The sequence below is a fragment of the Pyrgilauda ruficollis genome, unplaced genomic scaffold, assembly GCF_017590135.1.
Source record: "Pyrgilauda ruficollis isolate IOZ18807 unplaced genomic scaffold, ASM1759013v1 scaffold30, whole genome shotgun sequence".
Lineage (NCBI taxonomy): Eukaryota > Metazoa > Chordata > Aves > Passeriformes > Passeridae > Pyrgilauda > Pyrgilauda ruficollis.
The window spans coordinates 5,179,960-5,324,138 of record NW_024524378.1 but is presented as its reverse complement, the minus strand read 5'-3'; the positions used below and the strand labels follow the sequence as shown (position 1 = coordinate 5,324,138).

The 144,179-nt window shown below is 39.1% G+C and overlaps 2 protein-coding genes across 4 annotated transcripts in view; both read right to left on the bottom strand.

Annotated features, from left to right (window-relative positions):
- Positions 1 to 17,128, bottom strand: part of OPRK1 (opioid receptor kappa 1) — a 20,353-nt gene extending 3,225 nt beyond the window's left edge. Inside the window, exons 1-3 of one of the 2 annotated variants that reach the window (XM_041473688.1) lie at positions 16,750 to 17,128; positions 15,931 to 16,255; positions 2,429 to 2,781 (exon numbers count right to left, since the gene is read on the bottom strand). In XM_041473688.1, the coding sequence (XP_041329622.1) occupies positions 2,429 to 2,781; positions 15,931 to 16,190 (613 nt within the window). In that variant the 5' untranslated portion in view covers positions 16,191 to 16,255; positions 16,750 to 17,128. Of the gene's footprint in view, positions 1 to 2,424; positions 2,782 to 15,930; positions 16,256 to 16,749 lie in introns of those variants that run through there. The other variant, XM_041473689.1, reaches the window with a different exon arrangement.
- A 78,163-nt stretch (positions 17,129 to 95,291) lies between these two features.
- On the bottom strand, positions 95,292 to 143,392 carry ATP6V1H (ATPase H+ transporting V1 subunit H). Of its 2 annotated transcripts, none has more exons than XM_041473675.1 (14): positions 143,242 to 143,392; positions 141,806 to 141,932; positions 133,363 to 133,465; positions 131,869 to 131,958; positions 126,504 to 126,617; positions 123,720 to 123,824; positions 122,605 to 122,658; positions 120,437 to 120,534; positions 118,797 to 118,989; positions 115,578 to 115,756; positions 114,678 to 114,803; positions 112,431 to 112,532; positions 107,437 to 107,550; positions 95,292 to 96,307 (listed from the first exon to the last, which is right to left on the bottom strand). In XM_041473675.1, exons 2-14 carry the CDS (start codon positions 141,907 to 141,909, stop codon positions 96,247 to 96,249), a joined length of 1,443 nt encoding a protein of 480 aa, XP_041329609.1. In that variant the 5' UTR covers positions 141,910 to 141,932; positions 143,242 to 143,392; the 3' UTR covers positions 95,292 to 96,246. The 2 variants fall into 2 exon arrangements, with proteins under 2 accessions (XP_041329609.1, XP_041329610.1); XM_041473676.1 differs by having other exon boundaries at positions 141,806 to 141,914.
- Between the last annotated feature and the right edge of the window lie 787 nt (positions 143,393 to 144,179).

The window sequence follows — 144,179 nt, the reverse complement described above, 5'->3', positions numbered from 1 at the left end:
TATTTATAAATATTTATTATTTATTATTATATTTTTACTGCCTGAAAAGTTGCAGAAGTTATGAATAGTATCATAATACTCAGATTTCATACTGACATTTTCTACTTGGAAACACAAATATTCCAAATATATTGATATATTTAAGGAAAAACACTGAATTCTATATGTTATTTGTTGTAAATATATTTTAGAATGTGCTTGATAAACCACCATTTAAGATTAATCTTAATATTGGTCTAAGAAACATACATATTATATATATATATAAAATATTGATTATGTCACTTTCATATCCTTCATATCCTTACTGGCAATACAAAGAGTTAATTTTATACTTTTTTTTTTTTTTTTTTTTTTGATAGCAGAACAATCCTTCAGCAAAAAATCTTCCATTAAGGCCACAGCAGAAAAATTTACACAGATGTAAAATTTATTCTGCAGGAAAATCGTATCTAAAAGGACACACCTGGGAGCAATTCTGAGCTGCGATAACAAAATGGATTAACTGAGCACGGTGAGGGAACCTCAAGTATAATCACTTTCCATTTGTTGTTCAGTTGCTGCTTAAATGTGAATCCAACAGAGGCCCTGAAGCATATAAACAACAAATGTTTTAACCAACATGACATAAAGTTTCAGGCCTGAGCTCCAGCTGTCAGGCAAGGGGAGCATCCTCGCCTTCCACTTCAGCATTTATCAGGGCAATTCATGAGCACACCAGACAAGGTAATTGACACTAAATGCTCAAGAGAGACCTTAGATTAGACAAGCAGGGAGGAACAGTAGCAGCTGACAAGCAGCTGCCAATATTTCCAACCTCATTTAGCCCAGCTGTGTTCTGTATTACAGGTCTCTGTTTCATAAGTTATAAAAAAGGGCTGCCTTCTACATGGCGTGGAAAAGGCATTAAATCATTGCTGGCCTCAGAGGACCCCCGTGATCTAAACGTACTGCTGACACTGAATGACAGGAATATTCTGTTAGTTGAGCAGGTTCCAACAAAACACCTGCCTGAACCAGTGTCCCATGGCCTTCAGGATCTCGTATGTAGCAAGACATTCTTCCAAATATGCCTGAAGTTAATGTTTCCCCAGGTAGACCTTGTTTTATAGAGCCTGTCACAACTTTGCTGGGGAGAAGAGCTACAGCACTGCAGACCAAGACATGTGATCCCCCAAAGCACTGAAAGGAGAGCTTCCAGAGGACTTCTCTCTCACCTACATAACAGAAGACTAACAGCAAGAACAAAATCTATATATCTTCAGCCAAATCTATCAGTCCTTGAGCAGCTGTTACTGAAATGATTTTTCACATTGGTCTATGTCAAACAGCTTAACGTACTGCATTTATTGTCTGCCAAATGAAACAGTGCCCTTAGGTAAACATTTGTCTCAAGAGGAATGAAACCTTTCTAAATAGGAAGGGTTGATAGTTCAGAAAATTAGGAATAATTTTTCAAAAGGTTGTTTACACCTCAAACAAGGTTCCTACCAAATAAATGCCTGTATTTTTTCCAGCCACCCAGTAATAGGAAGACCCCTACCAAGGACAGCATTAGAAGTCTCCAGCTTTTTGAAGACCCCGAGATGCCTCTGCACTGCACTTACACCTGTGGGTATGAAGCACGTGTGTGAGAAAATGCTTCTCCTCTTTCCTTCTCAAGGAAGGTCTCAAAATCAGATTAACCCCATAGCAGGGTAATGAGTCAGGATCTATAGGGGCTAAATCCACAGTCCTTCAAGGAACAGGGATTTCAAGCAAAGCCTACACATGGTCTGCATACAGTTTTCATTGACTTTGTGTTCTTGTAGCTGTTTCCCTACCATAGCCTGAATTTCCATTTACTGTGACAATCCTTGTTCTCAGCTTTTCCAGGTTTCCATATAAATTCCCATCCTATTTTAAATATGATATTGAGATATTGTCATACATCATTTACCTTAATTTTCTCTCTCCAGCTACTGATTTTTCCTTTCTTCACCATGCCTTCAACTCTGTGAAATGGTTGTGATAATAAACTCCCAAGAATTCTAGGTTTTGCTGTTGGGACTTCATTGAAACTACTCTCACAACATATACAAAAAGAACCTTAAGCCCACATTTCAAGATTTCACCTAAACTGATTCTAGATTTGCCCATTGTGATTAAACTCCTGATAATTTTCCCCTACTGTGTGCTTGTAGTTTTTGATGGTCTCATTTTAGCACAGGCAGTGCTCCAAAGTGCATTTTGTTCTTTTATTTAGTATGGGCATCAGAGCTTAAATGATTTATATGTTGTACTGAGATGTTCTACTATATATTTCAAAATGTCAGGAATTTAAATGTAATTTTGAAGAAGGAATAAATAAGGTTTGATCAATATTTGAACCTACAATTTATTGTCAGTTGAGAAATAAAAAGACTGAATTTTGAATGCTCACACTCACCTTCCCTGACTTTGGTGCCTCCCAGAACTATTGCTGATATACCAACAGATGAGGACAGCAGCCAGATACAGATGTTGATTATCTTTGCTTTGAGAGGTGTACGAAAGTCCAGAGCCTTCACAGGGTGACACACAGCAATGTATCGATCAACACTCATCATGGTGAGTGTGAAAATGCTGGTGAACATGTTGTAATAGTCAATAGAAATCACTATTTTACACAGCACGTCACCAAAGGGCCAGGAGTTCATCAGGTACTCAGTGCTTTGGAAAGGCATGGTCGTGGTAACAAGTGCATCTGCCATAGCCAGGTTGAAGATGTAGATGTTGGTCGCTGTCTTCATCTTTGTGTACCTGCAAAAAAAAAAAAAAAAAAAAAAAAAAGTCTTTATTACTACAAGATATGATTATTTCAATTCAGATAGATAACAGTTTATCAGCCAGGTTTGCCATAGTTGGTTTTTTATGTCTTTTCTCATCTCTGATAGAAATGCACACAATTGCAAGATGCTTGGGATAAAAGTGAACACACTTTATTCAATCTTGCAGCACCAATATTAGCAGTTAGAGCTATTTACCACAGGCAAAACAGGTATATGAATACATTTAATCTAATTAGACAAATTTCAGTTCTATTTTCTCAAATCCTGTTACAAGAAAATATCACTGCTAAATTTGAAAGTGATCAAAATGTTTTCTGTTTCTGTTTTCTGTTTCTTTTTTCTTATAGCTATCTGTCAGTGATTGTGAGATTTCTGGGTTTGTTTTTTGGAAGAAACTGTTATCCCATTCTCCAGTAAGAAAACAAGTTAATTGCTATGTTTGCTGGGCCAGTTTGCTTTTTATATGATAGTTTGTCTTCCTTGAATTCACTACAGTGCCAGCTGATACAGTTTTAGTAATTTACCTTCCTTGCCAATTTCTTCTCCTTTCTTACCATCACCTTCTCCCAATCCTCCCTTTCATGACTGATAATGTTAAAGATCACTATTGTTTAAGCAGGATACCACAGTGGGGAAAAAACTATCATAGCAGTATTTCTTTCTGCATTCTTTAATTTCAGCAAAAGTAAGCCCTTGTTTTGTCCAGCTGGTAGGAACCTCAGCCTACATAGAAAAATAGGATCTGTGTTTTGAGATGGCACCCTGCTTTGTTTGACCCCAATGACAATTTTGGGAGACAGCCTGTGGAGGACTGCTTCCCTCTCTGTGAAGGACACAAAGGATGATGGAGAGCCTGCTGACATGGGAATTTACTTATCACTCCTGTGCTTCTCTTCAATAGTTGTGTTTGCTCCTTGCTGTTAATTTATCATTGGATTTAATGAGATTTTCTTTCTCAGAATTGCTTCAGCCTCATATTTTGAGTGTGTGTCCAAACTAGAAGTGCATACGTAACACACACAGCTACATTTTGCTATATGTCACTAATAATTTACAGTGGAAATATAAGATTCAACCACTTTAGACAATGAACACATAGCACAATGTTTTTTGCCTTCAAAACTTTGATGTGTAGAACAAAAAAATACTTAAAAATGAAATTAAGCAGTGCTGTCAAATTGTGCCCAATATGTAAATTAGCTGTCCAAAAATGTGGGCAGGAATTTCATTTTATGACCAATATGAAATGTTAAAAATAGCATTGGGTTTTCTAAAACATTCTAATCAAGAATTATCAAGGAAAAAAAAAATGCCAAATGGTGGTTTGAAGAAAAAGGAAAAAAAAAATCAGCAAGGGAAGAGAGAATACACCCTTCTCACCCACATACTGAACCATCAGTCAGAGACGGGCTTCTGCCTCCCACTAGATCAATCTCCTCAACAGACCCTCCAGGAGAGGAGTCATTTTGTCCTGTAGGTCACATTATAGCCCTTAAGGCACAGTTCAAACACAAATATGAGTCCTTACAATTAGAAAAAAACCAGGACATATTATCAGACAAATAACTTCCCTCCTGGTTAAAAAAAAAGAAAAAAATACTATCTTCAAGTGTATCTCAGCTGTAAGACCAAACAAAAGTTCACTAAACACTCAAAACTTTCTGATAAAATGGACTAATTTCCATTAAATTAAATAGACTAGTAGAAGGACAATTTTACTTCTATGGACATCACTGATGATACTTGGAATTGCTGTCTTATTTTTATTGCAATAAAAAGACTGCGGAAAGCTGGAATGGTTGCATAAAAAAAACTAAAAACAAATGAAGGGACTGGAGAAAAATCTTTGACTAACTTAAAGAGCTGAGCACATTTAGTATATCAAAAAGAACACCAAGAGGTGACTTGATTACAGTGTCTGAAGACCTTCACAGGGAGAAAATAGCAGGTACTGAAGAGTTCTTTCAGACTACACAGAAAAGCATAACAAGAACAAATACATAAAACTCTTAAGAATGACAAATTCAGCTTAGAAACAATGACAGCTGTTCCTTAACACCTAAGGTGATTATTATGGGGAAAAAGGAAGGAGTAATTTTTCCATCCACTGATGCCTGCAAATCAAGGTCTGCTGCTTTACAAAGGGTTTGCTTCAGTCAAATACAAGTTACTAGACTTAACACAGGAACATTCAGAAGAAATGCAATGACCTTTGATAAGCAGAAGTGACACAAGTAATCATTCTCCTGAATCATTATATCTGTAGTTCTTTAAAAACTTTGCCAAGGGTTTGGATAAGGAAAGTTTGCTTTCAAATTGTAGAATAATTAGCTTGACCTTTTTTCCTTTAAGAAAATCAGAAAACTGGGGAAAAATATCTAAGATTTTATCAGCCTTGGAAAAGCAAATATCCAAAAGTCTTTATATCTCACATTTCCCATTCCTTGCAACCTTAATTCAATTCTTTTATGTGTGTGCCATTACAACTCTTTATGCCATATTATCCCAGCATCCCTTACCCTTTTTCTCCTCCCTAGCATTCCAGTGGAAGAATAACAAACAAGTGTGGTAAAACAGGGCTAGTAAAGAGCTTGACTACTTTTGCCTAGAAACATTGGCCTGTGTATAAATGTGGTATTGGCCTTTAAAGTTATTATGCAGTATAGATAAAGTCATACATTCATTTAGAAGTTTAGAAAATTCAGAAATGCCTTTGAGAATCTGGACTCAATCATCCAAACTCCTTTGAATGTTTTTAATTAAACACCTGAAATATACTAAATGCACACGTGCCTCTGAATATATGTGCTTGCAGGTTTAATCAAAAGTCCAGATTAAGTAGCAGAGTGACTGCTGTTGCTGGCAGACCCTTTCAAGCAGACCCTGATAAAGTCCACAAGATGAGGGATTTGCCTGCTTTCCTACAACTCATTTTATTGCACCAAAACATAGAAGGAAATATTTTCTTTGTGGTCTGGTGTTTTCTCACCGTACTCTCCACTCACTTGAACAAGGCCAAAACAGTGACTGCATAAGGGAATCTTGTCTTCCTTTGCAAAATTAAAATTCTTGATCAAATATCTGAATCCATTTAAGCAAAAATATTTATATCTGTTTTAATTAGTTTAGCGGGACAGATAGGGTAAACCTGAACATAATTACAGCCTAAATGGCACAGTAGCAATTAATTACATTTTCTCAGTGTCTGAGGTACAAGTTTCAAAGACTATTATAATATTTATAAGCCATGCATGTGTAAACTGCTCATGGGAAATCCCATGTCTAAAAAAGGGTTTGTTAGATATAGGGACTTCTTAAGAGAATGGCAACATTTCTAATACTACATTGGAATGTAAAGTCCCTCTTTTAAAACAGGTGCTAGAATCTAATTTCAAGCAGCAGAAAAAAACTATGATCACTTAAGCTGGTGGATCTCAAGACTGCTTGTAAAACTATAAGCAGGCCTCAAGCCTCTGTAAACTAAAACCTAGAAGATATATCAAAACTGCAGACAAACAGTCAAGATGAAGCAAAACACTTTCATATGGATTTTTTTGATAGGTATATTATGGAATTTTTAAGAGGCAAGTTTTAAATTATGTCAACTTGCATAGCAAAAATAAAATTCTAAAAACTATTAGGCATCATTCACTTTCCAAAAATGGAAAGTTCTTTGAGACTTTAGACTGACCCCTAGAAATTTTCCCTCTGTTTCTCAGTTGACTCATCATTGCTGTTCTTTTCCCTCTGGAATAGAACATGTTTTTAAGACAGCTTTTAAGACAGTAAATAAGAAGAAATCACACCTCCAGCCTAGGCTATCAATGAAATTGTGGTAACAGAAGAGGGAAGCATGCTACTAAGGATCTGGTGTCTGCTAGTAGTGCCCCTTAAAGTTATTATCTCAAAGACAGAAGAGGATTGTGATTCTAAAGTACACTGTAGCATTAGAAAAGCTGATAAAAGGTGAGAAAGAGGCTCTGGTCAAACTTTTTTTTTCCTGTAACTGCAATAGGATGAAGTAATGAAACGTTCCCTGCAGTGTGAAATGAGGGATGGGGAAGAGAGCAAAACTAACAAATATACTACAACATTCTCCAGTTGCAGAGGAAAAGTACAAAAGCATAAAATACAATGAGGAATAGCAAACACAGGTTTTTTTTCACAGATACCTGGGTAAGTGAATGAAAATTAAAGCTAAAGCACATCTAAAGCAAATTGCAAAAACACCTATCAGCAGGATGCAGGCTCTGTTCCACCAGGTTCCTCTGAATGCAGTATATGGAGATCAAGCAGCTTAGTCAGGAAAGCTCTAAATCTCAAGGCTATATTCTGACTACACTCACTATAATACTGTGTCAGAACAGGAAGAAAAAAACCAAAAAAACAATCCAGGAGGATCTATTCCAAACCCATACCATGTCCAAAGGATGGCTCAGCTCTCTCTTGGATATTCATAATCCAATATAAAATCTTATGCCAATATGAAATTATAGCTAAGGCCATTTAGAGAATATAAAAATTAACATGCTGTAGTTGTCATATTTGTATTGGGCTATATGACATTATCATATTTTAAATTGCCACATTTTAGCAGTAGAGGACTTCAGATGACACTTTAAATAAAGGAAAACCTTGTTACTGCACATATTTAAAGGTTGCCTGTCTTAATCAAATCTTTTAGGACATGACAAAAAAATTGTTGTTGACAAAATTATATCATAAAGTGGAATTCTCTTTACTAATAAGTATCTAAAGACACCAATTTTAAAGCAGGTCAAAAAAGAAAAGCATGAATTTGTCTTTTATTCTTCCTCCCCGACAGCATAATCTATGTGAATGTCAAAAGGTATAGTTAAAATCCTTACAATTTTCCACTACCATTTGTTCTCTGCACTATCCCTAAACTGAGCCTGAACAAGATCTTGTGGATTTAGATTGGAGGCAGAAGGTTTTTTTTTCCTGAGCTAACAAACCAGGCTCTGAGTTAGTTCAAGTCCATGTATATAGTGGTCAGTGTGGAAGAAAATTCACACTACTTAACAAAAATGAACTAATCTTTCTCCTTCCATGATTAAGGCTTTTAATATTTTTATGTAAGCTCAAGAGCCTCTTTTGCAAGAAACTGTAAAATCGTAGAAAAAAAACCTGTGAAATTTCTGCTTCCATGACTTTGATAGGAGAGGTCAGAGTTCAAGGTGCTGTGAATCACTGCAGCTGAAAATGAATCAGTGAGAATGCAGAATTTCACTAAATTGGTACTTTATCTAAAACCATTATGTCTAATAATATTATGAAAGAGCCTGGACAATTAGCTTAGATTATGTACCAGATTTTTTTGCTCTCTATTGATAAGTAGAGATGAATACTGACCTTGTCAAGCAACTTATTCTATCCCTGAAAAACTTCATGCTGCCGCAGATATTTCCCAGTGATCAGTCCTGCCATGGGGGAGTTCCCAGGGTGTTACACAGATAATTCTAAATCTTTTTGCTTGTCACAAGTACATTGCTCTAGTGAGCATTGAATCTCTGTCTCTGCTAACATCCACCTTTCCTGCTATTCTTTCTTCTTGGAAGATTTTTTTTTTTTTTTTTTTTTTAAATAAAGGGCATGATCTCCTTTGGCAAAGTGCTTCCCATGGGTTTATGGGAGAGGGAACTGAGTAGGACAGAGATTGCCTGGAAAAGAGAACAAATCTCATTGCTCAAGAAAACAGGGGTAATATCTCCAGGAAAAGATTTCTCAGGGTCTTTCTTTCCTTGTTGGAAGCAGACAACAGTTTGTTGAATGTTTGCTTCCCCTAGATATTTCTGCAGGACACAAAAAAAGAAAAGTGCTCAGAAACCACTCACTCAGGGATCTTGGGGTATGGGTATCACTCTCCTTCCCAAAGCAATGCACCTGGTCTCCATTTTGCCACAGGGATGGATAACAACTGACACAGCTGGGAGTGTTTTATAGGACAACTACACACTCAAATATGTGGACCCAACTCTCTGGTCAACACTCCCATAATAAGGTTTAATGGGAGACAAGGGACTTTGCTCTATAACAAGTATAGGATTATGTGGAGAGAGAGCAAATGCACATATCACTAGTGAGCCAGCTCAGGGAGAAGTCATCAGTCCCTCTTAGGAGGCAGCTGGGAGGTTTCCTCTGGACTCCTCCCATTTATCTGTTTTCCTCACCTGCCTCCTGGAAGCCCACAGCACAGACCAGCTGAACACACACATTCCTAAAGGAAATGATTCAAGTGAAATGCAGAAAACTTTAAGTCACAGTCAATAGAAGAGCAGAGCTTGTAGCTTTCATGGTGAAAATATTCTTCTCCTGCCCACTTTGACAAACCAGTCATTCTGAAAGGTGAATCTAACAGTAAGTCCTGATGCAGTCCATCATCCAGCAGCATGGTAAAACATGTTCATTTAATGTTCACATTCTGAATATGAATGCTAAATGAACATTGAATATACTGTCTAAACTATTCCTACCATGCAGTTTCTCATCTGTCACTACTCAAGGAAGTTTTTGTCAGTTGCCTAACAGTAGCCACAGTGGCTGGATTACCAACAATGCAGTGGGAAGTGCATTTAGCAAATGTAAAATCCTCTGTGTTCCACATGCAGCACAGCTAAATTTGGGAACTCTAGACATTCGCTCTTAATGTGTTGCTGACTTTTGGAGCAGAGATGAGCAGCTGCATGTTACAAAGGTGAATCAGTATAAGAAATGGAGAAAACATGAAGGTTCTGCTCACTTTCTTACCATGAATTTGCAGAAATTCATACACTGAAGAAAATTGTCTTCTCATACTCATGAAAAGAACACAGAAATTTCATTAAAAATAATGTCTCAAAACTGAAAACAGGAAACTGCCTAAAATTAATTTTAACTTCCGTGAGGATTAGAAGGTGAACCTAATGAGAGCTGAATCCTCTGGCTTTGGGAGAAATGAATATTTCAAAGGTAATTCACAGCCTGGCATGACAACTTCCCAATAGAACCATGCCAGTTTAAAGCAAATAAACAAGTACTCTTTTGGTGTTATCAAAATCTAGTTTTAATTTCAACCAATATCTTAAATTAATTTAAATTTTGTACACTTTTTTTTTTTTAAAGCGCTGTGCACTTTTATATTCTTTACTTATAATGTTTTTACATTTTGTGGAATGCCAGCATGGTCAGAAATCCCTCTTCCAGTATCCTCGTTGCATCTGTACACACCTTTTCCCCACAACTAATCCTGTTTGTGGATTCATGCCTGTCTGTAGACAAAATGATATTCCTATTGCCTTTTTCTAATATTTCTCTAAATTCACAAAAGAAGATAGCAATAAGCAAAGCACAAAGTCTTCCTTAAGGAGAAGAGCATATATTCCTCACTTTGAGAGAATTATCTGATATTTAGAGATGAGGGGAACAAAATGGAGACCTGAAATATACTTCCTGGAAGTTAAGTGTGGCTGGATGCTTTTTCTTCAGAAAGAAATACATAACTGGAATCAAAACTCTTCTTGGGAACTCATCAGTTTCAAAGAATTTAACTAAAAGGGACAAATTAATCACAGTTTAGACAGTGAGAGTGTGCAAGGCAGAAAGATCATCTTCCCTTGTCCTTAATGTCCTTAATTCTCCCAGGAATCCAAATCACCCAGTTAAGAATTTCCTTTTACAACGCCCTTTCAGCAAATTCTAAATCCTTTCTCAGAAAAAAAAACAAAAAAAACAAAAAAAAAACAAAAAAAAAAAAAACCAAAAAAAAAAAAACCTGAAAAGTCTTCACTCTTCCCTCATTTCTTCCTCTTCACCAGGAGGGCTTAGCCAGTCTGTGCCCCCCTACACCATCTCCTCACTGTGCACCCTCCCTGTGCTTCCTCCAGGATCAGGAGCTACCTACCCACCACTCTCCCATCTGACAACAGGAAAGTTATCTCAAGCTTTCTGCCTTGCCAGCAGCAAAACTGGAAAGTTCTTCTAAGTTTTCACTTTCTTCCAGTTCAAAAAGGTTCTCTGTAATTCATCTTGCTACCAGACACTGATTCCAGTTATGCCTTCTCTGAACTAAATGATTACCTGGCTGTTAGCCCAGCGGAAATGTCTGGATGTATACCAAATTACTTTTCAGAAGCCAAACACATTATTCACTATAAGCTATAGCCTCTCTTTAATACTGTCTGTGGTAAATATTCCTTTCAAGCCTGTCCTCTGCTCTCCCTGCCTATTTTCAGTATCAGCTCTTGTTATCACAGCATGACCATGAGTTGGGTTTCTTGTCAGCTTATAAATCCCAGGTCTCACTTAGTCACTGTCTAGCTGGGTTTTGAAAGTATTAGAAATAGTAACATTTTGTTTAAATGGTCTGTGTTTTCAAACTATCAATACTCTTCTATAAGCCTGTCCTCTTTCATGTTTCCTGTTGCCTTGTTCTTTGTGCCATCTGTAAAAGCTTTTGGTAATGATCACTCTTCAAAGTTGTGATGGAAATTATGTCACGTTTGAACTAACGCTGCAGAACTGATCAAAATTACCTGCATTCAGTGAGGTACAGCTAAATGCTCTTTGAAATCCGTGATGAATTGCTATCAATCCATTTGATGCCTCTCTGCTGGTAGTAGTAAGCTGTCAGATTTTTGATTAGCAAAGGAAAGGTTAAAAGTCCTAAACTTCACAAAGTATTGTACAGTTCATCCTCTGCCTTTAGCAGCCAAAGCCTTGATTTCATAAAAGAATGAAATAATGCAAACTGCCAGCAATAAGGAACAGGTAATTCAGTTAGGTCGACTCTCCTGGAGCTTAAATTTTCATTTCAGAACAATATTCTTTCCAAAAATAATTTGATAAAATTAGGACAATAATTTAAAGCAATTTAACAAGTGATCTTTTGATGGTATCAAAACCTATTATTAATTTAAACCAATGTATTGAATCCATTTCATTGTTGTGTACTTTTAAAAAAATATTTTTATTCTTGTTTGGAATGAATGAAGAAGAAATTTTTAAAACAATCTGGAAAGTAGTCAATTTTATATGACATTTCTTAATACACTCTTCCTGTTATGTAAAATGTTGATCAGTTCAATGAATATAAGAACAAAAAACATATCAGTGGTAAAACGTTTTCTTCAACATTAGACTAAGCAGAAAATTATAAGGTTTTTCCTTTCCCTTAGGAATCAATATACATATCTGTAACAAAACCTCTTCTTAAAAATTCTTGAATGTAGAAAATTATTCAGTTCACTGGAAGCTTGAAAGATAATTTAAAAATAAATACAGGATTGGCTCTTTGGGATCCTGTTGATATCAGCTGGTCTCATCAGGAACAAAGAGGGTAAGATAAATACGTAGAAAAAGTGCATCTGGAGAGAGAAAGAGAGAACATCTCCCAGAGTTTTGTCAGAGTATGTTTATGGTTTTGATAAATGCAATGGTGTAAATCCTAGTTAAAACTGTAACTTTAGTCAGGAGATTTTTCTTCCCTGCAGCTGTCACAAGAAACAACCATCTTGCTTACAACCAGCAATAAATTTGAAAGACAAAAGTCATTAGGTAAGAGAAATGGAGAAAAAAGCCTTTTTGCTTCCAAGGATAAACAAGTTTTTTCATCCTCTTCAGCCAACTTACTTCCAAAAAGTAAGAGACCTCAGAGGAAAAGCTAATCTCAAAAGAAAAGGTTTGGGGTAGAGGTAGATTCTGCTAATGCCAAGAACCACACAGCTGTAGCACTTCCCTCAGGTGAGATCAGACAACTTTACCACGTATCTGCAAACTCATTCCACACTTCCCCTCCTCCTCCACAGGGAAGGATTGTGCTTCCTACACAGTGCCTACGTTTCCACCAATACAAGAGACAATGTGATGCCTTCCTTTTCTCTTACTCCCCAGGACAAGCAGCAGCCACAGGACAGCATTACACCCCACGTGCCATGGCTTGGCACGGTGTGTCCACCCACCCAGGTGACAGCAGAGCCCCTTGGGATGGTGCACGTGCTGCACAGCTCATCCAAACACGGGGAGAGATCCTGCAAACCACCCACACTGTGAGAGCCAAGTGCATGGGCAGGAACAGAGTGCCATCTACTCAACGCAGAGCTTTTTCTGCACATTAAAACTGACCACTCTACGTGTGTCTGAGGAGCCCAGGGTGTTTACAATAGACCTGCTCTTGCTCTGTTATAAGCTTTAGTGATTAGACTTTGGCTTTTAAATCTAACTTTTGCTGTGTGTTTAAAGACAGCGAATGCCAGCATCTCCATTTTACACGTGAGGAGACCATGAAGCAACCTCATCAGGACAGGAAAAAGTGTTGAAGCTTGATAGTAAAACCAAGAGAAGAATCCAGGTCTCCTGATAAATGTTTTAAGAAGCCATGCTGTTGACACTGTCCTAGAGGACCATTCCCAGTCAGACTTCAACCCAAAACTTTCCCCACAGGAGCTGTATCAAACTCAACTACTTTTCTGTCAGGAGTTTCTACATGTGACTGAAGTGGCATTCTCCTGTTATCTTTTCCTCTGAGGAAACTCTGGGATTTCCCTCTCAGCAGAAAAACACTCCACCAGACCTGTAAGAGATTTCATTCACCCAGCACTCCATGCACAAGTTTCTGAGATGCTGACTCACTAGTGTCCATGAGCTTCTTTAGCAGCCCTTATGCAGAAGTAGCAAAACCAGTCCTGTAGTGGTATAAAAACAATGAATTGGCCAAGGCCTGCCTATACCACAGGCTATGGCTGAATTTGAGCCTGTTTCTGAGGCATCTCAAGATTCTGGAGTCTTGTAAATCTACCACAGCATTGACACTTCAACCCTTTGACTGAAAGTCTCAGAACACGGAGAGGAACTTTTTTTTGTCACTCAAAAAGTGACCCAGCGTCAGGCCTGGAGTGTCAGGCAGTTGGGCTAGATGATTATTGTAATAATTGCACCTGAACTATTCTAACAGTGTTAGACATTTAAATGAGCAAAGGGAGAAGGAGTCATGACTGCCTTGCCTGCCTGTCTAGAGGGGTTAGGAGGAAGAGAGCAGATCTGGAATTCAGAGTTGAGAAACGGCAGCAAAGGGCCTCAGACAAAACCTGTACTCAGCTGGATGTTAAAAAAGAGCCTCAGTATATCCCCATCCCACTTCAGATTTGTGGCATCTAGAGGGGGGCTATTGTGGGATGGCTGGGGGACAGGATCTGCCTCTCCCTTACCGTCTTCTTTCACAAACTTCCCACAGACCTTGTCTTTCCTCACAAAAGGACATCACTGCAGGGTACATTGGGTCATTAAAATCCATCCTGAGACACAATCATGCAGAGAGTCTATGTGAGATAAAAATGGAGGGACATGAGAAGTTGGACAGAAATGAATAAAACAAACCCCTTGCACGAACATTTGAAATATTTCAAGACCATGAGAAAATTTAAAACTGTTGGCTTGTATTTGCCTGCATTTCAACTGATGATTCTATCAGTGTTTAAAGCATTTGCCACACAGAAAACTTAGGAGAGAAATCTAAAAAAGAAAAAAAACCAAACCGCCCCACAAAAAAAAGCCACAACAGATATTTTACCATATTTATTCATTTTTTTTACCATGTAATTGAGAGATGGGCCAAAAGAAAATTCAAGGAAAGGCTAATGTAGGAACTAGAAGGAAAGAGAGCAATAGCTATCTAGAGCCTTACAAAAATAGTCATAGGGGGGTAGCAGAAGAAGAGAAAAAAGCAAATATATATGCACCAGGATAATCCACACCTGCTAACTTCTAGGGCTAAGTTTGGGTTTATTTCTGGAGCCCAGGCCAGTTAATCAGCTGTCTTTGTTACTGACTGATGGCTTAGAAAATCTCTGCCTTTGCAGCTGTGTGACTGTCAAGTATGGAGTCTTTTTTTCTTGAAGGAGAAATACAAAAAAAAATTAAATCTGTACCCTGAATGAGGGTCAAAAGGGCATGCAGGGATGTAAAAATCACAACCGCACAAAACTGGAGCCAACAACTTTTTCTAAACTGACCACAGGCATCTCTTTTTATTGCACTGACTAGTAAATTTATTTTCATTATTCAAGAGTATTCACCTGATTATAACTAATCTTTTTGAAGTACCTTATCAACAACTTCAGTAGTTCTCATAACTTCTCCTTTTATCAAGTCTGAAAATTACTTCATCATTCTGCAATTGCTTGACCCTTATCATGCATCCCTTACAAAAGAGAATCCCTTCCAATACCTCCATTTTTTTCCATGTACAAGCTGATTTCATTGGAACAATGAATACTCCACAGTTCTGGGATTTTTTTCCCCCAGAAACTTTATCAGAATTCTAACAGGCCGTGGAGAAAAAGTCCAAAAAGTTGCATCATTTCAGCGCCCTGGATTGCTCATTAACTGAGCTAAACAGCACTGTCCAAGCATGCTTACAGATTGCAAATGAAAAGGACCAAAGGAGAGAGGAAGTGCAGTGCAAACTAAAATATTCATCAATACATAAGTGTAAGTGCAAGCATAAGTAACAGTGCATTTCACTAAGTGGTTTACTTTGAAACCTTCACTAACACAGACACAAAGGTTTTTCCTCTTTCCTGAAAACCATGGAAAAGGTATTTCAGCACTTTCTCTACTTTCTTCAATTCAACACCAACAACTGGAGTTAAACACTGCTTTACATTAAGCCTTTCCTCCTATCTTTATAATTTCCTGGCTTTCCCTCCTTGTTAAAGAAAACATTAGGTACCAAGGCAATAATGGATCAGTGTCCACATGACTGGACACATAAACTGTCCCTCGAGGTCTCCTCACAGTGGAAATAAAAGCTGCCTTGCTCAAGTTTCCTTCTTTCACTTGAGATTTTTTCCCTCGGATGCCAGCAGCATCTCATCCCTAGAGGGCAGCCAATGAACACAGCTCCAGGCACAAAGTGCTTTCCCTCAGGCTGCAGGATTTATCACATTTAACCAGCTTGTCCTTTCTCTAACACAAGTGCAGACAAACCACTGTGACTGACAAGGTTTGGGTCCTTTCAGTAGCTTTTTTCCAGCTCCTCACTGTAGGGCTTCCATAATCCACCCACTCCCTCAAACTTAGGGATGGTCTTTTGCACCTCTTCCCACCGGTACCCAAAACCTCTTACCTTATGATGACAAACATGACCAGGGAGTTTCCCACCAAGCCAACAACAAAGACCACCGAGTAGACAGCGGTGATGATGATGGGAATGGCGGGGGAGATGCTGGTGTGGTTGTGCTGGCCGTCCCCAAAGAGCCCAGTGGCATTGCTGTCATAGTCTGCCCAGCCCGGGAGCCAGCTGCTGCTAGTGCTGGGGGGTCGGCAGGGCCCTGGGGAGCAGGTGGAGTCTGGCTCCTCACGGAAAATCTGTATGGGGGCATCCATAGGGGTACAGTCCCCACGGGCAGGAGGGAGACAAGGAGGAGTGCACACAGCAGGAGGCAAGTATGCTGGAAAGAGGGAAGAGAGAGAAAGAAATTAAGAGAAGTATTTTTACAGCCACAGAACATTAAGACCTCTGAAATTTGTGTGTATTAAGGGGAGCTCTGCTGTGATGGGAACTGTAATTTGCCAAGCAGAGATTTAAGCAAATCACATTCATATTAAATGATTTCAAGGTTTACATCTTGCTGTGTAATGCTGCTTCTCCAAGTGCACAAGGAAAGTTTTCCTCCACTTTCAAAGGTTGCATAGTGAAGCAAGCCAGATGGGAACAGCTCAGATCCACCCCCACACTTTAACCCTGTCTTTCCCATCTTTCATATTTTAAGTCAAACTCTATCCTAACAAGGGCTCCTGATTGCCTAAGCTCTGCTATAAAGGGGAAGGAGACAGAGAAACCCACCACATCTCTGTACATCTGCTTTAACATCCTGCCCTGAGTTATATTTTCCTGATCCCATACCTGCTTTCATAGAAAAGACACATTAATGACAAAAAATACCTTTCAGTCCAGGAAAAGAAGCGGAGTCCTCAAACAGGTGCTCTTGGCAGGAAAAGAAAAGAATAAAGCTGCTGCGCTTGGCTCCTGGAAGTGCCACTGACCACCTAGGACTTTTGGATGTGAGGCACCTGCGCCCTCAGAGAGGCGTGCTGGCAGCAGAGCCGGTTCCCAGGCATGAGCTGCATCGTGCAGCAGCAGCAGTTGCTGCTGTTCCAGCTCCCACCACTTCGCCTTTTCTCTCTCAGGCTCCCTCTGCCTCCCTCTCGCTCTGCCAGGGCTCCAGCAGCACTCTGCACTGATGCACACGTTCTCCACTGTCTCTGTCCCCGCAGCTCAGAAGCTCACATGACTTCTTTCTAAACACTGAGATGCAGATAAATGAAAAGAAAAGCAAGAAATAAGTTCTGTTGTGAATGAATGCTTATTTTAATACCTTTTTCCAAGTTTTCTTTCCTCAATTCCCAGGCCTCAAGAAATAATCCTCTTTGCCTTATTGAATCCCACAGGATTTCAGACTAGTAAACACTGAATAAAAGAGGAATTTTAAGTTTATGTGCTTTGCCTGGTCCATCAGCTCTTTTATGGCTTGACTCCACAACTGTGTGTCCAAAACATTTCTCACTGGGTAGCTGTGCCCCTGATCCTTTGCACCTGCAACTCCAAAGTCAGAAGCTGGCTACCAAAGAAGAGAGGGGCACCCTAATTACTGTACAGTTTTTTCAAACTGTCCCACACTGTGTGAGAAGCCCAGAATTCCCTGTAGCATTTTATTCTCCCAGCTGCAGCCAGAAACAGGGAGGTGTTGTGTACAGAAATCACAGCCCTCGGAGCTCATCCCTAATATACTCCCTCAAGCAGGAGTTAGCAAGGCACCAATATGTGTGTTCAAGTATCTTTTAACTTGCACACAAACCTTGAAATCCCCACCAGAACTAGCTCTAAATGTCAAATTGGCAGAGAATAGGCAGAGTCTGAGTTATTCCTACTCCTTTGGAAGAGGCTGGGAACAGCCAGACTGGCTGCATCTCAGTGTGCAGCAGGAAAACCAGTCTCTGGAGAGAGAGGAACTTCCTGTGGGTTTCCTTCAAACTTTTCCAATCTTGAAACTTTACTTCATGCTTCTCTTGTTGAGTGTCTGTGATGCGACTGTTTTCTATTCTAAACCAATGTTTTTTTCTAAACCTATAATCAAGAGACTAAATTATGTCAGCTCTGAGTGAGAAGTCACGTAGGAGGCTTAAAAGGTACAGAACCCCCTCTCTTAGAGGAAAAGGCTTGCTCAAATGTGATAATGGCTTTGACTGTGGTCACTGTTTTCTCCAGAACTACAGTAACTGCTCATGATCATGTGTATAGAGCTGTCTAAAAGTTTCACATTTAATAATAATGAATAAAAATGCAAATAAAAATAACAAATGTGTGACAGAAATGTCTTTGAGACAGGAACATAAACCTGAGAACTAATCATTTTTTTGAAGATTAGGTAGATCCTAACATAAAATGTACTCCAGTTGTGGTGTTATCCTCTGCAATTCATGGTCTCTTGCCCATGTACTGAAGGGAAACTGTTTCTACATCTTCTCATAAATAATTATACTGGCGATTTTCAACTGCTTAGCATCTTCCCCAGAACTTTTTGCATTCTGCAAATACAGGACAGATTTAAGATAGCAATGTTTTAGCACTCATTGATAATTTAGCTCTTATGAGCAATCATTTTGTCACTCTCCAATTGCTACAGGAGGATCCAAAACTTCTATATGGGAAAGGAAACCTATTATTGCTCTGAGTAAATCTACAGCAGAGATGGCACACAAAAGTAAGATAAATAGCAGACTCACAGCTTTTTGAAGCACCAACGGTTGGACAGTGTAAGTTGCTCATTCTCTAGCTAAATTCTGCACTGAAACTCTCCACAGATCTTAGAGTTAGCACAAAAAAGATGTTCTCACAGTTGTAGTCGCTGGCCATTCATGGAGTTTGCAATGTAATTACATGGGACTGGAATGAGGTGGAGTTTGACCACAACTCTGCAAATTATATGTTGAGCCAGAGGCAATGTTTAAGTTGCTGGATGCTTTTTGTTTATTTGTGTTCCACGTTGGAGACCCAACTTTGGCTCTTGGTTGCTGTAGGACCTTGTGATACAGTAGAAAGAAAGTTCTTGGCTAAGGGAAATGGGTTGTCTTTTGAAAGTCAAATCAAAATCATATGCACCTTTAAAAAATAATCTCCTTTCTTGCATTGGCTTTGCAAATGAGAACCTGAATTTCAGGATTATCAGCAGCAGCTGGTCTCACTGCGGGTACCAGGAACAACTGCCATGATATTGAAAGGAAAACTAAAGGCAGAGGGAGAAGTAGTGTGCATCACCATCTTCCTCTCCTTCAACCCCTGACTGCACAGTGCCTCTGCACCCTTCCCAACAGTCCTGTGGAAAAGGGCAGAGTGTCCTGGAGTCACAGGGCAGAGAAAGGCAGGGTGACCTAACCCAGACTGCCCACACACCCTTTCTCTGCCAGAAACCCCTGCTCCCTCTAAGGGCTTACATAAGACAGAAGGCCCTGCTTTCAAAGGAAAGTAAGGAAATATTTAGAGAAGAAAGAGAGCACAAAAAAACCACTGCCTCACCTCTCAGCTGCCATTTTCATCCAGTAGTGCTCTTACAAACACATGGCTTGCATGCCTCCCAAGTTTTTGCTGTAATACTTTAGACCCAACAGTGTTCACCTCACTGGACTTTGAGAAACACAGCAGAAACGACTTGTACTTTTTAAATTAATACAAAGCTATACATCAAATTCCATAATTATATAATATTGTTTAAGTTATAAATTCCGCTCTCAAAACTGAAAAAAATATCACATTCAGCTGCCTGAAACCTAGGAACTACAACATGTGCATTTACACAAATTTTTACTTTCTCCAGGCTCTCTGCCTCAATTAAAAGTCAGCTATACAATATTGCTAAATATAAATGGAAGGGTAAATATAAACTGGGAATTTTGTATCTGTGAAGCATTTTCTTTTACAATCCTAGTGAAATTCTTTGAATGAGTAAGAAACCTGGGGGGAGGGAAATATGTGATATTTAACAATAGCAGGTAGGAAGGGCTTCAGCACTGTCTTTTTCCTTACCAAAAGCTAAAGAGCTGCTCCAATCAGCACAGCATTTTAAAACCTTAAAGATGTGGTGGGACATCAATTCAGCCCTGACTCAGAGGTAAGAATGATCCACTTTGAATCATGGGCATAACTGTGCAGCAGTTGTCATCTGCTCACCATGCTGCAGCACACAGCAGCTCCATCACCTCAGCACACTCAGGCTTTGAGTGAAAGCTGTTTAATTCCTGACACTGTTTTCCAGAAAACCATGACCCTTTATGGGTTTCAGTCAAATGTGCAGGATAGGACAGACCTTGAGGTTCAGCCATGAACTGTAACACTGAACACTTTGGAACAGGATCATCTCCAGAGATCACCTATTCTAGAGGCTGGAGAAGAGACCACGTGAGTTAAGTGGAGCACGCTATCAAGATGCTTCTTCAGCTAATATTTGTTTTTACTACATGATTAACCAAAGGCTACAATGATAGTGAGCCTGTGTAAAGGTAGCAGATGCTGGAAACGCTTTCTGGTGGCTCCAGTTGCCAAGGAAACAAAGTTCTCTTGTCTCTCTGCATCCAGAAATGTTAGCTCTCTGTGTGAACACAGCTCTCGGGAAATGGTGTGTTCTATGCCCTTCAAAAGACCTGCAAGGGAGAGGAAGGGGCAAAAAAGAGATGAGAAAGTATATGCAATGCTACTCAAACAGCTCTTGTTCACATATTTTACAGCAGACTAAACATTCATCATAAGACTTGTGCTTTGCATTTACTTGTCAATAACAGAAGTTCATGTTACATATTGAAAAAAAATTGCTGGTGCAGACCTGCATTGTGACCTCCAGAAACCAGCTCAATAAAGTGCTAAGCACTGGGATAGCTTCTGTCCCAAGAAGAAGGTGCTTCTTCCACAGAAAAGTCCCTGGGTGGTTATGAAGAGACCAGCCAACCTCAAACTGCCAGCTGCAGGGAGGACTGGGGCAGGCTTTGAAAGGTTTCTGACTCTAGAACTTTAACAACGAAGGGAGTTATACAGAGAAGAGCTAATTGGCAGTGAGGAGGTCAGTGGTGGGTTTAAGGAGCTCAGAAGATCCCAGCAGGAAGCCATCTGCCTTGCTCTGCTGTCACCCTGTCTCCCCCAGCAGCACTTGTGTCCACAGCTGGCCATGGCATGCATGCCAGATCCCTGGAGCAGAGGCAGAATTGTCAAAGCAAGTCACCACTTTGCCATCTTCCCTGCATTTCATTTCATCAAGATCCTCAGCTGGATGGAAGTTTTATAACTTCTCACTTTTCTGGAGCAGGCCAGAGCTGTGAGTCCAGAGGAAACAAAAGGATGCTTAAAGCAGGTAAATGTGAGCTGCAGAACAACTTTTAAAACTTCTCTTTAAAAGAGAAAATTGTGGTATTCTCCAGATATCTATATAATGATACAGATATCTGATCTACAGACCGGCTCATCTGATCTGATTTTGTTTTGTTTTTAAACAAAAAAAAAAAACCCCAAAAAAAAAAAAAAAAAAAAAAAAAAAAAAAAGAAATCACGTAAACCAATCAAACAAAAAGAAACAATGACAATGCAAAACAATTATGTCTCTCTAATTATTATTTACAACTACTTCTCCTATGGGCATTAACAGTTAATCATCTTTCACAGCAAGTTGGTGTCCCAGCACGTGGAAGCACAACTCTGTTGGTAAGTGGTTGCACTGTTTGCACTGTTCCAGGGAGGGAATGGGATCAGTGAACACAACTTGAACTTCCCCCCAACTTTGGTTCTGAGACAGGAGATGATAATGACATTCAAAATTTTGTGGAAATCCATAAAAACCACTTTAAGATTAGCCTCTTTGTTTCTTTTTAAGATGATCCCAGTGGATTGTGTGGGGTAAGTACTGACTTTTCCCCAAAGAGCTCAAGATCCTGCAGCTTCTTCTCTTTACCTTTTTAACAAGAAAAGATGGATGATTCATTTCCAGGAAGGGTAAGAACTCTGTTGATTATATGCCAATGATACCTAAATCTTAATCTTCTTTGCTTCATACTTAGAACTGTTTGTTGATTTATTCTAGTGCCTGGCAGAAGGAAGAGTGAAAAATGATGTAGCTGAAACTAGAGAAAAGTGAATTTTTCATACAGCCCCTAAACCTTGCCCCTCCCACCTCCTCTACCTCCTGTTTTTGGCACCTTCATACATACATAATTAATGGCTTAAAGACAAGTGTTGTGATGAAAGACGGGTGAATTTCAGAATAGCTCTCTGAATAGGGGTTGTGACTGCACCACTCTCTGCTGACTCTGGGACAGAGTGGCTGCTGACTCCAAGATGGAGTGGAGAAGGCTAGACCCCACTTAGTCATTCCCCCTTCCCTTTTTGCAGCTAATCAAGTCCTACTGGTCACCCACTGAATGCTATAGAGAACCTGGAGCTGCAGAACAGTGCAGTAATAGCGATGCTAAGAGTGGGGAGTATCAAGTAAAGCAAGGCGTGGATGCCACAGTTTTCCTCAGTGCAGGAGGAGTGACCTTACTTAAACATGAACCAGTAAAGCTCACAAAACAAACCCTCAGTTCCTTGAAGTTTTTTGGGTTTATTTAAGTCACACTGAACAAAGGGCTAAAAACTGGCAGGCTCAAACTCTAAGTCAAGGGTTGGGGTGAAGCCTAAAATTTGTCAAACTTCCCAGAAAGCCCATTTAGCTAGAGCACACCTGGAAAGAACACATGTGGCCTGTACATGAGGGAGGATGAGCCCCAGTGGGGCTCCCGGCAGTGGGACTGAGTGGCCCTTCACAGCCATCTTCCCCGCTACTCTGCCTGGTTATATTTCATAGAATCACAAAAGGCTTTGTTAAGGATGGGAAAGACCTGTAAGATCATGTATTCCAACAATTAACCCAGCTTTCCCAAGCCTACTGCCCCCAGGTGCCACATCTACATGGTTTTATAAATACTTCCAAGGATAGTGACCCCACCACTTCTCTGTGCAGTTCCAGTGTTTGATAACCCTTTAGAAATGGTTCTTAATATCCAATCTAAACCTCCCCTTGTGCAGCTTGAGGACATTTCCTTGGGTTCTGCATTTGTTACCTGGGAGAAGATACTGACTCCCACCTGGCTACAGCCTTATTTTGGGTAGTAGCAGGGAGGGATAAGGTCTCCTGTGGGCCTTCTTTTCTCCAGGCCTAACAACCCCTCAGCTACATCATCACTTCCACTGCCCTTCTCCAGCCACTCAGAGCCTTTCTTGTAGTGAGGGGCCCAAAACTGGATGCAGGATTCCAAGTGTGGTTTTACCAGTGCCAAGTACAGAGGGACAATCCCTGCCCTGGTCCTGCTGGCCACACCATTGCTGATCCAAGCCAAGGATGCCATTGGCCTTCTTGGCCATCTGGGCACAGTTTGGCTCGCATTCAGCCAGCTTTCAACCAGCATCCCCAGGTCATTTTCTGCTAGGCAGATTCCCAGGCACTTGTCTCCAAGCCTTTAGCGCTGCCTGAGGTTGTAGTGATCCAAGAGCAGAATCCAGCACTTCACTTTTTTGAACCTCACACCATTGGCCTCAGCTCATGGATCCAGCCTGTCCAGATCCCTCTGCAGAGCCTTCCTACCTTCCAGCAGATCAACACTCCTGTCCACTTTGGTGTCAGCTGCAAACTGACAGAGGGTGCACTCAAACCCCTCTTCCAGATCACTGATAAAGGTACTAAACAGGAATGTTCCCAAAACTAAGCCCTGGGGAACACCACTTGCGACTGGGCACCAGGTGGATGTAACTCCATTCACTGCCACTCTCTGGGTCTGGCCAGATTTTACTCAGCAAAGAGCAAATTCATCCAAGCAGTGAGCAGCCAAGCTCACAACTACTTAGCAGTGTCAAGCAAGGTACATATTTTAAGCCTTTTGCAGTCATTTGCTTCAACATGTTTGATAAAGTAAAAAACATTTAAGCTCATGTATGCACGTCACAAAGATAACAAATGGCCATTTTACACTGTCTTGTTTGATGCTGTTAATAAACCATAGATTACAAAGTGTGAAAACGAATCTGAAAACTCTTGCCAATATTGGCAGCATATGGAAGTGCTCCTTCAGAGACATTTGTTTAAATAAGCAATGCAAGCAGAAAATCAGCCTGGGATCAATTTGTCAATTGCTTGAAGCCGAGCTGTGTGTAAAGTTGGAAAACTCAGGCTCCACTTAGAAAGGTACTTAGTGGGATACATAAAGTACTAAGTCAAGTTTTATTGTCATTACTTGCTGTGTGTAGCACGATTAAATTCAGACATACTGCTCATGGAATAAAAATACTAGGCTAAAACTTTAATATCTAAAAGACAAGGAGAAGGGAAAGAAAATCAATAGAAGTATTAGAGAAAATTAGAAAAATAACACAAGCTGAACAAAACCTACAGAAGACGAAAGTGTTGACTAGTGCAACCAAGTGGCACCAAAAAGAAATATCAAGTGAGAAATAACAATTTGGAAGAAGAACAAAGAAAATCATCAAAGACTTAATCATTACACTGAAGTATGCCCTATGGCTGGGTTGTCTTGGCCTTTTTTCTGATTTCACCTCTTTTACTGATAGTATAAGTGCCTATTATTAGAAATTGTCAGCATATCCATAAAGTAAATGGCACCAAGGCAGTCCCTTTTTATTTTAATAAACTAGAATCTCATACCAGCTAATTTTCCAAAGTAGTTTTCAATTGTGGTGAAAAATGATTACTAAATGCTTTAGGTTGGTAATTGCTCTACATGCCAAAGGATATCTTTAGTAAATGCAAACATTCTTTGAAGTCTCAAAAATAAAAAGTATTTTATTGCACAATGGCTTCATTTTCACTGTTTTAAGAGCATGACTTAAGTGAAGACAGAAGTGTGTCTTTACTGCCTGAGAGTTCATACTTGCTGTGCCACACACTGACAGAAGCTGCTCCTTTCTATCAGCAGGGAGAGTTGGGCAGTCAGGCATCTTACACAGGTGGCTGTTAAAGAAAGTGAAATAATCTGGGGCTCATCCATGAAGACTATTGAAGGACAATGCATTAAACATGCTTCACAAAAATGCCTAATTCCTATGACAAGAAAAAAAAGTCACTGATGAGCTTCAGGAAACACAGGATATGCATATAGCTGGTTGTGTTCCTGGCATGTAACCCATGGTTTTATTTTCATACTACACACAGAAATACTCCTAGAAAAGATTCACCTTAGCAGAACTGAATCGGGCTGCCAGTTTCTCATGCAGATATACAGTTTCTAAGAAAATCTGCTTCATAGTTAAAACCAGTGTTATGCCTACAGTTTATCAGAATGTAAACACTTTTTAAAAGGTGCACCACTAAGTGATTTTGCACAAAAACCAGACAAATTCCTTGAGACTGTTCTGTGATCACCTGGCAAAACTCTGTCTTGTACAGCAGGTTTTCATCAAGCCAGAAAAAAACAGTTTGCCCAGAGAGATGATAAATTCCCCATCTGTGAAAAAATTCAAGGTCACATTGGACAAGGCTCTGAGTACTCTGATCTAGTTCAGAATGTCCTTGCTCATTGCAGGGGGTTGGACGAGATGGCCTTTAAATGTCTCTTGAAATCAAAGTATTCTGTGGTTCTAAGATCTGCAAAAAACTCATTCCTGAACAAAATAGCCATTTATTTCAACAGCACATTTTTGCTACCAAAGATGGAAAATGGATGTATTCACATTTACAGGGACATTGACAGAGAGGGAGCTCCAGCAGCTGAGGCTGGCAAATGGCATTTTTAGGCTTGAGCTTTTTCTCTTGGAGCCAGCCCATTGTAGATAAACAAGTTTTCAGAGAAAGACAGATTGCTGCTCTTGTCTATTAACCAAAACTCTTGCTAGACATGTGGAAAATGCAGACTCATCCCCTTGCTCCAAACCTGATACTATAACTGATTTGATGTCCCACATGCTGGCCAAATGAGCCTGTTCCACCAGTAATGGTTTACATTTCATCCAGAATATTCATATTTAAATTCTCAATAGCAATTTAACTTGTAAATTCTAGTAATAAAACTTACATATTTTAATGTAAATTATAAAATCATCTCACTATATTTTTAGGTGTGAATCTGAGTGTCTTACTTAGACAACTGAAATCTGAACTTTTGACTGTTGATTTTGATTTATTTTTACCTTGATTTTACCAAGTTTATAGGACATTGTATACTTTAAAGTCACATGGTACCTGCAGAATGCTTGATACACCTCTTAAATTAATGAAGAGTTAGGAAAGTGTCAAAAACTATTCAGACGAAATTTATTTTTTCAGCTAGTCAGCAATAAATTCACACAAATGCTGAATCCTTCTCATACTGCCTATCAGTGACCCACACAGTACTGTTTCACAGGCAGAGTACATGTCATCTCAGAGAAGAGTTTCAGAGAGCAACTTAGACATTTTCATGGATGAATCCTCATTCCAAGAAAATGAGGCTCTGGCTTATATAGACAGGTCCACTGAGTGCAAAGGGTCATTATGAGGTGTTCTTTATATTTTTCATAACAATGAAGGATACCTCTGGCAATTAACTTTCCCTCCATTATCAGGAATACTGAAAAATAGGACCAGCTTCTAAGTACTGAAGAGAGTAAAAGAGACAAGAGCTATTCTACAGAGAAGAGACACCGAATTTTATATGTGGCCTGGACAATAGAAGAATGAACCATTTGAGTCCCCTGCTCCTGTACCTTTGTTGCCTCTGGGAAAAAAAAAAATTAATGATCCTAAGGTTGCTGCAAAGAGTTGCATTCCTGGCTTTCTATAGGTGTCATGGAGGGAAAAGCAGATAATCTCTCCCTATAATTAGATTTTCTCTTATTTTGAATGTCCGTGGCAACAAAGTAATGAGGTCTCTTCAGAGTTCATGGGCATCCCTGGTGCTGAGCCAAACCCCGCAAAAAAAGTCAGTCCTGCTGCTCCTGGAAGTGCCTCATGCAGGCACACCAGGTTTTTATGTGAAGGTCTTCTTTCAGGGATGTTGCTATGGAACCTTCTTAGTAACTCAGCTCTGATAAGCCTTTGCTGTGCAATTACCAGCTGGTGGTTTGGCTCAGAGAGCCTCCAGTCCCTTGGCACTGTGATTAATCTGAGACCTGTGGTGTGTTTGAGCTGACACTGGTATTATGCACCTGGGGTTTGCCTTGACTTGTTAGCCATCCATTCAAACTGCTGGTTTTCCTGGTTACCCATCTCCCTGCAATTCCTATTCCATAGCTGCTTGTTTACTCCATGGCTTAGTATATTTTACCAAATATATATTAGGGAAAAAAACCATACAGAAATAGAGTAAATATTTAATGATTAACTTTTGCAACCCAATTATTATTAAGATGGTGTTAATCATGTGAAATAGTAACATTACCTAAATCCTCTGAGCTTTCTAAAGACATCATTTCTGCAGCAACTTATTTCAACAAATTGAACACCGGTTTTATTTATTATTTTGCAGACTATGTTCATGAATATTGTTCTCTTACAGATTCTGTCACTTGAAAGGCTAAATTAGACTATACCATTTCCAGATTAATAATTCCTCCTGGAGAGAAGGTGCTTCTGAGAAAGGATTCAGGTTCAACATTTTTGGAACCTACCTACCATATATATTCACAGCTACTGCTTTTTCTCTCTGTGATTGCCCTGTGTTGCTTTAGCGTAAAGTACAAATGGATTTTTGGGGTACACTCCACTTAAACAGCTTGAATTATAATTATGTATCCAGAAGGTAAATTAATTGCACATGACCTTATCACTCTGGTAAGCTTTGTACATCTCTGAGGTTTGAAAAAGATCTCTTAAGAAGTATGAATTGAAACACGGATCTTCAAAGTGGTGTAGCATTATGATCTTTTCAATAAAACCAAGAAATAAGAAAAAGAAAAAAACAAGAAAGTATGGGAAGTCATAGAACATAGTATCATTAAGGCTGGAAAAGACTTCTGAGAACTTTAAATCCAACCATTAACCTAACACTACCAGATCAATTATTAAACCACATCCCTAAGAACCTGATCTACACATTTTTAAAACAATTCCTGGGCTGGTGATTTTACCACTTCCTTGAAAGCCTGTTCCATTGATTCATTTAATTTTGACACAAATTTATCTATAGGTGCAACCACCATAGATATGAAATATATCTGCCAAGTTATAATTTTCTCCTCTTGGGGAGGATTCAATTTTCGGGGCTTTAAAATTCTACAAAATATTAAAACAGATTTCAGAAATGGCTCCAAAGTAATTTACTCCACTAAATACTTGATTCCACATAATTCTTCTACCATAGAAGATGCATGTATTTTTGCTTCTAAAATACTATACATGGATGTCCACCTAGAAAAAGAATTAAGGTATTAAACATTTCCCATTATTATTTTTAACAATATTTTTTCTTTTGTCTTTCAGAATTTTTTCCTCAACAGGAAAGACATATTTCCTTTACAAACAAATCTGCTGCAACTACATTCTGAATACATAACTACTGATCTCTTCACTGTGAGATCCAAACTTAATTTCCACTACATACCTATTTGCATTTTGAGATACAGACATACACATGTTTAGAACATGCAATGTGAGATAAAACAGCATAGCTTCACTGGTTCAAATTTAAACTTTTTTATCTTCTGAAGTACCAAATTTGTTCTATCCTGATGAGCTTAGTGACTCTTCCTCAATTAAAAAAATAAAAATGTTCTACATCCATCAAGAATTTAATTTAAGCAGCATAAAGACAGTTATATGAAAAGAAAGAAAATTATAGATGATATTGAACATCTTCTGAGAGTTGTATAGTTTTACCAATACTATCATTCCCTTTTTCATGTAAAGTCAAATTGTCAGTAATCAAAAATCATCAAACTCTAAAAAGACAGGTTATGCCTGACTAACAAGGAAAACACTTCTAGAATGAATAATACTTGAAAAGCTTGCTTAACCTATCCTGTCCTAAATATATTTCTACTGAAAACTGGAAAAACAGGATAAGCATTAAGAAAATATGCTTCCTTTGAAAAATGTTCCTAATGGCTCAGATGGCTACAAGTAGTTGGGATTAAGCCACTTTGTCAAATCACCAAGTTCAGCAAAACAAGCACAAGATTGTGGTCCCAACTGCCTTGCCCCACAGCAGCCAACAGAAAACCACCACCAGCAATCCCTGGAGAAAAATGACTGACTTCTATCTAGAATAAGCAAAGAAATTCTCCCCCTGCCCCTTCTAATATTCCCCAGTGGAGGGCTATTCCCAGAGGGTTTAAAATCAGCCTTTAAGTTACTGCTGCAGCGGGAGGATGCTCAAATGTTGTCCTCTCTGAGACACTGTTTTTCAGTTTTTAGGCACACTTTTAATCAGCTTGAATTTTTTTCCTTCATGCTAATTTTCAGCCTTTAGTTTATTGATTTTGAGACAAATTGGTAAAGAAGAAAAGAAAAGGATACACAGAGGGAAAAGACAAAGAGGAATATTATAAGGCTGGGGAGACAGAACAAAGAAAGAGGCAGAGACAAAAGCAGATGCCTGTTTGCCTTCTGCCTTTAGACTAAAACATAATAACTGTAGAAACTACATTGAAAAAAAATATTTTTATAAGGTCTGTAGAGAGAGTCCAGTCTAAGAAAATAGCCTGTGATTATTTTTTAGCTTCTGAACAGAGACAGTAAACATAATTCTGAGCATTTTAATAGTTTTTTCTACCTGTTCCACTTTAAGATTTTTTTTTCCATAACATTTCCCATCAGCACATAAATCTTTGAATGACATAGAATAAAAGCAGCTGAAAATACAAGGTTTACAGTGATATCTCCGCATATTTTTTCCAAAATAGAGCCACAGAACAGTAACATACAGAAGCTTTGATTTTTCTGGCCTGCAGCAAGCACAAGACTCAAAGCTCTCCAAGTCAGACTAAGGGGAAATACTAGTACAGGAATTAATACTACTACCATTTTACAGTTTATTTTACTGCTTATCCTTTTCTTTCACAAGCCGTGTTCAGCAGGGCATCTTCCAAGCTTCCAACATTCAATCACTGCATTCATGCATTCTTTCATGTTGCCTTTTTACTTCAGAAGTCCCTAGGAAATACCATAAAATTACTTATTTTCCACATCATTTCAAGGTGGATGTGAAAATTAACCCTTTTAAAAATCACATTCATTAAGGTTATTTAAAAAAAAAAATGCATTGAAGTAAATCACCCAAATAAATTGAATTTAGGCTTGGGGGAAAAAACAGATCCTCTGGAGTTCTGTGATTTCACTGCTTGATGTCTGCAGGCACTCAGCACTGGAGATGGTGTGGTCATTTTTTTGCCCCTTTTGTTAGACTCCTTTATTATCTGCTGTTCTGTAGTCTGAAATATGGAGGAGCTTCTAGAGCCACAAGAGCAGACTCAGGCAGGTCCATCAGCTGATAAATATTTGTTGCTTTCACCTCTGCCACTGTGAAATTAACTTCTTTTTTGGAATCAGGAAAACAAAAGATGTGCTCAAAACAGCAGAAAATCTACCCTGGGTTGAAGGATTATCCCCCATTTCTCTGCCTTTGCCTTCTAGTTTCTCCTTTCAAAACCCTGTAGTCTTTGATCCAAGAATGTATTTACAGGGGAAAAAAAAAAAAAGACACTATTTCACAAACCATTTTGGTACTTCCAATAGGACTAGCTGTACATCTGAGGTAATAAAAACTAAACTAAAAATAGAGGGAAAATCCCAAGCATTTTTCAGAATCATTACAGAATAATAACCATTGATTTCTTCACCATTATGACTAAATCTGACATTTACAGTGTTTATGGGTTTTAGCAAACATAGTAAAGGAAATTTTGGGCACACGAAGGAGATAATTTTTCTACACTGAATTCTTCCTAACTGCATATCCTGCCTTCTTTAAAAATCTTTAAACAGATTTCTATCTAGTTCTTATGTGGAAAGTTTTGCATATGCTTTTGTAAGAAGAATTTGTTGAACTGCCTCTTTGCTATTAAGTAATAAAAAAACCCTGCTTGCAAGGACAGTTATGTTGTCATGTGAGTGCTTCTAATTAAACCCACATAAAACTACCATGAATAAGTGTCTAAGAAAAATAACAGTAATTTAGAATGAAAGCAGTTTTTCAAGCTTGTTTTGATTAAGAACATAATTAAACAAAGTATTTAATATTTGAAAGGGGCGCCAAGGATCAATATCAAGTGGCATTTTTAATTTTAGAAAAAATATACAAGTAACAAATACTGGTTTTGCTATGACACCAACACATGGCTACTCTAGAACGCAAATATATAATCCAACATAATTGTTGGATTATATTATATTATAATCCAACATAATTGTCTACCTAGTTTATATACAGCCTATCAAGTTTATATATACGTTCTATCTAGTTTATGTATGTTTTGCAGAGATTACATCTTTCCAGTCTAGAGAAAAAATGCAGAAGAACATGTTGTTTCTGAAGTTAATTAGCACTCTATTCCCAGAGAACCACTCAATCCAGACTTAGAGACACTAAGAGATTGTCAAAAATGCACTGTTCCTAGTGGACAAGTGGTGCTCAAACTGGCATTTGGAAAACAAAAATTTATTAAACACTTCATCATATAGTACATTTTTAAGTGTACATGGTTTGGAAGGAATTATGTGTGCATCAATTCTGTTGATTTCTACTTTTCTGATATAAATAATAAAATAGTGCGCTGTGCCCCAGACAGCTAACCTAAAGCAAGCCAGGTCAGTGATCCCCATGGAGACCTTTAAGAACTCATAAATGCTTAAAAAATAAAATCAGCTGTCCTAGAGGTACTAAAATAATTCCTGTGCTTTTTTAAACCTTCTTCTTTAGCCTCTGCCTCATATGGGGCTCCTCATGTGCCCCCTCTTTGTCATCCAACCACTCCAATGCATCTCATGAATTAAGTACTTTTGATGAATCCTTTGACAAACTGGGTTAAAATTGGCCAATAATTTTAAAAGAAACAGAAAGAAAGATACAGGTGACATTTAGTTTTTCTTAATTTTGCCTAAAAACAAGTGATGCAATTTGATACCTACTGAACTGTAGGCACTCTGTACACAGCACAAGATCACTGTGTCAGTCATGGCATATGTCCAAAACTGACCAGGTTCCTAAGGCTGGAGATTAAAAGAAGATAGGATTCTGAAAACTCTGTTATTTCACCCTCCAGTGTCATGAAGCTGAGGTTTTTATAAGTAGAGAACAGCCTCAGAGAGGTTAAAGATGCATAGAAATTTATCTTCTTTCAGGATAAATTTTGTGCACAAAAAAGAGTCCCTATAGGGGAATGCATTGGAGATCTGGGTTGTAACAACATCAGAAGGAAGGAACGATCTTCCATGAATAGTGTCTAATCTATTTTACATATATAAGAAGAAAAAAAAAAAAAAAAAAACTGAAGATTAACTCCTTACAAGCAAAAATGTCGACAAAAAATAACTATGTGACAACAAGTCCATAAAGAATTTTTTTACAAGACATGTACCTGTTAGGGCAGGTTCAAAGGAGGGTCAAGAAAATTATCAGAGGTCTGGAACATTGATCTTATGAAGAACATCTGAGAGGGTTGGGGTTTTTCAGTCTGGAGAAGAAAAGGCTCCAAGAAGATTTCACTATGGCATTTCCATGCTTGAAGGGGGCTTATAAGAAATACAGAGAAAGACTTTCCAGCAGGGCCTATAAAAACTATATAATGGCAAACAGTTTAAACTCAGAGTACGTTCAAACTGGAAGGAATTTCTTGTGGTAGGAGTGGTAGGGCACTGGAACTAGTTGCCCAGAGAAGCTGTGGACGCCCCATTGCTGGAAGTGTTCAAGGCCAGCTTGGAAAGGACCAGCTTGGAAAGGACTTTGAGCAATCTAGTCTTGCAAAAGGTGTCCCTGCCACACACAGTAAGAGGTTTGGCCTAGGTGATCTTTAGAGATCCAACCCAAACCATTGTATAATTCTGCAATCCTATAGTTTTTATCCTTTCTAAGTCTAATTTAATAATGAAACCTACTTGTTCAATAAAAATCCAATATATTATCCAAGGTTTATAAGATTAAAATTCATAATCAGGAAAGATCAGTGTAAACAACAACTTGTTTAGAAAAATCAGTTTCCAGAAGAAAGGAAGAAATCCTCAAGTGTTATTCATAAAAACTGAAGTATTTATCAGGAAGAGAGGTGTTTCTGTACCCAAGCTTCATTTGTGGTTACTAAAGAAAGAACTCCTCAGCTATTGCAGCTACATTGGAATAAGGCAAGGGCATTGAAGAACAACCCATGCACATTTCATGAAGAAACAGAGATGTTGACTCAGAGTGAAAAGGTCAAAATTAGATAGAAAATAAGCATTAAGTACAGAACATAACAGGGATTTAGAAATAAATGCATTTTCTTCCGGAAGAAGATTACTTAACAGGAGCAGGAAGTACAGTGATGAGAATACTTTTGGTCTCTGTGGTACAGGAATAAATTATGGTCTATGACACATAGCTGAATGATTCGAAATAGATGAGAAAGCAGAATGAGGAGCCTTTCCTCCATTTTAAAGACAGAAGATTACCACACAGACATTTCTGGGGATAAAATTTTCATTTAAGTAAAAGTAAGCTACTGGGGTATATATCTGCTTGAACATCTATCAACTCATTTCCCTGTCAGTTTCTTATTTGGACTAACGTTCAAACTACCATGAAAGAAGCTGACTTTGCAGAGCCTACCATACCTTGAAAAGTGTGTTGCGTTGTTAGTTGTCTGCCGGCTGAAATAACATTTACAAACTTGGTGGTTTGTTTAAAAGCTGCATGTGGAAACTAAGGAGGTTGGTTAAAAATTTTTATTTTGGCTATAGATTAAAATTACTCACATGGACAAAGCCTGGAGAAATGAGTCAAAGGTGTCACTGCACACACACAAGGGTACATTGCCCATTTATGACACTCAACAGTTCACAGAGAACCAAAACGTGTGAAATGCTGCTCCATTTATTGATGGAGCAGAAAATGTGGTTTTTGACTTACAAGCTAACAAGTTTTGGGGAGAGTCAGGAAGTATATCCTGTTCTTCACCTGGACTTACTGCTTTGGGAAGAGCAAATTTTCTGCAATTTGATCATACGCATGCCTGGACCAAAAAAACAAAAAGGCTCCTGCACCTTCCTTACCTTATTGCTTGCTTCCTCTTTGAATCTGCTGGTGCCTTGGGATGGGGATGAGAAGACAACGACTGAGAGAAGCATGAATTCATTTTTTCATGGAGCTTTTTGCCACCAGTGTTGGAGGACTGTGTTGTTTCACTGGAGCCCCAGAGGGTGCAAATCTGTTTAATCCTAAGTAAAGGCTGTCAAGGAAGGGCTAAAGCTGGTGACCATTCTGCTGTCATGAAAGAGCTGAAAATCATAATCCAAGTATGACGTGTCTTTGGCACCCACTTAGCATACAGCAACCATTTGCATTTGCATCCATTTTACCCAGTCACAGTCTATTTAAAATGCCAATTTTGACTATGTTAAAAACCATGCAATTATCAGACCATTGGCTTCACCTGGATTTGAAGCTAAAACTTAAAAAGGAGTGCAAACTATTGGAAACATTACCTACCCTAAGGAGAGGTCATGTCTTTGTCATATTTTTATAAACCAGCATGATGTTGATGGCTTTCTAATCAACAATGATTTTATATTTGCCTCCTCTTTTAAACTCTAGGGAATCAACACCATGGGTTTGTTTTCTAAAATGTAAGTTGGAGTTCTTTCCTTCCTACTAAATTAGTTTTGCATCTTTGTATTTCTACAATAGATGAGATTGCAGAACTTGGACTAGGCTTACATATTACTTTTTACTTTAGGTATATTTATCACACATTATATTTACTAGATCTCTGAAAGTCTTCCAAAAGATTCTTTACAAAAAAAAATAATAAATACTTACTTTGTTTGTAAAACTAATGTGTGTTTCAAGATCAGTAGGAAACTGGAAGTGAGGATTTGAAACAGAGAAATAATTTTGGCAAAAATAGATTACTTGTTTTTTCCTTGTCCAGCACTGATAAAAATGTAATTAGTGACATAATAGATTAGCTACAGAATTTTCCTAGTTATGGAAATGAGAACAGATTGGAGGAGTTTTATAAAACTCATTTCAAAAGCTAGCAGAAATCTTGGGGTATTCTTGAATTACAGAGGAAAGGGAATAATCCTCAAGAATGATGACTGGCTTGCACTGACATTTTTCTTTGTAAAGGGTAATGCATGCAAAAGAAAACAGAGCAAATAAAACTTATACAATATTCTGAAAAGTAAATTATCAGACATATCCAGTCCTGAGGCATAAAAATCTGTTTGGTTCCAAGTAGGCGGATTGAAATATCCAAGTAGCTGGACTGGAGAGCCTATAAATTTCTCACAGCTTTTCTAGATGTAGTCACCTGGGGTCCCAGGAAGCTGGGGACCTCAGAGACGACTCTTTGCTGTGACCAGCACAGGTCAGCACTGCCCGCTTGCCCACACGTGGAGCAGGAGTACAGTTCAGGAGATTCCAAACAGGGATTCCCGTGAGATGCCCATGAGACAGGCAGCAGGAAAGTCCAGCCCAGTCTAGAAGCCTAAAGATAGATCTGGTGTGGGGAATAAAGCTTACTTAAAGTGGGTAGAACAAAACGGATGGTGAGATGTGCAGATGTGACCTTTTTGCATCTGATACATCATGGCCCTAATTACTGGGTGGGAAACAGGACGATGAAGAACACCCATCTCTACCCACAAGTTCCTTTTGCTGCACTTAGTGGTAAGAAACACATTACAGCCAACCAGATAAATGACAGGAGCATTCATTCTCCCTAACCCACCTTTCCACTATATCACATCCAGCTAGTGTGAATGCATCCTACTGCTTTTTTTATTCTTTTAGTCAAGGCCTCTTGGATGCTTGAGATCTTTTCTCTGACATTTCTGTGACAGAAACATCCAAAATTACTTTTTGCTTGTTGTCCATATTGTAAATTTTCAATTAAAAGAGAAATGCAATGAGAAGCATTTAATATTCACAGTCCATATTGCTGTCCTTACACAAACAGCAAGGAAATTCATTATGTTGTCGTAGCATACTCTGTTTTTGTACAGCATAGAATCACAAACTCACTGAGACAGTACTTCCTTGACAAAGGGGAATTAAATAATTCCTAAATTTTAGCTCCAAATGAGTTATAAATGCTGATGCCTGTCTCCTAAAAGGCAGAAGTGCCATAGGAGTCTCAGGACAGGTAGCTGCTCATGGTCGTTCCTATTTTCAGCACCCACAGCCATGACAGCCACTGCACTGAGTGCCTGACCACAGGACAGAGGCAGTGCCTAATCCTGGCCTCTGCTGGCAGGGGTCATGCTGATCACAGTAAGGGAAAACATGCTCCAGCACATGAATGTTTCAGCACACTGACTGCAGGGGAATGAAAGCTCCTGCTGGCCTTACACAGTGAAGTCATCAAGATTTTACAGACCTTGTGTGTCTGAATGCCTCTACTCATAATTTTTTCAATGCAAGTGCAAAACCTTTTTATTTCCAGACCGGGTACACAACCATCTCAGTGCTGAAGAACATGAGGCTTTTTGGTGCTGCAGACATGTTGTTTGCAAAGTTAAAAAGCATAGATAGGGAATATCAAAGGGAAAACATTTATGAAGTCTCTCCAAAGAACATTTCCTCAAAACTCTTGTGGCTGCTTGAGAAAGCACAGCCTGGTTTCCTCACACCCTTTCATTCTTAATATGCTGAGGGAGTGGCAGAAGTGGCAGGCTATGACTGATGATTTTGGAGACAATCAGACCGGATTTAGTGAGGCCAGGACCACAACCTGAGACCTTCTTGCAAGGAAGAAAATGTGGGTTAGATTAAATATTTTATTAAAGCATATTAAAAAGTGCCTTGCCTTTGCCCTAGAAAATGGCAGTAGTATGGAAACAAATTAACTATAATTTGTTTATAATTATCCCTTTTATTTTCCTCAGAAATTCACTGTGCTAGAAAACCCAGGAGCTTGTAGGGTAAACCTTGATTGATGAAATAATTTTTGATGATATTTGAAAGAGTGATTGCTCCGATTCAACAAAGCCACAGTTAGTATCACATCAAAGAAATACTGGCTAAACTGAAGAAATTATATGTACCCACTGCTGGAGGAAATCACAGGTTGATGAATCTCATTGTACAAAGTATGATGGTGTTACAGCTGTCTCCAAAAGCATGTGGTAAAGACTTAAAAATTACTGAAATACAGGCTAAGATGTGGCCTTAAAAATGTTTATTTGTGATCAGAATGGAATAACAATTTTTGAAAAAGCATGAAATCCTCTTATCTTATAGGTGGTGATGAGTGTTAAAGGTGCAACTTCCTTTTTATTTTGAAATCGATGTATACTGTATTGAGACACAGTAAACATGAAAATCAATGATGCTACCCTTGAAGTACCCTGTGAATTACAGGAATATTCCAAACACAATGAAAATAAACAACTATGGAGGTATTTTATATTTTTTGTCTCCTAGGGACGAAAATAATTTTAATTTAAAATTCTATTTTTTTACACTGAAGTGTAGCTATGTACTGACACAATGGACAAGCTAAGTGTTACAACAATTTCCAAGTAAATTTTAGATATAAAGATGAAATTTTAGGAAAAATAGACAGAAACAAGAAAGAAATCTCGATGCTGTTGAATTAGCATAAGAGTGGAATTTAACCCAGTAATCCCAGTCATCTTTAGAAAGTCAGAAGGTCTTTCTTAATTCTCTCCAGACAGAATATAATCCAAACAGAACAGGATAAAAAATAGCTCAATGTGAAACGCCAATAATTTTTTTATATCCTTGTAGGACTATAATCTCCTTAGAGCAGTGAAAATGTTCTGAACCTTTTGTAAGTAATACTGGAGTCTAACACATACAGAATCAATGACGGATTTCTCAGGGGGGAAGATTTCAGGTTTCAATAATTTTTCCCTTTGCATTTAAGAATAACTTGAACATCATTCTAGAGAATGGCATTAGGAGAGTCTGCAGACATGATATTTGTCTAATTTACTGGCACAAACCACTTGAACCATGTGGTTGTTAAAACTGGCTATTAACGTTTTAAAGGAAGCAAGGAATAAAGCCTGCTTACATGACTATAGACTAATTTATTTATCAAAACCTAATAGCAATCCCAAAAGTTATGAAGAGTTTTATTGACCTCTTAGCTACTGAAGTGTGGGAAAGTCAAGTCATCTTCAGAGAACACTTTACTGGACATTTGAATTTAGCAACAGTACATTCTTTTAGATGAGTTAATGTCACTCACTCTGTTTATAGCCACGAGTGTGATTGGAGCTTTTCTTCAAAGAGAGAGACTGGACTTGGAGCTTGGACTTGGAGCTTAGATCTTGGACTGAATTCATCTCTGAAGGCCGTCCTCAAGGTGAACTGCATGTTTGGAGACACCCATAGTTTGCTGTTGTGGAACCCTCTGTCTTCTCCCCCTCAGGGAAGACGATATCATAGAGTTTTCCCCACCTAGGCTTTCGGAGTTAACCCATGATGCTCTGCAGCACTGCTGGCAATCTATATTAGACTGCCTCTCCCACTGGCCAGATGACACTGCCCACCCCAATTATTCATCCCTCATCCCCCCTACAGGTTGCTGCCCTTTGCCCTGCCCTTTGCCCACCTCTGTGCCCTCAGGTCATTGGTCACTGACCCCACACTGAAGTCACATAGACCACATGGTTTGGTCGTTTGTCTCTGGTCCCTTTGGCGTGGTGAATGCAATAAGCCCCTCCTGGAATATATCATGCAAAGAGCCTTCCTGTCTTTCCTCTGCTGAGCTATCTGTGGTGTGTGTGTGGACTTGAAATGGCAGTTCTTATGGCCTTACTGTGAGCAGCTTCTGAAGGAGATGTTTCAAAGAAGGCTGCAGCATTTCTACCCCCCTGCCACACTGCGACAAATGGTGCCTGAATGTTGGGGCCCTTTGTCGGCTCCTTTGAAAGCATCTCCACTGGCCACTGGATTTAGATTGCATTCAGGTGTTCCATTACCCCAAGGAGAAACCCCAATTTTATGGGAAAACATCTGAGGGCAGTGACCTACAACCCTCTGGATCATCCAGGGTGTTGAGGACGGGTTGCATCAGAGGAAATCCCCACAAGAGGTTTATTCTTGACCCACCGGAGCAGTGAGTCAGCAAGACCCCTGCCAGCAGAGGCCAGGATTAGGCACTGCCTCAGCCCTGTGCTACTTCAGGGAAGTAGCAAAAAGTGTGACTTGCAGACACAAGTGTGACTTTTACTTCTGTATGCCACAAAGACCAAGCTACAGAAACTGCCAGTGTTGCAAAGCTTGACAGATATCAAAATAGAAAATCCATAGAATGAGAACAAGGTTTTTAAGAGGGTTTAGATATTTTTTCCATGCTTTTACACCTTACCACCAATGATGCCAGTTATGATCTTCTGGTTTGCATTAAAAACCAGAACTCTATGAACCACAACTTCTTCACATAAAACAGGTAAGACATTGATCCAGTGCTGGTCCAATTTATGTCAGTGCTATTATCATTATAAGGATGTTTCCAAAGCTAGCCAAGCATTTTCAAACATATTGTTTATTCTTGAAATTTCAAAAATCAAGCCCAGATTGAAGATTTACTTGTCCTTTAAAATGTATAAAAAATTTCCAGTTTGTATAGTATTTGTATACTATACAAATAAATTTCAGTTTGAACAAATGCCTGATGTCACATTTGTCACAAAACCTTACCACAGGACTCATTCAATCCAAACAGCAGGAAAAAAAATCATAGATCATGAAGGACATCATACATCTTGTAAAGTCCATCCATATTTGTAATGAAAACCAAAAAAAAAAAAAATTCATCTCAGAGGTCCTTAATTCTCGTTGAATTATTATGAAATTTCTATAGTATTTTTAATCTTGATTCTGGTATCAAAATGCTATTTTAAATGTTATCAGTAAACAGACACTATTTTCAGAATGCATTTATTGAACACCATACATTTCATAAAGTATTTTTGATCTGAAATAGTCTCACATAACTTCTAAAACCACATAATATCGTCCATGTATATACATGTGCATGTCTCTGTCTATGTATATGTAAACACAAAGAGAAATATAAACCTATAAGGGTTGATTAACATTTTTTAAAACAATTTTGAAAAGCTATTTTATGTGCTGTGTTTAATTCCAGCAGCGTTTTTCAAATTACAGAGGAACTATTATTTATCTTGAATTACTGTGGTTGAAATTTACTTATTTAAATGCAACATTTTCAATGTGGGAAGATCCCCAGGCTGGGCACAGAAGATCCAGAAAAGACAAAGGGAAGATTGCTTGGTTTTGGCTTGGCTTTATCTGTGCAACTCTCCCTCCTGTGCATATGTATTACCATGGAGATTTTGAAGAAGATTAACTGTTTTGTTATTACCTTCAGGATTTCTGCTTTATGCAGGGAACCCATTCAGGAGAGAGATGTAGTGAAAATATCAGTATGGCTTTATTCATTATGATTGATGTAAGCTGGTGCCAAGAGCAGCTCAACATCATCATTGTAGCTGTGGGATCCTGCAGGAGTTTAATCCTTCTCCAGTTTAATCTTGGAGACAAATTTCTTTGTAATGTTAAACATGCCCTGCCGGGCATCACATTTGCTAAGGGAAAGGCAACAATATTCTTCAACCTCACAATGAAAGGATGAGGTTGAACTAAATAGCATCTTGCTACAAACATGCATTTGCTCACAACTGGACAAATGTAAAATAAATTCAGGTCTTAATTCAATGCTGAGTGAAAAGAAGTGGCACAGGCCATGTTTCAGCACCTCTCTTCACTCTGATCTTGGGGTACTTATAAATCTACAAAGCCTGTGGCCTCCAATGCAGGCTCTTTAATTGACCAACTATCACAACTACCTATTTCCACAGTGAGGAAGAAAGGTGTACAAATCATAATTAAGTTCATAATCTATTCAACATCCACTCACTTCTAACCTTGCTCAGATCAGGAATTCCTCATTTCAGAACCCTGTTGAAATTAGGTTTATTTTCTAAATTTTTTGCTTATTTTTTACCCCAACTGATTCTTGAACAGCATCTTTATGTCATGTATCTCTGTGGTGGGTTGATCTTTGCTGAATACCAGATCCTCACCCAGCTGCTCTCTCACTCCCCATCCTCAACAGCACAGGGAGAGAAAATAACACAGAAAAGCAGGTGGCTTGAGGTAAGAACAAGGAGATCACTTATGAAGTGGTCCAAACTGCAGTTACTGCCAGAAAACCTGCTCCTGTGTGGGCTCCTCTCCACGTGCTGCAGTTCCTACAAGGAGTCTGCTCCAGCATGGGCTCTCCATGGTCTGCAGGGGACACATCCACCTGCTGCAGCACAGGATCCTCCACAGACGATCCTGCAGTGAGGACATCTGCTCTGCTGTGCTCCTCCACGGGCTGCAGGGCACATCCTTCCTCTCCATGATCTTCACCACGCGCTGCAGGGGAATCTCTGCTCCAGCACCTGCAGCACCTCCTATTCTCCCCTACCCTGACTTCAGTGACTGCAGAGCTGTATCTCTCACATATTTTCACTTCTCTCTCAGAGCTGATGCACAACATTTTTTACCTTTACTTCAATGTCTTTTTCAGAAACAACAGCAGCTGATGGGGGCAGCTCTAGGCAGTGATGGATCCATGGTGGATCTCACTGGAACTGGCTTTTACTGACACGGGAGCAGCTCCTAAGCTCTTCTCAGAGGCACTGTCCCTGCTGCGCCCCCAGCACTAACATCCTGCCACACAGACAGAGTCCCACAGACTTTATTGCATCTTTCCCACTCTATTTGAATATCAGTTCACATTAGGCCCAAACTTTAGGACACATCAGACTCCAGTGTGTTCATGAGAAATACAAGAAAAGATGAAGATTCATAAAAGAATTCTGAAGAATTCTTTTGATATTTTATAGAAAAGAGGGAAGCAATTCATCAATCTTCTTGCAAAGTATTTGCCTCAGTATCTTTGACATTTACTAAAGGCAATATTTATCATTTTCCTCCATAACACTTCATTGTTCTCTTTCAGTACCACTTGAATGACAAAACACTTTTTTAAAACCCACTGTGAAGTCTGTAAATCAGTTTAGTGCTTAGAACACATGAAATTCATTATTCAAGCACCAGTGCTATTGACAGTATATCAAAAAGGTTAAATGAGCAGATTAAAACTTTGCAGTATGAATTAAACATATCTGTTGATCTTTATGACATTGAATACATTTCACGCAGGCAAAAGAGACTCATACATTTCCTGTTAACAAACTTGGGCACACTTTTTGCACTTGCTGCTTGAGGAAGTGCAAAATATGTTTGGAGAGAGGCAGATGACAAGTAATGAGGCAATAAGAATGCAAATTTTTTCCCGTCACTTTAAAGAGAAATGTTGGCTGAGAGTTGTAATCAAAAGAGCATAAATGTTAATCTTCCTAAATCATGGAAAAATAATTTCTGACTAAAAAGATCGTCAAACTTTTATGTATTGTACACCATATATACAAATATGTTTTTCTAATTTTTAAAACATCTTATAAACAGGTTTTAGAAGTCAGATTCACTGTGTAGGCTGTATGCAGTCTTTGCTAATCTAGGAAGCATAATTCTGAACATAGCACAGAGTCCACTAGACTAGAAAACCCAAACACTGGAAAAAATATCCAGATGTACAGAGTAATGCAGATTTCTAATAATTATGCTAAGGAATCCAGTTTGATCTGCATTAAAATAAAATAAAATAAAATAAAATAAAATAAGGAAAAGGTGAACTGAAATATATACAAATATTCTGTGCTGGGGTTTTCTCCTGGTCTCTGAAAGCATCAAGTTCCCAAGAAAGTAGGTGTGATGGTGTGACTTGTTTTTCTCACTGACATCTTTCAGATAAGAGGTGCCATCTGCTCATCTGATGATTGCAATGTTGCATTCTCCAGGTGATTGATAAAGATGTAAAGGTCCCAGGACAGGCCCCTCTGATGATCTGCTTCTCACCAGCCTCCAGGTGGAATGCATCCCATTAACCACCAACCTCTGAGGCCAACCATCCCACCAGTCTCTAGGGTTTGGCAGTGCCAGGGAAACTGTCTGATAAACAGCACATTAGCACAGGGCTGTTGTCCATGCAAGGCCATTCCTGGTGGAGAGATTTTTTCCTAACTGAGTTTACTTCTCCGAGTAGCTGCACCTTCCAGATGTCACAAAAAGAGAAAAATCAAACTAAACAGGCTTGTTTTTCACATGAGACTATTTAGATTGTGCCAGGCCACATTAAGTGTTCACGGCTTTAAAATTATAAAGTACACATTCAGACAAAAAAGAGAGACAAGTGACCAGTAATCCATGGGAGACCAGTATTACAAATCAGCAATCATGAAAGACTACTGAGAAACAGAATAGAAAGAAATATCAGGCTGAGCCCTAGTTGGGCTGTTTCTACTGCTGGTGTTTTAGTCTTTAAATTACCATTTTTCTACAGCAAATTAAAGGAAAAAGAAAATAGTTTTGGTTGCATCTGCAGCTGTCTCTGAAGTACAACAGCAGAATAAACAACAGCACTACAAGAGTATCAGATATGTTTGGCCGAAAGGAATTCATCACAGGCAACATCAGATCACTGGTTAAAGAGGTCAGTGACTGTTTCAGTCAATTGCTGTTGAAACACTTGGCTACCTCCTGATGTCACAACAGAGCAGTACCTTTCTGCTCCTGATAAGTTTTGATATATATACAGTGATGATAGGCCTGCTTCCACGACAGTGCATACACGTGGTTTATACATTCTGTAATTTGTGCAAACTCTGTAAACATAGCTTGGGTAATGTAAGTTTCTCTGTGTTAGTGGTGATTAGGCATCATTAGATAGTCCAGTCCTCCAAGCTAACACCCACCACAGCTCTAGAGAGTACTGCTGCTCATGTCCAGACCTTTCTTTCAAAAAAAGCCTTTAGCTCCATGACCTTATCAGTCCCCAAGCTTCAGAAGTGAGTGCACCACACCAACACCTCCTTTAAAGGTCCCTGTCAGCCTGAGGGGAAGAAACCTGACAAAACTGGTACCTGGATATCAGTTCTGGACTAAAGCAGGGAAAGGGACATCCATGCCCACACCTAGCTTCAGTTCCTCTTAAAATATGTATGCCAAATTCAGGGCTTTACAAATCAGTAGCTCCGTCTGTACACGTCAAAATTTCATGTCAAGCAGAGTTCTCATTCCAAATGCTCAGTCACAAGGCTTTTCTTCTCTCAGCTGAAAGAGCAAATTGGTATGATGGTGTTATAAGCATGATGACTTCCATGGAATATAGTGATATCTCTCACTCAGCATCACTCTAGCTGTGCAATTTATATATCCAAAAATCTCAAATGACCTTCTCTTGTAATAAAACTCTGCAGTTCCTGATTTGGACTGGATTTGGTTTATTTCAATACCACTCAGGTTTTATCCTTTTTTGCATAGAACCTGGATTTAATCTGAACAACTGCCCTTTTAGCTGCAAAATTGATCAAGCAGTAATCCATCCACCCAACAAAGTTCTTCAGGCAGGATAATTCTCTGTAATATTCCACTGCTCTGATTTTAGAAGCCTGAAAATGCAATTTCCACCATATGCAGCTCTTTTGAAATTAAACATACCTTTTTTTCTTCTAGTGGTAAACAGTCTACCACTTTTATTTACACTCACGTATAATAGCAAAACCAAAGAGTTTGAGTCTGGAACTGGTCTGTGGCATTCCTTAGTGCCCAGAGAAATTTCCTCCCTCAGACTCAAGACATTCCAAGGGCCAAATTGATGAGCACAACATCTCTGGCCTAATTCCTGTTCACTGGAAATGTTGCTTCCCCGGAGCCAAAATATCAGTTAACTGCTCTTTGCCCAAGCACCCCAGGTTGCTAAGACTCGGGAGAAAATGTCTATACAGAGAGGAGACATTCTTTCTAAAGCAGGCATTTCATATCTCCAATTGTACATCTGTGCTGCCATTACAAGCATCTGAGACTCAGGGAAAGCTAAAAACATGCTGTAGCCTAAATTAAAATAATCATCAAACGCTATTCCAGATAATGCAGTGCCTAAGCAGCCAAACTACAGATGGCATTTGCATTTTTACCTTCAGAAGAATCAATCCAATTTTAACTGAAATAAAGCTAATATCATAAAGTTTTAGAATCATGGAATTATAGAATTTGCAGAGATGGAAAGGACCCCTCAAGGTCATCGAGTCCAACTTCTGATCTAGCTGAACATGTAATAATGCAGGTGGTTTGTAGTTGCAAATTAGTCCTTTCTTCCTTCTTGTTTCCTAAAAGCATTCTTTTTAAACTGTCAAGTGTACTGTATTTGCAGGTCTGTTAAGTAGAAAAACACCTATGTCCTCTGATAGCATTTACCTGTACCTTTAGACCAGCAGAAATCTGTCTGGCTTTCCTCTGCATTTGTATGATTTGTCATAATCAAGTATCACAGGATTGCAAAGGGTTAAGGATATCCCCATCCATAGTTAAACTGCTGCCTACTGAGATTTTTAGACCTTATGTTTTTCAAGATCTGTGCTTCATGTGGAACTTTCCAACCTCCCTTCCACTCCTATTTGCATTTTTTCGATTTAAATGCATTTTAGAGTGTTTTGTCTCCAAATGTAATCTGTCTAGGTAGCACTGAGTTATTCCTCTGATTTAAATGTTTTTTTGCATATTGTCACTCCTGTGGACATTATTTTGCTACCTGAGTATTTCCCAAAGATCTGTGTGTTCCAGCTCTGACTTAAGTTCATATAGATATATAGATATAGATAAAAATTTTTTAAAAAAAGAAGCTTGGCTGGCTTCTTCCTGCACCTTTTTTAAGTTAGTAGACTCCACAATCTAGGACTGTGTCATTCTGTCATCTTCCACAAACCTTGAATGTACAGTACTCCCATAACACATCTAATGCATCAGTTCAGATAGCAAAGGGGTTTTAAATTAACCAACTGTGTTTAGAGCCTGTGGAACTGTCATATAAACTGCAGGTTCCACTGCAGTTGTGTCACCTCAGCCCACAGTTACATAAAGCAGGTGCTTAGACCTTGTGTCAGTGTGAATATGTTTTGAATTTCTGCTGCATCTTTCTGCCTTCTCCACAGAAACTAAATAGAGTTAATGCTTTTAATTGACCACAAAAAACAGACTTTCCCCATGTCCTGCACAGGGGCTTGTAGCAGGGTCAAACAACCTGCAGAGAGGTTCTCAGCAGGTAAGACAGGCTGCAGGCAACCACAGTGCCAATCCAGGCTCCCAAATCCATACTGAGTCCATCTGCTCCAAGCAGAGCTTTGTGCAGCATCAGCTCTCAACATCTTCAGGAGCTCCAGTTCTCAAACAACACCCCCTTGAACAGGCTGATCACAGGGTATTGAGGTACCTTTTTGGGCTGTGATTATTCTAACGGGCTTCTGGAAGAGAAAGAAAGCTGGGTGAATTCATTTATACATGTCTCCATTATTGTAGTTCTGTCAATATAAGTGAAACCTTCCCATTCTGATAGGCACAGTGTGTCACTTAGAATTCATTATAAATATTTGATAAGGTGTTGTTTATTTGTGGCAAGTTGATTGTTTATTTCTCACCCACAGATACAACTTCAAGCAGTTACATAACCAAGATATACTCACACATATCTATATGTAAATACACAGTTAGGCTCAGTCCATGTTCTTTGGCTACAGAGCCAAATTTAAGTAACAGCAAAGTTCCTTGAGTTACAAGGAGGATACATACAAGGGGTTCTTGACAACATAATGTTTCAAAAATTTTCACCCACCTTTTTTGTAAAGCCTGCATTTCTGGAGAAGTTCAGAGGTGCCTTTAACTAATAGATGAAGAGCCTCCCAGCCAGAAGTGCAGTAGAAAGATTCAACAAAAAAACATTTTGTCTGAAAAGCTAAAAACTATGTACTGACTTTAATAGCCCTTGAGAGATCTCAATATCCATAAACTGGAGTAGAACTACAAACATAAATACCAAGTTGAAGTTTCCCTTGTCACATAGCAGTTTCAGCTGAAGCACTTCTTTTTTAATCCAGCACTTGAGTGAATAAAGCAGAAGTGATAATAAATAACCTTCCAAACATTAAATATATTGGTCCATAAATTCCCAGGAGAAAGGTTCCTCTTGCTAAAATGGGTTTTATCTGTTTCTAAGGGTTTCCTTCTAAAATTCCACATCTACTCACACAGAGACACAGAGCAGAATTAAATATAATCCATTGCTTCCACCTTTATTGGTACTGAACACCACATTCAATTTGAGACATAGGTCTGTCACTTCTGCAGAACTATCTCTGCTTGCTTCTAGTCAGAAGAGTGCTGAAAGGGAGGAAATAAGGTAATTAAGATCATTCTTCTCACTCATAAGAGCATGTACAACATTCAACTAAATTTGTATTAATATCACTGAGATATTCACTTGTAACTTCTTAGGACAGTTTGAGAGCCAGAGAAGCTTTAGCATACTAGCTCCTTAGAAGGGACAGTAATTTATTCTATCTAAGAATCTAAGCTAGAATCTGGAAAAATCAATGTTACTGTAAAAACATCAGCTTGTATAGAACCTGCTGAATAAATAAAATGCCTTTGCTTTAGGACAAACAGTTTTCCAAGTGCTTTTTTACAGAAACACCTATGTTGCACTGAGCAAAGTATCAAATTCTGAATATCAGATGATCCACAGAGTTTACTGCAGTCTTCTCCCTATACATGGACTTCTTGCTCAGCCTCCATTTGGAGTGGAAGTGTCCTCCTGTCCTTGCCCAGCTCCAAGCCATTCTGCACTGCAGTGGCTTTCTTTCAGGAGCACTGGGGCAACACTGAAGAAGCACAAGGATCACATTTGCCACACGGTGGGGCCCAGCTCTTGGCCCTGCTGGGCATCAGCTGCCCTGGCCAAACACAGAAGTCTGGTGTGCCAAGAGGATACCAGCGAGCTTGTCCCCTTTTACTGCTGAAAAAGAATGCTCCCTTTTAAGCTGTGGGAAAGCACAAAATGCCACCCAAATTTCCTTTCATAAATGCATTATTCATCTCATATGCATGTTTTCCAGACTCCTGCTTACGAAGGGACAGACTGCACAGGGGAGTTCAGAGTAGACAAAGGGGAGGTCTTTTGCCACACAAATAATTCTGTGGCCTTATGTGAAAATGGCACATACAGCCATCCAAACACCAAATGCAGTCACCAGCCTGCCTGTTGGCACACAGCCACCACCTTTCCTGCCACCTTCAGCTCCACGGGGCAGCACCTGGGAAGTCCTGCCTGGGCCAACCACCCCAGTGGTGGCTGCAGAATGTACCCATGCCAGTGGTGGTGGATGACTGACTCAGGGCAGCTTCGCTTTCCAGGGTCAGTGTCCGCTGCTTCCCTCCCTTGGGCATGAAGGAACCTTCCCAGCCTTGATCCACCATGACTTGGGCTTTTCTGGATGATCACTGGTCTGGCGTTTGGTTGGATATTTCCTCAACCATTTTGTCATGCTTTTATCTAGTCATCACTGTTCTCCAGCAGAACTCATATCCATCTAGTGTTAGTTTGAAAAAAGGTCATTTCAGGTCAACAGCTCCCTTTTGAGTTGTACTGATTTTTACAGCTCACCAGTTAGTCTTGTAGCTGTCTGGCAGGCCCCAGGTTTCAAGGGAAGGCTGAGTGGTCTTTTCCCCACAGGCCAGCTTCTTAAACAGCAATCCTCTTCTGGAAGAAGCTCAATATTTGCATTTCCTTCCATATTTTAGCATAAATCTGTTCCTTCCCATCTTGAACAAGACTACACAAAAGCCACATAAAATTGAAAGTGGCACTGAGAGAGATTGAAGAGGATCTTTATTTGAATGCCTTCCCCCAATCCCCACCCAGGGGTAAGTACATTTTTATAGGTTTTAGGCAATTAGCATAATTGACAAAAAGCACCAATTAGGAGGACAAGTGGTGATGCAATTCCCCCGCAGGTCAAACCCCTTATCTGGAGCCCCCCGTTCAGCACCAGCTGTTCTTTGTCCATGAGAAGGTGTCTCCAAGAGTTGTTCTCTGCCTTGGGTCCCAGAAAGAACCAAGATAGCACAGGGCCTTGTATCCCCCAGGGCTTGGAGCTCTGGAGTTTGTTTTGCCTTTCTGCCTAGGAAAAGGCCATGGAAAAGTAGTGGGAAAATGAGTCACTAATACAATAGGCTACAAAGGTACAAATACATGTCAGAAGAATACAGAGAACATATAAAAGACAAAAAAGGCAAAACCCAGACTGGCATCATAACCATGGATTAATTCCCAGTCTGGCCAGCTGCACATGCACCTTTCTGACTTCAGATTAATAACAGAGAACAGTAAGACATTCCGTGATCAGATGCAACTGGGGGAAAAAAAAAAAAGTGTAAAGAATCAGTGCCCAGTGTCTGACCATTCTATTATTCTATCTCAGTAAAAACTAGAAACTTCTGGGAGAGAAATTGCAAGCCATAAAAGAAGGAATTGTGTAACATGATTTTGTGAACAGGGACTGTCGTTTTCCCCAAACGGAGTTTTTCTCTAATAGGATCCAATATAGAGAATCAATACTTTGGCCCAGGTGGGGTTCATGGTTTCCAGAGAAAGCTTTCTGGAGGAAGATACATATTTCCTATAAATACAACTGGTATTTCCAGATACTATGGCTAAAGAGAGCTATATCTCTGTTTAATTTCATTTTAATTTTGTTACCATGATTTGGGAGACAGGGAAGGGGAAGAAGAAGGGGAAGAGGAAGGGGAAGGAAATGCTTTCTGTCCTAACACACTAGAGTACAGACGAGGTGGGGCTGGAAAATGCTGCTGCTTCCCTAGAAATATTGTATCTGTAGGTACAATAAACCCAGGAGATTAGTGAGCAATAAACAAAAGCATGTTTGTTATTAGCTTGTGTTCTTGCTTTTATTGAGTCTCATTTTTCTTTACCAGAAGGAATATAGTTAGCTTTCCTGCTTTACCTCCCAAATTTACTCAAGCTGTCCCCCTGGAACTGGGGAAGTTATTCCTCAATTACACTTTCATGCATTCAAATAGAAAAACATATGTATACAGAGACACACAGAGTGTGAGATAATTTTGATATAATATGTGTAAACAATATAGTAATAATTAATAGTTTATTATATATTTAGTAGGTTTATAGATACGTATATATGTACATCTACAGACTTTTTTTCTGTAAAAAGATGCATGGGGTCAGCATTTAAAGTTGCTGCATATCTCACAGTGTCACTGTAATCCAGTAACTTTTTACTGAATTCCCTGTTTTCCCAGTTCACCTCACTCTTTCATCTCCCTTCACTTCCAATGCTATGGGTAAGCAAAACTATAGCAACTTCCCACATAAAGTTTTTCCAGAGGTCTCCGGTATAGTAACACAGTACAAGTGCTCACTCTTTAGTATTATGAGGATACGAGTCCCCTCCAGGTTTTGTTATATGGAACTGGTGAAGATTTCCTGGCCAGAGAAAGAACAAATTCCTTAGAAACAGCCATTTTATGGACTCCTCACTACAAACAGTTAATTCAAAGAGCTTAGTTCATCAAGAAGTTTTCTTTTAAACTGTTGTGTGTTATCTGTTCTTATCATCCTTATCCACCTGCTCTTCGCTGACCACTCACATTCATGTTTGCAAACAAGGTTTTACACAGGAATTTTTTAATTTCAGCCTCCATGTAAACAGGCCCTCTGAAATTCATTCTCAGCAAGTCACTCACATACAGTTTCAATGGTATAAAATACACATATTTGAAAAAATAGCAGTGAACTTTTTCAATCTATTTAGCTCACTTTATTAAATGTGGGAAACAGCAGTGTAGGAGCCTCTGGCAAATAAAAAGGAGCAGATGTTGCACTGAGGAAGGGAGATTATTTTCCTTTTTATATTCAGCATCTGCTTTACTCTCCTTTGACCTGTTGAAAGATTAAGCTTCAGTGAGACTGTTTGCACTTAGATCTTCCTGAAGCCTCCTCTTACCAGGAAGGATTCTATGACTATTAAGAAGGATTTGAGGACCTACCTATTCAATATTAAAAAAAGATAATAGGTAATTCTGCTGCTTCTTTGTTTCAAAAATAGCATGTTCCCTTCCTGTCACCTGGTCACTGCTTTGTGCAGAAAAAGCACTGCACTGAGCATTAAGACATTTTCCCTCTGTACAGCTTTTGCTTGTAAACTTGGGTCAATAATAAAAGCAGTTTTAAGTATACAAGATGAAGTAAAAAGACCAGATTATGTGTATGTTACTACTGTGCAGTAAAAGTTTCTCATCTTGAAAATGCTAATATTTGAATACTAATGACAGACAAGTGACCTCCTGTGAGCCCTTCTGGTTTCCTGCATCAGTTTTGTCCAGACTGTGCTTTGAATGCAAATGCTGGGAGAAGTAATTATTGATGGATGCAAGTTTTAATGACTGAAATAGAGACATACAGAAGATTTAGCTAAAGCCTTGGCCCAGAAGCATATTAATGACATATTAAACATAATCAATCAAATAATGTTTTGAATGTATCTTATTTCTTCTTCCAGTATATGGAATATTTCTTTCCTATCAATATATAAAAAGACAGAATATAAAACTATTCCTTACAGCTGCTTCTCTGATGCTACAAATAGACGAGCTGACTGTTTCTAGTCCAACAATTTCAGAGCGACACCCTCTGTGTCACACATTTAACCAGTTAAAAAGTATGGACTCCTTGGTACCATTTAGATGACTCTAGGTTACTGGTGTGAAAGGAGGAACTGAAGGGAAATCATCCCCTCCAGTGCTGAATATCATCCATTTCCACCAAGCTGTACCACCTTTACTGGGGTAACAGTCTAGATCAAATCATCCCCTCCAGTGCTGAATATCATCCATTTCCACCAAGCTGGGGTAACAGTCTAGATTTGTGTAAGCGTGAATGTTCATGGAAGACTGCTACAAATCCTACGTTACAGCAGAAATTTTACATTTTATTTTGGAGAAATTGATCATCTACTCTTCTTTCTATCCCATAATAAAACATACACTTTCTATGCTTTGTAAAAAGAGTGACAACAAAGCAAAGAAAAACTGGAAAGACAGACTCCATATTGCAGAGCCTTGAATCTCATCAGAAAGATTTTGGGATTTTTACGATGAAAGGGAAATACATTGTCATGCTCTCACAGACATCATTCATTATTTCTGTGGTGAGTAACTGTTGAACTAACGGGGTCCTATCTGATTAAGAGAGCCTGAGCAGACAGATGAGTAAAGACAGACTGACCAGAGGGAGAGAAACCAGCAAAACATGTCTCTCAGGATCATCTTTGCATTACTCTCTTATTTTAGATACCTTTTGCTTATCCTTTCTAATTTTTTGATAAACATCAGAAAATGTATCTTTTCAAACCTGTTTCTGCAATTCCACATCCGACAGTTAGATGAGGTCCTTGGAAGAGGAGATAATGGGCGTGTTACACACTACCCAGATTCGGGCTGGCAGCTCCTATTCACAGCCATCCAGCACCTCCCTGAACAGCTCTGTGCATAAGAACAGGACTCAAGGCAACCACATGATGCAGCAATTGTTGGTAGGAATTCTCATTTTAATTACCATCCTAGTGACCTTCCAGAATTCACTTCCCTTACACTTGTTTGGAACAGGAGTCCTTGTACAATTACTGTGTGATAGTAATGATTATGAAAATGATGATAATTATTATAATAATGATTATTATAATAATAGCAATTTAGTCTGGTCATTGCAAGGACTGTGTGTTCTTGTATGGCTGGAACACATTACAAATCCCAAAGACAGAGGCTTTCCCAACAGACTATTCTGTATTTAAAAAGTGTATAAGTAGCATATGCTATCATAAAGTCTTAATACAGAAAAGCTGTTATTAGGAGCAAGATGCTTGTGCTGTTGGTATCTGAAACTAAATTAGATATTGCTTTCATATTCACACATGTATGGATGTACTCCATTTCTTTGCATTTTTTCAAGAGGACAACTATAACTTTTCCCCAAAAATATCACATTATTTCCTTAAGCTTTAATGATTCAGCAATTATGACCCCCTAAAATAACAGACAGGTGTTTTGAGTACCTTACAATGTCAAAATCGTATCTAAATTTTAAGTATTCAATAATTATGCCCCCCTAAAACAACAGTTGGTGGAATTTTCACTTTGATACCAAGAGAGAACTGAGCATGTAGCTTTCATTAGACCTGAGTTTCAGTGATGAAAAAGTGTGTTACAACAAATTATCTGACTATGCACCTGAACTCTGAGAGAATCCACACTTTGAGGGACCTTGCTCTCCTTTGAAAATGGGGAAAACTGCCTTGTGCATCATCAGTGATCATCAGAGAAATTAGATCAGAGCAACCAACTCACTATAAATTATTACACTCTTGCTAAGTGCAAAATAACTTTCTCCAGTAAACAAGAGCTGTGAGAAAAAAACACACCTGGTTGTGGAGGCACTTGACATAACACTGTTGGAGGGGTATCATCATAGATTTTAAAAATATATTTCAATTATTTTTTCCTAGGACTGCAGACAGAGTTGAGAAATTTATCCTGAAATTTAGGGCCTCACAGAAATGTTTTTAAATATACAACAACAAAGACATATTGATGGCAAAATAATTTTTCAAACAATTCTTGATATGTAGATGATAGGAGCAAGCTAAAGATTCTGAATACAAAGATTTCAGTAGCTGGTCAAAATTAATTACTCCTGCTTCAACATCACCTCAATTGAACCTGGAGGACAGGGACTGTCTTCACAAGTGGATTCAGTATCTGCTGTGCCTCTTGCCAATGAAGTTCTATTATACAGAGAAAATGTGGTTTTCTAAATAGGGAAGGAAACATTGTTGAACATTTGTTTCTCCCTGGATTAATTATTTCTACTGTGCCTCCTCACCTAGAAATTTAACAGATGCATTACAGACTTTATGAGGATTGTACTGGTATGTCATGCACAAAAGAGGAAGGAAAGATTACTGCTAACATTAGAAACAGCTGTCAGGACTGCAATTATAAACCCCTTGAAATACCACTCAATAAAAACTCTATGAAGAATTTTGCATTTTAACTGTTTCTAATATCACTTTTAGAGCCTCTACCCAGCAGTTTGCTCATAGTGTGTGCTGCAACCCCTAGAAATAACTTGCTTGGGATTTTAGATCACACAAAGATCTCCCAATGCATCTGTTCTGCTCAGCATATACAAGAGAAAATTAATTTGAATCACGTCAATGAAAAAATCCCTCAGGCTGCAACCACTGTCCATAAAGACAATATGCAGGAAAGCACAGCCAAATCCTGCTTGACCCATAGTGGCCAGTGGGAATGATCCAGCTGCAGTGCAGATTCAGCAACTCACATATTTGGCCATATTCCATAACAGTTACATTCATGGAAAAGATATTCAACCTCTACCAATATCTGTAGGATGAAAGCCATAAACATGTTTGGGTGCTTTCCAGTATTAGCCTTAAGCACTCTGAATGTCTTTGAAAATTTAGTCACCTCCAGTATAATTTTTGATGAAAGTCTCTGTTTTCGACCCTGATGTCTGCTTAACATAAGGAAAATAAGAGAGATTTTATAGATACATACATGTGTGTTTGTATGTGTTGGTGTATGTGTGCACTCAAATTTATGTATCTATAATTGGGAGTCATTCTGGCAATAAGGAAGACAACATCTAAATAAAAAACTGCAACTCCAAGACAGTCCTCTCAGCCCTCCTTTGTTCAAGATGGGAGGGATTGGGAGTGGGGACACAGCCAGATAAGCCCCAGCAATGCGGAGCTCTGCTCCTTAATTAGATCCTCATCAGTGCTGTGGAGCTGCAGCACAGGGAGCAGTGGCTCTGCAGACTGTGCACAGCTGCAGGATACTTTGATCAGCTGAAGCTGGTGTGAATAAGCCAGGTGTGAAACATGGCAAATGCCTGACTGGTACAAGACCCACCCTTCTCCCACACCTATTTACGGGTCTGGTAGGCACAACAGTCTCTCACAGAGCGACAAACTGGGGTAACAACCTTTCTGTGAGATTAAGAGTTTGAAACATATACGTAAAATAAGCAATAATTTTGAGTATTTTAGTGAAATTTCTGCTTTCTTTGATTGCTTCTAGGAGGACAAGGAGGCTCTTTCCCAAGGTGGGGTTTGGCTGTGGGAGAGGAAACCAGCAGCGCTGGTAAACTCCATATTCCTCCAGAAAATACAATCTGCTGTAACAGCCCTTCACACACCAAATCCCTGGGTGAAGCTGCCAAACTTTTGTCCACGAAGGGTGAGCTTAACCCCAAGAAAAGGGATAAAAACCAAGGGATAAAAACTAAGACTCTGTGTGTGTAAAATAAATAAATTTTTGGATTACTTTTATGTAGATTCTTCTTTGCCAGCAGTCAGGATTTTGAGCATAGTAGCACCAAAATGTGAGACACTCCAATACAGCCTTCAAAGCACTATGACAGGCTGCCAGCACTTCCCAGCTGAGTTTCTCCTGCTTGAATGCTAAGCAGAGAGTCGATAGGAATGGTCTGGTGGTGGTAGCCTTTCCACTGGAAAACATAAAGCAGGATGTATTCCAGGTTTAGGTTGTAGAGAGAAGCAGGATTTGAAATACCTCTCTCCACCCAAAAGCCACTAGTTAGTTGCTGGTTATAAGCTTTGCAGTTCCTGTCCGTGTACAATTCTCAACTGGATTACTGTTCAGACAGTTCTGGGCTTTTAAGAACTTCCTTTTTAATGTGGTATCATGTAATTTTCCTTCATTAACTTCACTTAACTCTCTTGTAATCTAAAGATGAAGGCCACATAATTTTTTCGTTAAGCTAACCAAAAATAACTCCTTTATTCATTTGATCATTATTAAAATTTACAAGGGCATTATTAGTACAGGAAAAATAACCCTGTGTGTGTACAAATACAATACAGAAAATTTGACAGAAAGATAGGAGAAAATATGAATAAATTTAACTTTTCATCAAGATGCAATTATTTCCATGTCTTTCAAATAAAAATGAAAAGTGTTTAATAACACCATATATATTGTTAGATTCTGGGTAAATCACATCCTTTTATCTTAAGCCTTTAATCAGTCCTACCCTGCCTACTAGCCAAAATTATTGCACATATCAGATCCATCTTCTGACTGCTGTCCATCTCATCACTGCAAATCATTGCCAAAGGCCAGTAACTCATAAGCCAGTAAATTTATCAAGAAAAAAATCAAAACCAATGCAATGCATGAAATCTTTTGCTATAGAATTATATATAAAGGAGAACAGATTCTACTGTTGAGATTCAAGACCATGCCAAAATTTAGGATCTAAAAAACAAGTGTAGATAAAATCCTATCAACCACCTTCAGGGTATTCAAAGGGAGTACAGCAGCTACAACTCAGACCAACAGATATCAATGGCATTATTTGTGGAAAACCAGATATAAAAGAGGGGATAGGGACGACAAAGAGTGGAGATGAAAATCCTGCTCCGATCCTTCATTGCTTGTTATGTTGTTCAAGACAGGGTTTGTCAGATCCAGCTCCGTGCTACATTAGTTTATATTGATTTTTTTTTTTTTTTACATTGACTTATAATTCAAGAAAACTAAGTCCTAGGAAAATTCCCTGTATGGTACAATTCTAATTTTGTACCCCACTTCTGTACCAAGCCAGCGGCTTGGGCTGTACTGAGACATTATCCCTGGCTATTGCACAGACACCACAATGTTATCCTGCAGTTGGAGGCATTCTGACCCAATTGAAAATCAGCACTGGGAGAGAATTCTGGTGCATAACAGAATTAACCTGGCTGAGAAAACAAGAGGAAATCAATAATCCATCTTTAATTTCAGATTTTTTGGTCTAAAAATCCAGCTGAGTTCAGCTGATAGAACAAATTCACAAAATTCAAGATTCTCCAATGTAGCCTGATGATTTTACACACATTTTTTTGAAGAGAGCCCAAGCCACCAGAGACTGTGGCCCTGTACCACACTATAGCAGTGTAAGAAGGAGGGCAGGTATATGCAGGTAAATCCTTTGCTCTTTGTTTAAATTCAAGAACATTTTCTTGGAATAAGCTTCATATCACCCAAAGGGCAGAGACTTATTCCATTATAAAACCACTTACCAGTGAAATTTATTTTACTCTTGGACCACATTGACTTGATGGTTCCCTGCTCAGGTGTTCCCTGGTGCAAACAGCTCCGCTCTCAAGCAAGATTTACCTTGGAGGTAAAGAGACCTCTAGAGCTCTGAAGGCAACAACATCCACTCACCACAGGGGCCAGGGACAGAGCCTGGGGTTCTTCACAGCCTGCAGGTCTCCTCCTATTGTGGCAAAAAAGTACTCAGCTCTTTTTGGATACCTGCCTGCAACATCAGGCAGCTCGTTTAAAGTAGCCTTTTATGTTAATGTAACAAAATAGATCAACTTGACAACGTGCTGCCAACAGATTGATTTTCTCTGCTGCTCAAAATACAGGTCCCAAAATGCAAAGTGTTTGTAAATCAAAATATACAATATCACAATAATAAAATAATTGCTATGCAGGAGCACTCTTAGAAGTAATAGGAGTACCAGACATGCAGGCTGATCTTTCACATTACTAATAATTCACATAACTGGTTTAGAGGAAGGGGAAAGCTCTCATGCCATCCTAACTTCCAAAATCTTTCTGGAAGAAGGTCAAAGATTATTCTGCCTCTCATCCCTGGAGGCATTCAAGGCCAGGCTGGATGGACCTCTGGGCCACAGAACTGGTGTGGTGAAAGGTGCTCTTGCCCATGGGGTATTTGGGAACAGATGATCATTATCTTTGAGGTCCCTGCCAACTCAAACTATTCTGTGATTCTAATAGGGAATTTTGGTCAATTAGGCTACATTTGTCACACAAACACACCAAGTCAATACTTTTTCCAAAAGGTTGTTTTTTGCTATAGAATTATATGTAAAGATATTTATGCTATGGAAATAATATGTATATTATTGTTTCAACCTTTTGAATTAAAAAAGTTATCCTGGAAGAATTTAAACATTGATTTTGGCTTGGATTCATTCACATTCCTTGGTTTTTTCTACCAATAAGAAAAAGACCAATTTGGTAAGAAGGTATAATTGATCCAGTCTGAATTCCTCAACAAGGATATATGTCCTCCATCTGTTGTATGGAGAACACAAAATTAAATTAACATTTGCTTTTGCTTTGGGTTGATTTGTCTTTAGTTAAAGTGCCCAAGGTTTCCCTACAGTTTTGAAAAAAAGCTTTTCCCCACAAAATAAGTGCTAGGAAAAGAGAGGATTTTTGTCTATTTTATTTCCATTGTCATGTAAGGAACAGTTGGAGAAAACACACATCTTTCTTGTTTTCAGGCAACTTGAACTATAAAGAAGGTTTTCCAGAATGCCAAGCACCTGCACAGCTACAGCTGTGATATATCCAAGCCAGGAGTCATTTTCTGTGCATGTGATTCTCAGCCTAATGGAGAAGAGGGATGGAAACCCAATCCTTCAGTGGATACACTTCAGTATCCAGTTTCCTCAGCTGAGGATATCAGATGGAGAAGAAATTTTGTCAGCCTGCCCCTGCTTGAAAGCCCTGGAAAATGTCAGAGTAGTCCCTCTGTCGTCCCCATCACATTTGCACACTTACCTGTGTGCCAGAGTTATTTGACAGAACAGAGGGACAAGCTAACCTTGGGGGAGTGTGAACGAAAAATAAACATAATAAAAGCAACAGTAACAATAACTCCACACAGAGTAATTCAGACAAAAATATTCTGGTTTCCAGATCCAGTAATTCAACATCAAAAATGCCAAAGCTGAGGTGATCTACATAGTATCCAGGCAGGTCTTCTGGGTACCATAATTATGTGTTTGAGTAAAATGATAGAGTTCTCCCGAGGATGCCTGCTTTATTTAGTGAAAAGGATAACAAAATCATTTTGAGGACAGGAAATGTGCTACAGGAGTTTGGCTGGCTGAAACTAAGCTGCAGATATATTTTCACATAGATAATATTTTTACCAGAAGTAAAAAGGAAAGGTTTTATTTACCTTTAAAATAAGCAAAGTCAGACACAAGTGCTCCAACTGAACAGTCCAATTTAACTTCCAGACAGAGAGAAAAATTTCTTCTGAAACAATCTATTAAAGATCAGACTAACCAAACCCCCAACTCTGCAGTTATTTGTAAGTTCCTATAAATGTTTCTAGAAAATGGAATAGTAATAACAACTTGGAAGACAGAGCACTATCATTTTTCTCGCCAGAAGTTCTGCTCACTTGCTTTAAGTTTAAAAAAAATTATTTGATCCTTCAATATCCCTGTACACCTGCATGCAATGATACCAACCAAAGTTCAGACCTATATCTAGGTCAGTGTTATTCTTAAAAGTGAGGGGAAAACTTTTACTAGAATATGAAGAATAAGACCTAATCAAAACAGTAAAAAACAATCCAGTTTAAGAAATATTTTAAGAGCAATTTGTACTTTGCAATCTGAAGGACTAATATTCTTTTTTATAAAAGTTGGACATTCAGACACAGTGGTGCAATTTGCACATCAACAGCCAATGCTTTATCTGCAGAAACAGGAAAACACATTAGTAAAAGCAATATTTCAACTGACTAAAAGCACTATTTGCATAAACTGTTCCTGTCTCATTCTAAAGGCAATGAGCATAAGCTTGACATAATTTCTGTGAGTTGTCCCCTGCTGCACAAGAGCTTAAGTGTAACTTATGACTTGGCTGTTGAAGTAATTCAGCCCCAGATCCTTTTGACCATAAAGTGCATGTAATATAATGAAATGAAAAGCAAAAAGAAAGGGAAAAGCATGATTAACAGGAACATCAAAAACACAGGGATATCCATTCATATTGCCTCCTCACATGCAGATTCTTTACAGAATGCCGTTGTCTCATTTCTGATACTTCAGTTTTTCAATTTTTTAATAAACAAAATATTTCTCTTGCTATTAAATCAAACTTCTGATTATGTAGGTGTTTTTTAATTTTATATTCCCTTTAATTATAACTGCATGAAATTTCTTTTACCCTTCTCTTTGAGCACTCAGTAATTAAGAACTGCCTTGGATAATTAAAACAGAATTATTCTGTGTTCTGAGACACACTGCAACCTCTCATTACTGTCTGAGGCATGTCTTTAAAAATGTGCTTATGTAAACAGCAAAGTTTTCTAAGGACACAGATTTAGTGATATGTGTTCTATGAAGTTTTGCCTGTATGTCATAAGAAAGAGATAGAGTATCAACACTAAATTTTAGATGGGCTTGCAGCATTTCAAAGAACCACAGAATTGTCTGGGTTGGAAGGAAATTTAATGATCCTCTAGTTCCACCCCACCTGCCATGGGCTGGGGACACCTTCCATTAGACCCGGTTGCTCAAAGCCCCATCCAACCTGGCCTTGAACATTTCCAGGAATGGGGAAATGCCCACTTTCACTGGGCAACCTGTTTCAGTGTCTTACCACACTCATAGTGCTTCACGTCTTATCTAAACCCACCCTCTTTCAGTAAGTAGCCATTGTCCCTTGTATTTCAAGTATGGCATTCTGTGTATCCCAAGCTTCCAAGAGTGTAACAGTGTTCAATTCTGGCTTTATGAAAATCTCATTCTTTACATGGGTTTTCTGTCATCTTCCTTCAAAGAAAGAAAAATAATAAACCAGTTTTAAAAAATTGCACGTGACAGTCCTAACCAGCACGTCTTAACACCGATGGCATTCAAGACAAACTGAAAGGAAAAAGGAAGCAGAAAAAGAAAATGTCTTTTGTGCCAATCCAGAAAGATGTTTCAGCACTTTGAGCTATACTTTGGCTGCTCTCAGTTCAGCAGAGAAAACAACCCCACAGTATAGAGAGTGACTGCTCAGTATTAGGGGAGGCTTTAACACTTCATTTCTGAGCTGCATTCCTGCTGCACTCCCCTCCAGCCTTGCTTCCATGTGAATGCAGCCACAGGCATGATTCACCCCCAATGGGAAAAGCTTCTCCCCTGCCACCGCCCCTCAGTGTGTGCAAGTAACCAGCACCACCCCAGCATCAGCCTGACAATTGTTTACCACTGGGGAGAAAAGAGAACAGATTAGGCAGTGAAACATCTGAGACATTTGAATGTGAAACTGAGGAAATAAGCAGAGAGAATTTTGCCAAAATGGAGACAGCTTCATTCACACCAAGGAACTGAATGATTTGGGGCAGCTCTGCGAAATGTAGGAGTCTTATTTCTGAGCTTGCAACTGGCACAAAACCAGCATAAATGCACCTGCAGCAACCCTGACCTCTGCAAGGTGCTCAGGCTACTGGCACGTGTCGCTTTGCAGCCGTAGGGATGGCACAGGCCACCTGCCTGGGGGTACTCTCCTCCTGCAGTGCCACAGCTGCCTTCTCAGGTTGATGCACTCAGCTCCTCTGAGACTGTAGAAGCTGGTGTTGTCATGGAGCCAGAATTATCTCTCTGAATGTAATTGTCATGGTTTATCCCCAGCTGGCAGCTAAATACCGTGCAGCCGCTCAGTCACTCTCCACCCCAGCCCTAGTGGGAGGGGGAGGAGAACTGGAAAGAGATAGAAACCATGGGCCAAGATAAGAGTGGTTTAGTGAAGGAGAAGGAGAAGACAGAGCTGGAGACAGAGAAGGAGGAAGAGGAGGATAATGAAAAGGGGGGCTACAAGGAGAGAGAGAAGGATAAAACCCAAGACAGACAAGTGATCCCCAATACAATCACTCAGCATCCCGAGCAGGGATTGTCCTATCCTGGTCAACTCCCCCCAGTTTATACTCTGAGCATGACACTGGTATGGAATATCCCTCTGACCAGTTCAGGTTATCTGTCCAAGCCATTCTCCCTCCTGGATTCCAGTGCACCTGCTCACCAGCAGAATGTGGGAAACTGGGAGGTCCTTGACTTGGGGTAAGCCCTGCTTAGCAACAATTAAACCATCAGAGTGTTATCAACATATTCTCTATCAAAATCTAAAGCACAGCACTGTACCAGCTGCTAGGAAGAAAAGTAATTCTATCCCAGCTAAAACCAGGATACTAATATAGCTAAAGCCTAGAGAAACTCTCAACTGAAATTCAGGATGACTTAGGAGAATATTGTTAGGAGAGTGTGACTACAGGAACAGGTGAGAAGGGGAAGCACCACACTGCTGTATGAGAACAGATCCTCAGCAGGCATCCCGGCAGGAAATCAAAAGTGACTCAGAGTCTCTTACCTGTATTAGGAAGTGCTAAAATATCACCCCAGATCAGAGCAGGTTGAGAGCAAACAGACATCATCAGCCCAAGTGGACAGTCCTGAAACAGGGTCTAACCAGCATGGCCTCCATCAGCATAGTGAGTTTAAAACAAAATATCCAGGTTGAAATAATACCCACACCCCGCCCTCTCTTCTGCCCCAAAAGCCCAAGGCACTGGCTGCCAGTCCAGCAAATGCACCAACTCACTGTCCCACTTGTTATTCTGGGGTAAGGAATCTGACTGTGATTTCGAGGTTGAACTTTAGAGGTCTTTAGAGGCAAGTGTAATAAATACTATTCTATTCTATGGAGACATGGACACAAGCCCTTTGAAAGATATTTTCTGACAAAACTGGAAAAAACAAAGGTTCAAAAGATCTTGAGAAGTTCAGTTTCCTCTAAAAATTAAAGCCTTCGTAACCTTTTGATAACATTAAACAGCCAGTCATGTCAGGATCAATGGTGTACTGATGAAACTTTAGGATTGACTGCCTCAGTGTGTTTGAACACTTTTTTGGAGCAAGGAAGGCTTTATGATCTACTTTTTTTAGACTTTGATATAGAAGACTGGAGAGCTGCCTTTACAGCCTGTCAAGACAGAGACCCAACAGGGATTTTAATGCAAGCTTTCAAAGCCCCTTCACAATTTTGAGATGAAAGATCATTTCCATCTTTTATTCCAGATTCATTTCAGAGGAATGAGTTGGGGGTTTTGTTGTTGTTGTGAGGACAGAGGACATGATAGGGAAAAACCAGAACTTTATTAATCAGTTGCCTTGTTGTCTTGCATGGCTCAAAGACTTTAAAAAGACGCTCTCTTCAGCTTTTGGGCCCTTGTAGAGTTTGTGACTGTACTGAGAACCTGGACTATGCTTTTATGTTAAGATGATCATAATGCAATTCAGGGAAGCTCAGTTTGCTACAAGATTGCAATGACTTTCTTTTGAAGACACAAAATTGAAGCCAGACGCTCATCAGGAGATCTGAGTGCAACTGGCTTTTCAGCCGCTGTCCCACAACCCTGTTTTTCAGCAACAATAAAATAGCTGCAAAAGAAAGGGACTGCAACGATGCTAAGGATGGCCAAGACAGAAGAGCTTCAGGCAATACACAACACCACGATATCCACTGGGGTAAGATACAGCAGTCACAAGGTAAGGAAGAACTACTTCTGGCAATGGACAGACACAAAGTACAAAGTCTCACCTACTTGAAGTTAAACACAAGCATTTTTCACCCTCAAAAAAAAAAATTTAAAAATCCAATAAGTTGAAAGGATGGAAGAGTTCCCACAGCAGGCCCAGGAGAGAGGAATTTCTGGGTATTTTCAGGGTTACGTCAGAGTCTTGGGAAGAAGGGAAGAGTGGAAAAGGGTAAAGTTTGCAGGCACAGACTGAGGTACCCAGTACAGAAAACACTTTTCAGAGACAGCTGAAATGCTCAAAAAATTTAACACCCAAGCAGAAGCAGCTCCTTTCTATTTCCACTCCCAGTTCTCAGCAGTGAGGTGAGTCGAGACCTCCCAAAGATGCTCAGCCCAGCCACATCTGTGGCAGGGAGTCAGGGCTTGCCTACCCAGGAAAGCCATTGTCAGAGGGGAAGACAAACTCCTCAGGCAGGAAAAGGGACTACTTTAAGCAAGCAGTACCAAGCCCTCCTGCCCATGCTCCCTCAGCTCTTTGAAAGACCAATGGCCCCTTTGCTGGATTTCATTGAAGAAAGTCAATTTATCAAAGGTTATTGACAAGAACTATTGCAGGCCGTTGCCATGCAGTCACCTCCTTCCATAGCAGCCAGACAATGATTTGCAGAAGGAAATCCTGCAGTCATGCACCACCTAGCACATCTGGCAAAGTTTCTGCTTTCCAACTCTCATCAAGAAGGACATGGAAAAGGAGTCCCCAAAACCACTATTTCTCAGTTTTCTGAAAGCTGAAGAGCCATCTGATTTCTCCAAGAGATAACCCAGCTGCCATCCCATGCTCTGATACCATAATGAAGAAAAAGAAAACAAAGATGAATTTTGAACCTTCATTAGGATTAACCTTATATAATTATTTTGTCTGCTTACCCTATTCAGGCATACGTACATGAGATTATCAGGATGTTTTGGCTATTTAGGTTGGGGTTGGTTTTTATAAAGTTTTGCAGTCTTTTCAGAGGAATTTTTAAAGTTGTCTGGACTGGAAATACCCTCAGGCTATAAGAATGTCACTATTGTAAAATTCACTCTAGCTACAAGGGCCTGAGCAGAAAACCATGCTTAACTGACAACCCCTGATGCAACTGAGACTGAAATTGATTTCAAGTATTTTGGCAGAAGACTACTGACCCTCGTTCTTAAACCTGAAAAGCTTTAATAGACTACCTGCCACAGAAAAACGCCTTGAACACTCTTGAAAAATGAGAGCTCTCCCAGCATGCTTTTAATGCTCACTAGTAGGTCCACAAGTTGCTTAAGGGTGATTCCTCATACAAAAGAATGCTTTAAGCAAGAAACAGCATGGCAGAAATGGATGAAAAATGAAACTGAACAAACCAAGGATGCATGGAAGAGTTACCCATTGAAATTAAGAAATTAGATTTCTTCTCCTGTCAAAAATTTTTTTATAGTTTGTTATTCCTTTGGAAAGTTGTATGTGTTTCAGATTTGCAAAAGATAAATTTGTTCTAGGCTCATTCATTTTCCAGTTTCAAACTTAAAAGCAACTGAAAAGTTTATTTTCAATACCATAGTGATTGCTTTACTTACGTAGTCAAATAAATGTTTGATCAACTTTCTGAAGGAAGAATAAACTGATAAATGCAGGAAGATGTTAATTCATGATGCTCTAAGAAAACATTTTTCATTTCATAGTAAAGAAAACTTAGAGGTTTCAAGCAACTGAGATATCAGTGCTAGGAGTGGGACCAAGTCATGTTAGTGCCAATATTATGTTTGTTTTTCAGAAACAAGAATACCCTGAGAGCTTCTTAGCTAAAAACTTATGCTCTGCTGCTTGGCTCCCACCACCTGGATCACTCCTTTTTTTTTTTTCTTGACCAGGACACACTTTTTATCCACAATCCCTTCAGGAAAGGTTCTAACAGTGCAGAAAAAGAGCTCACACACAGCACTGAGTGTTTCACTAAGTTCTGGACATCTCAGAACGCAATTGCATACTCTGAGACAAATAATCTGACTCTTTGGAATGTCTGCTTGGTGAAGAATTCAGTACTACAGAAGTGGAACTCAAGAACCAGCACACAGAGCAAGGCCAGCGAAACAAAGCACTTAATATAAGGTCAAATAACAGGTTTTATTCCACCAGAAATAGAAAATTCTGGGGCAAAGGATAAGGGTGGACAATAGAGAGCAAGCAATCAGGTTTTCCACAATGCCCTCTTCGATACCATCAAAGCCTGATTGCCAGGCTGCTTCCTTCTCAGGCTGGAAAAGTTAGAGAATGTTCAAAAAGAAAAACACCTGATGTCAGCGTGGTGTCAAGTGGCAAGCTGCTCTGAGGCAGAATCCTAGCTGTAAACAGGCTTGGAAAATTGAGCAAGGCAAATGCCTACCTTCTGCACTGTTCGGATTGCAGGCTAAACGTGCATGTTCTATGTGGAGCCATGCAAAATGGCTCTGAAATTTTTCTCCTCACACAGCTAATCCATCTGGTGCCCAGCAAGCCCCAAAAGTTGCAATAACATTAACTTAGTTAATGAGCCAGTAGAGCAGAAAGCATTAGAGCAGGTGAATATTAGATGATAAAAGAGAAGGAAGACTTAAAACAATAAGGCTGTGTCACTCTTCTCCAGAAGCTTTTGCAGCAGGCTCCAGTTTACTGCAAACTCAAGAGAAAATAACCTGAAAAGTTGCACATGGCTCTTCTGCTTGAAATGGCTGCCCAGAGCAAACCCCAGGCCAAAGAAAATCACAGCTAAAACCCTTAAGCCTTGATAAAACAATCCCAATTTAAATAGCAATAATTTTTTGTGTATTTAAAAGCATTATATATACATGAGACATGTGGCACAGCATTTTACACAGATGATTTTGTATTACATTTCTCTACCTTAAGTATTCAGATGTGACAAAAAACATATTGTGAATAACTAAATTTTAGGCATAGCTTTCAAGATGTTTTATGAATCTATAAAATGCCTAAGATATTTTAAATTATATTTCCCATACTGCTCTGAAACAGCAACCATTTAAAAAAGTTGCAACCTTTTCCCACATCACACCTTAAAGTATGTAACAGATTCTTGCATTTTTTCACTGGTGCCTGCAGGATTCAGAGGACAAACAGCTGATGACACCTTTAAAAAACTATTTAGGATGCAGAAGTCACGAACAAGAAGAAGAAAAAGGTGGAAAGTATTGCAAATAGTCTCTGAATTCCCTGTTACCCTCTTCTGATTTAGTCTTTTCATAGAGGGAAAAAGAAAAGGTCATCAGCTACAAGAGAGGGTCATCAGCTACAAGAGAAAATCACTGATCACATCTAGATGCAAGTTCACTGTGCCACTTCTCTTGAGCCTGCTGGAGTTTGTTCCCTCAGGACACTGAAATCAGAAGCCATTTACTCATGGATAATAAATTAATAAAAGGGGGGTTGGGGTTTTTTGGGGGGCAGGTCCTTTCCAAGTTTTCTGAAAAACTATAGAACCTAAAAACTCAGCAGTAATATAAAACTAAAGAGCTGATTTTTATGGAATTTATTACAGGCCTATCAAGTACCATCAAAATTTCTAGTATTTTCACTAAAAGAATTCAGAAACAGTACAAGAGAAATTGCCCACTCCTCATGCAAGATAAGCATGGAGCATCTGCAATAAAGACGCCAAATACACCAACACAAATAATTCTGTATAAAAGCTTCCAATTAATGCAAGGAAATTAAGATAGCAAAGTCATAAATCCACTATCCAGTTAAATTTCTAACAAAATTAGTTTTTCAGGCAAAAAGGAGGTTCAGTGTAGTGACACTGTCATATGGCATCACCTTCTTTATGGGATCTCCTGTATGAAACAAGTACAGAGAGGTACTGAGTATTCCTCATTCTACTTCTTGCATCAGAAGTCCCATTTTCTCTGTGCTTTTGGATGCCTTAGGGTTATGCTTTTAGATATTCAGAATGTCCTTAATATACAGAAACTGTAGCTCTTGTATAAGAGCACCCAAAGGAGGTCCTGAAGTTCAGAGTGGAGTTGAACATTGTGGGTAAGTGACAGGATGGGAAGCACACTCCAAGCACAACGGACACAACCTGTGGCAAAGTCTCACAGCTGCAAGACAAAAGAAACTGTCAAACCTTCATATTCTCTCAACTCTTTTGTCTCATATGAATGTAGCTTGCAATAGCCAGGGTGAAATTCAATAACCTCCTTACAGATCTCATTCCACCATATCATGAACCTGCTGGCAGGAGTAAGAAACAGACTTGTGAGGAAAGTTTATGCGCTTTCAAGATGCCAAGGGAACACAGGCATATGGGATTTTTTCCAAGCTTAGGAAGCAGAACTTTACAAAACTTGGGCACTAAAACATCTGCAGTGAACACAAAGAAAGGTTTTCTTGAAACACAAAATTGGCTAATTCATATCCAGCATAATTCAAAAATTCAAAACACTTTCACTTTATACTAGAAGATAAAACTGTCACTCCCATGAGGAAAAGGTACTATTAATATAGAAAATCCAGCATCTAGTCTCTATGAAGAGGAAAATAAAAATATGTGTGTATATATATATATATATATATATTTGCTTCATGACCTCTGTTTTGCACCAGCAGACTTTGGCCTGTGCCTGCAGAATGGATGTCATCAATCTCTTTGGTAAAAAAAGCTGATGTGAAGAAATCATCTCGTATGACTAATGGCACTTCCTCCGATGGTGGTACCATTTTCCAGCAGGCTTTTTGCAGGCCATTCACAACAAAATGCACCTCTGGTTATATTTGTTCATATCCAGGCTCATGCTCTTCAGTTTTTTTTCCCCTTTGGTCTCCTCTTCAAGTTCCAACCAGATGCTATTTGCAAGCCTTGGTTTCAATAGGTTGGTGTCACCATTTTTGGTGAGATATTTACTGAGATCACATAATCTCTTCCTACTTGAGCAGGCTATTTACTCAGAGTTTTAATCATATTTATTTCTCCTTCCTGTTACCTCATTTTGTTCAGGGACTGAATACTGTGATCAGTAAACTCAAACACAAACTTACATTTCCCTCAATGATTCTTCTCTAACAATATAGTTCAGAATCCAAATGTTTGGTTTCCTGTGTTCCCTCATATAAAGATAAGTCTATCTCCATTATCATCTAAGTTAGTTTTATTCTCCTTCCTGTTACCTCATTTTGTTCATGGACTGAAGTACTGTGATCAGTAAACTCAAACACAAGCTTACATTTCCCTGAATGATTCTTCTCTAACAATATAGTTCAGAATCCAAATGTTTGGTTTCCTGTGTTCCCTCATATAAAGATAAGTCTATCTCCATTATCATCTAAGTTAGTTTTATTGAAGTTTATAATTTGCAGTAAGGGATTCAAAAGCTCCTGTATCTGTAACTATCAAAGTTTCTAGCTCCTGAATTCTACCACAATAAAAGCACACATCTTTATGACTTTATCTCTTGAACTTATCTTCATTTACATCATAAATACCCTAAAAATTATTTATTAGTACACAAGAAAGATCTCAGCTGTTGTACAGCAAAGCCAGACTCAACCACTCAAATAGTGCCAGTTGCCACGACTTGTATTTGCAGGGTTCCCAGATGAAGGAATGAAATGATGAATCTGGCTCCATGTTCTTACTATTATTTTATGATCTATATTATATTAAAGAATACTAAACTATACTAAAGGATACAGGAAGGATACTTACAGAAGGCTAAAAAGATACTAAAGAACCTTGTGACTCTCTCTCCAGGGTCCGACACAGCTTGGCCCCATATACTAAAGGATACAGAAAGGATACTTACAGAAGGATAAAAGATACTAAAGAATCTTGTGACTCTCTCTCCAGGGTCCAACACAGCTTGGCCCCATCTGGCCATTAAGTCAAAACAATTCACATGAAACCAATGAAACAATCACCTGTTGGATAAACAATCCCCAACCACATTCCAAAGCAGCAAAACACAGGAGAAGCAAATGAAATTACACTGTTTTCCTGTTTCACTCAGGCTTCTCAGCTTCCCAGGAGAGAAATCCTGGTGAAGGGACTTTTCCAGAAAATATGACATTGACAGCCAATCACTTTTAAAGCTATATCTTCCCACTCTTCCCCACCCTTGAATTTCTATCCAGCAGTTTAAACCTATTTAAAACTCTGTGGAAGAAGGTTTTCTGAGAAATCTTCCTAAGAGTGGTTGACGTGCTGTCAAAACAAAATGTTTGCAAGGCAGCTATCCAAAATGACAGCCAGACATCAGGCAGAACCACCTTGATGGAGGGGAGAAACAAGCCCTAATGAGAATGACTTCAGAGAGCTGGGCAGCTCTCACATCACTTTATTTTGATTAACTAGCCCTTCAGCACAACAGCAAAATTAATTGTGTTTCTAATTCCTCTCAGAATGCTAACAAAAAAAATTTATAAACACCACTGAAATATTAACTACTGTCAAATTTCCTCAGCAGACATTCATTTATATGCAAGAGATGCTCACAAGCATAACTCCCTGTGGTCATTGGACTTGCTGAACTCTGAATGCTTCAGTTGGTATGAAAAACATTTAGAAACTTTTTCTGCTTATTAACAAAATAAAGGTCTGAAAAGCCATTGAGTTTGACTTCCTTTAACTTAGAGCCCCACAATGTAATTTAGAATTACGTTTTAAATTCCACTTAGTTGTCTATAAAAGTATTATCTTTGCAACATTTCATGGAAGTGGTTAATAGTTCAGAACATACAGAGCTATTATTGTAATATTCAAATACTGTATTGCCATAATATTAATCCTTCTCATTTTAATCTAAAAGTTATTAAAGACAAACATATTTCATATGAAATAACACCTTGTCTTTTCTAAATTAGAGCACCTCTTCCCATATTGCCATGAAATATTTCAAGGATGAAAATGATCTGCTCAAAAGCCTGAAGCACTCACCTTGGAAGAGGCAGATTTGTGTTCTCATACCTGTTGCAGTGTGTGGGGCTGCTGCAAAAGAGACTGAGAGGCTCATTGCAGCATATTCAGGAGTTTTGTGGCTGGCACATTTCCATAGGAGGCAGATCTGAAATCAGCTCCTTGCTCAAAATCAAGCAGAAGAGAGAAAGGTTTTCTTCTAGTCTAAGAAGCAGCTTATCCACTGGTTTGGGGATCTAAACACTGCATGCAGTCTTGTCATCCCAGAAGTCCATTCTAGGACCACTTTTTGTAAATGGAAAAGTAATGGATTCTTTGCTTTTTTTCTGCCAAGGTCAGGATTAAATTGCGAGATGGTATTTCTTGTTCGGACTCAGATATTTGTTAGTTCTTATCGATATTACAGTCTCACAAGCTGTGAGTTCTACAGTACTTTAACAAGGTAAAAATGGAGATGTGTCCCTCTCCCTACAAGGTCTTTTAAGGATAAACTGTCCAATTGAGAAATGACACCTAAATTATTTTTACTTTTAACCCAATAACCAACCACCTGCACCCGCAATGCAGACTTTTTTATCCAATTACACAGTACCATCCAAACACATGAAGAAGAAGGTGAAGAAGAAGGTGAAAAAGAAGGTAAAGAAGAAGAAGAACCAGCCTCCACCTTAAAACCTCCATCTTGCTTTATATATATATATATTACTATATTCTAAAACCTTAAACTCTAAGTTTTCCCAAGTTATTTCTGCAGATGGTAAAACAACAAGTAGTGTCCAACCCTGGGAAAGCAGCAATCTGAGCTGGTTATCAGGGAGCTGACCAAAATTGTGCATCTGTTGCTTGAACAAGATCCTTCACTCTTGTGAAGAATGAGAATGGATTCCATTTCTAGAAAGTAAAGAAGCTTTTTTACACAACAGTAAAAATTGAACCAGTCAGTGAAATGGAATGGTGTGTATGTATACATAGGTGTGGAGTCATTCTGCCAGTACACAGATCATACCTAACTTTTTATTAAGAGCACTGGAAACAGCCTAAAACTGTTGTTAAAAAGGCATATTCATGTAAATATGTTAAGATAATTATAGTGAGATGATAAACTTATCTATCTTATTAGATTTAGGGACACTTTAGAATAATTAGTCCCAAATCCTGTTTAACTTAGAAATAACAGTTTATCCATAAATGGCTTATTGTCAAATCATTGAATATAGCTTTAAATTCTTGTAAGTAGCTTTAGAACCACCGTACCACTGATTTCCAGTGAAACCTCACATTTATTTTTAGGATCTAGAGAGTAATTCATATGAGAAGCAGCTGAAGGAACTGAGGATATTTAGCCTGGAGAGGAGGAGGCTCAAGGGAGTCCTTATCACTCTTTACAACCACCTAAAAGGATATTTAGCAAGGTGAGGGTTGGTCTCTTCTCCCAGGCAACCAGCAACAGGGTGAGAGGTCACAGCTTCAAGCTGCACCAGGGGAGGTTCAGGTTGGAAATCAGGAGGAATTTACTCACAGCAAAGGTTGGTAAGGATTGGAATGGACCACCCAGGGAGGTGGTGGAGTCACCAGAAGCATTGAAGAAACAATTGGATGTGGCACTGAGTGCCATGGTTTAGTTGACAAGGTAGTATTTGGTCAAAGGTTGGACTTGATGACTTGATGACTTTGCACTTTCCAACCCTAATGACTCTATTATTCTAGTACCTAAGCTGCTAGAGAAGTAAATTTAGATCAAAAAGTCACTTAGGCTTTTTTTACAAACAAAACCTATTCATCGTAACTCACAAACGTGATTAAATGATTATGCTCTTTTCTAATCCCAAAGCTGTTGCAATATGCCAGGAAAATATATTGATGCTTCTATATAATACATAGGCATTATAGCTTGTTCTGTTAACAAAATAATGTTTATTTTGACAGAAGCTGCTGGGAGCCTTGTGAATACCCTAATCTTACTGCCTACCCATTCCTCTGCTAAGGATCTTAGCAAATCTGACAAAACATGCAGCTCCAAGAACACTGAGATGTTTTCAAGGATCAGTAAAATCCCTTTCCTGCAATTTATCCCTGTGTTTATCTACTTATCCTCCTCCACAAGAGGAGGCTTGAGGGATGTGGTCTGTGGGTTCTGGGTGCATGTCGGGCAAGGACTTCTCCCTGTTACAATTTTGGATTGTAACAGGGAGAAGTCCTTCTTATTGGAGACACATTGGAGAGTGGGTGTTAAAAAGGTGAACATCACACTCTCCAGTGAAGGGTTAACCTCTGCTTCTCCCTGCCTCTGCCCTAAGGGAGAGTTTCCTAGAGTAAGCCTAGGGTTTCTGGGGAGGCAGGCACCAGGCTGAGTGCCCAGCCCACGCCAGCACCCTGGCAGCGCGCTGAGGTGCAGAAACATGCAGGTGCACATGGGCACAGCACACCCAGCTGAGCTGTGCTCAGGGGCAGGACGTGCACCTTGCTCAGCCAGAAAGGGCTCCTGAGGGATTAAGGCACACCCCAACTCTCCTCACAGTGCTCCTTTTTAGGCATGATGCCAAGGAGACAAAATATCATCGAGGCTAGTCAAGACTGTGGTGTGTACATTATCTCCTGAGAAGGAGGGTATACCACAGCCTTAATAAAGGTCTCTAAATTGTCTGCTAACATTCTGCAATTGCATTACTCCCCTTTCCCCATCAGCACCATCCCATTTACTCTTCTCTCAAAGCTATAATCGTGAATAAAATGCTACAAGAAGCCCTCATTTTTTAAAAACCTCCTATGCTTCCTTCCCAAATGAACTGTTTTGGCTTCAGCCACAGCAGCTGTGATTTGCACTATTCAGCTTTTCAGGATGGTTTGGCTCAGCAAAACCTAGTCTGAAAATGAAAGCAAGAAATAGCTTCCTCATTTAACTAATACATGTTCATGGCAAAAGGCAAGCTGTCCCCCTGTCACCAAGAAAAACCATGTGCTCTCAGCAACATTGTAATAGTACACACAAATTTTAATCTGGAGATAACTGGAACTGAAACATTTTTGCATTGTGCAAAATATTACACCTCACCCCATATGTTTTCACAGTGAGTGGGTTTTAAATGTCTATTCATTACCCTGAGATTCTGTTGCACAGCCACTGGGCATGAGGAGAGTCCAGACCCCCACACTGCCCAGCAGTGCAGGGTTCAGTTCCTTTACAGCACCCCAAGGAGCTGCTAATCCACGGTCACACACCACCAGGTCTGATTTTCAGATGACCTCCCTCTTTTACTGCTTACAGCAGAGCAATTATGCAGAAGCCAGGGCAGGGGGAAAGGTATTTCACATGGCTCATTTTGCTGCCCCATCAAACACAAGGGGGTCAGCAACAAGAGACTGTGGATCTCCACTCATATATTTTGGTGCAGAATTGTAGCAGTCTGGGCAATCCTTTTGACTTTATGTAACTTTAAGTTATTGCATAATCATGTCTGGGGGGAGGTTCAGTCACAGTGGACATTCACAGGAGCTGGAACACTAGGAAAAATGAATAAAAATGCAGAAAATTTGGCAAACCAGAGGCTCAATTTTTCCTGCCTGATTACATCACAGAAATGCTAATTACAATAATTTGATGTTGTCCAGATTGTAGCACTCCATCAAGTTAATGAATTTTAACATAATGACAAACAGTTTTTGTTTCTAAGTCTGCTGTACAATATTCTCCTTTAAGTGAAATGATTTTAAATCACTAAAATGTCAATAAAATTCAGAAAGAAGTTTGCATGTAAAGCATACAAGTATTTTGCAAAAGCTTTCCCAAAGTTTCAGTTCTGTATTTAAAAACACATGCAGCTAATTTCTGTTATCTGGTCCTGCCATTCGCAGTTACATCAAAGACATGCAAATCACATCAGTCTTTCTACATCCATGCATCATCCATAGCATCAGATTGTGCAGAACACTCTGTTTAAGAGTCAGAGAGGCACTCAGATTTGAAAGCAATCATTTCTGTGTTTTCAGAGAATGGAAATGTGCTGATGACTGAGCAACCTCACAGCTGCAGAAACAAATGATATTTTTCCTTCTGACTGCCTCCACCGGCATCCTCACAGATGACTTTTGCATCCTTTTTGCTCAGTTGCTGAAACACTCTGCGTGTACAGCCATGTGCATACTGAGGTTCTGCTGTTAACAGAGAAGTTCTGCTGTTGCACTGCAGAACTTCTAATTACAGACTTGGGCCCTGTCTAGATGACAGTCTGTCAGATTAATAAACTGTAACCCTCTCATTTATGGCACCACCTGTGTTTGGCTTCCACGTGGGGATTTTTTTTATTACTTTGATCAAGAGCATAAGAGTGTTATTGACATAGACACAAAAAGTAATATTGGTTCAGAAAAAGACATATGGGATGGCACAATCAGGGGCTACTATAAAAAATGTGTCTTTTTTTAGGTATGTGTCAAGCATTTGTTCTTTTGTATTGCATAAACCTAGTGTCTGCTTCAAGTAGAGATAACAGATATAAAAGGAGGCAAATGACTAAATGACTTGTGAGATGGAGATCCAAGCCCTTAATTACAAACAGTTTGATCAAGGTCCATCAGGTGTTGAGCACTTCTTGCAATGGGAGTGAAGAAAAAATAGAAAACATCCAGCACTTTCCAGGACTCAACTCTGATGTAAAGTTTCTGCTAAACTGAGCAACCTTTGAGAGTGAATGATGCTATACCACAGTAGGCTGAATTCATCCTTCTAAGAAAAAAAATTAATGCTTTTCAAATATTAATCTACATTGAATTGCAATTTTTGTTCTTTTTTGTTGTTGTTATTTTAATGTAAATTTATGCAAATTAGAATAATCCTCTCCCTCCTGAGTACAGGAAAGATTAGATCTTTAATTTCATCCGCTACAGCTGAAATATTTAATAAGTGTTTCTTATGAAATTAAGTTTTAAAATAATTACCTTGACAGAAATAATTGCACCATGATCTCTGCCTTATATTAGCAAATAAAAAAATTCCATGTGATATAATGTGCACAGAGTGGATGAATGGAGGAAGTCATTCTTAAAATTAATGAGGTAGGAACTAACAGACATTGAATAGAATAAATAACCATTCCTGTTTCTTATGTGGCCGTGGTGAACCTAAACTATGAACCAAAACTCTAAGGACGCCTGACTCCAGCAGGGAGAAGCAGCTTCAGTGCCTCCATGCTGAAAGGCTGAATGCCTGTGTAAGCAGCCAAGACCTGAACGCAAGATAAAGCTTTTAAATTCCCTGGTCCTCTCGCAGGCTTTGTGTCTGTCACCTGGAGCAGCAACACTTAAGGCACCTGCACCTCTCATGTTATTACTGAGTTAGCTTTTAGTTTTGTGTGTGTAATTCTGAATGCACAAGAACACAGTGTAACCAAGAGCACCAGTGCCAAATCCCTTGCAATTCTACTGGCTTGCTGTTGCTCAGAACTTTTGTAAATATTCCAAATATTTACACCTACAGCCAGAAGAGAATCATTAAGGTTGGATGCAAGATATTAATTATAGTCAGGCATCCAGGTATTACTAAAACCAGAATCATCCTAATAAAATATCATAGAATATCACAGAATATCATAGAATATTCTGAGTTGGAAAGGACTCACAGGGCTCATCACAGTTCAACTCCAAGATAATAAAGCCTGTCTGCAGAACATTCCTCCTTGTCTGACATGGTATGTTTCATAAGCTTTATTGCTGCAGCAGTCAAAGTGTTTCTTTTGAGTCTCATGAGCAGCAATCCCTCAGCTGCAGCAGCTGCTGTGTCATTCAGCCCCAGCTGCAGAATTGCAGTTCCCAAACCTCATCTTTCATTTAAGCCACTACAGCACTTGACCCAGACCTACTCCTGGAACCTCAGAGTGACTAATAAAATACTGAAAATGTGAATTACTAATTGACTTGGGCTTTTCCTAAGGAAATATTATTGCCATTTTTCAAGTTTTCTTCTTAATCATCTATGAATTATAAAAGGAAGATGCAAACATCATCATGCTTGTTAATTCCTGTAGGATAAAATTATATTTTTCCTTACAAATTTTGCAGGCAGCATTTTGTATACATGGCAAGATTCCATTTAAATTTCCAAAAACAAAAAAAAAAAAGAAAAAGAAAAAAAGACAGTTAAAAGAGGTGTATGCAGTGTGTATTCTGCTTCAGTAACTCTGACCTTTAGAAATATTCAAGCTGCCATTTGATTTAACATTTCATCAGCAAATACATTTTAATGCACAGAGGACTATTCTCAAAGTTCACAAAACTGTTTGCATAGATGAGAAAAGGACTAAAAGATTGTAACAGAAAAAAAAAAAAAACTGTAGGTTTCCTCCAAGTGTAGAATAATCTGAAACTAATAAGTTTGCTTGTGTACAGGCTGACATCATGTACTTCTAATCACTCCCAGCTTCAGAGGAGCATTTCATAGACAGCTTGGTTCAACGTTGACCAGGAAAATTTCCACTATATCAATGGATTATTTCTCTGGGTTAAATTCTTCTCACTTCCATTAGACATTTTCCTGCAACAATGTCACAGAGCAGAATCCAAAATTATGTATATAGGACATAATTTCTACATAATTTCTGATTCTGCTGGGTGACAGAGTATGAGAATATCTGAAGACACCAGAATACAGCGAGATTACACCATCACCACCCCTGGCTCCTGTCCTGGTTATGGATCACACACCAGTCCACTTGTGTAGCATAGCAAGATCCCCAAGGCAGATCACTCTCACTTCAGCCAAATTGACTTCTTCTTTCTTTTTCCTAGGTTTAGTGTTATAATACAACTTTAATCCCTCCAATTGGGCAATTGCTCTTTTTATGGCCATGGCTTTTCTTTTTCTCTATTGCATTATTTAAGTATTCTTTCACAGATAGTGGCACTCAGGCTAAATAGTTTCAAAATCTATTTAGAAAACCCTTCAGGGTATTACTTGTGTGGAGGTAAATTTTAGCATGACTGTGCTGGATTTCACTTTTATAGGGGTCAATGTTACTCTGTTTAGGCTTGTAAATATTTGCAGCTAAAAATGAGCTTCAGAAAAAATATTAATGAAATATTGCCAAGTATCCTGGAAATCATACATTGAATTATTCATCACATTCTTCAGCTCACGACCCTTCCGAAAATACATTTTGTAAAATCCAGGAGTAACAACACAGTGTATGAAGAAAATGACACCAAGAATCTAACTCATCCTTGGACTGATGCTTCATTATCCTGTTCTCTAAAAAGACAGAGACTCCAAGACCCTGTTTTGTTGAAGAGTCCAAGAAAGCTTTCCTTGACTTCAATAAATAAATGTCTGCATTTATTGAGGATGAATTTGAGTAACTACTTTACCTCAAGACCTTTCACAGCTGAAAAGAGACACCAAAAATATCTTTGAGTTGCTGCACTTATTCTCAAAAAAGGGCAGCAAGAGTTAGTGTGCGATTGCTTTCTGACTAAATCCTAACAGTCTGAAGGTAAAGCAGGGAAAACAGACCTCTAGCAAATGAGTTTGAATGCCTGTAGAGTTTCTTGCTCCCAGGAATAATTTTGACTCCTTGACATGCTTTACTGGGCTGTGTGAAGGCTACCTGCCAGTGTCCCTCCCACACACGGACACAGAGGTGGCTCCGGGAAGTCTGAACATACAGGGATTGGGAGGAAACAAAACAGAGTTTCTTCACCCAAGAAGTGGTTGTTCTGCAGGACTCCATCACAGAACTTTGTGATTATGAAGACTTGTGGTTCAAAATGGCTCTGGGCAAATTAATGCAAAACCAATTAAACCTGAAGGTTATTAAAGACAAATTTTGGTGCAAACAGAAGTAAACCTCCTCCAGAAGCTCCTGAACTTTACTGGATACTGGCAAATATTACTAGGGTATTACCAAGTTTACCCTGTCCTTCCCCTCTTCCCTGGCTTCCTGAGATTGCCTGTTTTTCCGAATGGAAGGACCTTGATGATCCTTAAGGATCATCAAGAACAGCCTTCCTCACAGTCCCATGCTCTTCCTCTCTGCACTGCTCCTGCAGCCAGCCAGGAATGTGCTGGAAAGGCATCCCAGCCAGATGGGAATAAACAAGTCACCAAAGAAGCCATAAAGTCACATTTTACTTACGACACCATAACTTCTGCAAGCAGGCTGATCCTACAAGAGATTAAAGTTCGCTGACAAAAACATTTGCTTCCCAGAAAAAAAAGACAGGTGACAACTCTCCCAACGTAAGTTTCCAAGTCCTGCCAGGAGCCCCTGGATAAATAATGTCCCAAGTCAGTTGTAGCACAGTCATCTTCCCAGAGAAATTTATCTGAAGAACGGGCTTAAAATATCCACAGAGCTGTTCAGTGCTTGGGCAGTGAGTTACAAATATTTATTGATTTAGCTTTCCAACAGACTCAAGTGTTCAGCCTGTTATCTAGGATGAAGGTATGTATTTCCCCCTTGAGTCCTGCCAGGGAAGCAGAGGATTTCTGCCAAACTAGTTTATTGCTGTTCTCTTTCTCCCATGGCTGTTAATACCACCGAGACTATTATGCCAACCTTCTGCACAAGGATTAATTTCACCCTCTGGCCTGCTACAAACACGGTGAGGTTGGCTGGTGCCTTCCTAATGGACCTGTTTATTCCTCAGAGTAGCACTAAGAAAGGAGCACTCTCCCTGCCATAACCCAACTAAATATTTATAACCAATATCTTTCCTGAAATCTGCATGCATACATATTTTGTGTGACAGAAGAACCATTGCAGGGAGAAGTACAATCCAACAATGCCACCAGATGATTTCCCATACAATTCATTTTATTAACTCCAGCTTTGTTCTGTGCCAGACATGAGACCATGAGAGCTGGTTTCCTAAATACCTGCTGTACTTCACAAAACCAGACTCAAAAATCTCAAAGACAGTCATTTTTTTCCTCATTTTAAAAATAGGTCTAAGATGAACAGATAATCAGAAAACTTCCTTTGAAACAATTGTGTTTTCACTGATTCAGTTTCACAAGCTCACTGTTCATTGTACCCTGGCAGACACTGCACAGTGCATGCTTATGAAGCTATTATCTAAATCTGATGGTTTACAGTCCCTGAGGATTTGTCCACATAAGTTTAACACAATGCTGATCAGCTGTAAGTGCCATAGGGATAGGGGTTTTAAATTATTCCCAGCCACCTGCAACTCAATTGGCTCAAAAAGTTGCTATGCTTTTATGTTCAATTCATCATACCCAAAATTTTAGTGCTGTTAGCCACAAAAAGGATCTGAAGATGCTTTGCTTGTATCCACTTATTAAGCAAAAGAACCATGATCCTGTTGTTACTGCACCTATATCAGCTTACAAAGCCCAACCAACCAGCAATACGTTATTGAACAGAGAAAGCCAAAATCTCTTTAAATCTCAATTCCCCTGTTGTCTTTTTTACAAGTTTCAGCTTTATTAATATGCTTACTTTTCATCTTTTAAATAATTGGCGGTTGCCCACTCGCAAACACACCTTTCATCATTTAAAAAGCCCACAAATCTCATTATGCCCTCTCCTCCTGCATCCATGGAGAGCAGCCCAGTAGGCATTTGTTAAACCTCTCCTTTGAAGTACTATTGTTTGGATGTCATGGATGTTTCTTCCAACCCGAGCTTATGAAAGAGACAATATGCTTTCCACTCTCTCATTTCCACACAATTTAGAGACCACGTAAGGCAAGGAAATGAGAAATTATGCCTCTGTAAATTTGAAAATAAATCACAGATCTGGATTTTGATCCCATCTGTGATACCAGTTTCTTCTGCTCCTGCTCCTCACAGCGCTCTGGGAACCCTGGAGTTCAGCCTTCAGGCAGAGAAGAGCCCAGGGAACCTGGTTTTGTCCCCTCAGGGCCACTGACCCGCAGCAGAGGCAGGCTCAGGCAGCACAGAGCTGTAGCACGTGTGCTGCTGCCTGGCACCTGCATCTGCTCAGCTGCAGCTGGGAGAGAACACTCACCTCGCAGCACTCCTTTGCCACAGCCTCCCTCCAAACACACAGGCAACAAGCACAGCTTCCAGCCCCCACAGCCTTAGGTGCAGAGGCAAAAAAAGACCCAGATAGTCGATGTGGCACGAAATGTTACGTTGCGAATTCACGCACTTTATGCATCCAGCACCAGCCCTGTGCACACACAGCTGTGCCAGGTGCATCTCCTGGAGAGGAACCACACCCCTGCTCCACTTATAAGGGCAGCTCCACAGGCAGGTGGGTGGGGATGTGCTCTGCAAAGGCTTTTGGCACTTTCGTTTGCAGTTCAGCCACATGTTTGCAAAGGCCACAGCCACATGTTCCCAGCAGGCTCACCCTTGGCCACGGCTCAAGGTCTAAAGGCCGGCCGTGGCAGCAGCCACCGCTTCCGTGCTCGCACAGGAAGAGCTCAGCTTGTAAATAGAGCATCTCCCAGGCATTATGAAATGGTTGCAGCTTCCTACAGTACCTTGTCTCTACCCTTTTGGAGTTCTGCATTCCTGCATTTTTGCCGTGCCTTCGTTGTTACAGCCTTTGTGCTCATGTATCATTTATTTGGTTTTATGGCAACAAAATTATTTTGTTTACTTCAGTCTGCTTCAGTCTCCGTGGTCTTTTGTGCAGTGCCAAATTGCATCTCAAAAAAAAAAAAAAATATATATATATATCTATATATATATATATAAAGAACACATGAGATGAGCCTTTCATAGAGAGCAGTCATAGCTAGAAAGTGAAGAATATTTTCTCTCAGGTATTTGGAGCAGATAAACATTAGCAACCTGTTTTGGGAAACTGCATTTTGAAGACAGAAATGAAGACCTAAGAAGTGATAACATTTGCTCTACTGTTGAATAGGCTGCAAACCCCACTGGAAAATATGGCATGAAACAGAGAAAATAGTATTTTTATTTTCCAAATAATGATCAAACATAACAAGATTCTTTAGCTTGAAGGCCATGGTCCATGTTTGCTTACTTTACTCTGAAATTTAGATCACAAATTATCTTTCAAAATGTATATAGTGAGCATATGTTTAAATTTCCCATTAAATAGTTATTTTAGGTTTTTTTCTCTCCTTTTTTCCTACCATTTAACAGGAAAAAAAACCCCAAACTAACTTCTTTATATGAACACATTATTCTAAATTTTTGGGCAGTCCATTCTAATCCATTAACCTGCATTTTCAGCAGAATTAAATTAAGAAAAAATAAATTACTTTTTGTTGTTATTCTCTCATTCGGCTAAACAGAGTGTTTGAGACCTGACCAGGTAAAATACCTGTGCCAGCATGTTTTTCCTCCGTATTTCAAAATGAGTAACAAAGTGGTAGTGTTTCAGTAACCCTCTGCCAGGTAGCATTTCCAGAGCACTTCCAGCTTTCAGAGAACAAAGTTGAAGATTTAGAGTGTTCATTTGTAACAGCAAGTGATCAAAAAACCCCCAAAACATAAATCAGTGGTTTAAAAAGCACTGGAAACTCAGCAAAATAAATATTATTCTGTAACACTGGACTCCCCATCATACAGAGCATAAGAAAATGTAATTCTGTGAAGAGCTATAAGGAATTTTGAAATTCAAAATTTTTTTTCATGACAAACATCTCAATTTCATAGGCAGATGAATAAGCTGAGGAACCAGAACTTTCCTTTCTAGAACAGAAAACCAGTGGTGAATTTTGGAGACTAAATAAGAATTATATTGCTCACACTCTGTGGAAAGTCATTCATTTCACCTTTGTTATTAGTAATTTTCTATATGTCAAGAAATATTCAGAGCAAATATGGCTTCAGCCTTAAAAAAAAAAAAAAAAAAAAAAAACCAACCAAAATTGAAACCATCCCCCAGTAAAAAGCAGATTATCTAGCCCATTGTACAAATGCAAATTAAGCCACCTCTAAAGAGCTATGCAGAGGATTCAATTCTCCTTTTGACCTTAGCTCTTACATGTAATTACCTGCCTTGTTTTAAATAGTTATTCCTCAGCCAGTGAAAAACACCTGCTGTTTCCATAGATGTTAATCTCTCTGCAGCCGAACCAGAGTTCTGCTTCAACCTCCCTTTCAGAGAACATAAGGATTTAGGATGCTGCAGACACCCATTTTCTTGGGCAGCAAGAAAACTCCCTTCCTAAATCACATATCAAATATCATATAGATATACCCCCAGAAGGATGGGATAAGCCAGACATGGCAAAGACACTGCAGAACCCTGGCAAAACCCTTATTCCCCTATTTTGTACAATTCAGGTCACTAAATATCACAGAAGTTCTGAAATCAAAAATGCCAAAGGCTCCAGGGAGACTTTACTGACATTCTGCAAATATTTGTGGACATTTTACAGACATTTTAAAGGGGTTTTCCATGTACTCTGGGAACAATATCTGTCTGCTGTAGCAAGCATGGGGAAGGGTGGTGGTGGTTAATGAGGATGTATTAGCTAGTGGGGCACCTGAGTGGGATGTTGGCCAGAGAAGTTGTGGATGCTCCATATCTGGAAGTTTTCACAGAGTTTTGAGTAACCTGGTCTAGTGGAAAGTGTTCCTAATCTTTAGAGGTCCCTTCCAACCCAAACCATTCTGTGGTACACTCTGTTGGCTTTGCTCAGTTCATGAAGACTCACAATAAAACTCAGGAACTGAGCATCCAAGTCCATCTGTTAGGACTCAAACCACAGTGAAGTACCACAAAATAAAGGAGAAACTGCTGCTTTGCAATCTAAAAGGTAAAACACCTTGAAAATTTGCAAGAAAGCACAGTAAGGATTTCTGCTTATGAGTTATTGTAACCTCATGGCCACAAATGCAGAGCTGATACCTTTTCTACAAAGAGGGGAAAGTGTGCAGTAACCAAAAATTATCTGAATGGGTCTTTTTACCTCCTAAAACTGAGATCTGTCCCCCACCAAACTAATTCAACAAATTGACATTTGTCACTGTCCATGACTGCTGGTAATCCCTCCTCTGCTGTATTCTATGCACCTAAAGAAAGAGGCTGAGTTGTAAACTACTGTCTTAAATGTGATCACAACTTTTATGGCCAAACAGCCCACTGCACATGCTCAAGTTCTAATAAATAATAGTGCTCAACTTCCAAACACCCAGGCTCTGCAGCTAATACAGCAGGTGAGGGATGGGGGGCCCTGTCCCAGGCAAACACAGGAGATGCTGTCAGCGAGATCAAGGCCAAGCAAAAAGGGCAGCCGCCCCATCAGGGCAGGGAGAAACTGCTGCAATATAACTAATTTGCAAAAGGAGATTTCATTTCCCACCTAAACTCACAACAGGTATAAAACCAGGTTATTGTGTCTGGGATTGGCATTTTAGCTACCACTTAGGTCAAGAAAAGTTTCCTGATCCTGTTCATTTACTGTTGCTTCCTGAGCATCAAATCCTTCTTCCCATCCCACGGCCTCCACTTTTTCTCTTAATAACAAGCTGTTTTCCTCCAGTCAAGATATATATAAAGTGATAGATTTTGAGTTATGTAATTACAGCAACTCATTTAGATCAAACTGATTGCATCAGTTAATCACATAACTGCTGGCAACAATAACAAAATCAAAAAAAAACCAGAAAATTGAGTCAAATAAATTAAAGAACAAATCACCCTGATGGAATCACAACCAGCTCATAAGGCATTTTATGAGAAAACTTCATCTAAATAAATCCAATATATTCTGTAGTTATCCACTCAATACTGCTTTTATCCAAGTGGATGATATTTTACATTGAATTTTAGAGAGAAACAATAAACTGCTACATTAAAAATCAAGACAATATTATATCAGCTCCTCTGTGTCCATGAAAGCCATTTCCAATTCAGGTGTTAAGTGGATTAACTTATATTGCCATATAAGAAGAAATCAAGTTTATCTGGCTGGATTTAATTTCCACTCTATTTAGGGAGACTTCCCATTAAGTCAGAAAAGAATTTAAGCTATTTATGAGCTCAAGTCTAAATGAAAAATTCTCCAAGCCTCAAAACAGTGGTTTGACTACTCATTCAAGCTGCAAATACCTCATCTGCCTAATTTGAACTCTCAGTTTTAGATCAGGTAACTCTTGCTGGGTGTTTGTGACCACCAGCATGGAGTTCTTTGGGAAGTGTCTCCATTTGCTTTGCTGGAGCAGATCCATTCTGTGTAGCCGATTCACTGACTCGGATTTGACCTGTTTTCTGTGTCTAAACCAAGGGCTCAGACTATTTTGTCCCATTCTCTGCCCCAGTATTTAATTTCCAATGTGAGACAGTGTCATGCATCAAGAGACAGCCTGCTTCCAGCATCAGCTCCACTTGGAGCTGGAAACAAACTACAACCATCCAAAGATACTGATTTCAAACTGGGCACTCTCCAGCCCCCAGTTCATTCTCTTGGAGAGCCTCATGTTTGCAACATTAATTCAACAGCTAATAATTACCTCTTTTTGAGGTAAATGTGCAGGATGGGTGATAACACGGTCAGAGTAGTTACCAATACCATTATTAAACAATTTCTTTAAGGTGAACAAATCACTAACAGCTCATCACCTAAACAAAATTTTTAAGACTATAAAAATAAGAAAAAAGTCCTGCTGCCTTAGCAATCACCCTGTTAAACTTCAGAAACACCTCCAGGCAAATCAGCCCAGGAAGAAGACTGCAAATCCTCTTAATTAGAGTTTGTTATATAGCTACATGCATGCAAAAGTAGTCCTGCATTTCAGGAAAACATGTTAGAAGATTTCTAAGTCCTGCAAGCAAAACCAGGAGTTAACTTCTCTCTTGCTCCACAACTAGAGAAAGCAGGAAAGCTTCATCCTCTCTGCTAACAAAATCAGGAAAACACACATACACACACTATATATATATATATATATATATATATATTACCCTTATATACAATGATTTTCCAAATCTTTAAAAGCTTTTGTAGAATCATACTAGTTATATTTCTCAGGAATGCAGATGGGCTCATTCAGAGCAGCCAATATTTAGGTTATGCTGGTGATAGTTTGGGTTATCAGCCAGTGAAGGATGAAGAGAATGAATGACACACATGGGGGAGGACAGGCAGACCCAAAATACTGCTGTGAAATGGGTCAGCACAGGAAAGGCAGTAACTCTTTCCTCAAGAATCATCAGGTTAATAAGGCAGCACAGAGTTATCTCTGATTGATTAATGCTACATATCTTCCCCTCAGGTCTTCATCTTGCTATGCATGAAATAAATTATGAGGTCACTGTTATGGCACTGATGAAACAAGAACACCTGTGTGATGTGAACAGTACATTCTTGCACTTAGATCAAAAAGAAACTACTCAAAGAGGGAAAACAACTTTGGGGGAATGGAGTTTGAGACAACAGAAGTGACTTCCCTATTATCTTCAAAAGAACATTGCCATGGGAATGGACTATAGCAACATATATATAATACCCAAATGATTCAGGACGGTTAAGAGGGAAGTGAAGATTGACAGATTTGACCACTGAGTTCCTCAGATGCAAGAGAAAAAAAGCAAATTCAGGTAATGGTACTCAAGTGTATTGTCATATCACAGGATGGTTCTTTTTGTGTGAAATAAAGTCAAGCCAGCAGACTCAGTCACAAGATAATGCTGAAGTACCACATTAACAAAAGGTTCTTTGCTCTCCTACAGAAACAAACAAAAAATAGTTGTGTGAGTAAACAACTTAATTAAGGCATTTTTAAAGGCAGATCTAATACTGCAACCTTTCCCAGGGAGCCATGAGTCTGACCTGGCAAAGACAATTGAAACCCAGCATACCCATGTGGTAATTGAGGCTCCACACCACCTCATGAGCTCTGCCTGTGCCCCCATGCTTAAGATTTTTCTGTTTGGGAGGAGGCATCAGCTCCATTACAGATAACAGACACACAGTCATGTCTCATCAACCAATTCTTTCTAACATGAGTGTGAGGTTCATGTCAGCACTTTCTGTCACCTCAAGTCAGTGGTCTCTTCATTTTTGCCTTCTGGCTTGAGGAGGAAAGCAGAGTTTGTGATATTATCAGGACCCACTAGAAACAGGTAACATTGTTTCTAGGTGATTTCCTCTCTAATTTGCTAGAGGAGGTGTCTGGGGGAGAGCTGCTGTCACCAAAGTTTCAGCAGCTGTAGGAAAATACCAGCACAAGAATGAGTAAATAAAAATACCCAGGATGAGGGCACAAACTGAAATGCAGGAAGTTTCATTTGAATATGAGGAAAAGCTTCCTTGTTTGGAGTGAGACAGAGCTGCCCAGAGAAGTTGTGGAGACTCCCAGTGATATTCAAAACCCACTTGGATGTGTTCCTGTGTAACCTGCTGGAGAAGAGCCTGCTTTAGCAGGGGACTTGGAGTTGATGGTCTTCAGGGATCCCTTCCAAACCCTGCCATCCTGTGATTCTGTGATCCTTACCACAGCTTCAGCAGAAGCAGGAAGCTTTGAAGCCACCAGAGGAATGGGTTTCTGCTCCAGTCTCCCAACAGAAAGAGCAGGAGAAAGGATCAACTCTTACACCAAAGGCAGTTGACATTGCATTCTCTGAGAGCTGGCACCCAGAACCAACAAGCCAGACCTTTGCTGATCTTTCATGAACCTCTCTGACAATCACAAGACAATGCTCTGCTTCCACATACTCAGGATCTACAGTCCTTCAGGGACAGTGGTTAAGTCCTAGGAAATGCTGACAGGGAAGCAGGGGAGTGCCTTTGCTTCAGAGCACTCCCATCTCCCAGTGCAAACCTCCTCCATTCCCTGCTGCACCATCACCTCCTGCACGGACACTTGCGTGTGCTGAATCCTCCAGTTCAGGAGAGAGAGGCCTCTGCAAGGATCTGTCCAGGGAAACCAGATCACTGAATTAGCCCTTAAAAGGGGTGAAATCGGGAATCACTTTCACAACAGGGCAGTGCACCAGAGCAGATAAACACAGCAGATCCCTGACTGATGCCCTGCTCAAGCTGCCACTGAGGTCTGGGGAGAACGGGGTGACCAAGCAGTGCCCTGCACTGCTCTTGGTGTCTGCCAAAAGACTTTTTCTCATTAAAACTTTCTTGTTTAGCACAAACCAGTGTACACAGCAAGTTAGCCGTGGAGCCTGCTCATTTCCCCTGGCATAAACCCAGATGTTTTCATAACAAATGGCATCAGAACACAGATTGCTTTGGTTTAACCTCTTTGGCTTATTACACATCCCAGGCTAAAACAGTGATGATTAAACAAACACTGCTTTAATTAAGCAGCATCACTATGTTATTTATGCTACACAGGAGCTGCTGATAATGTTGCAACCTTTAGTTTTCATTCCTTTAATTCAAAGTTGTGCTGAGAAGAAGCACTTTCCTCTACTTTGGTCCCCACTTCAGTGACTCACCAGACACTCATTTTCAAAAATGCTAGGAAAAGGGCATGCATTTCAGCTAAAGTAATGTTTATTAGAAGCAAATTCATAAACATTTAGAGAAGGTTTATGCAGACCCAATTGTAAGGGCCTTTCATGGCAATTATTGTATTCAAAAGACAATAGCCAAAAGGTACTTTAAATGGACAGATGAGTTACTACCTGATCTGGCAGCAGAGGTTCTTAAAGCTCAGAAAAGTCACAAAACCATTAAGGGTTTTTGCCTTTTGTCATCACTGAGGAGGCTCTTTGAAAGCAAACCAGAAATTATTACACACTTCAGATATATAAGGCGTGACTTTAATTTGTCCAAGACCAATACCAGGAACAAAACCAGGATGTTGGAGCTTGGGAAAAGTGAACTTACCAAAACAAGAATCCAGGTAGAACCCAGAGGAAGCTGCCCATTTCCCTCTAGTACCACCTCACAGAGCCCAAACCTCCCCATCACCTGGACCTGGGTTATTACCAAGGATCCTCCAGGCCATCTCCCTGCCCAAAATCCCCAACCCAGGCTACAGGGACAGAGCAGAATCCTTCAGCTGCACAGACTGTTTGCTGCCAAGTATTTTTAGCTGTACAACCCACCCAGCTCCTCCCATTTGGTGAATGATGACCTCTCAGACATGGCACACACATCAACCTAAAGGTAGAAAGCCACGAGACTATTATTGGCCCTTTGAGTAAGTCTCAGGAGCATCATTTGATCAGGTCTGACTCTACTTCCCTCACTTCACAGGCACTTCAGTAGGTAATAGTTTACCTGCCACTTCACAAAATGACAAGTTTTATCTGCAATTTCTAACAGTGTCACATAATAGAAAAAGAATATAATCAAGACTGAAAAATAGTAGCTTTAAAGAACGTACTAACAATTCTCATCCCTGGAAAAGCTGCATGGAGCTTTTTAGCCATAATTGCACCAGGAGAAAATACCACCTCTCCTGGCTTGCTTGGTGTTTGTGCCTCAGGGGGACCACGTTTTCCTGCAGACATGGTAGAAGAGAGAAAAATGAAGCTGCAGGTCTGCTTAGGGAAGGGAACAGACTGGCAGTAATGAAATACATTCAGCACAAGCCATGAGACTCCTTCTGCTGCTTTGCCGTGCTCCCAGAGAGCCAGCAGGTTAAGTGGGAACGCAGAGCAGTTCTCCCCTGCCCTTGGAGCTGGCACTTGTGTGCAGACACAGCACTGCACCAGCCAGTTAACCCAGCCACCTTCTGGGGACAGTGACACAGCCACGTGTGCGCTGAGCTGAAGCCTCAGCACACTGTCCTCAAGGGTTCGGCTTTGTTGGATTGTTTCCCTCAGGCAAGCCAGGTGCTAGCTGTCTGACTACAGAGAGAGGACAGAAAAGTCAACAGCACCAATTGTTGCACTTGCTTCTTGCAAGGCCATACCAGCTTTTGACAGCTGAAGGGCAGCTTGAGATCCTCCACTTGCTGAGCTCTTTTGACATCCCTTTACATGACAGACATTCTCAGCTGGGGACAAGGGAAAAGCAAACAGCTAGACATGTTGCATCACAGATATTTCAAATTAAACAGGGCTTGAGACACTTACCAGTGGGAGAGTTAGATGGCACAGAACAGTCTACCATGAAAAAGATTGAGATTTTACTTCCTTTTGTGTAAGTCATTAGCATAATCTACACAAGCTGTAATGGAGTTCCTTTCAGTGTTTCTCAAAATGTGGTTTACACTCCCCTGCTAATAACTTATGGTAATTAGGAAACTAACTAGAAAAAAAAGTCACCTTTTTATTATTTTTGTTTCTATTCATTTATTTCAGAATTTTATTTTATATTGTTAATACATTACCTCGTTCTGTCAGGCTACTGAGTTCGGGGCACACAGATTAAATTTCAAATATTGTGCTGCTGATATTGCAGAGCCTGACTCTGGTGAGGTATGACCAGAGTGAAAGCAAAATACATCTATTACAAGCACTACATGAAAATGGCCTTTATGAACTGGCTTTTAAAACATTTTTTTAAATTGTGCTTTGCCATATCTGCCTACAACAAAAGTTTAAACAGCAGTCTCACTGCCAGCAAGATAAGCGTTTGCATCCCCATTGTTGCAGAATAAAACATCTCTGTCTCCTCAAAATACAACCTAGAATCCAAAATTTTCATAAAACATGCCGAGATTATGCAGCAGAAAGGAAGGCCAGAGTAAACCAGAGGCCATCCCAGCAGAAGAGATGAAAGCCCTCACTTGTGTACAGTTGTTTTGTATGCAATGAACCAGCTAACAGGAAATTCAGACTGTGCACTGAGAGAGCAGGGACACAGGATGGAGAACAGAAGATGAAAAAATATGCCAGTGGTTTGAGGAATGATGGACAACACCACTTGTCCTCCATGCTGACTTACAACATTACAAGAGTTCGTGGAAGTTATCAATTACTGCAGTGGATTAGGAAACAAAGATCATAAAGGGAAGATTCCAGAAATCAACAAAATTCCTTTTATCTCCAGAAAGGACACAGAGGCATGACAGGACAAACAGGCTAAAAGAAGTTACAGTGCCTAGTCCCTGCAGGGCAGTCAAAGTCATGAAGTTCAGCTCAGGTTAAAAGCTATTTAGGTAAGAAAGCTGGAACTCCCATACCATGGCATCTGACATAAAATCTAGGAAGCTTAATGTATTCTCTTTAAGGAAAGATTTCATCCCATTCCAGATTTCTTAGAAGAAAAAAAAATCAGCACTGTTCTTGTGAAGTCATAGGTGATAAAATTCAGGAAGGACATTTAATATCACTACCTGGGAAAAAAATAAAGAAAAATAAAACAGGCTTGCCAGATTTAAGAAAAAAACTATAAAAATCTTGACTATTTCTTTAGAAATAGTATTTGATAGGGTTTGAACTAGAATACATAAGAAAAACAGGTAAAATACAAGATAGAAGAGGTATAAATAGTCTTTTCTTACCAGAGGAAAGTAGCCATTTCTTTCTAAAACATTTCCCTTATTCTAGGTCTCATCCATCATCTGCTTGACATAACAACAAAACATATTTAAATTGAAAACCTGCCAATTCTAAGATAAATTAGAATATAATACTAGACGACACCTGAGAATTAGAAAGAACTAGATGACACCTAAGAATTGAAATTTTGAGGTGCGACATTCAGACACACAACAGAAGGCACAATTTATGCACTTCCTGTAAAAGGACTTCACCAAACACACCCCAGATGGATTTTAGTATTTCATCAGTGCTGTCTTGCCCAGGCACTTGGATAGGAGAGGACCAGCTCCTTTCAAGTGCACCAGCTGGGGAAGCCAGATAAAGTAATTCTTTTTAAATGCATTGTAATCTTTGCAAATCTCCAAAGATGGAGATAGCCTGTGATCCTCTAGCAGAAAAAAAAGAAAAAAAAAGCTGTTGCCATGATCCCCACACTGACAGACTCATAATCCAAAGCTGCATTTTAGCCACCTACACCTGACAGAACAGACTTGTTTTGCACCCTTCCTTACCACATGAAAATTGCCTAGAGAATGATGACCTTTAAGTCCACAATTTATCAGCCTTTCTTCCTATAAAATAGTCTGATATTGTAGCAGTTCTCTGATTTCCAAATCAATAGGTTTTAGCTGTCATTGCTGCAATCAGCTGTCCAGTTTCTTTGCCCATCCTTGGCAGAGCTGGATACATGCAGTCCTTTTAAAATACTTAATGAATGACACTGAAAAAGTTATTTTCACCTTGACAGTTTGTCTCAGCACAGAGTCCAGACATGGCAAACTGAAGAGCCTTGGAAAAATTATATTAGGAATATGCTCAGAAAGGTACATGAGATAGCTCTTGAAAATGTTAATTTTTCTCTTTTGCAGATTTGGTTTTCTCACAGAGGAAAAAAATTGTGCACTTCTGGGAAAATCTGTGAGATTATGAAGTTTATATTCATATATATATGTGTGATTACATATATACGTATATATATATATGTGTGTGTGAGTATATATATATACATATATATACACATGTCCTTTCTGTCCACTTCTATATGAAGAGGGATTTTGTTGTTCCTTTTTCCAGTTTTGTCTCAAATTAAAATTACTTTCCCATAGTACAGAAATTATCTTGGACATAAGCAAGAAAAAGAAACAAAACATTGCAAAAACAGTCATTATTCCTTTTTTTTTTTTTTTTTTTTTTTGATTAGGCTCCTTATTATACAGTAATTTAGGTTAAAAGCATCAGTAAGGCCAAGGGGCAGGCCATGAAAAATATTCTTAAGCAAGGAATACTGGGAGTTTTTAGCACAACTTGTGTTCAGCAATGTCTTGTGCATCTCAGAACCAGCTGTGCCAATGAAATATGCACACCACAAGGTAAAAAGAGTTCTGAGGTAACTCCCTAAATGCAGCACCTAACATTTGCAAGACAGTTCGTTGCTTTCTGTGGTATTCAAATGACGATCCCTTCGGCCATTTGTAAATCTTAACAGCAGTTCAGACTTTTTTAATAATCACTTTGGAGTCTAAGAGGAAGCAAGTACAATTAATAACATACCTGGTCATCACGAGAGCACGAGCTCTCTTCTCAGCTCTGACAACACATGGCTCTAGGAAGACAACTCCCAACTATTCTGCAGAAGCTGCCAAAGGGAAAAGCAAAAGATTTTGTATAGAGAGAAGTCAACCAATTTCCCCGAGTCCTTGTCACTTACTGCATAAAACCAGCATGTCATACCCCTGGAAAGGTATGGACCCAGCAGCTCCGAGTGTTAGAAATGAGTGACCATCTTTGTTCACACAAGTGCACGAAGGTATTTTTGAAGCTCAGATGAGATAGCATTGTACGCCCAGGGCCTGGGCAACCCATCTCCTGCTCAGCCCTGGTTTGTTTCCAGCAGAGTATCTCACTGGCCAGGAGTAAAATCTGGTCTCCTCTTCACCTGACTGCAGGCCTTAAGATCTCAACCAGCTTGTGGGAATAATAAACATTCAGTAAGCACTTGATTAAAGGCATTTTCCTGCCTTAGTTCTAGGTGTCAGCACTTCATCATGCATCCCCTCCTACACAGAATTGTCACAGGTTTAAATTCTTTTCACAGTTGCTGCGCCTTGAAAATTTACTCAAATTTATTTCCCCTTCAGATTTCAGACCAAAACCAAAGTTCAAAGAAAGCCATTTAACCAGAAAAGTAAAAGAAATCTCAAATGCAAGACTTAAAAGACAGCTTATCTAAAGATTTCAAAGGCTCTGTTACTTTAATTAAACTCCAGGAAAATTAAAGGAAAATCAAACTCCATTTATTGTTGGATCAAACATAAGAAGGAAATCAAAAGTTAGGGAAACAGTGAATTTCACCCAGAGAAGATTGATTACCCTAATTTGGAGGATGGTGACTGTATCTCCTCCCTTTAGGAGCAAGTTAGTCATCAGGTCCATGGCAGCTCATCTCCAGCCATCTCTAAATCTTCACATCACCAGAGGGAACAAAGGAAGCTGCTGGCACACATTTCTCTTCCTGACATTGTGCTCTACCCACACCATCATCACACAGCCTTGAAGCACCCCATCTGCCACCATGGCATCTGCCTGCCTGCACCATGCCAGCTTTTGGGAGAAATAGTCTGAGCAAGTAAAGTGAGTAATGCAAACAGGTGAATAGTAAAAACAACACTCAGTAGCAAAAGCTACCACTAGGCTTGTGAGACAAAGATTCAGTAGAGAGTTTTATTAATTAATTAAAATTCAACAAAAACTTTTGGATGACTTTCCTGATTCCAAAGGTTAAAAGCTCACCAGCTCTATCCTCCTTTCTCTCCTGGGACCACAGATGAAGGCCTTTCACTGCCAACAAGCAGGATGGGAGATGAACCCACATCTGGAAATTGCTCTGCAGCTCTCTGCTATTCCAAGATTCCCCAGGACCTGTAGGACACCATGAGCAGTCTGACCCCTGCAGAAATCTCAGCTCTGGCAACTTCAGTCCAAATTACTGGTTGCACAACAAAGTCCTCCATAACACCCTCCGCTGCAGGCTTCCAGGCTTCTTAAGGTACAATTGTTGGCAGGAACTCACTCAGATCCAACCTCTGAGCCACCTGAACATTACCATTGGCAGCTGGAAATCTCAGAGCTTGCAGGCTTTCAGGTTTCACAGGCACCAGGACATCAACAACATACAGGGATGTAAGTGAAACTTCAGCACCATTGCTTTAATTAGAGAGCTGTTGGACACAGGGTGGTAACTACATGTCAGAGAATGCCAGGTATATAAACACACCACATGATGAAGAATTAAATTATGCACAGGACAATACTAGCAAAGCAGGAGAGGACAATTTATTTGTATAATACATTAAAATAATACTCAGATGTTTTAGGTCAACCTCTGTAAGCAATTTTGTCTCATGTTATGAATAACTTGGCTATTTCTAGCTCCTCCAGAATTGAAGAGGTTTCCAGTGGTAGTATTCATCATGTTTACTTCTATGATTCAATCCCAGACCTCCTTACACAGCAGTGCTTTAGTGTTCCCTTTGGAAAAGAAAATACACTTGGTTTTGAAGGTGGGGAGACATTCCTTTCTCATTAATGCCATGTCACAGTTCTTGGACCCAACATTACAGTTGTAACCATAGGACCAATCTTTTAGAGCAGTCTTAGACCCTGCTTACATTGACAAGTGTGACACGAAAAACTGATTTGTAGAGCAAGACACTCGGTGCTACTTCAGCATTCACTCTGCATGCATTTCTAAAAGCCATACTTCAAACAAAATCTTACAAGGTCCAGTAGGCTGAACACTGGCCACATAGCCAAGGCACACAGGATGTACAGCGTGACATCCATCATGCGAGATGTACATCCTGAGCCTCAGCTTGATTGGAGAAGAAGCCCATTCATGGGCTGACACCACCATGCTATGTAAATTGAAGTGTGAAATGCAGGGAGGACTCAGACATTCATTTCAAGAGCATTTAACTGAACCAAGGTAAGAATGACAGTGTAGGTGCACCCTTGTTCTCCCAGCTGCTTCCCATACCAACAGTATCCCCCAGCACTGTAGGAACACGCAGTAGAGTTAAGATCATGCAGTACTGAGTTAAGATCTAGTCACATAAACTGACTTTAGTCGGAGTGAAGGTTAATTCTTCTCAGGCTTCAGCACCTAGTCTTGTGATACTGACTACAATATCAAGGCCTTTGCCTTCTATATGCAAAAGTAAGCAACAGTCATTAAGCTACACAATCCCAATTTTAATTAAGCAGATCAAGAAATCATCAACCTGTAGTCCTCTAACTCTCTTCTCTCTTCATTACAACAGTGGTCAAATTTTAATTACATATGATGAAAATTCAGGCTGGATAAGCAAAGTTTTCCCAATTAGTCTTTTCACTTGATGTCAAAGTACTCTAAGCTTCCCCAGAGACTTGTACCTCAAATGACTTACTGACGAGATTAAGAACTATGTTCACTTTTTAATTCTAATAATGAATCACAAGAATATTAACTGCTTGTTGTTGCAAGAGCCTGGAGCCAGGCTTCTATCTATGCAACAAAACTATTTTCATATGCCAAGACAAGATCATCTTAAATTTATGGATTACATATTTTATACTGTCAGAAGCTAAAAAACACAGAATATATTGATAGCCAAATTATCTGGCTTAATATAAAAGAGATATAATGGATTTTGGAATGAAACCAGAACCCTAACATTTACAAGTATTTTCAATAACCACAAACTCCATGAAATTACAATTTCAGCAGTTAGTAGTGCACATTAAGAAAAAAAAAACACCCTGAACACCCTGAACTTGATCTCTGATCTACAGCCTTAACCACTGGTGTTATACAGCTGGACTAATAATCTTGAGGGTATGTTTTCCCTGATGGAGGAGTGCTCATTTTCTTTTCCTCTTCTTATTTCCAGATTTTTTAATGTAGTTTCTAACAAGAGAAGTACCCCACCCCGCACCGCCCCCCAAAAAAGCCCCACCCATACACTTGCTTTTATATGCAATTTTAACACTATTTTGAGACTTGGTATATATTTTAGTATTGATAATCAACATTTCTTAGGCTAGTGCACTTTCTATGAAACACTAAGTCAACACTTTATTAATTTGTCTGAGACATAAGGGGACAACTTTTCTTGGAAAGTGACAACACTGATAAGCCACTAAAAGAAAAGAACAATTTTTCTAGGCTAATTATAACATCCATTATGGAACGCATATCCTTTAATAACAGTCTTTATTATGAGAATAAATACATAAAACAAATGCAATATATTAGCCACATTTCTTCATATACATTCAGAATAGAACAAGAAGCTAATAGGCATAATCAGCAGAACTAGTGGAACAAACAAATTTTTAGTAAGCCAACAACACTAGAGGAAAGTTGGAATGTTTATGCACCCGTAGCAGACAAAGAGCATGTGATTTCAGAATTTCCTTTGTATTCATTTAAAGAGAAACACACAGTAGTTGTAAGCACGAACTGCATGAACTGATGGAAGTGTTTAGCTCCGTGCAGTGGCCGTCTGAGGTTGTTCTGACTGCAACTGCTTCCCAAGGTATTCCCTGAAATACAACAAAAAATTAGATTGACAAATGTTCTGGAGGGTGGGGAGTGCAACAGTGGTGGGAATTACAAAGCGTATAAAGAAGAAAGAGCTTTAAGTTCAGAATTAATCCCTCAAAGAAGGTCAACTGGAGCAACAATGAGCACACCCAAGCATCCATCATCTGCCCTATGAAAATAAAGTACAAATCAAACATAACAAAGCTGTGTAGAAAAGGAAGGAGTCCAATGGAAACATTCAGAAGCCCTGACAACTGACACAGAACACTCCTGAAGCTGAAAAATTTTGCTTGTTAAATACATATTTTAGAAGCTGTGGCAAAACATTTAAAAGCACCCCTTTCAACAACCCAGCTGCAGGAGCACACACTGGCAATACAATAGGCAAGCAAATAGACACTAACTCAATAACTATATATTCAAGTGGAGAAAAATAAAATATAATCAGTCCAGGCCCACTGTATGCCAACATCTTCTTTAAAGTGTTTTCCTCACCTGCACTTTGAGGTGACTAAACCACTTACTTTCTATCTCTCAACACTGGAACATCTCCCAGGTTACTGGCACTTGCCCTGAGCAGCAGTGTCTAAATCCCATGAAAAATACTGCACAGTTCTTCTGAACATTACAGTCCTTCACTCTCTCTTGTGAAAGCAGATCAACACTTCACAAAAAAGAACCACAAAAAAGCTGAAAGCGGTCTTTAATAATAGTACCTGGGTTGCTGCTTGTCACAGAAAATACAATTATTGTACCACTGTATCAAGTGAAAGAGAGGTTTCAGGACTCGTGAAATGTAGGCGTTCTTTTTTCTACTACTGATCATACACTTAGTACTGTGCTTTCTCACTACACAGATATTTCAACCTACACAGGTTAAGCACTAGAAGCATCTCAGAGCGATTATGTTCAGAAAGAAGTCTCAAAAAAAACCCATAGAACTCAAGAGCATGTACTTTTGCTTTATTAAAAAATAAATTTAAAAGATCAGGTTTTTTGCACATTTCAAAAACTAGTTTTCAGCTTAGTGTCTTAGTGAACAGTTATCCCTTATGCATTGCAATTCCTATTGCACAATGAAGTTCAGCACCTCTACTGCACCACCCAACAGTACTTTTCTCTGTTTTAACATTAAACATCCAGAAAAGCAAAAGTTCCTATACAACATTAACTTCAAACACCTCTAGCAAAGAAAATAACATATAATTTGTATGCTGAACCACATGTTATGGTTTAGCACCTTCATTTACAGCTTCATCAGGTGTTGCTGTAAAATCACAGTATTTCAATGCTTGGGCTCCACTTAATGGATACAACTCCTGCCCGTAAACAACTCCTGCTCGTAACAGACAGGTTATCACCCTCAGAGTAGATGCTCCTGCTGGCAAAGAAGGAAATGAGCTGCTCTCTTGTGGTTTTGCAGGACTCAAAACTGTACCAGCAAAACAAAATTTGACAGTCATCCAAAAACACAGCCAGCAACTATGGAAGAGCTTCCACACTCACCAAACCTCTTTCTGCTCCCTCTATGCTTTTGGTTGTCTTTTTTTTTTTTTTTTTTTTTTTTTTTTTTATTTGTTTCACACCTACGTGCATGTACTGATTCTAGTACTTCTTCTCTGACATCCAGCCTCAAAACCAGCTGACGCTGCATACATGGCCCTGCTCATCATACTACAAGCCCACAACATTATTTATTCTTAAAGCAGATGAACCATATTGAATGTGAAATTCCCACACTATTACTTCAAAGTAGGAAAATCAATCAAGCTAATCATCCACAACACTAACTGTTGCAAAGCTTACATTGTTTCAGATGCATGGCCAAGGCTTTCTAAAAACCCCACTAGAGTGCAGTGCAGTCAGCAAAAATCTCCAAGGCAGCAGAGCAGCAGCACATTTTGTAGGTACTTGGTGCCTTCACAGACATATTCAACTTCCACAGTAAGTAGAGCAGTATCTTCCCTACAAAACCTTTTGTAGGTGTAAGGTTTAAGCCCAGGGTCAAGGAAAAGCTCTCATCCCATTTCCCCATATAGAATGAGTACCTGCAGCGACATCTCTACATTGTCACGCTGCAAATCCAAGTAAAAATCCCATAGTGTTCCTACCCCATCACCTCTTTAGCCACCACCAAGGGCAACTGAAATGCAAAAAGCTTGCATTACAAGCTGTTAGAAGGATCACTTAATTTTCTGTTTGGTTAGCACTTTCATGTGAGGGTCACTGGTTAACCCAGGACAAGTTATTGCATGGTCTAGATGAGATGAACATGGAATCATAGAATGGTTTGGGTTGGAAGGGACCTCAAAGATCATCTGATTCCAAACCCTCTGCCAGGGCAGGGACATCTTCCACTACACCAGGTTGCTGAGAGCCCCCTCCAAGCTGGCCTTGAATACTCCACAGGATGGGGCATCCACAGATTCTCTGGGAAACCTCTTCCAGTGTCTCACCATGCCCACAGAAAATAATTCTGATACCTAATCTAACTCAGCCCTGTTTTATTTCACAGCCATCATCCCTTGGCCTTGTGAGAAGGCCCTCTCCAGCCTTCCTGTTGGCCTCCTTTAGCTACTGTACAGGTGCTCTAATATCTCCCCAGAGACTCCTCTTGTCCAGCCTTAACAACCCCAGCTCAGAGCTTTTCCTCACAGAACAGGTCTTCCATGCTTCTAAATCATCTTCATAGGTCTCCTCTGGACCTGCTCCAAAATGTTAAGCAGGACCCTGTTCTTCCTCTGCTAAAATACATATTAAAAGAATAAAAAGATTCAAATATATTTTATAAATACTGGTATTTCGTCCCATTAGGAGGTTAAGAAGCATTGTCAGCTCCAAACTTCACTCGTAAGTTGGACATAAGTGTCCATCCCCATGCTATTACAAATTAAGGGTCTAGGACTTTATCCTGCACTGATACTTTGTTAAATCTTAAGAGAAAAACTGGGATTTTAAAATTATCATTTACCTCGCAAAATTAAAGTCACCTGTAAGAATGCAAGCATTCAATACATTGCACTATAAGAGCATGTATGATGAAAGGATGGATCTTGTCATAAGGTAGCAAATCGGTTAATAAAATAATCAAAATAGCATCTGAGATTTGTGGTGCATGCTACAACGGAAAGTAATGAAGTAGGTATTAGACTTTTTTTTTTTTTTAATTGCAAGCTATAAGCCCAAGAACTGGACCACTACAAGGTATTTTAAACCATTTTCCTCACATTGTAACAGAAAGGCCTTTATAACAAGATCCGTTTTAGCCATCTTCTTATTTCCTTCAACATAAAACCATCCTTATTAAAAGCAGATGAACCTAGTGTAAAAAAGTTTGCATTTGAACATAACAGCATTCAAACATGAAACAACTGATTCACTATAAATTTACAAGAACAAAAAATATTACCTCTGCACTGCAGAAAAGCTTCAAATGTGCAAGTGTAGTACATCACTTCTGAGACTAGCTATAAAATCTGCCATTTCTCCATTAAAGCTCAGACCAACAAGACTTGAAACACCACACACTTTCACTTCCCTGGTCACCCAAAAGTCTGACAGTGAAGCATAAGTAATTTCCATTTGCAAATTAATCTTTTCATTCTTACTAGAACAACCAAGTAAGATTCCTTCCACACTAGAAATTCCCCCTTTTTGAGGCCTCTTTTTAGACACACATTTTCTGCTGTTCCCAAAGTGCTTTTTCCAAGAAGAAAGGGAATCTTACAGGTGAATACATTAATTAATTTTATCTCAAATTCTTATTCTAATTTGTTTCTTCCTTTTGTTTAATTTAATCAGTTTTTGTTTCTCATGAGAGCCACTGACACCTTGAAGCAGAGATATACTTAAATGTCATAATTGAAACAAATGCTTAAAAGTTTATTTAGGAAAAGGCACACAGAACTGATCCAACATGTAAACTCGGTGAATATGGAATAAGGAGATTGCAAACTAGTACAAGACACCACCTACAAATTTTATACTAATATATACCATACACTAAAAGATCATTGTCAACAACAAATAACCTATGATAAAAGGGAAAGTTATAAGACACACACAACAAATCCCTAGGGGCCATGTGTTAAAAGAAACAAGCCTTGAAGTTTAAATAGTACTACTGTGAGAGTTATACTCCAAATCCCAGTGCAGTCAGATTTACCTGTCCTTTAAAGGACACTGAAAATTAACGGGCAAAGGAAGAAAAGTAGATGAAGCACAGAATAAAGGAAGGGTGAAATTTTCATATTTTCTCTTTTCTTACATTTAACTCTTGTATCCTGGTTATTAAAGAAGTTATCAAAAATATTTCACAGTCTTGAATATCTGCAATCTCTAGTTTGGTTTAGCAGATTGAGGTTCCCAAGAAACAGAATGCCTTTCTTCAAGAAAAACCAAAATTAAAATATTGATTTTATTTTTCTCTATCTAAACAACATAAGTCTAGAGTCCCATACTTTTGAAAATGAAATTGAAAAGCTAGTTCTAAAGAAATCCTTCAAAAAGTCTGCCACTTGACTCAATATACTCAAAAGACATTGCCAACATACACTGTTTACAGACAAATCAAAGATATGACAAATAGTTAAACAAACAAGTTCACAGGCAGCAGATAAAATAGTTTGAACAAACTGATCAGTTTTGCCAGCCTTATGTTGCATTTCTTTTAGAGGTCTAGTAACATGGAGAGAAGTTATTAGACTAGAAAGAGATAGCCAGTTTCACTAATTTATTGTGGCTTTACAGGTAGGTATTTGAATTACACAACTGATGTACTCCCAATTCTAAGCAGGCTAAACTAACCCATGAAAACATTGTCTTGTAAGTGTTACACTCCACAGATTAGCCATCCCTGGAACCTCTGAGCAGTACACATTAAGTGGCAACACCATGACAAGGTTGGAACCATCTCTCTAGTCTCCATCTAATCCAATGTGAGGCAGAGCTGGAACACCCACCCTTTAACCCATTCCAGCTGTGTAGGCCTGTTTCTCACATGACACTCAGGGTATTCTGGTGAGACAGCACTTTTTGTTCATTTAACTCCCAAGTAAATTGCAGTGAATTGCTTTCTACAAATAAGCTCCCATGAACATGGTTACTGCAGAGTCACATTAACACTGGTGGTGGCTGGGAGAAAAGCAACTGGAGCTCCACAGGGGCCACCACAGGTGCATTTGCCTCCCCACAGAGCCACAGTCAGAGAAGCCAGGAAAGAAAATAAAGAAACTAGGTTCAAATCAAACCTGGAGTGATGTCAATATTTGGTTCTTGATATGTAATATTAACCTGTCTTACTGCTGGATCCAAAGTTATAATGCTGCACATTTTTATGTATCTTTTCTATATATAGTATAGAAGAAAAAAAAATATATATATACTCCCCAATATCATCATCTTCACAGAAGTAAACAGGAAGACAACAGTTATAAAAGTAGTAAAGTAACAAACAGAGACACTTCCGAGAGAGCTGGGCTGGGAAGACTGCTAAAGCTGGAGTGCTATCACTGGAGAACTGCTGGTCTCTTTTGTCATTTGTTTACTGAACACAATTTTCCTCTTTGACTCAGTGGATTTATGCACTATGAAACATTTCAATTTTAAAATGGTATTAAAGAATATAAAATATGTGTCTGTTATACCAATGCCTACCATGAGTAGTTTTGAAGGTAAGTCATCACAAACCAACAACAAAAACAAAAAACAAACCTACACAGCAGAATTAAAGCCATTTTGACCAAACAGCTTGGGCCTCCAACACATCCAACTGAAGATTTTTATAAAGTATCTTTTCCAGTGGAATCGTGGTGATTTTCACCATGTATCTTCTTGACCTATAAATGTGGCTGCGAATCTCAAGACAGAAAAGATACTGCAAACATCTCTGCAATTCTCAATACTTAGTTTAACTGATTCCACCTTATACAAATGAATAGAACAAAAGCCAACTGCCAAGATAAACCAAATCTAGGACATTGTTTCTGTTTAATTTTTCACAGTAAAGAGATGCTCAACATTCTGATGTGCACATAAAAACTAAACAGTCTGAATGGTTGTACAGAAAGATTATGAACATCACATGAGAGGTGCTTTGTGCTCCAAAGAGCCCTTTCTTCAGCTGAATGCAGTAATACTAATAGACAATCTACAGATTATCACGATTACTGAAAACATTACTCATAGCATGGTTTAAAGCCCTCTTCACAACATGAAATGCAGCATTAATGTGAGTCTTCAAACTGAGACATCATAAGAACCTCCTTTCCTCTCAGCAGTTTCCCTGGTTTTGTCCAATCTTTGAAAGTTATTCTAGACTTCCAGTTCAAAACTTCACATACAAGCTATGAAGAAACAGCAGATCAATGAGCTCTTATAGCAAAGCTATTACTTAAACATTTGATTTTAAAAGAAAATAAACTGTGAAATCCAATTCAATGTGTGTCTTTCTACCAGAGAGACAAAGCACACACCATTTTTCACTTTTAAGATATGCTATGAACTAACACACATAGCCATTCTGTGAATTTAAAAAACCCACTTGACTAAGCCTTGCAATGTGGTTTGAAAACAGTTTCATATTTAAACAGAAGATTTAGTTACCACAAAGAACTTTTTTGCTTACAACACTTAAGAGCTTTTTATGCAAGAATGACCGACATAATAGTGTTTCACTGAATCTTCCTATCAGGAAATCAAGTTTTTGAAGAACACTAATCAGAAATAAATTATGAAAAAGTTACTTCTTTGGTGACATGTTTTTCAGCATAGTTCATGAAAACGAGCAATTTCTTTGAAAAAAGAAAATGCAAACTGAGCAGGATGTCTGATATCTTCCATGCTAACATGAGCTCTAGAAATATTAAAAAGTGTTTCTGCAAAGAGTAGAGATCTCATGACAGAAAACATGAGCACAGTGTGAATCCCAGAGAGCAGATGCCAAATAAAAAACACAGCCTCTACACCTACATGGAATGAAGTTTTACAAGAATACATATTTATGTACAAATAAAAAGATGGAACACTCTACTAGATATCAAGTGTGCCTGTAATTAATTGGTTTTTTGCTTAACTGGTCTCATTCCAGCTAGGAACTGTCTCTTAAAAAAGACTAATTTTTATCAGAGACACTATCTTCTCAAGCTTTTCATTTAGTTAACTTCTGTTAACTACTGAAAGGGAATTGTAGCAATAATGAAAGCTAAGAACCAGAAGAAGTAAATATAGTGGAAGTCATTATCCTGCAGGTATTGTTTCCTAGATTTAAGCCTACTACTTCATCAAGCATTCCACACCTCAGTGTTGGGATGGGGGAAAAAGTAAGGGGTGAGGGTGGGTGCAAACTTTGTGGCTGCCAGTTAACAACCACTACACCCTGCACTTCTCACTCCCAAATGCAGGCATTTGTACAGACGCTATCTGCAGAGTAACAGTTTCTAAATATAGCATATTGCAAACCCTAGGCAGTTTCAGATTTTTTACCATCTCCCTGCAGAATTCCTCATTTTAAAAGATGGAGAGCAAGTAATTTTGTCTGGGCTGTGCATTTAGAAAATCATGTATGAACATGTTGTGTATTCAAAGCTTGTCCAATTTGTTGCTTCATTCAGTATGCCCTTTATGAATTCCACTTCCATACCATACTTGATCATGCTGAAGTGACACATCCTTACTCCCACTGTTTCGCACCTGCCAACATACTCATACTCTTCATGTCAGTATCAAGGAGGAGGTCAGGAGTCCTATGCCCAAGGAGGTAAATGTCTGAGGGAAGCCTGTGCTGGAGCAAGGTCCCAACAAGGATCTGCAGATCCCTGGAGAGAGAAGCCCATACTGGAGCAGGTTTCCTGGCAGGACTTGTGACCCTGTGGACGGACACATGCTGGAGCAGCCTCTTCTTGAAGGACTGCAGCCCGCAGAAGAGTGACCCATGCTGCAGTAGTTTGGGGAGGGCTGGGATTGCCCATGGGACTGACTCATGTTAGAGAAGTTCATGAAGAAATGTCTCCCATGGCAGGGGAGCCCATTATGGAACAGGGAAAGTATTCCTCTCCCTAACCAGGGGGAGAAAACAATGTGTGACAAACTGGCCATTACCCCCATTCCATCTACCTGCAGCCCTAGGTGCGGAGGTAGAGCTCAGAAGGAGGGAGGGGCGGAGAGAAGGTGTTTTTAAGGTCATATTTACTTCTCACTATCTTGCTCTGGTTTTGTTACTAATAAATTCAATTAATTATCTCTAATTTGAGCCTGTTTTGCCTGTGACAGTATTTGGTGAGTGGTATTTCCCAGTCCTTATCTCAGCTCAGGAATCCTTCGTTGTATTTTCTCTCCCTGTCCAAGCACGGAGGAGAGCAATACAGCAGCTTTCGTGGGTGCATACACCCAGGGTCAACCCACTACACAGGTTCTTACTACCAGCATGGGGTGCCATGACTAACACAATTCAAGGCAGATTGAAACTCAGGATTAATTCCCATGTACAGGCAGTAAGTGATGCTAAAAAGATAATTTTGCTCCTCGCTTCATCAAGTGCATGATCATTTAACATGCAAATGTAACTGGAATATTTCACTTGAACTTATCTCATCTGAAAAGCTGACAGCAGCTATTGCTTTTGCCAATGTAGCTTCACCATTTAAGAGAATGCCTGACAGTCTGATTTCCCCCCATTAATCCCTGACTTAAAAACCCCTAAGGGAAAGCCAGTTGAGCAGCCTGTAATGAACTACTCAAATTACTTAGGAGTTAATTATCTCTAAGTTAAGCTAACAGTCGAATGCTACTGCTGTGTTTTAGGCAGAATACTACTTCAGCTGCCCCATGGCACTCCCTCAGTCCAAGTACCACAAGTTTTCCTTACTCTGTTAGCTCCAGGCACAACACTTGCACCAAGCCTCACTGTGGCAGAGCAAAGCTTCATTTTCTAATCTTTCTCTCCGTTAACCTTCAGTAAAAGCCTGACTATCTCTGTCACACGTGTCACAGACAGTAATGCCAAATTGTTCTGTGCCAGTTAAACTCAAGGAAAAAAACACAATTGCTTTGAGTGAAATAACTGTAATTCCAGAATAAGGGGAAGCAAGAGGAAAAATGTTTATTGTTTCCCCAGCTCTGAAGAGCAAGGGAAACAAAACCTTGAAGTTGCTGAATAACATATCTTACGACAATGCAAAGCTTAGTAAGTAGGCACTTAAATCACAGTGTGTGGCAGTCAGGGACTCAGCTTGTGTGGTGAGAAGAGACAGCAATGAAACAGAAGAGCTCCCAACACTCATCAAAAGCCAGATCTACACAAAGACAGATCTAGCTTCCCACATACAAACAGTGTGTCATTTCCTTCACTTAAGCTGCAAGTCCATGCCAGGGGGAACACTACTTTGGCAAATAAGAGCCAAGGACAATGTGTCCCAGAGGCTTGTTCCACTATGAATTAAACAAGAAAACATTCCCTACAGAGATGACAATGTGAATCTGGAAGTGGCACTAACTTGCACAGATTCTTTTTACTGACACCTCTGAAGATCTGAAACTAGGTACTTTTGCCATCTCCCCCTCAGTCTCAAGTCCAAAGGTTCACAAACTGTGAAAAGCAGGCACAGAAATGTTCATACCATTAAAAAACCAAAACAAATCTAGAAGATCAGATGTGATGTTTTTACAAGTAGTAGTCTCTCACTGAAAGTGAGAAAAAGCCAGGCTTGGCATTCAGGAAAACTTTTCCTACCAGTGAGGTTTGTGCTGGAGAAAGACCAAAGGCCTTCCTATAAGATTTTCAAGACATCAGAACACACATGAAATAAAACCCATCCCTACTGCAGAAGGCAGTATCAGTAACTAAACTTTCCGTGCTGTAATCTCAATTTAGTAGCAGCTGGTTTGTAATACTCAGAATGTTTCAAATGTATCAGAAAAGCATAGTGAGAAAAGAAATGTATTAAACTGAGAAGCAGGGTGGAGCACAATATACAATAATGATCAAAAATTATATTGAACATGACCATGTGTTTAGACTCCAACTCCGCACACTCAGAAATTTCATGTGATTAATCCAAGTACTCATTACAGATGGAGAGTATTAGCTGGATTTTTCCTAGTAGGGTATTTGAAGACGTGTTTCTCTTTTATAGAAAGGTTCCCAGAGTATGTGAGGGAGTAGGATAAAATTAATATAACATGCACGAGAGTTAAAACCCATATTGTTCAGAAGGGTAGGGAGAAATTTAGCTTTGTTTTACCTATGATACACTGCAGAGAGAGACAATGGGAACTTTTTGTCAACTTAGCCAGCCTGTCACAGCAAAGAGGTGACTTAACCTGTCAGAAGGGGCTTGGTAGACCTTGTTCCCCTACCACTTTCACACTGCTAGCATCATCCCAACTCAGCCTTTCAAAAAGTTGACATTCTGTCATAGGTGACAAAATTAACAGAAGTTATAGATATGTCCAAGCACTAAGTTTTTCAGAAATAAATGTTCTTTAAATTCAAAATTAAATTAGTCTTTTGTATCTCAACACTTATGTTCCAATACACTCAGATGTATTCCTGTATTTTATCTTCCTTTAAGGCAATGCCAGACTGAAAATATGAGCTCTGGTGCACTCATAATTAATAACCACACACAGCTCAAATAAATTCATAGAATCATTACAGAATGTCATGACTTGGAAAGGAACCACAAGAACCATTGAGTCCAGCTCCTGGCACTGTACAGGGCCAGCCCAAGAGTCATACCAAGTGTCTGAGAGCATTGCCCAAAACACTCCGAACTCTGGTGCTGTGACCACTTCCCTTGGGAGCCTATTCCAGTGCCCAATCACCCTCTGGATTAAGAACTTTTTTCTAATACCCAACCTAAGCTAAAATACATTGCTCAAGTGAATTACTTGTGTGACATTCAACCATGTAAGGAAGCTTCTCAAATAAACTACCTACTACATGATTTTCCAAAACACACAGAAAAACTAAGTTCTTACCATAAGCATCATATTATTCTGCTGTTTAAAAACTGCTGTCTTAAGACATAAAAATGTTATTTCTTCCCTAAAAGACATCTACTGTCTTGAATCCTGTCTCCACAACAAAGATTGCTCATGGTTATTAGTATGTTAAATAATCTTCACATACCAGTTGTGAACCATCAGCTTCTGCACAGCCAGCAGTGCATTATAACGAACTTGCTGGTCTTCGTGATGCATGTGGTTCATGACCAGCTGCTTACCACCAAGCTGTTCAATCACTCTGAAAAACAGGAGAACAGCAAGTTTTTTGACATTACTTTCAATTCTGGGTAGCTATCCTATCCAACCACTTCCCATCCAAGGCATTAAGAGGTTAAGTTTAAATTATATAATATTGATTTTATTAAAATTATTTATTTGCCAAGACACACATCTCACCTGACGTGTTACAAATACATATTATCTTCCGTAATAACTACTGATTTTTTTTAAGAAAAGATTTTTTAAGAATTCACAACAGAGAGTGTTTATACTGGACTCCTGTTTGCTACTTTGAAATAAATAATCAAGAAACGAACCCTTTTCAGAAAGGGTTATTTACTTTACCAGCTCTGGAAAAGGGTTTGCAGGGTACAGCATTATCAATTATTAGGTAGGAAAGGTAGTTCCCTCCACCCCATAAATGGATGATAATCAGGTCACTCCATTTTTTGCAAGAATAAAACCTCAATCTCTTCTGGCACTGTCTAAATACAGAAGAATGCTTGTAACCACACCAACATCTACTAAATCACCCACCTCATACATATAGTGCTTTTTGAAATTCAAACTGTACTAGAGCCACAATTACTCCTGCACAAGATAAAGAACTGGCTGTTAAGGTACCATTCCCAGAAAAAGGATATGCTTCAGCTGCATCTTTCACTACAAACTTCACCACCACAGCCAGCCTTAACTTTTTAACAGCTATACCAAACCCTATGAAATACTGATGAAGCCTTGTATTGCATGCCATGAATGTGTTACTTCTTAATAAAACTGGTGGAAGGCAACACACTTAAAACCTGAAAAAGTATCACCATCCAGATGACTTCACATGCAGCATTTCAGTCTGTCATAACAGTAAGTTTGGAGAGAATTTGCACGGAATATATAAGTTGATTTACTCACTGACTTTCATATGTTTTTTTACATCAGTTCTCTCGCTTAGTAGTTTAACATGCTATCCTGTGAAGACACTATCATTTGCTTTAGAGGCTTAACCTGATGTTGTCCTACCATTCTAAGCTTGCATTAGCTATCTGCATGTAATACTGCTCTTTTGATGGCCAGATTAATGCATTGCTGCTGCACAACACAATGTATTTTTGCAAACTACAGAACAGGTATGAAGACATATCATGAAGATGAAAAAGAGAATTTTCAATTTCATTTTATAACTCAGTCAAAACTATCCTTAAGACCACGGGGAATATTATTTCGCAATAATATTCAAACATTTGTTTCATGAAGCAGAAATGGATTCAGAAAAGTGCAATTGTTTCAAGCTGGAAAATTCTTGCCAAGAATTCAAGTTGTTAGCAATGTAACAGTTTCAAAAAAACCTTTATGTCTGCCTTATGCAGCCTCACCTTTTTAATGAGTTAAATATAAAACCACTGCACACAAAGGCAAGAAGTATGAAACACAAACAATAATTTTTTCTCTATTAAAGGACTGACTTAAGCCACTGCATTTTCAGGAAGTGAAAGGATGTGAAAGAGGCATTAAACTCAAAAGCTTCCTTATGTTAGAAGAATGCAAGAACCAGAATGAAAGGCTAAAAGCCTATAATCACAAATGGTAATAGGATCTTTCAGATGACAATACATCACTGAAATTATGGCTGAAAACATGAGGAGTTGAAGAACAGCATTATCATTCTTGCATAATGCTGCCTACAGGTACAAATCACTTCCCAGCCATGGGCTTAACCCAAAGGTCTAAACAATGAAGAAGGTTCACCGTGAATCATATTCCTTCAAGTTCCAAATATGTCCAAAACACTATATTTAGTTTCCCCTCTTCTCAACTGCTGCTTATTTTACAGAAGTAATAGAGCCCAGTGGAACAGTTACATGTGCACATCTTCTGCAGTGACTGCTCCCCATAACATCACTGCACTACGCCAAAATAGTGTCATTTCAAAAAAGTCTCTGGATGCTGAAGATTCAGGGTTTAACATGACCCATTTAGAGGGAGAAAGAAGACATAGCAGATAAAGACAAATGAATACAATTTAGACTCTTATAGCAGAAAACAAATATAAAATCCACACTACTAATCTTAAAGCCAGGGTGAAAAAGGGAATGCAAGCTTTTTTCTGAATCCTGAGCTAAAAAAGAGAATGGCTCCAGCTGTCCATCTCTTATACATGTAAACACAAAGCCCACATTCATAGCATTCAAGAAATTCTAAGTGTTGATCATACATAACAATAACCTGTGGGCCACATGGAAGCTGTGCTGGTGGTCTGCGTTTATTTTTAGCGACAGGAAGCAACAGTGCTAAATTTTATTTCTGCTGTTACACTCTCAAAAGAGATGTATAAAATATACTCTCAAAATCTTTGTAAGCCTCATGGGAAGCCCACAGTGCTATTGTCTCAACAATTTCATCCACAATGTGTAATTTTGAAAGCAATTTAAAATTATTTAAGCATTGGAGAACAGCCATGAAAAAACACAGTATCTTGTTAATAAGCATTTCTTTTGTCAGACAAAGGGAAAGATTAGCCAGAACTGAAGCTCTAGGTCTCCACTGTGCCCAGCAGGTGAAGTCAAGTAGTTTTAGTATCCAATTCATCTCTGCAATCTTCCAAGGCTAAAGGATGAACCAGTTAGGAGTTCACAATAAACACTTAAAAGAAACAAAAGTATTTAGGACACCTGAATTCTTCTACTCTTCTAAACCAAGGAACTGTATCCATTCCTCAAGTGAGTCATGAGCAATGAGAGTGTGAAATATCAATCACGAGTGGGAGCAGTACACAACCATGTATCAAAAAACCATCAGAAATGGATTATCATGCTGGAATGGACACATAATTCATAGGTATTTTAAGGTTTTAGTTAGTTCCAAAATTGCTGAAGTCATATTTGGTAAAACTAAATTGGATTACCAATGTAATTCTTTAAAAGAAAGAGACTGAGGCATTTCAGTTTGTTCAATTGAACATAAAGCTAAATAAGCCAAGACTGTAAACAGAAAGCAGCTAAAGTATTAGAATTGAGATAACAGTGTGGGTTAGAACAGTATCTAGGCCACTTTTTATTTGCTGATGACCACTTCTTTTGAAGGCTGGCACATTGCTGAATAGGCTTAACAGCCTGGGAGCTAAGTGGAGCTATAGTCCTAACAGCTACACATTTTCCCAACTACAGAGAGAAGGATACAGGTCCTGTTTATCCACTCTTCTGCTTTCATAGCTTTGCTCCAGCTTTGCATCCTAGCCCACACATTCATGTAAATGCACACAAACTGTTTAAAGATCATGGCAAACATGTAATAAAATTATTTCATATAAAGAGCAGTTCAAAGCAAGAACAACCAGCATTAGCCAGTCCTCCAGCTTTGCCACTTGCAGCACTATTAGTTTCCACCTTACTGAAGGATATCTTGCCTTTTCTTCAAATACCATTTCAATTCTTACAAGACTACAAGGGCTGTGAGTATTTCTGCAGTCAACAAATCTTCCTAGCATACATATGGCCTGGAGTTTCAGTCTGTTGTCCATGATTCCACTACTGTCAAGACAGCAGTCTGAAGTGTTCATGAAATTCCCAACAAGGCTAGAAGACTGTTCTCATCTTATCTATTGAGCTGATTTTAGCTGAGGTAGTTAATTTTCCTCTTTGTACTAAAACCAGTGTTGATTTCATTATTGTGGAGCAGCATTTGCACTGCACCAAGGCCTTTTCTGCTCCTCACCCCACAAGCAAGGGGACTGGGGCTGCACAAGGACGTGGGACAGGACACAGCCATGGCAGCTGACTCCAGCTGACCAAAGGGATATTCTATACCATATGGCAACATGCTCAGCACATAAAACTGGGACAAGGAGGAGGGGACCATTCAAAATGATGGTGTTTGTCTTTCCAAGTACCCATGATGTATGATGAAGACCTGCTTTCCCTGGGATGGATGAACACCTGCCTGCCTGTGGGAAGCAGTGAATTAATTCCCTATTTTGCTTTACTTATTAAATTGTCTTTATCTCAACCTACAATTTTCTTCACTTTTACTTTTGTCTCTCTTCCTCCATCCTGCTGTGGAGAGAGAGCAAGCAGCTATAGGGACCCTGAGCTGCCAGCTGGGGTTATACCATGACATCCATTAAACCCTGTGCAGAAACCAGGAACAGACTGCTTCTTTGCTACAAAAATTAAGTCACACGTCCCTCTGTGTAAGTGATGAACCAGATTCCAGCAAAAACCAAAGGCTTTTTTCTGCTTCAATGGTCTCTACCTTAGAAGTGCAATTATTCAGTAAACATCTTTGCTCACAGGTTTTTAAAGCAGGAAAAATATAGCAATGTCTGTGTGTATTTCAACAAGAATTTAAGTTTATAATGAACATGAAAGCTTTAATCAAAATGTGTATTTGTGCAGCTAAAGCATGCTTAAATGGAAGAGTGGCAACTGAATCTGCGCATCACTGAAATTAACCAGCAATTGTTTGTGGAAAAAACTCCTCTGTAGTCTTAAGTCACAAAACAGCCTTTAGCATTGTTGGAATAATCCATATCTATCCCAAGTCCAATAATTATAGTCCAATTAGTCATAAAGAGGAAAAATTATATGTTGATTAAACTCTTGATAGCTCTTCCAGTTTCTTCTGGTGGCTGGCTTCTGCTTTTGTCTAAACATTGTATTCAATACTTACTTAAAACAATGGTTCTCTTCACGGTTAAGAGACATTGAAATCTATTAAGTGAAAGTTCCAGTTTGCAGTTTCTCATCTGATCTAGTTTGTGTTTCCTCATCTTCCCAATAAATAAAACTTAAGCATAACCTGCAATCCCTCTGTAGCATATTTTAATATAAATAAGAAGAAAATGCCACAGGCACAGTACACACTCCAGCTACCTTCTAGGATAACAACATACTGGCATTTTCCTACCGTTTCCCACGGGGATAGTGTCGTACATATTCTCCCACATCATGAGCAGCTACAGCCAGCACCTGTGGATCATCAGAAACTTCCAGAAGTTTTGTCAGGATCCTAAGAAAGAATTTTAAACAATCAAGTCCCAGGTTTTGGGTTGGTTTTTTATTTTTTTGTTTTGGTTTTCTTATTGATGTTTTTTTAATCAGTGATAACTTAAAATAACAAAGCCCATAAGCATAAAAATGTTTTACAAGTCACCCAAACAGTAAAGCTAGAACTTTTTCCAAACAATGCAGTTGTACTTAACAAAACTGGGAACCTGCCCTAATTAACAGAATTATTTAAAATATTCACTAGAGTCAGTTTAGTGAGCTACCTACACAAATACCTATAACCAAGGACTACAAAATCTCCCCTTTTTTTATACATTGGCTTCAAGACCAACAGTTCTGAGTTGTAGATAAGCTTCATTAAAAAGCAGTTCTTTCCTAACTCAAAGACTGAGATGAAAGCTATGCTCCTTGCAAATTACTTCAGTGCCACATTATTTTCATAGCATGCACAGAAACACAGAGCTGTAAGAAGCATAAAACAGCTTGTAGACTCTTAACACTGTCTGAATTTTTTAATTAAGTAGTTAAAGCACCTTTAGTGGAAAACAGCTACAAGTAACACTGTTCTCTAGCCAGTAATGAGAAGGGGGGAAAATGACACATTATGAAGGTTAGGCACAGCTGAAAAGGTTAAACATAGAGATCATTGGAAAATTAGAGTATTCTATGCTTAGTGAGATGACAAATGTGTTCTAATCAGACAAAGTTAGAAACAAGCTGAAATTGGTAGGTTAAAAATTCAACTGGAATTAAAAAAAGGAACATTCTGGTAAAATTAAATTACCACAGCCACTGCCTCCCTAGAGGCCAGAAAGTGACAGGAAAACCACTTCTCAAATAAAAGAGCTCTTACTTTTGACAGGAAGAGGAAGCAGAAACTTGAACCATAACATTAAGCAGAAGACACCAAAGATCCATATGATGTTGAAAATACAAGCCCAGCATCAAAGTAGGCAATAATGGCAGAAGGTATGAAAACAATTATATTTTACAATAGTGTGAGAGTATTAGATTTAGAAAACTAATAAGCAGGCAGATAAGGAAAAATAAATTATATGGCTCAAAGCAAATAAGGATTGTCTGTAAAATGTCTTACAAGGCAAAAAAAAGAAGTTCTGAGGTGCAAGAATCTCCCCATTATGCTGTGGCAGAGGGTGGGTGGGTTTTTTGAGGTTTGGTGTTAAGTTTTTGGGGAATTTTTTTGAGAGTTGGGGGTGTGTCAGGAACTACTGAAGATCACTGTCTTTGTAGCAGCAGAAGCACAAGAAATTAAGTCCCAGAATCAGGAGAAATAAATACAGTAAAACATGGTAATCACTGCAGGAAATACTAAGCCCCAACATCAACTTCATGCTGCAGTTGTCAGCATCTAAAATTTTTAAGTCTATAGTCCTACATATTCAACAATATGCACTCAGGGAAGAATTTATCAGAATTTTTCTAAGGTGTCAGTCCAGCCAAAATGCACATAAAGCTCAAGATCAGCTTGCTCTTGCCATGTCTTCTAATATCTCACATGCTCCATTTGACCTCCTGATTTCTGTTAGATCTGGCACTTACTAGCAAGCCCTGAACTGAAAGAACACCATGTGTTTTCAGTTAATGACAGGAACCAGGCATCATTTCAGGACACAGTTTCATATGCCAGACAGCCAGTCCTTGACTGCAAATAAATATGAGTTCAGGTTCACTTCATTTAAAAATCTACGTACTCCAAACACAGTTCCAACACAAAATAGACACACTGCAACATAATGCATTGAGTCAAATTTTTCATGGAACAGTACCACAACTTTCAACTCCCAAATATCCAAGACAGGAGTTCATTACTCAGATCAACATCACCACACAACACAAATCTAAGATTAAGATACAGTAAAAACATTTCTTAATCAAATCAAACCTGCATGCAAGTTAAACTAAAGATATTCCCTCTATTATAAATACATTTTCACCAGTAAAAGCAAATAAACAGTTCTGGTTTTTGAACACAGCAAACTCTCTAAAACACTCTAAAATAAGCAGGATGTTTTGACTTGCTTTCATTCTTGACTTGGCGTTAAAATGTAAAACCTTTATTAGATTCTGGTTCATTTAAACACAGAAAATATTAAAGGATCCCATTATTCAAGACCTGAAAACTTACTTGAGTAGTTCGTAATTCTTCTCATTTAGTCTTACAGCATTCTCCCGCCAAAACTTCTCAGATTTGTGCACAGGACTCCACTCCAGTCTTCCTGACTTGAGCTCAGAGCTGTATTCATCAAAGGAGCTGCAACACAAGACCTAAATGAGATATTGGCCAAGATTCTACAAACACTTTGAACCATATGCCCAAGCCTGTCCCTAACAAAGCGGGAGCTCAAATTGCTATGACACATTTGGAAGTCAGTGCTCTGCAGAGTATGAGAATTGTTCCCTGTCTCACCATTTTGTAAGTAAGAAAATGCATGAGAGGCAAGAAGAAAAAATTGTTTTCAAATACAAGCCTCTATCTGTCCCAAAACACTATTCCCAGGAAATAACCACCAACCAAGCCATACAAATGCAACATTTTGGAATTTAATTCTCTGTTTTGTTGGGTTTTTATGCTTTAACTTCCCCAGTCAAGGATTTCAGTCTACTTCCATCCACTTAAACCTTGGACGCTACCTACAATATGCACTTAAATTTAGGCACAAGACCAAGAACAAGGTAAACACCAGCAAAAACTTGAGTTAATCTGGACAGTATTAATTATTCTAATCAGGCAAACTTCAGTTTTGACTGGAAATCCTTTAAGATAATTTTTCGAGTCCTTTAACAATTTCTCAGTTACAAAGATCACATATATAAATGAAGACTTATTTTCTATTTATTTTCTATTCAGCCTCTAAATACTGACATACAATAGGAAACTAACAACCAGCACATCTCTGTATGCTCTATCTTACTAAATAGCCTTGACATATCATAATTCTGTAGATATTTTAGCCTTACAAAAGAAAAAGGTTCTACAAACATTCACATAACTGCATTTTTTTGAAGTGCACACTGCAAAGCATACCTAAGGTCCTGCACGCTCTCACCAAGCTTGTCCAGTAGAAATTTGATATCTTCACTGATGTCTTCATCATCATATTTCTGCTGATCCAAATTCTCTAGCTGCTTTAGAACCTTACACTGAATCATGGCAAGAGCATATTCTTGGCGAGTTTCTCTCTCAGTAGATTTCTCTAACAAATTCTAGGAACGTAAAGATGTATTTATTTTGTTTAAGAACAGACTACTTTGAAACAAAGCAGAATTTTAAAGAAATACTCTTACTGGAACTTTATAAATTACTAAGTCACAAAACCGACCGCTTCCTGAAATAATCTCTTTCTTCTATAACAAAGTACTAATTCACCTGTTTTGAATATTTTCCACATAAAACTGAGGTGACTACAAATACTATTCAAAGAAAAAGGGCAGGCTTATATCTCAAATACCAGAACCTCCACTATAAATAACCACTTTTATCTTGGATTATCATTTTAGTTTTCTGTGAAGCAATAGCATAAGGCAGAGAGCCTTTAAAAAAAATAACCTGAAGTCTTATTTCCAATTCAAAGTTACCATCTGGATTAGATCAGCTCTTTTCAAGTTTGGGAATATTCCAACTAGACATTTTTATTTAAACAGAAGCTTGTTGGTAAGACTGGAAGTATAAGCACAGAATGCAGTAGTCAAGTTCCCATATCATCTAGTCATTACATTTCTACTCAATTTTATCAGCTTTCAATTATATTTTTCAATCAGAGCTGGCCACCTGCACTTTTTGATAAAGCTGAAAACATGAATTTTATACAAAAGACAAAGTCCTTAATAAACAGAACAGGTGTTCATACAAATAGGACTTAATATCTGCCAGAAATAAGCAGTGAAACTATATAGAAGGAATTTGACTGCATTACTCTTGTGACAGAACTATTACACTTGAGATTCTTTTATATCAGACATCCTATTAGTTACTGAAGTAGAAACTGCAAATCAATTTTAAAACTTGCAAACTAAATATAAGTCATATTACTATTTTTAATGGCCCTATACAATTAGCCTTAATGTGCAAAAAAAGTTTCTACTTCAGTAAGAGCACTAAAAGGTAATTCACAGAAAGTAATGCTAATTTACTTAGAGTTAAAACTGCTAATGAGAGCAAATGAAAAAATAATGAACCTTAAATAAGACAATACAACAGGTTCAAGGAGCAGGTGGAAAAGGTTCCAAAGAATTCCTAGTTAAGGTAATTGCAAGCAGATGTGGAAGCTATTCCAAGTATTATTACCTATCTCATACCATAGTGAGATGCTCAAGCTTTTCATAGTGAATTTGAAAGGATATGTTAAAGTAAAAACACAAACACGTGACTATATAGAATGGATCAGTAAACTACTCAGTAACAAAAACCAAAATCTTAAGATATAAGACCAGTTCTAGGCAGGAAACAGATGTAGAAGGGGATAAAAGTATGAAAAATGAAGGGATAAAATAATAGGTAGAGAAAACAGTAGATTCAAAGAGAGAGGAGTGCCCAATACTTATTGCTTTATAGAAAAAATTATTATATTTGCAGTTATATACTTCAGGCAACAAATCTGACATAAAAGTGAAATATGTTGAATTAGGAGAAGTAGTAGAGAGGACATCCAAGTTGCCGGCACTCATGGAGCACTTTCTGTAATGAATGCATAGACAGACTGGGGAATCATCAAGCCTAGTCTTTTATTCAATTCCCTCCACCACTTCCAGAAACTGTGGCAGGAAAAGGACTACCTTTCCTCTGCTACCTATATTAATTTTGCTTCAGAACTCACAGCTCCTATGTCTAATTTCTAATCTATTATGTTCCCGGCTGCCAGTTAACAACTCATCTTCACGCCAACACAAGTCCTTAATGTTGGAGAAAGGAAACAGCTAAGTTACATTCCCCCAAGCCTGTAACAGAAACAACTTATTCTTTCTTAGCCTTTTTTTAAAAAAAAAATAGCTTCATTTTGGTCTCCTCTTGCAAAACACAGTAGATCTAAGAACTAGCAATTATTTCTCCTATATTTTTATGACCTCAGAACAGGAAGAAACGGGATATTAACTGCTGAGCTTCTCAGCTTCTTTTTCTCTTTTAATTTTTTTTTCCAATTTGTCTTGCAATATGACAGTGCTTAATCCTAATATTAAAGATCTTTAAGAACACTACAACATCTAGAGAGTAAGAACAGTAAGAATATATAGTAAGAATAGCTCCTACTGAAGATTTCATACCACTGTACTCCTTCAACAAGACAAACAGCAGATTCTTATGATCTGCCTTGTCCAGAAATATTTCAGTGGCAGATGTTTCCAGATAAAGAGACAGAGTAAGCACCTTCACACAGCTTATCATTGCTAATCAGCAAGTCAGTAAGCAACAATTTCCCTCTCCCCATTCTAATGTGCTTGCAACACTTACTATTGGAACACAATTCACATGCAGGAAAACAAACAGCTTCCAAGACCTGCATTTCCTACTCAGGATACCAAGTGCTGCTTGAAAAAACAGCATTACAAGCTGTTACAGCTTTCCTGTATTAACTCACATGACACTTGGCAAGCATGCACATAAAACTAGTAACATCCGTGAACATAAAATGGCACTCTCACAGTAAAAACATCAAGCCTAGGTACCTAATTATCTTATATAACACCAGGAATTTTCAGGTAATGCAGACACAGTAAGTCAACTAATCACTCTTACACGGGTATTCTCATCCGCCTTTACGGAGCCACCAAGAAAATATTTTTGGACTAGTAAATGAAAATAAGTTCTCAGTTGGACAAACATATGCTTTCAAAATAATACTTTGCTAATTAAAGCTTCATGAGGTAAAATTTACCAGCTATTAGTAACTCCAGGGTTTTACAGTAGTACCAGTAGGAAAAAACCTTGAATGAAAAAAAGAGAAATCACTAGTGCTTGTGTTAACATTGGTCTTTTTAGTCAATCTTATTTTAAGAAGGCATTGAATAGCAAATATTTATTAATAGTCTACATATTACCACTAGCAAAAATTCAAGTTTACAAAAAGAAAAAAAAGACAAAAAAAGACAAAAAAAAAAACCCAAAAAAAAACCCCAAAAAAACCCATAGAGTTAAGCTTTCAATCAGCTTATTGATATGGTCCAGCAGAAATAACTGTTCATCAGTGATATTTGAGACCTAAGAATTTGTAAGAGAAGCACAGCACGACTGCAGTCAGCAGGTACTCACCCGAAATGCTGCGAGGATGATCCTGGTTACTTTCTCTTTGACAGATTCCTGAAGAATATCCGACAGCACAGGGACGATATTGTACCGACGAAGGTATTCACACATTTGAGGGCTAAATGCCAGCAGCCACACACAGAAAATCATCTGATACTGGAGCTGAAAACCGCATTTGTTGCTCAAGACACCCATGATGCTAAAAAATTGACATAGTACACATTTAATTTTTAAATAATGACTATATAGGTTGCATTGCTCCAATCTGAAACATTAAAAGAAATGGTAACAACTTATTGGAAAGAGCTGCTGAGTATGAGCATACAACACACACTTCACAGCAACCTGCATCACTATTAATCATTGTATAAGCAGCTTGTTCAGAAAGCCATCTTTTAAAAAGATGTTTTTTTTCACATTAGCCTTAGAGCCATAAAGTAGCTTTTCCCATTTGAACTGATGTGGTACTGTATCCATCTTCTGGTTCACCAAGTCAGTTTTTTTACTGGTATGTTTAAAGCATTTGTCATTCTGGAAGAAACAGAGAAATCTCAGCTACTCCTTCAGACTTAAAAAGAAATAAATGGAACAACATCTACACAAATTCAACCTTGTTCCTTAATTGTACTTGCCCACAGAAGTGTCTGAAATGAGCTGAAGCATTCATTATTTAACAGCAAGTTCTCAGAAAATGGCTTATAGATACAAATATACAAAGTACTGCTAGGAAAATAATAGCACCACAAGATCTTCAAGAAGACATCATGCAGCTGAAGTTCTGAAAATGTAATAAGTAATTTAGAGGTCAAATTTGAAATAGATAACTCAATTTAAAATTTAAAAAATAATCTATATTCAAAATCATTCTTATCAAGTTTAAGACAGGTTCAAACATGGTGAAGCACAGGCTTATTGTAATGCTTTAATACCTGATTAAAAAGCTTCCTTGGTTTCAGCAGTATCATCTTGACACACAGGAACATCACTTGAAATTTTACTTCACTAGGAATTTTGACTTTTCTCCATTTCAGTGTAAAGGGATATTTTCCATTCAAGGGCAAATTACATACCAACCATCCCCAGTAGAGGCATAGATGGCAGAAAAAATTATTTATAGGCAAGCATTTTTTAAATAAGATTAGTGCTGAAATCCTAGCCTAATGCAATGCTATTTATTAGGAGAATTGGATAAAAGACTGACCTACTTGAAGCCATATGTGGAAAAAAATTGGTCTCAGCTCTAGAAAATGTTTCTCCTTTCACTAATATTTTCAGACAGAGAAATTCCCAAACTCAAAGACTAGGATGATTAGCAGAAACTCATTTCATTAGTCCTTGTTCTACTAAAAAAATAAACAGAACAGCTCTACTAAAAAATAACAGAACATGTTCAGCTGAAGACAAATGGTTATACTCCCATTCAGATACACACTTAAGCAGTTCTTGAACAGGGAAGTGACATCAATGCCTCAACAGTACAAGTTTCATTTGTCTATTTGACTCTGTTAATGTTTGAAAACAAATCTCCTTTGCAGGTAAATAGAACAGCTGTCTATTACAAGAGAGTTCTATTCCAATAAAAGGCCACTGGGGAATGTACTGCTGTAAGTGCATGTGTATCCATATAAATTGAAATAGGTGCTCACCAATTTACTCCATCTGCTTCTACCCATGCAAAGCGGTATTCATTGACCCTGAGCATCAGCTGCAGACATCCAGCAACACATTGTACATACTGGGAACTCTGGGTGAAAAAAAGAACACTTCTTACCAGAAGAGTCAGGTGGCAAGAGCTACAAGTACAGTTTCCCTGATTAGGCTTTACTGGCATAAAAGGAGAGAGTTCTGAATATTAAAGCAGTGTTATGCAAGCAATACCACTTTACATTATCAGAACATCTGAACATGCCTTCCTTCAGTATCTATGAATGAAAGCTGTCTTCTGTTTGAATAAAGTTGCCAGAACATGTTTCTCTCTCTTCTTACTCAATTGTCAGCATTACCTTCACTAATACTAACCATACATTAATCAGAAATGCTGCTGATAAAATGCTGTTTGCTTTTTTCCTCCTTATAAGCCTTTTAATTGAAAGTCTCACGGTAGCTCACTCACATAATACAAGATCAAACCTTTCCAACATTTAATGAAGCAAAGAAGTTAGGCAATCCCATATGAAAAGAAAGGAGGCAATAAACAGAATTGAAAATAAAGAGTAACTCATTCTGTGTCTCTCTTGAGAGATTTAAGTCCTTTATGTAAAAACTAAGTCTGTGCATCTGGGCTCAAATCATCTAGAGTATCAATTTCCCTGTGAACGTATTAATTTCCACACTCCATGCAAATAAAACAGCTATAAACACACAGACAGCTCTCCCACTCCAAATAATGCATTAATTTTTCTGGATCACCAACCCATTGAACTTGGAGTTTTCTTTTTAAAGAGTCTGTCATAAAAGCATTGTCTTCTAACACCATTATAATTGAAATTTCGTAACAGATTCCAGTTCTCATTTCCTGTATAAAATGCTACAACTGCATCTCTAATTTACTCTGAAATTAGCCAAGACCTGCTTGAAAATCCTGCATAAGCTAGACCTGAAATCCGAACACTAACAAAGTTAATATTTACCCACTTTAATTATCCTAAAACATATTTGCACTCTGCTGCTCTGGGACCCTGCCATGGCACAGTACATCCATGCAGTGCCACAGTGCAACGAAAACCGATTTCTGAGCACGTCAGAGAAGCTCATGGCTTCATAGTAAGTGCTGCTGTGTGCCGTAGAACTTTTTACTCTTTATGGCTGTATGACCGTCTAACAAAACCTAACACTATGGAACACAGATCTGCACATGAAATACTGAAATGCTTCAACTTATATGCTCAGGCCATTGTTTTATGCCCTACCCATAGTCATGAATAACAGTCTTGATTTAAGAGATTTCTCTACAGGAGCTAACACTTCAAAGCCACGACTAGACTTTGAAGAACAACAAATCCCAAGTTAAGTCTTCTGAGAAACTGTGACCACTTTCAGGCTGCAAAACGAACAAAAGACCAAACTGAATTCTACTCCACATTCAAGAACTATGATAAGCTGCCTCATCATGCCACAACACCACAGAAAATCCAGTCAGGATGATAATTTGCATTTGTTATACTGCCAGTTCATCTCCAAGCTCAGCAGCTTTTACAGCTACATGAAATTCAGTATTTAAAAGAATGTTGACGCTAAAAGGACAATCTGTTTTCCTCTGAATTCAAGCTATTCAGTTATGAAAATCTTACAGCTTTGAAAGCACTCCTGCAATTTCATGCCACAGAGGTTAATAGGCAATATCAGCTTTAATATCTGATGTGCCCTTTTCTGAGTTCTGTACAGCACAACACCCAAAAGCTTCCCAGTTTCAGGTTTCTTCTACAAGTCAAACAGCTCAGTGGTAAACAGCACAGAATCATTTGGGCTGGAAAAGACCTCTAAGATCACCAAGTCAGGGACTTAAAATTACTTGAATATTAAATTAGTTTTATATAATTTTTCAAGTTTTAACAAAGAGAATCCTAGATACAGCAACAGCTTTAACAAGACAAACTAACTTGAAAAATATACACTTCCACTGCCAATATTCTATGTGAAATGAAGTGTTTAAAAATACTTTTGTTTCTTGGCGCCATCACCTGGCACTCTGTTGTACAGTTCTGAATCCAAGTACTTCTTATCACTGGCACCAGAAGAGATCTGCACCTTAATCCGAGGAGTGAACATCACCTGCCCAAAATAGCAGATTGACAGATTTCAAAGATATACTCACATCAGTTGTGGAGACTGTTCCTGTATCCACAGTACCCCCTGTACCACGTAGTTTCTAGGGAAAGAAAAAATAAACGTTTAAAATCAGAGTTATTCTTCACCCTTAAGGAACAGCTGTTAACCAGTTTCTTTCAGTTCTCCAATGTTTCTAGCCATAAAAAAAAATTAGACCCTATTAGATATTACTCCTGCTTAATATATTACTGTAATATACGGTACTTATTTCCCACACACACCTCATGTCTAGAAGAACATGCTTGGAACTGATCTAGTACATCAACATTTTTAATTATTTAAGTGTGGATTGATTCAAGATATTTATTTATCTTAGAATTTGCAAACTGTACTCTTGCATCTTTCTGAAGGGAATTTCAACTTTAAGAGTCTCCTTCCAGAGGACAAAAATAAAATTCCTTTTTAATAAGCCCAGTTTAGAAAACCATGAAAAATATACCATTAATAAATCTACTGAATGTTTCTCGCCTCTCCAGAATCCACTTCTACTACAACACTAAGAGAACGAATGACAACACTGTTTTCTGGAGGAAAAATGTCCAAAAATGAATACAAAGGAGAATGATTCATCTTTGAAGGACAAGCCAGAAGTCAGCGGTTCAAACAGAGCTAAACCATAAAAAAACTGTCCAAATAAGTCAGTTTATTCCATTTCATGACACAGGACTAAAAGTAAAGGTTTTGTACTACTTTGTACTACAGTAAACTGGAAAAAGTTTTGATATTCAGTTTCTGCTGCCATGTTACTTTTCTTCCCAGCAAAAAACTCTGATAATCAAAATAGTAGAGGCAAGACAAAAAAAATCCTCATCTCGTATTTTCTCAGTTTCCAAAAGAAAAAAACAGTGTTAACCAAGAGAAAAGGCAAAAAGCTTTAGCATTAATTTACATTTCAAGGACTGGAGTAAAACATTTAAAATACTAAGTTAAAAACTAAGGTTTTGAATAAAGAACATTTAGCTTTAAAAATCACAAAGCAAAATCTCATTTTAAAAAAAAGCAAAACCAAAAATATACCTCTTGTTTGTACATTTATACATTCATATTCTTGTAAAAAGTTTCCAAAGTTACTATAAAGTTTAAACAAAAGCAGCTTTTTACCTGTGAACTAAGCTGAGTTTTAATCCAGTTGAAATAATAATTCAAGTCACTGCCTTCCATAAGCTCCCTCCCCCAAGCAGCCAGTTTGGCAATAATTCTTGCTGCCTAAAAAAGAACACAATAAACCGATTTTTCAAACACAGCAATTTCAGAATTCAGTGAGAAGTTCGGTAAACTTTGGAAACCAATTTTAGATAAAAGATAGTCCCTTAGAGAAATCTACCTGTTTGCTATGTAGGAGACTCTTCACGCCTGCTAGCAGTTACCTGTAGCTGTTGAAGTCCACAAGGCACCAATAAAGAACTCAGAAGGAGATGGAGGGCTGCAGTCGATGGGCTACTGCTGTAGGACACCACTAGAGTCAGAAATCAATCAAAAGCAAGGCACCTGATGGCCTAACACATGCAGGCTTGATTTAAGCAACTATGGCATACGCCAATACAAATGGTAACATGGTGTTGAAGGTTTTTTTGTATTTAAACTGAAGGAAGTCATCTTCAAAAAGGGAGAAGGTTCAAGCCCAGAAACAGAAGAGCAGAAAAGTAAAATAGAAGGTACAATTTAAGAATGAAGTTGGGGAGTAAAAATGTGGTCAGGTTAAGAATTTTCATGATGCCTATGGCTTTAAGAATACTTAAACAATAGTATATTTCTACATCAGACTTTCCAAATTATATTTGAAGTAAATCTACATTGCAGGCTGCCGTTAATTTGCAAAAGCATTTGAGCCAGCTTACATATAAAGAGGCAGTGTAACCAAGAAATTACGGAAGCAGGGGTTCATTTGCATGCACACAGTTCCATGATGCAGTGAGGACACTATTCCAGCCACCTTTCCACCTTACTGCATTCACATGTGCAGCACCACCACCACTGATTCCAGAGGGATTACAAGTATGAGTCTGGAACAACAATCACTACACTAAAATGTGTCAGATCCCTTTCTTAATGCAAGTAAGTCACCCTAAAAAATCCCACCAGCTTTAAAACACACGATATTAGCTCTCTAGTCAACCATTCTTCTGAGTTAAAACTGCTACCTGGCCCCTGAATGAGAGACCATTTATGCTTAGCGGAATTTCAGCCTACACAGAGGATGAGTATTTTTATCTGCCTCATCAGATGTAATGATGTGGTATCAAAAATCTTCCAGTGTGCATAGTAAGGAGAAAAATAAAATAAACCAAACAAAAAATCACACAATCCTAAAACTTGGGTTTGAAAACATTCATGTGCTTAAAAAAAACATGCACTATACTAAAAGATATAATAAGGCAGTAAACCTAGTGGATCCACTTTAAGTGGATTCACTTCACATAAGATTCTGTGTCTTGTTAAATTATTTGTATATTTTTGCAGTACCTAAAGAAAACAATATCTGAATAACACAAATCTGAGTAGAGAAATGCTGACCATCAAAATTTCTATACCATATGTTTAAAAAACACCATTCCAGGGGAGACTAAATAGTTTGCACTGCAAGGGTCTAAAAATTATACTTTACCTGCATATTTGCACAGTCAGCATTGTCTGACTGCCCAAAATGCAGTTTTGGAGGATGGGTCTTCAGTAGCACTACACCAAAAAAATCACAAAACAAACTGCGTTGGCCAATAAAAAACCCCAGCCACTTCCTCCCTCAGCTACATCAAGAAAACTGATTCACATCCATGCAGTCAACCTGATTAAATAAACAAATCAATCAATCAAGCCTGACATTTTTCTTGAGAATGCACCAGTTCACTGCTCAAGTTGCAGTACAGCCCCAAACACAGTTGCACTGGCCACACCCCAGGGCAAACCCCAGGGCTTGCTCAGTGTCCTGGAATCCTTCCACCAGTTCTGCCCCCACAGCCTAATGCAGACCAGGTAGTGGGTTTCTAGTTTGAGTCTCTGATTTGACTCTACCATATCATTCCAGCACAAACATATGCAGTGTAGAAAAATTCATAGCTGTGCAGTTTTCTCTTCCTCAAGACATAATATAAGTTTCACTGTTGGAAACTGTGGTCTCCACTAGGAATTTACAATAATGCAAATGTATTTTTGGCCTACAAGAAAAAAAAAACCTGCTGAGATTAAATGTCCAGTTCACACCACTGAAAACAGAAGAATATTGAGATTCCAAAAAAGCTGCTCCATATACAGGAGCAGCAAACAGTAGTCAAAGCATAGCAGAAACCATACCCTGCACACAGCAGCACTGGGTTTGGCTGGGATTTCTCTTCACAGCAGTCCATGTGATGCTGTGGTTTAGACTGGTGTCCAAAACAGTGCTGGTAACGTATCAATGTTTTAGCTGCTGCTGAGCAGCACTTGAACAACATCAAGCACTTCTCTGTTTCTCACTCTACACTTCCAGTGAGTCAGCTGATAAACTGAGCATATGACAAAGTAAGGTTCATCGAGGTAAAGATACTTCCTTTGCACAGGATGAGAATTTATATTCTAATATTTGTACAGCATTGAATGGCAGTTGTGATGAAAGATTTTCAGTTATGTTTTATGGTACTTATTGCTCTAAAGTCCCTGCTTTGCTGAATTTTTAAAACCAGCCCTAATCTCCCAGAAATAAACCAATGCGAATTAACAATGTTACTTGTTACTCTGCTTTTTAAAATGTGGTTAGGTGAAGTTTTTACTAAGAATGACTCGTCTAGACTGCAAGATGAAAACTTTCCAGTCCAGGCAGAAGTTTAGTTTCAAATTTCAAAATCTCCTGAAGAAAAAGAGAGCCAGCATTTTTCTCTACCATCTTCAGAGACAGGTTCATTTAAAACTTACCATATGCACAGTGAAGAGATCTTGTCGATTCAACATTGGCAAAAAATAGGACCATGCAGTGTTTTTACCACGTTTTGCATAATCAAAGAAGATGCAAACACGTTGATGATTTTCCTGTAAAAATTGAGAGAGGAAAAGATGACAAATTTGTAAAAGCATTCGACATAAAGCAGCTATTTGCTCCTTGGTATGTTGGCATAGATTATCAGAGTGTATCCTAGCTTGTAAGAGCCCACAGAAATTTTTCAGTTAGACTGAAAAATTTCTTGTGGATACCGCTCATTTCAGCACCCTAACATTAAGATGAGAGATTTGGGGTGGAGGAAACAAGTATCCACAGTACTGCAACACCTCCTGAGCAAAACCACATTCTTCTGCACATGCAATGGAGTAAGGCAAATGAGAAACAACATAAATGCTGTCATTTTTTTAAGAATGACACTACTCTTCATTGAACCAATTATGCTTGATTAAAGTCCATGCAAAGTTTGAAATGTACCGCTACTTCCACACAATAGCCTGTTGTTCAATTTCTACAAGTGAAACCTTAGGGGTGTAAATGAGCTTTCCATTCCTGTCAACGGGAAATGAGCTCTTCTCTCCTAGATGAGGCTGCAGCTGATTCAGCACTTATCTCAGGCAACCGGCATATCTGTAAGAGGACACTGCCACCAGAACTCTGCTCTCCAGGGCTCCTAACCTGAGCCATAAGAGACCACAACTACCTGAGGCTGGGCACTGGGGACAGCATCTTTAAATATTTCCCCTAATAATCATTATGCAAAGCAGCTATTGCAGTTCTCTTTACAGCAAGCCAGAGAACAGACCACACAATCATGAAGGAAAAAGAAAAGCTCTGCTGTATGCAAAGCAGCTATTGCAGTTCTCTTTACAGCAAGCCAGAGAACAGACCACAATCATGAAGGAAAAAGAAAAGTTCTGCTATTTCCTAATAGCCTAGAATATAGACAGACAGTCCCAAAAAATCTCACATTTGAATTCTTGCTTTTCCTCAAGCATTTCCATATGCTTTCCAGTCAGGCTTCCTGGTGGAGTGGAAGCTTTCCTTCTGAAGAGATGTTTCCTCACTGAAGTCAAACTACTACCATCAAGTACACAACTCCAACAAAGAAAGGCAAATGAGAAACTCACAAAAGGACAGTATCTCAGTCTCCACTATGCAAAATTTTAATTTTCAAACTCCCCTAGCTAGAAAGGCTTTTCTCCATCAATTCTGCACCCTGTTATTAACTCTAGGGATGAAGAACCAGCTAGGCAAGCCTCCTTGCTGGAATATGATCCATTAAGCACAAGATAACCTGAATGTGTCCGTGATTCAAACAGTGACACCTTACTAAGCCTTAGAACTGCAACCAACCCTTCCTTGAAAGTAACAGTCATTACCTCAAAAAAACAAGTTTTCTCACTTTTACTCTTTCGATTCTCTTCCCCATCCCCCTGCTGCAGGAGTGGGTGAGTGGCTGTGTGGTGCTTAGCTGCCAGCTGGCGTTGACCACAACAGAATTGTACCACATGGGCTGCAAATTGCTGCCCTGATCACTGACTGGGGAAGCTCAGATGTCACCAGTTATCTACCAGTTATAACCCTGACAGTGATCCATTCTCTACATGGCATGCATAAAAAAGCACTCAGAAATGTTCTCAAAATTTGTTGTACAAACTATAAAATAAATAAAAGTAAGATCTCAGGAACACAGAGCCTTTGGTGAAAAGTTTTTACTCCGTGAGGGCTTGCTTGTTGAGAAATGGCAGCTTGATCAAATAAATCACTGTTAGCATCTGAATGTGCTAAACCGTCTAGCTAAGAAAGATCAAAACGTACCAGATCAACGAGTTCAGTTTACAACATAACTAAGGAGGAGACAGACAAGTCTGGAAGCAGAAATGCTGAAATAATTTCAATATGCTGTCAGTCAGAAGACTTGTCTGGTTTGCTATTAAGGTGCAGGATCAAGACAGAAGGAAGGAGTGGAAAACTCCCCACAGCCCTGAAATATGTAGTGTTGCACCTTCCTAGGAAGATACTGACTACACTGATGAAAAGAAAATTCTGAAGCTCTCACATCACATCAACAGTTGAATAATTTAGTAGCTGTCATTTCTGAAGAAGCATAATGAATTTCAGGTGATACTGCTACCTGCACCAACTAGAGTGTAGGCTCTTAAAGATTGCATAAGTAACAGACTGTGCAGTGTGACGAGGTCACTAATGCAAAGAAATTGTTTCAAGAATTTATCAGATCAAGAGAGTAAGAAATGTTTCCTCAAGGATGGCAGTATGCTAGCACTCTCCACCTTCAGAAGTAAGCAGAATGGAGATAATCTTGTATGGTAAACACAACACTAATTTCATGTTTGCTAGCATTCAAAAGAAATCTTTCTTAGAAAGGTCATCAAATCAGTAAGTAGAACTTCCGGAACAATCCTAGACATCCAAGTAGGCTTCTGGTGATCTCAAAACACAGTTGACATAATTCTCCCCACTTCACAAGCAAAGCACAGAAAGATAATAGAAGCACCACAGTCAGTCATTATCAGACAAAAGCTGAATACTGCTACCTGCAATAGTTTTTACAAGTTCCAGCTGTCAAAAGCAGCTTCAAATATTATTTGTTCATCTCATGAAACTGCAGCAAACATACTTTCTCAAGGCAAATTTTACTCAGAGTCAGGCCATGACAGGTCATGTCCTTGAACAATTTCTTGCTCAAAATGCTTGAATGTACTGAATTAAGACAAGTCAGGCAAAGACTGGAGACTTCATATCCACCACAAGAAAAATGGGTCAAGACTATTTACATGAGCATGTACTGACAGGACAAGGGGGAATGTTTCAAACTGGGAGTAGGTTTAGGGATTAGGGAAAGATTGTGAGGCATTGGAACAGGTTGAACAGAGAAGCTAGGGATGCTCCATCTCTGGAGGTCTTCAAGAACAGGTTGGATGGGGTTTTGAGCAACCTGGTCTAGCTGAAGGTGTCTGTAACCACAGCAAGGGGGCTGGAATCAAACATCTTCAAGGTACCCTTCTAAGCCAAACCATTCTATGATACTGTGGATTCTTGTGTCTGGGCAGTCTGCAGAGACCCTGCCCTAAACTCACAGTCACACCATTATTGGCCAATATGCTGCTTCCTGACAAGAATCTGACACCTTGAAAATGCGCCATAAGGCACCACTGGCTGTATGTTCCAACCCCTGAACATGACAAAACAAAAGTCCTGTTTCAGCCTTGCAGAGTGGAGATGTCACAGATTAGGAAACTCTGAGATAATGCCATGTGGATGCCTTCACACAAGCGTTCTATGCCAGCATTCCTGAATCTCTGAATAATGCAATCACACACAGCATTGCAAAAGTCAGTACAGCCTTTAGGACACTGAAGCAGAATTTCTAAAGTGAAAAAGGCATTGAATTCCAAACAAAAGCAAATATGTAGTGTGCACCAAAATGTCTATTCTGCTGTATCACTATAAATCCTGAATAATTTAAAGCCATTATATTTAACATTAAGAATTCCATACATGCCACTTCTGGGATAGGGTAAGGCCCAAAATACAGCCATGTCATAAAGTCAAGAAAAGCACATACATCTAACCACTTATGACAGAAACACTAGAGCAAAAGAGAGATTACTCAAAACTACTTTCTGTGACTACCTAGAACTATTCCATGAGTTCAAAAGTGAGCCAGTGAAAACATTACCTGTGGGGTATTAATTCCACAGCAGAGAAGATATCATCAGCTATCATCTACTGTAGCTGCAGGCTATGTGCTAATGCCAAAGCACATTAGCAAAACAAGACCTAAGAACACTCACAAGTTCTGAAAAAGGGCAAGCAAAATGTTGACTTCTCTGGCCACTGATGCGCAGAAAGCAAGACACATTCCTCACAAAAGTAGCCATAATAAAGAGTTCTCACAGTGGGCCAAGGTTTGTCATCCAATATGTAAACCAAAACAAGGTATTCCCAACCCAGTGTCCCAATCAAAGAATGACACTGAAGATCATTTTTGTCTTCTCTGCTTCTCGACGTTTGTGCCACACTCGAAAAATGTAAAACTAAATGAGAAAAAGTGACCAAGTGTCCCAGGGTGACGTTATGATGACCTTTTGCAGGTCTTCTCCCAAATTTGCCCTAATCCAGGACACCAAATTACAGAAAAGTAAATTGCTGCCACCATCACTAGCTTTTATCCCATTAGCCCAGATGTCAGGGCACTCACTTAGGGCTCTATTGTGCAGACACAAGAAAGAACACCATGGTCCCCATTTTATACAAACTGTGGAGAGGTTCACGCTTTTCAGCTTGCCTGTTGAAATACTGAATACTCACAGCTGGAATTAGAACTCACATGGTTCACCTCCTATGGCAATACCCTAAGCCAATAGCACTAAACACATTTCATTGAAACACTGGATCAAATATATCATAAAACAGGAGAAGAGAAACTACCAAACACAGATAGTTTATGTGAATACTAGGAAAAAACCTCACATAACTCAACCCATCTTGTTATATCACTCCAAATGTCTTCTCCTAGCCAACTTCAGAGCAAGGAAACATAAAAGCAGGATTATCTGATTGAGCAAAGCCTCTTCTTAAGTTATCCCAATCAGCTCAGCAGTCTGAGACCAAGTTTAATAGCCTTCTCTTATAAGGCACTGTTGTCCAGCTACAAAGAGCTGTATGCTACATTGAATTAAAAGTTCCTGATTTATAATTAAACCATGCAGAATTTCAGAACATGTTGTCCCAAACAACCTAACTTATGTGGAAATCTGAAGCTGCACCTACACCTAGAGAAACTACACCTTCTTGCTCAGGGTAGCCAAATTAACACTTTCAAAGGAAAAGCTTCAACAACTTCATCTCCTCCCTACACCACAGCAAAGGGCTGAGGACACAACAATTTTAGAATTGTTTAGGTTGGGAAAGACCTTTAAGATCACCAAATCTAACCATTAATCTAACACTGACAAGTTTACCACAACATAAGTCAATATATCAAATGTCAAAAGTATTTAGAATAAAATTCTACAAATTAAAATCACATAAAATAAAACCACTATGGCAACACTACCCTTAACAACCTAGTTTTGAATTAAACATAGTTGAGAACAAACAGACAAGCATAAAAGTTTATTTCCAGAATTTGAATACATTACAAGCTAAATTACCCTTATAACTTTAGGTCTAACATTTAATCTCTGAAGACAGGATCTGAAAATTTAACAGAGTATTTTTAACACAGTATGAACACCTGAAAATACATGAATTACACTAAGGAAACATTCAAGCATGCATTTAAAGACTTAAAAATAATACAGATTATTGACCTACTTGCAGCATATCATCAACCATAGTCAGAATGTACTGAACAGTCTGTTCCTTGGAGATATGAGTCATCAAGTTTATAAATGTTTTAGCACACTAGAAAAATAAAAGACATTAAAATTAATATTAGCAATTGTCTTGTTCCTTTTGATAATATAAAACAGGATCTTATTAATTCACAGTTAAGTCTTACATAAGTATTGAGCATCCCAACATCTTATTCAATTGCAGTAAGAGATGAATACATTGAACATTATCTTACAAAGAAAATTTTCTGTCACATTGGTTGCTACCCTTTACAAATTGTTTTAACGCTTTCAAATTAAATAAGTACTTGCTAGTGAAAGTCACCAATATGCTTAGTTGCAAGTCAGATTAGAAAAGTCTCGCTCAATACCCCATTTTTTATGGTAGTGATGGTAGTGAGATCAAGTAAACTGACAACAGCAGCTAAGAGTACAAAAAAAGTTTCAGCAATTTGAATGGAGGGAGGAAGACAGGTAATTCCTCCGTCCACTTACTATACACACTGTAGAAAAATCTTTGTTTATCTTTGAAGAATGTTACACTTTCAGCAACAGGCTGAATTACTTTACATTACTTTTTACACTTCCTCCTCCCCCATGACCAAATTCAGCTAAAACAGAAAGAAAATTGAATGTTGAAGTGCTACATTGTAATTATGTAGTGACATATAAGGTACACCACATATGTTTCTGTTACTACGCAAACTATCTATTAGATAACAGTAACACACCACAATTTGGAGAGAAGAGAAATACAAAACCAAAACAAACAGCCTAAAATTGAAGTAGAAAAAACGGCCATAAATGTTTGTGTGTTGAAAGCGTCTACTCTTCACCTTCCTCCCTGCCTCTCCCAGTCCTCTTGATGGCTGACATTCTGGGCTAGAACCTCAGGCTGAGATTCTACTGATTCAAACACTATTAAAGTGTCTTTGGGCATCCTGCCTGGTCTCCAAAGGGCCGATTCAGTCCTGAATCAGCTCTGTCCAATGCAAAGGTCTCATATCTTACCATGCCTAAAATGACACGAGACACCCATGTCTAACTGAATCCACCTTAGCAGTCAATGGACTCCATGCTGTAACTAAATTATAATTGCTTAGCTAACTAAGCAGCAATCTTACTGGGAGCAGTTGTCATCAGTAAACTATAAAAAAAAAAAAAAAAGAAAAAATAGAAGTGACTCAAGTACAAGTGTGCATGATTAAGTTAACTGGGCTGAGGGAAGACTTCAGCTAGTTTGTCCTACAACAGAGTCAAAGGCAGATGATATTTAACAATTATTTAGTAGGTTTTAAAAATAATGAAATAACATCCAACCCATAACTAAGGAAAAATAAAAGAATCACAACAGCAAGCTTTATACTTATTCCAGAACATCTTAACTGCATGTATACAGTCAACAACAATAAAATAAGAGCAGATATGAATATTTCCTTCCTCCCCAAAAGAGACTTCATTAAAAGAAAGTTACTTGATTGCCTTCTGTTTGCAACAACTCCTGTTTTTCTTCTGGATTTCTTTTCTGTTCAAATCTCTGAATAAATTCACAGTCTTCACCTGAAATCATCTGACCTCTGAAAAACAAAACATTAAACTGTAAGTAACATGAATAGTAAGTTGGAAATAACTTACTATTACAGGGTTCACATGGCAAGGTTTTGTTAGTAGGGGACTGCTTGGGTGGCTCCTACGAGAAGACACCAGAAGTGGACCCCTGTCAGAGCCAGCTCCAGCCAGCTCCAGGACAGATTCACCACTAACCAAACCCGAGCCACTCAGTAACGACAGTAGCACCTCTGTGATAACATATTTAAGGAGTAAAAACTGCTGTGCAACAGCAGCCATGAGACAGGACTGAGAACATGTGGAAGAAACAACTCTGCCGACTGCCAGAGCATTGCACAAGGAGGGACACGAGGTGATCCACATGCGAGAGCACAGATTTCCCTGCAGCCTGTGGTGAAGACCATGGTGAGGCAGCTGTCCCCCTGCAGCCCACGGAGGTCCTAGCTGGAGCAGAGATCTACCTGCAGCCCATGGAGGATGCCCATGCCAGAGCAGGCAGATGTGCCTTACAGGAAACTGCAGTCCATGCAGGTTTTCTTGCAGGACCTGTGACCTCAAGGGCCTGGAGCAATACATCCTTGGAAGACTGGAATCTGCAGAAAATATCCATGCTGGATGAGTTTGTGAATGACCATAACCCACGAGTGGGACACCTCAGGATGGAGCAGAGGAACAGTGTAAGAAGGAAGGAGCAGCAGAGATTGAGTGTTATGAAATGGCCACAGCCTCCATAGCCCACTCCCCTACACCACTCAAAGCAAAGAAGCAGAGAAGTTAAATCCTAGTTGAGCCTGAGAAGAAGGGAGGGGGTCGGAGGTGGTTCTTAGATTTTTTCCTATTTTTTATTAACCTACTCCATTTAATCAGCAATAAATTAATTTAATTTCACCAAGCAGAGCCTGTTTTGCCCATGATACTAAGTGGTCAGTGATCTCCCTGTCCTCACACCTCAGCCCTAGAGCTTTTTGTCATGTTTTTTCCCCTGTTCTTTTCATGGAGCAAGTGTGTCCTGTCCTGATGGATGCCTAATGACTTGTCAATGTCAACCCACCATACAAACCTTGTTTCCTTCATCTTGAGCTATCACAGAATCATAAAATGGTTTGGTTTGGAAATAACCTTGAAGAGCCCAATCCAACCTGGCCTTGAACACTTCTAAGGATAAAGCAGCCACAGCTCTCTGGAGCAACCCATTCCACTGCCTCACCAACCTTACAGTTAAGCATTTCTTCTTAACATCTAACATAAACCTGCCCTGTTTCAGTTTAAAACCATTGCCCACTGTCCTGTCACTATATGCCTGTACAAAAAGTCTCTCTCCCTCCTTTTCATAAGCCCTATCGAGGTGCTGGAAGGTCTCTCCAAAGCCTTCTCTTCTCCAGGCTAAACAACTCCAACTCTCTCAGCCTGTTTTTGCAGGAAATGTGCTCCAGCCCTCTGACCATCTTGGTGGTCCTGCTCCAACAGGTCCAAGTCTTTGTTGTGCTGAGGATCCCAGATCTGGATGCAGCACTTCAGGCAGGGTCTTGCGAGGGCAGTAGCAGTATCAACAGTATCAACCATATCACTTTACCAATGCTGTAGCCCACAAAAAAATGTAATGGGCTCCTTCCTGCAAAGGGTCTCACGTAAAAAAATTAAAACTAATGGTGGAATAATCTCCCAAAAGTCTTCCCTATGCATCGCCTCTGAAAAGCATTCTCTAAATAATTTTCAAACTTCCAGGGGCTGAGTGCAATGTCAGTGATAAGAACTGAATTACACACAGCTAGCATGTTACGCCAAAATGATAATAGATAACATGAATAACAGTCTACTCCAACCAAGAAATAAGTGCTGAAAAACAAAATTCATCGTTACTGAAGAAAATTGTAAGGAGAACAGAGATCACGGTTCCTAATTTATTTTTAGCTTTCACCAATCACATCTTGAGTTTAAAAACTGATATGCCTGAAAGTTCATCCAAACACATAGCAAGGGGGCTTGATAAAGTGAACTGTTGTGGACACCTATAAGAGAACAGATGTCTACTTAATCTTCTCTTCAACTTAATATTCAAGTGGTTACTGCCACCATCAGTGCTATTTCAGAAAGCTGTAGACTCAGCTGAAGAGTCAGACAGACTTGCAGAACACCACTGGGGCTTTTTATAATACAAAACTTCACATCACAAGAAATAAAAAAACTTATCAAAATAGTACAGTCAGGTACTCTTCAGGTAGAAAAGTAATTTTAAATCAAGTAGTCCTAAAAATATCTAAGATTTTAATAGGTGACTAGCTTTACTAAGTAATACAAGGAGGGCTTCAGGAAAGAAGAAAATCATACACAGTCACAGGGGATGAAAGCATTAGACATTCCTGCTTCAGTTATTTCCAAGACTCATCTCCTCTTAATATTTCCACTGAATGAAAAGCGTCTTCCACCTTGCAAAGCTACATAGCATGGACTCTTCACTCATCTTTTCCATATTCAAGGTCAGTTTTCAGATGTTCAATGACTAGAGATTACACCAAAATCACTGTAAACTTTGTGGGAAGTGCTCACTTTTTTTTTACCCAACTGGTATACCTGGATTCTTGAAATAGAAAAGTAAGACTTACAATGTGTTCTTTTCTTTCCTCTTACTTAAATGATTATGTCTTGAGTATGGCCTCAACACAGAGCCATCTTGTATCTAGTTACTATTCAAGCAAAGAACATAAGTAGCCCAGTGCCATGTGTGCCACTCCTGTATTCAAGCTGCTTTGTTACAGACATGCACTGAAGAAAGACAATCAAGATTTACTAGAAGGAAGATTCATAAAGCCAGTGGTAGGGTAGTCCTTGCCCAATTTCTGCAAAAACTTAAATAATTACAGATTAATCATATGTGATTGGCCAATGATGACCATGCTGCTACCATGCCTTTTAGACTGACCTACGTTCTTGCTTGCCTATTAAGGGTGGATCAAAATAGTTATGGAAAGAGGTGGACAATTCATCTGCCACAAATACTGAATTTAAAGACCCATAACTAGCCTCTTTTGTTTCAAATGCTGACCAAGCCAGGGACTCATAAAGCATACTGATACAAAAGTAACCAGATAAGCTGCTTGTTTATAAGATTACCATTTACAAAACACTTCAAATACAACCTAAGATGAACCCTTAATTTTCAGCTTTAATATTGGAGAAAGCCTCAGCCCATGAAGAGAGATACTTCTTTAGTCAAGCTATATTAGAAGAGGTCTGCCAACTGCAAAGGAAAAAAGCTTTCAAGGTTTTGCTTTTATCCTACATCAGGCCACAGGAGAAAAAAAGTGGGGATTGATATTGCTGTGAGGAAAAAAAAGACATTAAAGTTTATTCTTTATCATTTTGTGAGCACCATTCAAAAATACATCTTCCAACCTATACAAAACATTACAAGAGGTCTGACAGCTTTTTAACCAAGCTGTTAATATTTTATCAAGGAACTCATACATCTGATTAATAGTTTTAGTAATTTCAAATGCATCTCTTCCCATTCATCTCATTTTAAAAACTGAAATCACTCATTATACAGTAAACCTTCAACAGTGGGGGGAGGGGGGGTTGTTAAGAAAAACCAACCAAAAATCATGAGAAAGTGCAGAACAGCCTCAGACAGCTGATACTGAATCCCATGATGCTATTACACATTTTCCTCACCCCCTCTTCAAAGCAACAGAAATTTCCCAGCACCTTTTAGTAAACAAGCAACCAAAGCCTCCCCCCATCCCTCTTCCTAGCAGCCATTTACCTTATTTCCCAGGATGTGTCTACAGTCTTTTGCCAAGACAGAAGTCACTTTGAGCTTCAGCTGTGTCCTGGTTTCAGCTGGGATAGTTAATATTCTTCCCAGTAGCTGGTACAGTTCTATGTTGCAGAACTAGTATGAATCCTTTAACATTTTTTTATTATTTTTTTCCTCTGCCTTTTCTGTCCTATTAAAGTGTCTTTACCTCAACATGTGAATTTCCCCCTTGTTTTTTTCCCCCCTGTCTGAGTACAATCAGGATTAGGCCAAGAGCCCTGCAAGCATCTTTCAAAGCTCTGTTCCTGGAATACCAAGAGCTGCCTTTGAGAGGACTTGCTAGAAGAGACAAAACTGAAACTCAAGGATTCAGAAAGCATGAATTTGCAAGACCACCATTTTTAAATTCACCTGATCGCTCAATATGACTCAGAATCTTATGATTCCTTCTTTAATGGTGCAATTCCTCCATCAACTCTTCTTCCCTTTTTTTTTTTTTTTTTGTTTGAATGATTTAGCAAAAGACACTCTGGAGGTTAGGGTATTTTTGTTTGGTTTTTACTTTGTTTTGGGTCTTTAATATAAAAAATTAACTATATATGCAGCAAATATGAAGCTCACATAATGCCATCATATCAAGGCATAATTTCTTTTATCCACATATCTACAGTACTTTGCATGTACCTAGAGACACTAAATTTATCCAACTGCTCAACGGTTTTAGCACTACAAAATTAAAACAGTAAAACAGACTGAATGTACTCTACAAGACTCAACCAGATTTGAGGGGAAAAAAAAAAAAAACAAAAAAAAACAGAAGAAAATCCCCCATAGCCCCCACATTCTACAAATTAGGAAGCTTCTATATTTCCTCTAAGACAAGACTGACTTTTAAAGTCTGAGATATTTAACCTGCTTTAGAAAGTTCTTCCACCCCCAGGAAAATAGAACAGATATTTTAGCATCAGAATTCACAAACATGCCTGTGAAGTATTTGAAAACACACAGGAAACTATGTACAAATTAGCCATCAAGTATCTCATCTGATTAAATATAAAGTATTGTCAAATGCAGTGTATCTAGAATACCTACAGTGCAGTAAGGTGCAAGCTAAACTCTGCAACAAGTTCAATTTTCCACAGAACTCATTTACTACCCTAAGAAAGCAAACCCAAACCTGCTTCAAGCAAGCCAACACACCCTCCCCTGGCATTCTGACACTCTGAGGCAAACTCTGGAAGCAACCACACAGAGCAAAACAGCAAACGCCTTTTTAACTCAAGGAGGGCACCCACGCCTCTGAATTGCAACCAGTCTCAAGATCCAAAGGCAGCAAAGTCCATACAGAACTAATGGCTTCCACAGACAGACCTACACATCACCTTCACTGTTACAAGCTTTGTTACTTTCTTCTCCCTCAGACACAGACCCCAGCTGGAACCCAACATAAAGAAAGGATACATTTGAGCACCAGAAAACAAATTATCTTTTTCCACAGCCTAATTTTAAGGAGTAAGGAGCAGGGAACACACAAGCAAGCTGGTAATACGGACAATTGCCATATCTAACAGTATACAGAAAAAACATCAAAAGTCAGCACTTGTGTGTTACTGTAGTTTGATATTTAGTTTACAGTTACAACCTTCAGAGATGGAATAAACACTGTGTCAGTTAATCTTTAGCTTGAACTGACTCTACAAGAAAAGTCAGGCTACTGAAGTCTGACCAGCTACAAGTAAGCCATTTTACTTCTGCACTGAAGAACGGAGAGAAGAAAAAAGAACTTCAGAATGCCCTTCTGTGTGACCCTGAGCCCAATGCTGCTGCAAGTGATGCAATCTTTAAAGCACCTTTATACACATGCAACTGCCACAGGCAGAGGAGGAAAAACACTTCATCAGAATTTCTGGTGAAATTCTTTGACTTCAACTATATAAGTACTATCTACAGTTTCTTCAACTACATAAATACTGCCTCTAGTTTAAGAAGCACAAATGGCATTTAAAAAGCAAAAATCATGTCACACCTGAGTTAATGTGTTAACTCAGGGAAAACAAAAAATATTTCCTTTAATTTAAAAACATCTGATGACTTGAAGTAATCCCTTCATATATATTTATATACAAGTTTACCACAGTAAGTGCACAGACAATCAGAACAAGGAGCTCAAAAGGAAGAGAACTGTCCTTTCAAGCACCCCATTTTCCTTCTTCACAAACCAGACCAAAACAAACCATTCTGACGTGCCTCTAACAGGGGCATCAAAGAAAGTACTTTCCACTCATTTAATAATGTGCTTCATTCCAGAAATGAATCAATACAACTGCACTGACTGACATTCCAATAAATCCCTTAAAGCTCAGCCTCCAAGACACCATCACATCCAAACTTATCCATTGTAAAAAGGAACATGTCCAAGTATGAGTTTATTTCCTTTGGAAGCACCGAAAGTTCTGCTGATGTTTTTCAATAACTCATTATAAGGAAACTCCTCAGCCAAAGAACTAGTTATCTTCAAGAAGCTTCACAGTCCCTCTGGCACCATTTAAGTCAATCCTTGAAGCCAACTTAGCCACACAGCCAGGCTGTTATCAGTAAATATGAGACACAAAAATTACATTTATTTCACAGCAGTAAAAAAGAGGACATGCTGTTATTGATACACAAAGGATACCAAGCATCAAAAAGTCTCACTCATCCTCTCACAGGATCACAAACAATAGCCAGATGCACTACAATAGCCTCCAAAACCTAGCTAATTCAAAGAGAGGAAATAGCTAGCTTATTCTTCCTTCAAAGATTCCAGAACAAAACCAAGTCAAATTCCACAGGTAAAATCCAAAAAAAGAACCCTGCCCTCTGGTCAAAAGAAGTTACACAAAAACTTGCTGCCAGATTTACAAACAAAACTCCCTGTTTCACACACTGCACCAGAGAAAACGAATTCCAAGAATGAATGAAAATTATTAACAGCAGACCACATAGCCAAACAATACCACATAAATTCAACTCCTTGTCAAATAGAACCAACCCCTATACCAACAAAAGTAACAGATTTTTCTTACCAGCCCTATAGAAACACCAGAGAAGCAGTGAAAAAATCTCATATTCATTTCCATGAACAACTGTACTCCCACTTTCATCCCAAGTAACTGCAAAAAAACTGTTCACTGCCACTAGAACAGCACAAGAACAGCTGTTCAGGTATCCTTGGGACACACTTCCTATCAGACAAATAAAAGGGCACACAGTAATAGCAAAAGCCATTTAGATTGTTTGAAAAGTACTTGGGAGCTGCCACTGCCAGGTTACCACCCCAACCTTTCTCTTTTGCCTGCAAAGCCACTGAGTACCACACTCAACCAGGAACTGATCCATCTTAAGAATAGCCTAGCAAAAAAGAGTTTTCTCAGAAGATCAGTTCCTTTATACAGACTTATCTTGCAGATATACAATCACATAGAAAAGAATGACAGATTCTTGGGAATTCAATTAATTCAATGAAGGGAATAAGCACGTCTGAAATACACAGGGCAGGGCAAAGAAGCTAGTCATTAGTAAACTACCACTGGGTTAGCATTTCTCAGCTTACATGTGTACAGTTTTGCAAGGTTATTTAATATATGACATATAAATATGTACCACAGCAATCTGAAAAAAAAAACCCTATTTTTTTGAAGTGGTATAATGTTGATAATCACAAAGCATCATCAGTATGGTTCGTACCTCTACAATCATGAAGATTTCTTTCACTTTAGTTACAAAGCAATTAACTATAAAGTAATTTGCTATTACAAACAGTAATTTACACTTTGTCAATATTTCTCATATCCACCTGTCACAAGAAACAGGCTGCAAGAATGTTTCATTTCACTTCAGAGTACAGAGGACTAGTGAAAGGCTGTTTCTTCTCCCTGTTTCCTACCTCACCCATAAAACTTTTCCTCAGCTTGTCTCTACATCCTCTCAGGACAATACTTCTCTTGCTTCTCCTAGTGCCATCACATCCATGCAAAAGGAAACTCTGAGCTTGTCTGGAACAGCAGCACAGCTCTCCCCAGACTGAAGTATTTGTTTCAGCCTACTCCCCGATTTACTTGCTTAAGTTGTCCTCTAGAATTAATGTTCCTTTACTTAAGGTACAGCTTATTTTCCTGGACTACCATCCCAGTTTTGCTAGTACAATTTGTATTCCCACAAAAAGCACTTCAGCAATAGACATACCATGCCTACACTTAAGACTGTGAACTCTAATTACTGTAAACTCTTCTTAATTCAGCAGTCACCCAAAAAGGCTGAAATTGAGACTGGTGTTTGAATTTTCAGGGAAATAACCAGTTTAACCACACATCTTTGCAAACCCATACTATTTGCTATTACAGCATTCAGCTGATACAAGTAGAGTTCCCCTTCTGGTAATAAGTCACAAGAAAATTTTCCACAGCCACTTCCATTTAATGTAGACTTTTTCCAACTACTACTTCCATGTAGACAGAACATTCTTCACTGCAACACAATGCTCCATTGTAGCCTAAATCTCAAGAAGTCTAACACTTAAAAGGGGAAAAGAATGTGGAATTTTTTTACTTACTGGAGATATGACTGCCAGTTTACTTTGTTTGCCCGAACTTCAGCAGCTTTGGCAGCAATGATGTTTGTTGGGACAGCAGCATCTACAGCACCTCGGATATCCATCTTGACTGATAATTAAAATGTACCTAGAAATGCAAATCAGATCTGAGACCTCTTATTAAACAGCAAAGTATTTGTCCACTATTTTAAAGAAATGAAAAGAAAAATCTGTTTCCAGGTGCCCCATTCCTTAACACTGTACTAGTTAGTTTCTGAAAAAATCCAAATTTTATGAAGTATTTAAAATGTGGCTTATTGGAAACAAACAAAAATAAGCCATACCTACACACTCAACTGTAGCCAATCAAAAGTTTACTAAAATAAAAGACACAGACCATTACTAAAAAACTCCCAGTCTTGTGAATCCTTAAGCAATTAAGTTACTTGAATTAAGGTAGCTCTTCTGCATTATCCAAGCAGCCCTACAGATAAGAGAACCTGTCTTCTTTCCAAATCTTCTTTCCAGCGTTAAAATTCAGTGCATGTCCTCCCCACCCTCACACACTAGGACTGATTTACTTCAGATATTTGTCTAAGAGCATTTAGACATTAGAAACAGGCAAACTACAACTTTCAGAAAAAAAGCCCATAAGCATATTTAAAACCATGCTACACAGACTTAGCGAAAATCAAAATCATCAGTGTACAGAAAGCAAACTGAAAAATAAATACGAACTGAAGCTCTTTATCAGGATATAGCACATTACCACAGATAGTGACCTTCACCACTTCTTTCCCCTTCCTTTATGGTTTAAATCTCCACCTGACTTTGATGCCAAAACAAGAAGTGTGTTGGGCAGAGACGCCAGATCCAGCTAGAGCCGGAATTCCTTACAAGCTGAACTGTACCCAGCCTCTCCACACAGCCTGTTTCTGGACTGTTCTGGCCACCCTTACACCCCAAGCAAGAGCAAACTGGCACATTCAGGCCTATCCCTCGCAAGCACACCCTGCCTTTACGACTGAATGAAAATACAGTTCTGACAAAAGAAACCAAAAAAATTAGGAACTATCCTGGACAAACAGAGGAGGACAAATGCCCTCCCTTAGAAACCACTTCTATGGGCAGACGCGCACACAGGTGGCACCACTATGTCCTTCAATGGCCACTGAAGGTTTCCAGGCTCTCTGACCCACCCAGAGCCATTAAACACTGCCCGGGGGCAGAGTCGCTACCAGCGGTTTCAGAAGCTGCAGTTAAGCCGCAGAAGCAGCGAGGGACAGGGACAGAGCAGGCACGGCGGGCTCCCGAGGGGCCCGGCAGAGCCCAGTCCCCCGCGGCAGCAGCGGAGCCCTGCGCACCCCGGGCCCGCCGCAGCCCCCGCCAGAGGCCGTGAGGCGGCACGGCCCGACCCCGGCACCACCGCGCCAGGGCCCGGCGCAGCTCCCACTCACCGCAGAGGCGTGCCGGCGGCGGAGGCCGTGCAGGGCGGGAGGGAAGGAAGCAGGGAGGGAAGGAGGGAGGTAGGGAAGAAGAGCGGGAGGAGGCCGCGGACGGCCCTGGGCAGCCCGGCCAGAGCGCGCACCCGCCGACCCCGGCGCTGCCGCCGTCATGTGACGCCGCTCACGTGAGCGCGACGGCGGCCTGCGAGGGACATCCCACCCCGCCCGCGCCTGCGCGCAGTCGGTGGTGTGACTGTATACGCGTATTTAGAGCGCATAAATATGAATATGTAGGTTTGTATGTACCTACACATGTCACAGAGCCCTTGGATGGGTTGGGTTGGAAGGGACCTTCCAGATCATCTGATTGCGACGCCCCTGCCGTGGATGCAGCCCGGGACAGGTTGGCTTTCTGGGCTGTGAGGACGCATTGCCGGGTCATGTTGAGCTTCTTGTCAGCCAACAGCCCCAAGGCCTTCTCCTCAGAGCTGCTCTCAGTCCATTCTCTGCCCAGCCTGTGTTTGTGTCTGGGATTGCCCTGACCCACATGCAAGACCCGTGTATACGCGTATGATCTTATACAGGGGATCTGATCCCTGACTGGGAAGACAGGATGAAGCGTGTCCCCACCCGTGCTGTTTGCAGAAATGGCTCTGCTTTTCCAGAGACAGCGCCAGTCTGGCCGGGAATGACACTTGAACCTAAAGGCCCAGTGTGGAAGCCCATGGCACTGGGAATATTTCTCTGTCTGCTCTGGGATTCACTGACCCCCAGGGGAGCACTGACTGTGACCCTCATTCATGGAGAAAGTTTCCTAGACTTCAAGACAACCTAGAATCCACAAAAGTGTGAAATGGAATTACAGAGAGTAGTGTAGGTGTATCATTTGGTGAGAAATTTAGGTTTTGGGATTTTTAGTATGTTGTGGACGGAAGCAAGATGGAGGGCAC

Coding starts and splice junctions, on each gene's coding strand:
- ATP6V1H (XM_041473675.1), bottom strand. CDS start 141,909: ATGGATATCCGAGGTGCTGTAGATGCTGCTGTCCCAACAAACATCATT. Junction 118,990..120,436: donor GAAGCAGATGGAGTAAATTG/GTGAGCACCTAT, acceptor TCAATTTTTTAG/CATCATGGGTGTCTTGAGCA. Junction 96,308..107,436: donor AAGCTGATGGTTCACAACTG/GTATGTGAAGAT, acceptor GTTGTATTTCAG/GGAATACCTTGGGAAGCAGT.